The sequence below is a fragment of the Anopheles cruzii genome, chromosome 3 (genome assembly GCF_943734635.1).
Source record: "Anopheles cruzii chromosome 3, idAnoCruzAS_RS32_06, whole genome shotgun sequence".
In the NCBI taxonomy this organism is placed as follows: Eukaryota; Metazoa; Arthropoda; class Insecta; order Diptera; family Culicidae; genus Anopheles; species Anopheles cruzii.
In genome coordinates this window covers 64273541-64404074 of record NC_069145.1, presented here as the reverse complement: position 1 = coordinate 64404074, position 130534 = coordinate 64273541, and the positions used below count along the sequence as shown (strand labels likewise).

At 47.7% G+C, this 130534-nt stretch overlaps 11 protein-coding genes across 13 annotated transcripts; 5 read left to right on the top strand and 6 right to left on the bottom strand.

Annotated features, from left to right (window-relative positions):
- Window positions 1–1519: 1519 nt before the first annotated feature.
- LOC128271455 (NADH dehydrogenase [ubiquinone] 1 beta subcomplex subunit 10) lies at window positions 1520–6596 on the bottom strand. 2 transcript variants are annotated; one of them, XM_053008993.1, is made up of 5 exons: window positions 6569–6596; window positions 6389–6495; window positions 5997–6132; window positions 1855–1994; window positions 1520–1788 (listed from the first exon to the last, which is right to left on the bottom strand). In XM_053008993.1, the coding sequence occupies exons 2-5, from the start codon at window positions 6474–6476 to the stop codon at window positions 1652–1654; spliced, it is 501 nt and encodes a 166-aa protein (XP_052864953.1). In that variant the 5' UTR covers window positions 6477–6495; window positions 6569–6596; the 3' UTR covers window positions 1520–1651. The 2 variants fall into 2 exon arrangements, with proteins under 2 accessions (XP_052864953.1, XP_052864952.1); XM_053008992.1 differs by lacking the exon at window positions 6569–6596 and having other exon boundaries at window positions 6389–6556.
- Window positions 6597–7262: 666 nt separating this feature from the next.
- Window positions 7263–13218, bottom strand: LOC128275479 (eukaryotic translation initiation factor 4E-binding protein). The gene is made up of 2 exons (XM_053013994.1): window positions 12716–13218; window positions 7263–8506 (listed from the first exon to the last, which is right to left on the bottom strand). The coding sequence occupies exons 1-2, from the start codon at window positions 12861–12863 to the stop codon at window positions 8286–8288; spliced, it is 369 nt and encodes a 122-aa protein (XP_052869954.1). The 5' UTR covers window positions 12864–13218; the 3' UTR covers window positions 7263–8285.
- Window positions 13219–26636: 13418 nt separating this feature from the next.
- Window positions 26637–28708, bottom strand: LOC128274187 (uncharacterized). The gene is made up of 3 exons (XM_053012295.1): window positions 28151–28708; window positions 28003–28084; window positions 26637–27928 (listed from the first exon to the last, which is right to left on the bottom strand). The coding sequence occupies exons 1-3, from the start codon at window positions 28706–28708 to the stop codon at window positions 26637–26639; spliced, it is 1932 nt and encodes a 643-aa protein (XP_052868255.1).
- Window positions 28709–67737: 39029 nt separating this feature from the next.
- On the top strand, window positions 67738–69894 carry LOC128270782 (transcription factor glial cells missing-like). Its single transcript, XM_053008200.1, has 4 exons — window positions 67738–67748; window positions 67908–68261; window positions 68343–68565; window positions 68635–69894. The coding sequence occupies exons 1-4, from the start codon at window positions 67738–67740 to the stop codon at window positions 69892–69894; spliced, it is 1848 nt and encodes a 615-aa protein (XP_052864160.1).
- A 14196-nt stretch (window positions 69895–84090) lies between these two features.
- LOC128275741 (trifunctional enzyme subunit alpha, mitochondrial) lies at window positions 84091–87580 on the top strand. Its single transcript, XM_053014350.1, has 6 exons — window positions 84091–84200; window positions 84275–84385; window positions 84872–85722; window positions 85779–85958; window positions 86017–86606; window positions 86676–87580. Exons 2-6 carry the CDS (start codon window positions 84313–84315, stop codon window positions 87295–87297), a joined length of 2316 nt encoding a protein of 771 aa, XP_052870310.1. The 5' UTR covers window positions 84091–84200; window positions 84275–84312; the 3' UTR covers window positions 87298–87580.
- A 63-nt stretch (window positions 87581–87643) lies between these two features.
- Window positions 87644–88717, top strand: LOC128270781 (testicular haploid expressed gene protein-like). Its single transcript, XM_053008199.1, has 2 exons — window positions 87644–87657; window positions 87793–88717. The coding sequence occupies exons 1-2, from the start codon at window positions 87644–87646 to the stop codon at window positions 88715–88717; spliced, it is 939 nt and encodes a 312-aa protein (XP_052864159.1).
- A 32-nt stretch (window positions 88718–88749) lies between these two features.
- LOC128271360 (isocitrate dehydrogenase [NAD] subunit beta, mitochondrial) lies at window positions 88750–91022 on the bottom strand. 2 transcript variants are annotated; one of them, XM_053008846.1, is made up of 5 exons: window positions 90851–91022; window positions 90664–90711; window positions 90010–90594; window positions 89738–89947; window positions 88750–89665 (listed from the first exon to the last, which is right to left on the bottom strand). In XM_053008846.1, the coding sequence occupies exons 1-5, from the start codon at window positions 90890–90892 to the stop codon at window positions 89435–89437; spliced, it is 1116 nt and encodes a 371-aa protein (XP_052864806.1). In that variant the 5' UTR covers window positions 90893–91022; the 3' UTR covers window positions 88750–89434. The 2 variants fall into 2 exon arrangements, with proteins under 2 accessions (XP_052864806.1, XP_052864807.1); XM_053008847.1 differs by having other exon boundaries at window positions 90664–90708.
- Window positions 91023–91768: 746 nt separating this feature from the next.
- On the top strand, window positions 91769–92611 carry LOC128270780 (uncharacterized). The gene is made up of 3 exons (XM_053008198.1): window positions 91769–91848; window positions 91930–92149; window positions 92213–92611. The coding sequence occupies exons 1-3, from the start codon at window positions 91769–91771 to the stop codon at window positions 92609–92611; spliced, it is 699 nt and encodes a 232-aa protein (XP_052864158.1).
- A 979-nt stretch (window positions 92612–93590) lies between these two features.
- LOC128271359 (E3 ubiquitin-protein ligase lubel) lies at window positions 93591–110811 on the bottom strand. Its single transcript, XM_053008844.1, is given in 22 exon segments — window positions 93591–93619; window positions 93622–93791; window positions 93981–94153; window positions 94227–94574; window positions 94642–95214; window positions 95389–100244; window positions 100471–100951; window positions 101017–101139; window positions 101215–101556; window positions 102210–102410; window positions 102486–102701; window positions 102786–102829; window positions 103308–104750; window positions 104831–105041; window positions 105357–105764; window positions 105981–106189; window positions 106251–106434; window positions 107177–107329; window positions 107783–107931; window positions 108011–108143; window positions 108210–108299; window positions 110555–110811. Coding segments are annotated over 22 exon segments (10542 nt in total). The 5' UTR covers window positions 110561–110811.
- Window positions 110812–114299: 3488 nt separating this feature from the next.
- On the top strand, window positions 114300–122972 carry LOC128270779 (uncharacterized protein KIAA0513). Its single transcript, XM_053008197.1, has 9 exons — window positions 114300–114602; window positions 119709–119829; window positions 119961–120071; window positions 120167–120475; window positions 120547–120800; window positions 121044–121233; window positions 121303–121660; window positions 121730–121824; window positions 121889–122972. The coding sequence occupies exons 1-9, from the start codon at window positions 114300–114302 to the stop codon at window positions 121957–121959; spliced, it is 1812 nt and encodes a 603-aa protein (XP_052864157.1). The 3' UTR covers window positions 121960–122972.
- LOC128271362 (sodium/potassium-transporting ATPase subunit beta-1-like) lies at window positions 122892–129792 on the bottom strand. The gene is made up of 5 exons (XM_053008850.1): window positions 129201–129792; window positions 124422–124679; window positions 124179–124357; window positions 123829–124099; window positions 122892–123769 (listed from the first exon to the last, which is right to left on the bottom strand). The coding sequence occupies exons 1-5, from the start codon at window positions 129352–129354 to the stop codon at window positions 123660–123662; spliced, it is 972 nt and encodes a 323-aa protein (XP_052864810.1). The 5' UTR covers window positions 129355–129792; the 3' UTR covers window positions 122892–123659.
- Window positions 129793–130534: the final 742 nt, after the last annotated feature.

Here is a 130534-nt window from a genome sequence, read left to right as displayed (position 1 = left end):
TCATCTGCACTAACACTTCATTCGAAAATTCACAACAAGGACCAACATCATCAGTGTCCGCACTGTCCGTCCAAGTTTGCAGTGTTATGCAACCTAAACAATCACATTCGCACTCATACTGGTGAAAAGCCGTTTGTGTGTAAAATATGTGACAAAGCCTTCAGATCATCCAAACTTCTGCGGAAGCATTCTCTGCGTCACAACAAGAATCATAAGTGCCCGCATTGCCCTTCGAAATTTGCTCGTCCTTCAGAGTTAAAGGATCACATCCACACTCACACTCTTGAAAAGCCTTATGTGTGTAAAATATGTGACAAACCATTCAGGTTTTTAACCAATCTGGGACAACATAAGAAAATCCACGACAAGGACCACCATCATCAGTGTCCGCATTGTCCGTCCAAGTTTGCACAGTTGTCCACATTGAAAAATCACGTTCGCACTCATACCGGTGAAAAGCCGTTTGTTTGTGAAGTATGTGACCAAGCATTTAGGTCTTTAAGCAATCTGGGACAACATAAGAAAATCCACAACAAGGACCAACATCATCAGTGTCCGCACTGTCCGTCCAAGTTTGCAGTGTTATCCAACCTAAACAATCACATTCGCACTCATACTAGTGAAAAGCCGTTTGTGTGTAAAATATGTGAGCAAGCATTCAGGTCTTTAAGCAATCTGGCAGATCACAAGAAAATTCACAACAAGGACGAATACAAACAGTGTCCGCATTGTCCGTCCAAGTTTGCACTGTTATCCAACCTAAACAATCACATTCGCACTCATACCGGTGAAAAGCCTTATGTGTGCAAAATCTGTAAAAAAGCGTTCCATTCATTATCTGCACTATCATATCATTCGAAAACTCATAAAAAGAATCAATAGCATTTGTTAGAATCAGTACAATAAAAGTCATTGCTCACTAAACATTGTCTTTGAGGAACATAGAAAACTGGATATAACGAAGACAACGTTGCGACAAGAGAAAAAGGAATTATAACGGTTATTTTAACTGTTAACTGTGTAGAGCTTGGAATGTCTAAGAAGTGGTGTACCATGCGAAAACCTTTGCGTTAGGTCGAGAAAAAAGCGCGAGAAGCGTTTTCCCAAAAGTATTTCGTGAAGCTTTCAACGGAAATTGATTTTTTTGTGTGCATTGCTACGAGTCTTACCTTAATTTCCTCCCATTTCATTCGGTGGCCAATTTCTTTCCAATTCCCACGGATATAAAGAAAATTCTGAAGACGGCTTTTGCGGTTTTAAGAGAAAATATTTAGAAATAAATACAGGACGAGGGTCTTAAGGAAAAACACTACAATGAACAGCGCAAACTTATTTTGAGTCCGCGGACTCATAAACGATTAGACATTACAGATTAATGTCAAACTGATTTTGTACGGTTCGTGTGCGCCCCAGATCCATGTTCTGATTCTATTGTTGATATAAGCAATAAAAGTAGAAAACAAAGACTTCCCACGAAATCGTTTCAACATAAGAAATTACCCGCACTCACAACAATAAATTGATGTATTTATGTTTGCTCTTTTATTTACACTCCAATTCAACATTGTAAGCGCGACATAAACTCCACGTTTTCACTACGGTTTGCCACTGCCTTGCGTACAGCTGGCTACACTTCCGCTCCAAAGCACCCCTAGTGTTCGGCAGCCTCGTCATCGCCGGTAGTCTTCATGCCGCTGCCGACCGTTCCGTGACGTCTTTCCCAAATCATGCGGTGCTTCTGCTTCATGTACGCGCTCTTGGCATTCGCGTAACCACCAAGATCACCATCTGTTCGTGAAGGAGGAAGTGATAAATTAGGGCATTGGATGTGCTACCCAACCGCTCGAAACGTACACTTTATGAACCAATTTTCGGCGCCCTTTTCGTAGGTACGCAGGATCGATTGGCACTTCCGCTCGTGATCCGGCTGTTCGTACATCACACAATCCTCCAAGCGTTGGCGCAAGATTGCAAGGATTTCATTGTCTACCAATCTAGAATTAAAAAATAGATGACGATTAGAAAAGCAAAATAAAATAGAATATTATAAATAGCTTCTAACATCCCTAGCCTCCGACGGTCACAACTCTAGTGTTTTATTTATTGCTCATGCTAAATGAGTGCAAATTATTAGCGGAATATCGATTCCAGAGCGGCCACGGTCAAGTGGTTGATGAGAGTAAGGTGGCGATTGCTTCTGTGTTTGCAAACGATCGTTGATGATACTCATCATGGTTCCGATTCTGGTTTTCAGATTAAAAAGTGACCACCAACGTGTTTCACCAATCAGCATTATTCAATTATATAACAATTAATTTATTCGACCAAAGGAAATGTTTCCACTCGTGGTAAATAATCCGTTTCGCTTGCTGCTGATGGACGGAAAGATGTTTTTGCGTGGCAGTTGATCCATCAACGATCAGTCAATCGATCGATGGAAACATTCACATCGGTTTAAAAGCCTAACCCCGACCACACACTGTGTTATTCGATACGCAAACAGTTTGGATCGGTTAATGGATGCACTGTGATAAATTCGCCGTGATGATCGCTCAATAAAACAGCAGGAGGAAACAGTCATCCTATAGAAAAAACAACCAAAATAATATTGCAGAAACAATGAGTTGAAACATAATTCTTTTTAGGATAAGTAATTTCGTTGAGCAAATTTCGTTTACTTTTAACAATATATTTGGTGAAAGAGTGTAACACGAACGATCAGACTGATATAAAGCGAATTTATTGTTTTTGATTGGATTTACAAATGATATCAAATTACATGAGCGTGAATAAATTTACTCAATAGGCATGATTCTAGCTTTATATGTAAGCTTTCGCATCTCTCTATGATGTTTCAATTCGCTAAATAAATATATTCGATCAGCATACCGTTTAAAGTAACCAAAATAAGCGAAACCCAACACACCGGCAATCTCTTGCACATAAATAGTTCACATTATCGCGCCACACCAACAAACAGAAACAGGATGTGTTCGTAATGCCAAAGTTTGTGCCGAATCAACAAACCCATGAATGTAGACAACATGATATTGTTTCCATTTCGAATGATCATACGAGCTTATTTTGATTGGGAAAGCCGGTGAAAAATACTTTTATTTACGTTTGTCTAACGCGTCCGCGACCACACAGATAAGCTTCCATTTCCAATGTGATCATTTGGTCAATGTTTCAATTGAATTGTTTATGTTTCTCGACCTTTCCCAGTTTTTTGTGTCCGGGCAAAACAAATGTTAGTTCTACTCCGCGCGCAGAAAGCAAATTCGTTAAGTTTACGCCCCAAGAAAAGAAAAGATAGCAAACCAGCATCTTTAACCGATCATCTTTCGACGGTGCCAACCGAAACGATCTCCATTCTGCCAGAAGACATTTGAGAAACCCCTTACGCAAAAAGACCACAATATCTTTGCAAAGTGTAAAGCTCCACCCGAATGCGTCAGTTTGTACCAGGAAAATGCCAATTAATTAGAATCGCTTCATTAAAACAACGATCGCTTCATTTAAACAACGATCGCCCACCACACACGTCGAAAACCGATCGTGTTGCGATCGTGTCTGAGACCGATACGGATAAGTTACTTCGTTAAATTTGGCAACGTGCGCGACCGATCCAATTGTAAACATACGGACAAGCCAGTCGCATGGTTGGTGAAAGTAGCTCTGGGCCTTCGTCTGCTGCTCGTTTGCAGCACACGGCTCGATCCCAACATAAAACAGATGATCATGGCATTGGTTTGTCGGGCGATATGCTTGCGAAGCACAACTTTGTTTGGTTGTAGTTAACCGGGTTTCGTTAACTGGTTGTATGTTTGATTTTCACTTCAAACTGGCCAAATTCATTTAAAGGCGCAACCGATGTCAAGGTCGATACCAACGGGCGTTGTCGTATTTACACTGAAAAATGTACATCGCGCTTCTTTAATAGCTAATAGCTTTAATGATTCGATGCTGTTTGCGCTTTTAAATTTCATCTAGTGTTGTAAAAATTATGCTTTCCCATTTAACGACCCCCTTTGAATGTTGCCGAAGTATTGAGGACTATAAGCACCCAATAAATACGTCCGGCCAATAATCAAACGCACACCGAAACGCAAAATCGAGAACGAAGAACACGGTAGTTAGTGTGGATATTTACAATTACCGTTGGCAAAATATAGCACTGCTGTTGAATATAATATCCCAAGTAATGGAAGCCGATTATCCATCGTACGCACAGTGGGTGCCTTTAATCGAACAAATGTCAATCGTTGTCTACCTGGTGTTGTCTTCGTCTGAAACGTTTTTTGACCACACCCATGGCATCGCCCACATTCCATGATCTGCTTTATCGATCGTCGAACCACGATCGGCACACCGAATCGAACACGAATCGACGTTCGTGCCTGCAAGTGCAGCCAGTGTCTAAATTCTGTTCCAACGGTTCGCACGCTGGTCGATCTTCCACGCGATCGGCTTTCGTATTGAGCACTCGAAACGGAATAGTAACCTTCCGAGGCATTGCATTTCAACCAAGGGCATCACGAACCAGAGGAAGCAGCCCTTCCTCAGCCAACGGCAGCGATGGGCAACGCTCCAAACCCGAAACAGTACACCAAGTACAGCAAAAACACCGCCGAAGTGCGCGTGAAGAGGTGCATCCCGATTCAAAGGGGCATGTTCCGGCTGGGTAGGGGAAACCTTTTCTACTTGATATTGATCAAAATTTTCACCATTCTCAACAACATCGTCAATAAGTGTCTCTAGTGCCCTTCGCGTTGTATGCTCTGTGAAACCGATGTATCGTATTATTGTATCATACTGTGTGCCGTGCGTGCGTCCATTCCCTTTCGATCCGATAGGCCATCGATTGACTGAATCAGGATAATGCTATTGCGTCTTCCGCGTGCAAGAATAACCGATCGAGTATTAGTTGTTGCGCGCTGTGCTTGTGAATAATTGTATGCGACTGGTATTTGGTCCCTCATCGATAGTGGCCCGACAGTGCTTAATGATTTATTTTTGGTTTCAATTTACAGTCATCAACGATCATACGCGAAATGGAAGGTACATGTTGCCGTGAGACTACCGAGTTCGAACTGCAAGAACGATCGATGGATAATTGATCGCAATGCTCATTGCAGAGGAATCCAGCCAATCAAGCCGACACTCCGAATTACCACGTGGAGCGTCGTTTCATCTCGTCTGCCAGTGCACATCGATGACACGGAAACGATGTGGCTAAATAATTGCTACGTGCGATTGGACTAGAATAAGAGTGCTTTTTCATGCCAGCGCTAGTGATCGATCAACAAAAGATCAAACAACTATTGATGAAGTGACTGCTTTTTAGCTTACGCGCTATGTAAAGGATTTTTTGTATGAAATACATCAAAGATCCCTTATCAAACAGTGTGTTGAGTTTACAGACGTTTGTTTTCCTCACAATACAGATTTTTAGCAATATAGCTTTTTAGTAACAAAGGCATCGTCGACGAGTACTTTTGGAAAATTGAGCTTAAAATATTACAAAGCATTATTAACGGCATTAAATCACAAAGAAGATTAAAGAGGCTTCAATCCTTAAGGACAACAAATGTTGTGTGCTAAATGCTTAGAATGAAATAACTTGATTTAATAACAATATAGACAATTTAATAACAATAAATTCACTTGATTTGCACCACCCGATGCTCGGTGGTTGCAAATTTGAAACTAGCAGCACATGAATTATACAGGATTCGATTCCACTGCATCGACTCTATTTATAAATGACTTTTCTAGCATTATGCATTTTACTGGACTGTAGGACTGCCTTTTGTCTCGCTTTTATCATACCTCTGGCACATTTTTTGACTCATTAAATTCCGCAGGATGAATGAAAATTGCAGTACATCACTTATCATTTTGGTGACTTCACATTAACATAAAAGTTTAATGGGAGACAGTCCTATCTTTGGACATTTTTACATCGCGATCAGCTACAACCCACGTCTACTTACTTATCACGTTTGAACTGTTGGTTCGCTTCAAAAATGCAAACCGCATCGTCGGTATAGCATTGGTCGATCGACGGAACCCGACGGTACTGCTGATGGTACCACGGATAGGTCTCCCGGTTGGGTTCGACAATTTTCTCTGAAAGAACCGGATTTGTTTACATCAATCGTATTGTTTTTATTCGTCCGGCAGCCCATGCCGGAGGTTAGGGTGAATTATGTAATGAAACTTTTGGGTGACAAAATCAAGGCAAATGAATATTGTACACGTTATTCCATAGCAGAGAACACAATATCTATAGAAAGAAGCAAATATGCTTCGATAAATCAACCACGGTGCACAAATTATAAGTAAATTTGAGAAAATGTATCTTCCAAAACATTGCTCTACTCACCCCGGAACCAGACTACGGGAGCTTCGATCGTGGCGTGGACGGCGTTAATGAAGCTATCCAATGGATTGCGTGCTGGAGCCTCCGGCATCTTGGTTAGGTTTTGCCGACTGTTGGAGGAAAGATATTAACCGTTTAGTTGGTTATTTACGTATGTTTTTGCGCAACCAGATTCCTACGAACCTTAAGATCCGAACCGACTAGAGAATTTGACAGCTACCGACTGCGTGCTGTCAGTTGTGCTGTCAGTTTGTCAGCGAGACCTTTCAGAGAGTGCCTAGTGACTGTAGCTGGGCGTACGGATAAACAATCGGAACAAATTGATTCAAACTTTCTCAAATTCCGTTGAGTAATTTTAATAAATCTTTTGAATAAATAGTTCAATCGTCAGGAGTTTGATAATACGGACTATATTTTGTATATGTAACACCTACAAACGTAGTTGAGCTTATTATCTAAACCTTCTAGGAAAAGTTCGTTCAAATTTAAACAATGAAATTATATTTAGGAACAAGTCGTATGACACGAAGGACCGAATAGTAAGTAAATGGTTTAGAACGATCTCACTGTTTACCTCACGAGCCATTGTAAACACCATTTTATCATAAGTAGAGTTTTCGTTTATTTCGACATGATACATAAGTTTACTGTCAGCTTGTTGCAGTGCTATGTGTTACACTTCTCCCTTTTTAGTAGGTTCCCATTCGATCAGTGATCATCTATCTGACTGTGTCGTAGATTCAGTACATTAAAATTCAATTCTACCTCTTTGTGTTGTTCCTTTTTCAGCTGAGTTCTGAATTCATGTTCCGCTATGCAGCAATAACTAGATTATATTAAATCTCAAGAATGATAAAAGGAAACAAACAAACAAAAATGTCCTAACCATCCATCATTTACTTTGTACCCTATTCAGTGATCTCATCAGGTGTATTATTGCTACGGAATTAAACCCTACAATGTCGTGTGTCTCTCGCTTAGGTCACATCCAAATTGTTCGGCATGAATGCACGAATAAAAGAAAAAACATGCAAACAACAGTGAGAAGTAGTCAAAAATACTTGACGACGACAATGCACGCGCTGCAGCACTACTATGCACATTACACTTTACGATTAATTGGTGATCTGCAAGGCTAGGTAAGCGGTTAGCTCACATGCAAATAGCTGACTCCAAATTTTCCGACAAGTTCTCTCCGCTTTCTCTAAAAGGTTCTGAACGTTTGTGGCTCCGACCTTACAAAAACTGACAACAAAAAACAATTTACGTTCCCTCTTCCTTACTCTTGAATACAGCGAAATGATTGACTTACAAAATACAAACATGAAAGATTCCTTCACCCCACCACGATGATATCGATGAAGGCCGATGAAATTCATTCATGGATATCACAAATCACCAGTGGGTTACTGATCAACATTCAAACCTCCCGCCGGTGCTCCCAATTCCAGCACACCCCCCAATGACGAAACGCACTTTTGGTTCTGGCTTGTGGTTCGGGGCATTTGGGGAGTTCCGAATGATCGTCTAACCAGTGGCCGTTCTGGCGATGCGGACCAACATAACGCTAGTGCCTAATGAAAGATGCTAATCTTACTACCGAAGGAACGATAAACTTATAAAGTCTACATCCAACGATTATCGAAACCTAAACTCTCTCTCTGGGTGCTTTGTTAGCAATGCCGCAAATTCTCCATACTAGCTGCTGCTTACAAAATATTTCAGACAGAGATAACGCTAAACTAAGAAACGATCGGTTTGTGTATCGCCGCCGCGCTCTTTAAAAAAGTTAACCGGGCGCATCTTCATTCCTCTCTATCTCTCGAAACCGGGAAGCCGGATGCGCCACCGGTATGTTGTGTCGCTTTCGGAAATCGAACACAACCGGGCATGCACGTGTTTACAGGTCCATGTCGAACTGTTCCTGGTGGTCCTCGTATTTCGGCGGCGAATTGCGTGCCGGTTTCTGCTGAATCGGTTTCAATGACAGTGGTTTGGTCACGCTGCCACCGGTGGGGCTGCCCCGCAGCAGATTCAGTGGCACGTTGTTCGGCGGGGTACGGGCCAGTGGCGAGTTCTTCAAGTTCATCAGGAACGCACGTTCATACACAATACGAGTGCCTGTGGAGAAGGGGACATGAAAAAGAGCAAACATAAGTAAAATCATGAAATCGAAGTGGTTTTCATTCGAACGATAAAGAAAACATTATTCAACCCGTGTTGGGGAACAGAACTGACTAGTGCGCCGTCACATCAACCCCTTTACTGCCTCCGCCAGCCAAACGATACTCTACACCTCCGGCAAATGTATGCAATTTTGCGGAGCGCTATATCACATTTCGCTAGATCAGTTTGACCTTCACCGTTAGAGAGCGCACCACCATGCCTGTGTGTATCTTCTTCATGTCCGAGGCGTCGAGCATACACACCCCAGACACTTCTCCGTTACCTCACACACAGCCTGCAGTGGTAATCCTTCTTCCCGAAACCCACCGATGATGATAATTGACGATCGCGCCGCCATCGTAGTGGTGGTTGAATCGCTAGTGGCGGTGTGCTCCACAGGTCTACAGAGAGCGAGGCCCCAAATCTATTCTCTCGCCTTTGGGAAGACGTATTTTCGATCCGTGTAGAACAGACAGGCCATGCTCGGCACCTTCGAATTTACCGGATTAACTCTGATAACCTAAATCCGATTTTTACAACGCCTTGAATACCTGCATAGAGCATCTCATTTTGTCTGTCAACCGTGTCCGGGCCCATCCGCGGAGGGGTTCGATAAGTTAAGAGGGTAGTTTTGTTTACCCTCAACAAACACAATTCGTCAGCACACACACAGTGTCCTTACACAGTTTGTCTGGCAAAGGCGCAGCAGTTACAGCCAATTGATGGGCCGCGGCCCCACAAACAACGACAGTGTTGTGGAAGCGCGCAAAAAAAGGGACTAAATTTAACTTCGGTTGCCCTCTCTCGCTCTGTCTGCCATAAAAGTGGGCCACAAACTAATGTGTAATGTGGTCCATACTGTTTCGCGTTCGCAACTCGTGGCGAGGTTGGTCAGAGCGTACACATAGGGAGTTAACCAGATGCCGCTCCTCCCTTTATGGTGCGCCACACAGCGCGCTTCGCAAGAATAGTGGCTGGACATCGTATAAATTGGAAAACCGATCCCAGAAACTAGTCGGAGGGTCATCAAAATCAATTGGGACAGGACGACACACAAGTGTCTTCAACGACGCACCGGAGAGAGCCCACTGAAATGGAGGCAAGCATACGGAACGGTCGAGTGGTGCAAGTGGTGCTCTAGAGATACGCGCTGCTAGAATTATGAGGCAAGAATTAAGTATCTGGGTAAAGGTTAGCCCCTTTTTAACCTCAGGCGCCCATGCCGCCGTGCAAAAGCAAGGAACCTGATTTGTGCTACAGCAATCTTCTGGTAAGCCTCTCTTTCGCTGTGGGTAGTTATTTTTAAATTACCAAAGATTTACAACCCCGCACTTTTCTCTGCGGTTGCCAGATGCGTGTTGCGTGCCCCTGGCAGCGTTTTGAGGGTCTCGCCCGAAGCGGGTTCTTCTTTGATCGCATTATATAACCGGGCATGGAGAAGCGCGGTGGCCCTTCTCTGCGCGATACCAGCACTACACCCGTCACTCGGCACTCTCCCTTCCTGCGAGGGTCAAAATTTGCCAAACGGGATGGGGTCTTTACAAAAAAAGTTCCAGAGTTCCGCGGCCGCGGTGACCGACCGCCGATAAGATTGGACATACGCCGGGGAAGCGGTCGAAAAAGCCTTGAGAGCAAGTCAGAATGATTTGCCGATCGTTGGCCGCGCAATGCTAATCTCGCAGTCGAAAGCGATTTTTTCTGGCTTTTTCTGTACATTTATTTCACGTTGGGGCGAAAAGAGGTTTATATAGCTCTGGGTGACGGGAAAGATAACGGCTCAGGAAGGCCACACGGAACACCGTCGTCGTGTGCGAAACTGTCGAAAGTAGAACTAGACGACAATGCCCCAGATAACGCACCGCGGGCACCGAGTGGTTCCAGATACAGGCCAAAAAGCGTAGCAGTCACTTAAGAACCATAAATAAATCGGTCCTGTTATGGGGGGGGGGGGGGTTCCACACACATCACTGGACACTGTTTGGTTGGTTCCACAATACACACAGAAGATCCACAGACCTGAATTCCCTTTTTTGGGCCTACCTACAGAAAACATTGTTTAAAAATAAGTTGTATTTGATTTTTGCGGGCATCGCCTTTCCTTTCGTGACTTTCGAAACCCATTTTGGGATTTCTGTCGAATGGAGCTGCCGACAAGTTGCTGGAGTGGACTTGTGTTGTTATTTTTTCTTAGCCTACACACAATGGTCGATAAATATAGCACCCATATCACGGATTACTGTCCCGTGGACCAGAGAAGCAATCTCGCCGCGTAGCGGTGGCGATTCTCTAGCAGACCCTAGCTCTGACCTTAGCGCTGCTTTGCAGTTTTACTACTTTGCGATATCCGAGATAAGATTGTGAGTTGACGTCGCCAATAATTAGCCAATAGTGTGCATGGGGTCCTAATTTCGAAGGTTGCCGGTACGCTTCACGAAAAGCCTTCTCTTTCTCCTTAGATTGGGGCCTGTTAGGGACATCAGTTCAACATCCTTCCCGTTATCGTTTCACCATTCGTAAACCCTGGTCAAAGATTACGGAACCATCAACCCCGCCAAGCTCCGAGCCCGGGGGGCCTTTGGTAGGGTTAGGCAATTCTTGCCCATTAGGTCCCAAGAGAGATTATTCATTCAAATATCAAACAGCAGCCTCCCCACACAGGTCCACGTTTCCCAATCCGTCCAATAGCGCTCCGGCCACCGCTGGTTCCAGCGGACTTGCCACAAAAATCCGTTGATGGTCCCCGCAAGCGGCGCGCGCACTCGAAAAACGGTAGTCCGGTGGGAGGAACCGGTTTCACGAGATTCGCGATCATCACGCAGTGGGGTCGGGCGGCCGCCCCCCACACGCAATGCCTGCTGCCGGAGTCCGTGCAAAGATTTCATATTAGCATTCGGTGTCACCACCGAAGAAAGAAACGTTCCCCAGAGAACATATGGGGGAACCGACCCAACCGCCCCATGTTAAGTGTCACGGAACGAGATCGTCATCTCGCGCGCATGCTGTGCGTTGGTGTGCGTGAAGCGATCGCCGATAAAATAGATTCGCAGCGTGTGCGCGCGCGCGATCGTCGGTAGTGGTCGGCACGAAAGAGGTGGCCTCGGGAGCGGTCTTTGTCCCCGGCGCACACACAGCGAGAAAGACGGTCTCTCTCTGGTGGTGTGACGACCACGCGCCGTTCCTGCGAGGGGGGGCTGTGACAGGCACCACGACGGACGAGACGACGACGTACGCGGAGCAAAACATTGCGCGTATGCGTCGCGGCGCGGCGTAGTTCGCTCAGCGCGCATCATCATGCGGTGGGATGTTAAAAATAGAACCCCCCGCAACACCGACTACAATTTCGTTGTTCACCACCACCCGAAACCCGAAACGCGGAAGCAATGGTCCCTTCTGCCTTCGTTGTGGCTTTTGCCGGGAAATTGGACAGATTTATAGCTCTTTGTCTGGAACCAACATGTGGCTGGGGGAAATGGTTTCCAGCCCTTCAGTTTGACGTACACACCACACGTTCGAACACCGCTAGGTGTGCCGGTTGAACGCGATACAAAATCCTGCAAGTTCCGATGTGGACGCTCGAAGCTGAGCCAAGATATTCGATGGGCAATCAGAACGCCAGAACGTCTGTGCCGACTCGGGATTATTTGAAAGCTGACGCAACCGTCCCCAAACTCCCCAGATTGTCCGATGTTTTGTGAACCCTTTTGACAGTCGAGAGCTTCCTGCAACAAAGAAGGCCTAGAACAACCGCAACGTGTGGTGGTTCGCGTACTGCGTAGTTCCCTGCTTTACGTAACACCAGCCAGCTAGCCCGACGACGTGTCGGAGAGCACGAAAATTGGGCGCATCCTTGAAGGTCGCCCTTTTCGATGTGTGTGTGTGTGTCGGTTCATTTATCGTGGAAAATCACGGTCAAAACAAAGCCCTACTTGGAGCGTGTGTAGCCCCGGTGTGTAATCAAGGGATACTCGCAAAACACCACACATCCACAGAGCACCACACACACACACAGAAGACCGCGCGCGTAGAGAGTGCGCACTGGTGTGGCCGCCGGGCCCTTTTTCCCGGTGCGTACGTGCGTTCTGGCTCGTCTCCAGACCAGAGGTCCCCCGCCCAACACATCACTTCCGCCCTTAACCACTAACTCCAGACGCCACTTTCGCTTACCTCCGGGAGTGGTCGAGTACAGGGTTCCACCGGGTGTCGACGAATACAGATCGGGCAGTTCCGAGGAGTCATGGATGAGCACCCGCTTCGAGGGGATGACCTGGGTGATGGAGGCGCAAGCCTGGCGAGCGATCGGCGACGCAGACATCGTGAGAGGGGTGTGTGTTTGGCTTCAAAAATACTGTGTTCCAGGCCTGGTCGGACGATTGCTTTGGCGGCGGTGCTGTGGCAGGCAGGACAACGTTCCACGCGTGTGTTTACACTTCTTCTTTTGTACTATCAGGACCTTTGGGGTGTCTCTCTGGGGTAATCGGCTGTGTATAATACGCGCGTTTCAGTCAGGCAGACACGGTCCACATGGACGATGCTCGCTAAGTTCTCTCTTTCGCCTGGCAGTAGTTACGAAGAAGACTGTAGAGAGTTCCGAGCGCGATGGTGTGGCGTCGCAGATCGTAGCTTCCTTCCGTACGGGGGTTGGTTCTGACGAATCCCTGACCGCATCCACTAACTGACTAAAGAACCGTCAACGCGCGCCCCGCAATTTAAAGCCGCACGAAAACAACACCGCGGACCGCGCCGACTCGCGGCCCGCGCGCTGGTGTGTGTGTCCGCGGTACCCCTTCGCTTATCTGTGTTCGGCTTCCGTCAACCGGCGGCGCGTGGTAACGGTGGACGGAAGCTGAGGAAGCAGAACGCGGCGCGCAGGAAGGAGATAACGCACCGCCGTTACACCCCGCGAGGTGTGTGTGTGTGTGTGTGGGGGGCTGCTATGAGGAAGTATTCCTGTAACATAAAAACCAGAAGTGATCGCACACACGCGATCACCCGCGGCCGCTGATAAGACGCCCCAACATGGCGCATCAGGCTTGGGGCATGTGCATGGTGAGTGCAGCTCTTGAAGGAAGTCACCGTTTCGCACCGGCAGACCCGGGTGCACACTCGACTTCCGGCGGAAGGGAATAGAGATCCCGTGTGTGTGGTTGTGTTCTGACCACAAAACACACACACACTCGGGTCCGGTCCGGGAACACAACACCTTTTCGCTACGACGCAGTTTCTCAAAACACTTTCTTCTCGCTCGCTCCACCGCCCCCTTTGGTGACCACCCGCCCGCCCGCTAACGGGGCGCCGGGAACGGGAGCTGTCATGTAAACAGCGCGAACGAGCTCACCATCACACAGGCACAGGAACTATGCTCGTGAGCGAGCCCTCGGAAGCATATGTTGGGCCAGGGGACCAGCCAGGAGGCCAGAAGGTGGCCAGCAGGGGGCCCGGCACCGGCACCGGGAACCGGGCTTACACACACACACACGGGTCTGCTGGAAGATTAGAGGCGAAGGGTTGCGAAGCACACATTTCCTGTGTATGCGTGGCCCCAGCATAAACACACACCCGCCGGTACGGTCGACCGGCTGCCGGTATGTTATTATGCTGTTACTGTTCTTGTGGACCTTTCAATTCGCTAGCGAATCAGGCGTTCACGTTGGATTCAGATTCGTGGATTTGTGGATTCGTGGTTCCAGAAGTTCCACAAATTCCCGATGGATCTCTAGCATGGTTGTTTGTACCCGCGACAGCTGTGTAACACAACGCGGGTCGGAATTTCCCATTCCCGGTGGCCGATTTAGAACAGTACGTCGGATAGCACAGGTGCCAGGGAACAGAAGAGTCCAAAGAACAGAGGTGATGAAACGGATCCCGGTTGTTGCTCATCAGCACGAGTGATTACAATGGTTTAAAATGTTTACAGATACTATATTGGGGATTGGTCCAGAAACAACACTACCTGCATTAGGTAGGCGGCCCTTATAGATCCTCGAATCCTCGAAGTCTTCGATGATTACTACCAGTTGTTCACTTTAGGTCCGAATGTCTCTGTTTTTACACACCATATTGGTACGTCAACATTCGCCGCTCACGGTGGATTAGACGGCCGGTTAGGAAGCGAAATTTGATTCGCACACCATCGCCGACCATGTGCCGCGGCCACTTCGCGACGAAACTCGTGGAAACTTGTCGACGGACGACGACGGTCTCTGTTTATTGTTTTTGTCTTTTCGGAACCGAACACTCGGCTGCGAAATTCCTCGGGCGGGCAGAACTGGTTCGGGGCGAGGCACTTCTATAATGGCCCACCGGTCCAGAACCAAGCCACAGCCGAACCATTTCTTCGGCCGAACTCACGGCTCATCTTTTTCCCACAACTCAAGAATTGGGAAGAATTGAAAGTAAGTCGTCGTAATAACCGGGGCGGCGGGATTGGGGAGCGATCCGGTCCGGTCGCGCATTACTACACACCCCGCGCGCCGTGAGCGTGTTGCGATATGTTTACAAACACCAGCCACGAACCGGTTTTGCGACTCGAATTTCTCGCCACGGCTCGGGGGCCCCGGGAATGTAAATCGCGTGTCGGTGCAAGCTTCCGCCGCGAATCCAGCCGGACACTAACGTAGCGAACGCCGCGAATCTCTGGCTCTCCCTAGACCATTTCCTCGGCAATTCCGACACGAAAATTGGCTAGCTTTCGTTGTGGAGGCTGCTGTGCCGGCTGCCGTGACCCAGTGCCGGGCACCCCTGGGCATAGAACAACGCGCAGCAATAACGCCCGGGCGGTGAATGTTTTGCATATTTTCCAACGCATTAAGCTACCCACGCGCGTCGCGTAGAAGAGTGGCGCGTTGGGATCGCCGAAGTGATCCGGAAGGTGTCGGCCGCAGCTGCTGATTATTGCAAAGCAAAAAAAGGCTAGCTCGCCTCGCTCCGTGGCTCCGGGAAGAAGGCGCCAGCAATTGCGTTGTGCGCAGTGGGGAAGATACCGAGCACCGAGGTCACGGCTTAATCTGCGAACAATTTCGCACCATCAATGCGGTTCAACCAGCATCGCATTCGATTCGCGAGTGACGCACGTCCTGTGGGTCGGGTCGGTACTCTTGGAAGGATTTGTCGGTAAGCAAAGCAGCAAGCGCAAGCGCTGATTATGGACCGTGTCTTCAGTGGACCGAGGATCCCGCCGGTCACCCCGACACGGACAACACTTTCGTGCGCCGCGTATTCGCCACGCTGCGGTCCTCGCCGTGATTGGCCGGTATCGGTCAAACTTTTAATCTACTAGTCGCAAGCGCGTTTCGCAAGCTGAACCGCTTCGCACCGGTACAGGCTTGTCGAATTGGAATTTGAGACCTGAAACGTCCGGGGCGCGTTATCGCGTTGCGATAAGGCAGTGGGGTAGGGGTGTCTTCGGTGGCAAGAAGCGGTTGACCGGTAGGTAGGACCCGGGAGGAAACATGCACAGTGCGCGGTAGTTAAATTGGTGTTTATACGGTCGACAAGACTGCTGCAGAGCGTTCTACCTTGTTTTGGCCAATAGACGGCGCAGCACCTGCTGCAGAGGACTGCAAGGTCATCGTTACTTGAATCACCCTCGATCTGGGTGACTGCCACGACGCTGCACAAGAAGCTTAATCTCAACCGGCGGTGTGCAGCGTTGATAGTGGCGAGAGTCCAAAACGGTAGACGCAATAGTAGATTAGGATTAACAACGGTTACTGCGGGCAAGGTCACCGCATGAGTAAGACTCATCCGGTGCGTTAAGAAATGAGGGTTGTGCATTGAGAGGTGTCGCAGACGTCATTTCTGTGGTCATTAATTATCCAAGTACCACAGAATAACCACACGAATACAGATAGAGGGTACAGATACGCAATTGAGGGGCCAGCGCGCGCGACCACGTGCGTGCGGCTGTGTACATAACCCGGGACCGGCAACGGCGACTCGGTCTCGGAAGCCAAGATATTCGGGGACCAGAATTCGTAAATATTTTCGCCGACGTTTCTGATGTGCTGTGCTGTTTTCCATTCGCCCTCGCCCATGTACGCCATGTAATCGCGTTTATTGCGCGTCGTTGCTGTATGGTGTAACAGGGCATTCCCTTGTGTTTTTGGGGGGGAGTATGTTCTACGATAAACACTACGCCCCAAGGCTGACCGTAGAGCGAATTCGGTTGTTAATGGAAAACTTTTCGAGCACCCTCTATGGTGACGACGCACCACCAAGATCCGGGGCCTCCTCGTGAGGTCTCTTGGGGGAAAACGAAGCGATTGCGTCAAGCTACTTTTGGCACCGACCGCCGAGCGTCGCCTGATCCGACGATGGCGATGGCGTTTTGCTCGCGAAACGCGATCCCCACTGAATCACGGCTTTACATCACATACTCGTAAACAGACGTCCGAGAGAAGCGAACGGAACCGTTCTGATGACACTCTGCAAGGAGGGTCCGCCGGTGGGTTAATTATTGCGCAACGCGCGTTCTCGTCGTCGAGTCCGGGACCTATTCTGCGACTTGGGAGCTGTTACAAACAAAGTGTTTTGAATTAATTTGAATGGGCCGCAAGTCGCAAAACGATTAAACACTTTCCCAGCCCAGCCCAGTCTGTGATCTTTTGGGGGATTTGGAGATCTCTTTAAATGTGGTATTTCATCCAACTCATATCGGGTATTGGACCGGGTCCGGTCTGAACCGCTCGGTTCCAGTCACAGCTGCAGGTGTTAGACGAATTTGGCTATCAATCAGACTGTTAGGCCAAGGCTCGTTCGTTTCGTGATTCATCGATAAGATTTGGGCTGGATAGGCTGATTAAGTTACAAAAGAGACCTACTTTAGCTATGAGTCAGGGGCTCAGGGGTCAGGATATTTGCCAGCGGAAGCAATGCAATGTGCTCAACTGCTGGCTGGATGGCTGGCGGCATTCTTTCGCTCTGCAGGCCGGTTTCAAACCCGAACGGAACCACGGTCCCGTGGAAGCGAAACATTTCGGATCGGAACCGGTTTTGAGGCCAACAATTTAAAAGGGCTTAATATGCAGGTCGTTGCAATTTTCGGGACGCTGCGTCCCATTGCAGAAGTCAAAGGGAAACGAGGAACTGTGTGCGGTGCGTGAGACGAGCCCCCGACCGAGGATCGGTGTCGTCACTAAGTTGGATAGAACCGTGTACCGGGGGGCCGGGCAGAACGGGTCAGAATGAAAGACCATCCGAAGCCTGGCGAATCCTCTAGCGAATTGAAAACAATTTGCATATGATCGCCATCGCGGTCCGACATTGTTGACACGAGTTGGGCCGCGCCATCGTAATCATGTTGTGTGGCGCGTATCGCGTGCAATGACCCCTTCCGAAAATAATATTTGCTTCCGTCGCGAAAAATGTGTTCCTGCTGAACACACATCATGCCGGCAGGAGGCAGTTTCAGCTTGAGGAAAGATGCGCAGCAGAAGCTGTAAGGCAGAAGAAAAAAAACGCGAACACGAACGCCACTGAACTTGAAGTGTTTGCTGCATTTTGTAATGTTATTTTGCTACGTCGTAAAGTTGTGCCATGACTCATGTGTGTGATAACAATTATCGTTCTCCGGGCGGGCACTTTGACAGGCCGCATTCTGACGCCGCAATGTGCATTCCGGTTGCATCAGGGCCAACTGTTGGTTGTTTACGAATTCCAGAAGAGTATCTCTCCCATACCATAACTAAGGCATCAAAATTAAACAACGCTCCTGAGGCCACCTTTGTACACAGAAGCCAGTCTAGCGGACAGATAGAGATAATTTCCTCAATACTCGCCTTTCGATGAATCAGAAAGAGTTTACGACATTGTTAAGCACCGCTGGTTCCAGTAAGCGAGGATAGCTCAGACATTAGTCACCCGGCCCGACACCTGCCGAAGGAATGCTCCGGTTGAGAGGACACAAAGCGACGATACAGAACTTTCCAAATTGCATGATTCACTTCGAGGCACTAACCTCAAGAAGGTGGACGGAAAGATCTGGATCTGGATCACGCCACCCTCGGCAGTTGGCAAGATCTTTGTTTCTCTCAAAACGAATACTCATCTCGATGAATAGGAACAGTAGATTCTCTGTGTCGATGCATACACTTTCATGGACCTCAATTCATTCCTTACATTCAATTTGAAACTAAATCCTGTATCGGGTCCAATTGCGATGGGCCGTAGTCATCCGTTTCGACAGAACACATGTCCGGACTTTCCGGCTTTGCCGCAAACTGTTGATACAAGTGGATTGGCAAAGTGAGTAAACTAGTGTGTAATTAAGGAAACATTGAGCCGATTGATCGGTAGTAGATCCGCAATGCAAAACCCGCCGTACTGGAATTATTTTAGGTCAATCCTGTGCCTCTGTTGAGGGTACATCAGTACAGGCGTGACCTTGACCTGGTTGACGGGCATAAAACAACAGACGCATACAATACGCATGTCCTCGAAGGAAAATTCACTACCTCTTCGTCTTATTAATCGCGCTGATGGTGGCCTTGGAACGAAACACTTCGTGACCGATGTACACATGTACGTGATAAAATCATCGTGCCCCAACATCTTCGACAACTTACAGCCGAGCGGGTCGGTATCGCGAGCTGGACCCATCTCAAGGGGACCACGTGTTTTCGGCACTGACACTGACAACCGCTGCCGCCAAGCAACCCGATGTTTACGCGGCGCGTACGATTCGGCTTTATCAATCAACATCGCCCCGGTGTCTCCGACCTACCGGTGCTCTCGTCGCACCCCGGGGCCAATGTTATCTGCGTGTGTCAGATAGCGCTCGCACGTCCGACAGACCGCGTGGAAAATTTTAACCCAAACCCTTCCGAAAGAGTTTCCCTGCGTAGGACTTTCGCGCCACTTCACGCGCGCTGTACTAACCGAGGTCACTAGCGCTGGGCTGGGCTGGGCTGGGTGTGCCACGTCCACCATCAACATGTCGGAGGATTTGTAAGATAAACTTCGCCCTGGGCCGCCCACCGAACTTCTCTCTTTCTCTTTCTCTCTATCTCGGTGGCCGAAATTAGGTCAACCACGCGCCTGTCGAGATCCTTCCGTTCGCAGTCGCTCCGTTTTGACGCTCGAACGACAGACGTTCGTGAGACCACCACCACGCGTGGATTGGCCACCATCGAAATTAGGCGGCTCGTTGAGTTCTATTTCGGTCCATGTGCTGCCCGCTGTCGGCCAAGTGCCGGAAGGCGGTCGTCGTCTGCGATCCGATTGCACGCGCACGTTTTAGTACTTTTGCGCGTGAACCGACATTATGACTACGGGCTACGGTTCCCGCGGTCGCAGAAGATTCGCCAAATTTTTCTCCTATTCCCAGCTATTGCGTATCTTGATCCAAGATACGCCACACGCGGATGATGCAAGCTTCGCCCGCTCTGGCGTGAGGTATCGGCCTGCGAGTGTGTTATCTGTCAACAGACCGACCGCGGACCCCGCGGTCAGAAAACGATTCAATCCGGTTTATCTGGCTCTGTTTATCCGTCACGGACTGTTTTGTTCACGGAGGGTGGTTTCTTATGCGCATTGGCTCCGTTGTTTATGTTTTATCGAGGGCGACCAACAAATGCTCGACAGTGCGCGTCTGGGGGAGAAAAAAAAAATATCCAACGCCAATCGACGGTCGGTCGATCGGAAGTCTGCGTTAGACGGCCCGGAGAAAGCCAAGGTCAAGCTACTACATCTGAGGTAGAGGCGTTGACATAATCGCGCCAGAGCCAAAGCGGCGCGGAGGCTTGTTTACAACTTATCAGGTGGAACACAAACTTTATTGTGCTGTTTATATTTGTGAGTTGAGTGCATAGCCGAACTCCTATTTGTTGTGGCCCAGACTTTGGAGTCGAGCAAGCTTTTATCGCTCAGCACCAGTTGACTAGCGAACTTACTCACGAACCAGGAACTCGCGCGCTTGTGGGCAAATTAGCCTATCATAAATAAGTGTACTGAAGAAGTACTCCGCATACGCTTTGTTCAACCCCAGGGCCTCACTTTCCAGGGACAGCCAATGAAACATGCCACTGACGTCTCTGATGTTGCCACCTGAAGATTTCTGATTCCGATCACGAGCGCACTTCGTAGAGAGCCGTGGGTGTGCAAGAATTATATTTTCTTGCGCACGCCCTCCCGTGTCCAGGAAGTTGACGGCTGACGATGTGGGAAAAAAGAACTCGACACCAGCCAAAGCGTAACGGATCATTGCTTAGCACGGCGAGTGCAGGCGACAGACCAAGCTAGGTGGGAGGCTTTTTCGTCATCAGAATCAGCAACAATAGGAGTTGTTGATCCCCCCCTACAAGGATGTTTCGCACCGGCCGATATGTTGCGCAAATCATGGTCAGAACAGGTTTGCCCACGACAGGCTGCAATGTAACGGGAGTCAGTGGCTAGCAGCAGGTTTCCAGCGCCCCCAACAGAACGGTGTCCCGTCCCGGCCACGGCAGACTTCTAATGACGACGGTGCTAATCACTTATTCAGTCGACTCCAGTCTCATTTGAAGTTCATAATCGTGGGTCGTAAATATTTATCCGCGACACTCCTCCGGCAGCACGGCTTAGCTTAGAGTACATTCTCCGGGATCGCATCGTAACCCACCGGGTCCCAGACGGTGCGTTGCCTGAGCGGACTGCGCCATTCGGAGGAATGAAAGCCTTGAGTGAAAGCTCAAATATCAATTAGAGTTTGAAGAACGCCGAACGTGGAACGTGTGGTTGAAGGTGGCGCACAAGTCTGTCCCCCGGGCGAAGAGTCAGGGCGCTTGCGTTGGCACTAGAGCCACCTTTCAAGTGGCGAACTGAATCATAGCACAATCGCGTCGATTGACTGTGAGCCTTGTGGGGATTTAATCAGATTGGAAGCATACAAAGTTGGGAACGATCGACGTTGTACCTACGGCTTAACTTGACAATCTTAATTATGCCGAGGTCTAGATCGGTCCGGTCCCAATATGAGCCCAGGCAAAAGAAGAACGTAAACAGAGATTACACTGTGCGCCACTGTCTAGGTTTGGTGTAAGGTCTACCCCACACGGACTTTGAAGCGAAGGTCTCACTGACCCACAACCCACATTTGTTAGGAGGACCAAGATATAGAAAACGCATTACGCTCCGCTGATACTGCACCATCAGCGCGCTGTGCTGTCGTAAACATCTTCTTGGTTGTGGATGAAAAATCACGTGTCACTGGTTCCGACTTCCGACTCGCTGCGGGCGGAATGCTGCTGCACATACAATGTGCGGTGGCGCAACGAGAAGCAACTCCGTCTACGACGCAAATTAGCTGCAGTCAAAATAAAACACAACACAGACACATGTGCGAGATCAGGACCGCATCCTCATGCTCCGTGGTAGTAATCGGCCGTGGGGCGCACCAATAATTATTATCAAATTGTTGCACGTCGCAGTGCACTTCGTGAGTGCATGATGAAATTGGTTTAAACTGTTGCTTCAAGTTGGGCCGCCCTCATGCAGCGTCCGATCGTGTTCGAAGCGTGACATTGAACCGAACCACCACCTTGAAGATGATCGAGCAGAAGTTTTGGACATCTTCCTCATCCGGTTCCATCGCTTCGGGCGGATGGATCAGGCCACTATCACCATCAGGCCTCGCCATTTGGCACCGAAGGTCGTTCGTTTTTTTCGTACCCCACCAATGGACGGAAGGCCGTGAAGAAGAAGGTCGGGGTTCAAGTTGCGCTTAATCAGCAGTGACTTTCGCGAGTAAGCTTTCGAGAGTACGCAAAAAACCTAGTAAGCCGCAACGCCGTTACCATACGTTACCTCTTAACGTATGCGATTTGATACGTTCTATTGGCGTTATTTTTCCATTTCATTTCAATACAATCATCAATAGTAAGATATTCAAAAAAACAGTGGCGCTTTCGAGTGAAGCACCGACTGGATCTGAATTTATGTACCGCACGCAAGCACGCACGCACGCACGCGCACCGGGTGCGGCATCAACAAACAATTAGCATAAGTTGGGCCTGGCACATTGGCAGCGCAAACATTGGACGTCGACTGCTAAATGGATGGATGCTGACAGAAAACGCAAATAGCGATACAAAGTATCGCCGACCAGTGAGCTACACAGCGAGCCGAGTGCGGTTGACGAAGGAGTAAATCTGAGGCCATTCCTTGAGCTTCATGAGATATGAATGTTTTGTTATTTAGTAGTGGGGCTTAGTGCTTGTCCTATCCATAAATCCTACGACACACATTTGAGCGCACTGTTTAATCGAAGATATTGCCGAGTGTGTGCTCCTTATCTAATCTTAGTCACTTCACGCTAGCCACCCGTAATTAGCACTAGATTAGTTTTGCTTTTTGATACCGTGAGCCCCACCATTACGTTATGTAATGCTACACTATTTAGTGGTGTGTGGAGCAATCAAGACCTTTTTATGTCCACCACAAACAAGCCCGGGAAGTGACTCAGGGAGACATCGTAAAGTTCTTGCGGATTCCCCTTGATGCAGAATGTTATGTAACGATGATTTAGTTTAATGGCCAAAGCGGCGGTACATTCTCTTCGTTTCAACCACCTGATGGAATACAGTTGGTCGGCAAGCTGCCGAAAAAATAGGGAACCGCTGACCTTGCCCGGTTCGTACGAATAATTGAACGGTGGATTTGCATGCCGCCCGAAGGTTGAATCAATTTCGGAACGACCTTTCCCTGGCGGCGTGTGAAGTGAGTTGGCTGTTCTGGTACAGAACCCAGAATTCGTTCACATTCCGGGACACCGGAGCATCGGGGTGCACCTTGTTTCCTTGACCCACATAAATTGCGGGGCGACCAAAACATCCGGCGCTATTTTTGGGGAATGCTTTCTGGTTTTGTTTTGAACGTTACCACCAACCCACCGTCGGACTTGATTGATCACGCGGGGCAACTGATTAAACACGGAGAAGGCTGCCAATTCGATGCTCGATGCTGTCCCGAAGTCACGCCACGCAGGGGCGATGACTTTGTGCTGAAACGAAAGCGTCGATGTGTTTGCATAATTCGATTAACATCAATCTATTCAGTAATTGAACCAAACTCCCATTTTGAAAATCTCAACTGAAGTATTGAAAATGAGGAAATTTACGGTGAGAATGTTGTTAGTGAGCACCGGGATCAGGAGTGGTTTGCTGGATTTGCAAACAAATAGGCACAGGTCATCAGTAATAACGGCCGATATGTAATTTGTTGAAATTACTACCGATATTTCTCAATACGACACAGTATCAGCAACTTTAAACAGACAGACCTGACCTAAACAGCTAGAATCGTAAGCACGAATAGAATACACGAGCCGACAAAAAAGAAATAACTGATTAGGTTCGATTCAGCATCCAAACAGCTAACGGTACTGTATATAATTTCAAATCCCAACAGCTTTCTTCGTATGATCCAACACAAGTCCCAATAACTATGTTTGCGAGCAATAAATAAGATATGTAAAGTAGCTGTTACTACAAATCTCAGTGCTGCTTCACCGGGCACGAATTGGACTAATTTAGTTTGCAACGTTTATTTCAAACCCCACTCCGGATCTACGATAAACAACCAATATTTGCGGCCGGGTGATTGGAAATAAACAACATTATTTTGGTTTTTCGGGGGGTTGCACAGAAGAAATCCGCCCTTATAAACAACTTCGGGTTCGCCCACCGATCATACTCGAGTAAATTCATTGACCTTTTGCAGACGTCGTCGTTGGCAGTTTGCTTCGCATCGAGAATGAGCTCAGAATCTATTGCTTCTGTGAAGAGTGTACCTAGCGGACTGAAAGGGATAGACTATGGATGCACCACAGATGCATCGATATGCGTCATCGTCGTGGGGAACGGTTCGTTTTTCGCGGCCCCCGATCGCCGCGGGTTCTAATCGGATGATATAATTATTGTTGTTTGTTTGTTCGGCTGACCAAGTGTTGTGTGTTGTTTGTGTTATGAACCGCGGCAAGCGGTTCACTCTGTTGGTGGTGGTGTAGCGAGACGATGACAATGATGATGGCCAATGACGATGACGAATGCCACTTTTTCTATTTTTTGCTGTTTATCAGTACATCGTACGAGGGCTGGCCGGGGGGCTGGCTGCAGTCCGATGTCTCCATTCTGTTGTTTACGCTGACCGCGCGGCTGGCTGTCAGGCGATACTCTCGCCTGAAGGGGGCACGGCTTATTTACAAGTCGACTTAGATTATTAATTCCTTCATGCGCCTTCCAGAGTGGCTTGGCAAGGAAATTGAAATAAGGCGATCGTGATACGTGACTGGGACGGATCGGCGGAAGGCAGCGCCTCGTTCAGCGTTCGGCGTTATAAAGTGTCGAGTACTTTGCATTAACTAGCAGCGTGGCGCCGTTAGGTACGAGCAAAACAGCGAACGTAGTCAATGTTATGTTGGGAAAGGGTAAATGAAAAAAAAACACACACTTATGAGTCACCCGTAAGTGACGCTTCGGCTCCAGACGGGGCACAGCGGCTGGTCTCGTTGGTTTGTGCAATGAATTGTTTCATTGTTTTGCCGATCTGCGAGGAAGATATTGTTTGTGGTTGCAAAAAAGCCAACCAATTTAATCACTAGAACGCTGGAAGACCGCACGTGACTTTGATCTTCATGACGATCCGCATGAAGATGGTCGCAACACATTTAAATTATGTTCTGATTATGATTATTTGATTATCATTATGATTATTATTTGTGATTATATTTTAAGAAATAAATCAATTAAAACATTTGAAGTAAAATTTATACAGCAATTATAACAAAGAGTAGCAATGAAACATCCCTTAGCATTGCCTCCACGACTATTTATTTTTATTTTATGCACGAAATTCACGGGCCACTGTCAACAATGGTTGCTGTTGGTCACTCGTTCCTCAACAGCACTCCACTTAGTAGTCGAGTGTCGAACCATATACGGGTTTAGTGCCGGCGTTTCGCGTGGCGTCTAGACGCGACCTGTGCTACCAAACCGGTCCCGCGCTCCACTCCTGGCGATCAAGGTCCTTTCCGCCTGCCAATAAAACTCCGCGCACCGCTAACGGTATTTGGCCGGTGTCGGCGATCGTAAGATCGGTCTGGGGGGTGGAAGAAATGAAACGGAATTGATTTCCAATAGAATTGTGATATTTCACAATAGAACAAGATTTCGCATACCACGCCGTGGGTCTTTGCGGGTGTTTAACTTGATTTGTGACACGCTCGCTTTCACGTTTTGCGCTTTTGAATACCAGTTTTATGGTTTTAAAACGAGCTGCGAAACCAGTGGTTTATGATGGATTTTGCTAATCAATGTGTAGTTAATTAATATGTGGTACGTATAATGAAAAATTTTAAATACTCACAGTAATGGCTAATCAGTGTCAAAGTAACGATTTATTCTAATCGTCGCATCGAAATGGCTTGAAATTTCACCATTTCCTGTCACCTAGTATGCCGAATGCCGATTGTGATTGCTTTTCGGAGGTAAAAATGTATCGCATGTGGCTGATCCTTGTCGGTATGACTAGCTCAACGTTGGCAGACTGGATGCCGACACATGGCGCCTTAGTCAATGTTATTTTAGACTCCAATTTGCGGTGCACTCCGATGAAAGAAAATGAGAAAGGCTGAAAGCCTGAAAGTTGAAAACCAACGAGCACGTTGATTACGCTCAGGGCAACAAAGCGAACAAAATAAAAATTATTTGAAAAATTAAACAGTGGCTGACCAGTCTGACTGGTCCAAAAAGTCTTTTGTGGTCTGTGCAAAATCGGATTTCGGACTCTCGGTTTAATTTTATTTATTCTCTTGCCGTATTAATTTGATCAAACGTGGTGAAATATTTCAATTGCTTCTTGGATTTTAAAATGTCCGTTAGAATTAATCATGAAATATTTCGCTTTGATAAGATTTCGCGGACAGATGGCGCACCATACCGCATCAAAAGTGATTTGAATTGTCGATGGTCACAAAAACATATTCAAATTTTCTCAAGCCATTCTTTTGAAGCAAACATCTGAAAGGCTGCCACAAAACATAGTCAAATCGAATATTGTATGAAGAATCGTTTATTTTTTCAACTAGTCGCCGTCTAACGGCCAGCCATCAACCTTAGTAGAATTCATACGCGGCCAAAGGAAGCTCGGGATGCATCTGCTGCACGGACGCTGCCTGAAATGGTCCCGCGCTGTGCACAGCCTGGGAGCCCTTAATGTAATTGCCATTGTACCGATAATTATCGCCTGTACCGTAGACCCCGGTGGAATAGTGTACCTCCGGTTGGGGAGCTCTAGGGGATGCCGTTATCGAGGGCATCGCGGCACCAGTGCCCACATAGCCTCCGCCACCCGCGTAAGGCTGCTCGTAAGTACCGATCACTGGATTCGTGCTGGCGGTGCTCGTCGAGACCGTCGTCGTATCTGATTGATAGCCATAATTGACGCCACTGTTGGACTGCGAATGATCCTGCGGATGGTGCTGAAGATGTTCGTAGGTCGCAGGTTTCGCGGCAACCGAGTCGACCGAGTTCTGGTTGACAATACTGTGGCTGTTGTTATTGTGAGTGAAATACGTTCCGCCCGATGTGGCTCTATAGCTGAAGCCAGCCGTCTTTTTGTAGTGACTCTGATCACAGTCGTAAGGTCGTGGTCGGGAGTGAGCCCCGAAAGAGGACTCGTTGAACGACTGTTTCACGCTGGTGGTGCCCTCTTTCTTTATGCTCCTTAGCAGTTCTTTCGACGCTCCCTCTTCGCTCGGTAGGCCATACGCGTCGTTGGAGAAGTACTTGCCACTGGCGATGGTCGTGCCCAGTTCTAACCCATTCGGTCCAGTACAGTGTCCGTCGCTGGCCATTAGAGGTGCAGGAGCTCCGTAGGAGCAGGACGATTCGTGGTTGTTATAGCCATCGCCGGCCGTACTACCGAAAATGTAGTCGGTGTTGATTTGGTTACACTTCTTGTAGATCGCTCCACTGCCCAGGTCGAGTAGCGTCGTCGGAGTGGCTGGCAGGTGGTTGAGTGGTTGAATGGCTGGACCGCTTCCTTGCTGGCGGAGTGGTTGGTCGAGCTGGAAAATCTCTTCCGGATGGAAGCAGTCGTTTACCAGCCCAGTCCGAGTGTGGCAACCACTGTTACCGATCGTCTGGGCGCACTGGCCCATAGGATTGGTCTCATAGGAGTTGATGCCATTAGAGAAGGACTCGATCGGTGCGTCGTACGACGACCATTGAAGTGCACTGGAATGCTGCAGGTGATTGCTTTGTGGCACTTGATGGCCAGCCACATCGAAGAACGGGACACTCGGATCGTTGACCTTGTCCAGCGAAGCTGTCGGCGGGATGCTGTTGTTTTTCGTTCGGCAAACGCATGGCGTTCGTGTGCAAATTACGCATTTAGAGGTCTCAACTAGAATAAGAAAATATTCTTATGATTGAGAGTTGTCTGGGGTGAAATGTATTGTTCTAAATTGTTGTACTTACCATAACTCGTGTCCGGAATAAGCGGAGGAGGCTGCAGTATCTCTGGCCCTGATGGTGGCTTCGAGGTCTTTAAGGACATTAGCTAGTGAAACAAAAAAAAAAGGGAAACCTTACTTTCGTGACTGTTATCCTTCTCCTCGCTACACACCTTGTTGCCGAGGGCGGCATCCCTTAACAGTAGTACTGAAAGCTTCTTGCTTTTAACCTTTCCACTGCTGCCGATGATTTTCCTCGTTTCACTCGATGTCTTCGACTCCGGCTTCGGGTGGTCGTGGGTGCCCTTCGCCTGGAAGAAGATGGCCCGCTCGGTGTGACGCCAGTAGTGCGTCACCGGATAGCCACAGTGCCCTCGACAGGCCAGCACCTCCAGGCGGCCAGCTTTGCAGTTTCGGTTCGGGCACGCGCGTCCTTGCTGCTTCCGGCGCGCTTTATCACAGATCGCGGGCCGAAGGTGGATCTGGCCACCGTTCGGCAGTTTGCAGCGGGCCGAGCACACCAGCACTCCGAGACAGCTCTTCTTCAGGATGCTCACGTTGTGGTTGTTGGTATTTCGCATCGCCCAGCCAGAGATGTGTTTCCGGGCGTGATCCTCCGTTGGGAGGTAGACGTATCGCACGTGGCCGTCGGACCACTCGTTGAACTTATCGTACGTGATGTCCTGCATGAAGGGAATGTGTGCATCATTGATGTCCCATTCGCAGGCCATTTTACTAAGCGGACGACGAAAAGTACCAATGCGAACCAAACAGAGAATTAGCTTAAAATTTGCTTTCGTGTAAGTTTATTGTATAGTGAAGAAATGTAGCACTGAATAGCATAACCGATCTCAATTTTATATACAAACTAAAATAAATTATCAAATGAACCATTTCCAATTGAGTTTCAATGAGTTTCGCCCTTTTTCGCAGTTGCTTTAGTCATATCAACGCAATACAGGCATTCCAGAAGTTGGAAGAAGCCCCGAACAATTAATGTAGGCACAATTTGTTGCACATTGTCTATCATTTGTATCGAATCGGTAAGAGGCGCATTTCAGACGTGAGTAGATCTTATTTATTGTTAATCGCATTTAAAAAAAAAATCGATGGGACCGATTTGGAACCGATCCATAGACTTTTCGATAATTGCGTTACGTGTTTCCATGATTCAATCAGACACAACATGTTTTACCAATTAATCTGCGACTTTTAAGTTCGGGTTTTTTGTTGGGGCACATGTTCGATATAATTATCCAATTAAATAGCAATTCGAAGCAATCTTCAAATAAAATGGCCGAAAACATCGTGCTCATCAGTTTGTTTGGTCTTAAATTCAGGAAATAATCACGTTGTTATGTTTTTTGAGTTGGGAGAACTACTGTAATTTGTGACTCGTCCACAGATCATCAACTTGAATTTATTTTGGTGTCGATACGTTTCGAGTTGTTTAAACCGTTAAATAATAATGACAATTGTAAAAATAAACTACTGTAGTTTGCAAATTGTTTTAATTGATGAAAATCGATAAAACAAATTCTAATAAAAAAAAATATTAATGTTTTGCAACTATAGTTTTGGAGTTTTATCTATCTTGTATAAATTTGTCTTTACTAAAAACAAAATAGTTGTACTGATGATATAGAGTTATTAAGCAACACTATAAGCCGCGAGCACGAGCCAGAGTCCGAATATTAAAAACTAGAATGAACGTGAAATAATGGATCAACCTTTGGCAGTTAATGTTGCAGCACCAAATCAACTAAAGAAGAATTTTTTTGTTGCCTATGATTAAATGATCTACAAGCATATGGAATGACGTAACGATGGAGTTACACATTGTTTCGGTATCATATTGTCGTGTAGATAATTATGATGATGATAAGTCCCACCTCTTACTCCTGCATAGGTTTGAGAAGAACGGATTTATCTATCTTTATAATTACAACAACAATAACAAACCCCAAACTCCCCAGAACCATGGCATGTAGCTTTTCTCCTTTTTTACAACGGTTGCCATCCCTTAAAGTGTTGGACCATGACAATCCACTTAAGTGTTTGACCGTCGCGCACTTAAAATATTTTTTCTTATGTCCTTGAAAAAAAAACGTTACAAGAGTTTGCAGCACCATTTACAATAATGGTTAATGAGTCCGTAATCATTCTTTTGTACCTATCCATCTCCTTATTGAATAACTGTATTACTCTCTTTACACTTTAAATATTTTCAAGCTACACTGTTTTATTTTATTTTTTATTGTGGCCAATTGGGCCTCTTGGTATTTCGTATGAAAACGAAAACTTACCTGATGTCGACACTTTTGTCTGCTATCCAGAAAGTACAGCTCGTTTAACGTGTTCAGTTTGGCCAGCATCACATTTCTACCGGTTTGCACACATTTTCGTTCACTCTCGTTGATTCACAAATTATTTCCCTTCAATAGGTTCACAATAAACGTGTTGTTTCCATAAAATTCACAAACGTTATTACACAAATGTTTGCACTCGCACGCACCAACCAACAAGACACTTTGAAGGAATTCGATTCGAAACGGCTCGATCCGCTCGCATGCGTATCAATGAGTCAGCCCGTGGCACCGCGAATTTTATTCACGCACCAAAGTAAAGCCGAGTCCAAGTTCACCAAATCATAAAACGGTGTCAGAACGATGCTTTAACTCGACCGCGACCATTTGGCGTCCACCGCGTGATAATAGTGACCGAGCGCCCCACGCCAAACGCCTTCGACGACGATCGACGCGCTATATCGACGAACTGAGCCGACAATTGAACCAAATTTGATGGACTGTTTGTTTCTTGTAACGTGCTAGGTCTCTCACGCGCCTTTAAACCGAAATTAATTTTCTCTTCGAAAAGCTCACCACGGTTCTCTCTGTCTGTGTCTCTGTCGCTCCGCGGCAGCGCACCCCCAACGCGTGTCTGCCTGTTTCGCGTGTCGCGAAGGGGAACCGGAATCGACGCCGAACGCGGCCGCCATTGGTAGACGCGGCCACGATCGGTGGCCGCGTAAATTACACAACCCGACCAAACGCAAACATCGGAAAGTGCTACCACCATCTTTCGGCGCGACACGGACGCAACCACCATCGCCAGACGAAGCTCGCGGCCGGCACGCACGTTTGTCACAACACACTATTGTCAAACTCGCTCATGCGAGCGATCATCCCCAACGTTCTTGGCGGAATTCTCTCTCCCTTTTTGTGGGCTCGGAAAAAATGTACGAAGATAAGGGTGTAAGCTGTGCCGCAGGAGCGAGGGTGCCTTTTTCCATCGTTTTATTGCCATCCTCCCAACGGCACTGGTGCGCACTCTTTCGTCGACGGGCCTCCGTCGGCGAGCTTTTCATCTCGTTTTCCCTTCCAACCGCCGCACTTGGGAGGCTCATTTTTCACGTTCCACGTTTGGAAAATTCCTTCTTTCTCTCTCTCTCTCACTTTTCCCCTGTTTCTCTCGTGCTGCGTCTGTATCGGTTGTTCGGTCGCCCTCGGGTGCACTTGCGCAGAACCGCGAGCTCGCGAGCAACCCTTTTTCTTCGATCTTGTCGTGCAATCGCCATTTATGTTCATCATCCCCCACGGGTTTGGCGAAGCGTCGGAATGCTGGCATCTCATCTTTTCGTAGTCTCTCTCTTCGTCACGTTTTCCCGTTTTTGTATTTGTCTCTTTCCGATGTAATTTCCCTTCGGGACCGTTTTAGAGTTTTTTTGTCCTACAATTCCTCGTTAGACGAGACATTTTGTTGTTCAAGTACCGCCTGTCAGTAAATTGAAGAGAAAGAAAAACGGCAGACACCATGTTGAAGTTATTTAAGGTACAATAAGCCTTCATATAAGTGGTTGTGGCGTTAGACTTGAGCAGCGGCGTTTTATGAAAACGATCACTTCTACTAGCAACAGTCAAGGTAGTGCGAAGTTTTGTTTGCTCTTCTGCCGCTTAAGAATAATGTTTTAAAAGTCAAGGTGGAATTGTTGCATACGTATGTTCAAATTATTTTGTATTAAACTGTGTAGTATGTCTTATTATTTAAGGTGTAAAGAACACCGGTTAAGATCCCATATAGCCGGAAGCTGAAGAAGATATCGATGGAAACTAAAGAAGTAGAAAGCTAATTTACTAGAAAAATGATTGAGCAAGATGCAGAGATTAACATTTGCAGCTGCAAAAGCATTTGTATGTGAACAGTATTTATTCAAGAGTAGGTTTCGCAGAATGAAAGCAATGAGCCTAAAAATAAGCGAACTAAACAATGAACAAAAGAAACGTTCCGCATAAATTCATGCTTCAGAAAATATGAATTAGGAAAGCTTGAAGTTGTGAATAAAATACTGAGATACTTTAAATAAACTAAGAAATTTATGTAATGTAATTATGTAATTAGATTTTAATAATTGCACAACTATAAACCAATTATTGCATACAAACCTGCAAACACTGCTGTTAATATTATTGTATAACTAAAACGAATAAGTAAAACAAGAAGGGAAAAATTGTAAGCTAACGATGATGTATTGAAAAAATGGAATGATTAATAATTCAAAATTCAGATCATAATAGAACTTAGAAAAAAGGAAAAATCCACTTCAAATTTTGCTCTTAGATGATTCTGTATTTGTTTCATGGAATCCTTTGTTGCCCGAGGCTTGCGATCAAATCAAATAATTCCCACAACTTTGGCAGCAGATGGAACACAGTTTCACTTACACTCCATCAACGCCAACACATTGGCAGCTACGAAATTGATTAGCATCTCGTCTAGGATCGTTGGTGACTTTCACACCTTTTCGCTGGATCGCTGCTGCGCGAGGGAGTTTCCCATTTTCCCACCAACCAACGATATCGCAGCATATCACTATCAATCAGTCGCCAGCAAATCCCTCTGGCAGTAATTACGGTGTGATTTACGATGCAACGAACCTGGTGCTATCGTAATGGTCACCGACACATTTCAAGATGACCCTTAGAACTGAGATGCGTTGCTAGTGGTCCGCATTAGGCAAGCATTTGAGTTCAAAGTAAAGGGTAGATTCTGGTAAGTACGTATGTTTGTTGTATTAGTACTGCAGACTAAAAATTGGTTCATAATAAGATCAGGGTCACTTTACGCTGGTTCGTTTTCAATTTGTCTACTGCACGGTAATCGTTAAGGTAATTTGGATTAGATTAGGCAATTTTCATTACGCAAATATAATAAAAAACAACTGTATCACCTTTTAGTTTTCCTTTAGTTTTATTGCAATAGTAATAAAATTGTATTTGGACGTAAAAAACAAACTTCGAGCAATTTAATTGGAAGAACTGATTAATATTCCATTCCTTAAACGAAAACATAAAAATGGTTTTTGTTTTCAACATGCTTGTTCGTTACAAAAATATGTACAATATGTATGACGGATGAATAATAATAAAACATACAACAAATAATAATCTTTAGAATGTTTACCAATTTAAAAATCTAAATCTCAACATCAAACATTGAATTAAGTTTGTTCTCTATTGCCTACATTTCTTCTTTACTTGCGACTCACCTTATTTGGTAGCAGTTATTTTGTCATTTCTCCGCGACTCTTAGTTTGGCAATTTCTGAATATCCTACACGCGTTATGCTACGCTTCGTGAACCCGCATAATCAAGCCGCCCAACGACTCGAACTCGAACTCTGAGCTTATCCCTCTGGCCCGCGGGCTTCGCGGTAGGGATTGGAAAATCTATGCTACGACCTCGCTAACCGACCACTGATTTCATCGGTACCCGTCCCGCACCCGTTTGATGAAAATTGATTATTTTTTATTTTATTGAGACTTAATTGATGAAAATCCAAACACTTTTCCCACCGCCCGGCCACTTTCACTGGCTGCCAGGCGGGGTGTGAAGTTCGGTTTTTCTTGTTTCGTTTCCACTTCTGTGAAAGTGTTTTATAACACTCCCCCAATGCACGAACCCTCGGCGCGGGTTTTGGTATTTTTTGTGATTCGATTGAAGGATTTCAGGACAAAAAGCGGGATTTTATGCACCGAGTGGCAAAACATAAAAAGCAGCTTGCCGTTCATCGTAAAACGGTTGATATCTGGGCCACTGCGGTTGCAAGCATATTATTGTTCTGACATATTTTGCCTGTTGTCCCATTTAACATATTTATATTGTTTTTTTTTCCTGGATGACTTTTCCGAGGAGGAGACTTTCCCTGTGGAAGTTGCTACAAACTTGGGTCTCGAGGGCTGTTGAGCGATCCATCACCGGCGTTCCCATCGCGGACGTTTGCCGCAAGGAAACGGCGGTGACGGCGGCGCCCACATATTTTCGTCCCTGCAAAAGGACCTCTAGCGCTCGGAGGAGCGTTCGCGGTCCACGGTTCCCACGTTCAAGTGCTAATAAAACCATCATCTTCGGCAGTTTGGCACTTTCATACTGGTGGTGGTCTCGGGTTCTGTGGGGTCGAAAGGAAACGACGTGGCGCACCGGGGAAGCGCACGGCCGTATCTGCCCGAACCGATCGTCCTTGCGCATCGGGCGCTCCTTCCAGCGTGGCCCAGGCCTCCTTGCCGGCACTTCCGTAATCGAGCCGATCCGAAGGGGGAGATAATGGGAGTCATTTCGTCATTTCGTCATTGTTTTACGCCTCGGCCACGACCTCGCGGGGATGTCCCAACCAAATGTCCTACTCCTCGTGGAGGATCGTCGGCGCTAATCAAGGGTGACGCACACGTCTATCTGTTTGCGGTCGGTCGATACATTTTACCATTTTTTTTTTCGTCGTCCGCAAGGGATTATCCCGAGCATAAGGGGTGAGAAAAGGCTCATTTGTTGGAGCCAACACGCAGGGTCCCAAAAATCGTGCACCTTTTTCACGGTGTTTGTGGGTTGGTCGTGTTTTTTCTCGTGAGAATTTTTTTCTAGCATTTCCCTCTAATGCGTGTTATCTAGCGTTATCAATCTATACTTTTTCTGTGCTATGTATTGTGTGAAAATGAAGATGTTCGATGCATGAATTCATTGTTGAATGGTTTTTAAGTGATTTTACGTGGTTGGAGTACATTTTATTTAATTTTGGTTTAAAAAATTATGTTAATGATGCTGTAATTTTGCGGAATATGTTATCTCGATTCGATGGGAAATCACATTCAAAATGTATTGAACATCTTGAAATTTGATATTATTCAAACACATTTACACCATTGTAATTACACACATTTGACAATTGTTTAAGATAGGAAGATAGGGGAATATTAGACCATTGAATACACTTCTAGATTGTACGGAAGCAGCTTTAATACGATTTATCTGGATTAGTTGTACGATGAGAAAGATATTTTCTAAAGAAAAGAGGCTGATACATGCAGCAGTGACACCAGCAGCAACACATTACTAATATCGATTTAAATATTAAATTATTTTGCATCTACGAGCAACGTCGAGAGCTTTTTTAAAGAATATCTTTAAAAGAGTTATAGGAGTTAATAGTAATTGAAATACAACGATTCAAGCCCATTCTTTGATTATAAATGCCGTGCTGTTAACATGCTCTCTTTTATTATAATATTATTTACATTAAGGATAGCAGATACCCAAGGACGATTGTGGCTACTTCTCTGTTACGGTCCAACAAAATCGTGCAACATACCACCGACAATATGATACCACATGATGACAATGACGATGATAAAATGGAGTAAAAAAGGGAGATCACTATTAATCGTAAATCAATAGCACTTCATCACTTCACGACACCGAGCTCGTCCCTTAGCCATTGATGCGCAACGCCTGACGATTCGACCACGTGTCATAATTCGCCGGCTGGCGTTTCGTGCGCCCGGAACCGTGATGCACTTCTTGATGAGCCCACCCTCAACGGCCATAAATTCTGAACCATCATCCGTCAGACCACCCTCAGGAGAGACTATCGCCGTGCCTCGGAGCGGGCTGTAGAAGCACCGGTAAAATTAGTCATCGCTATCGTCCTGACAGCTCGCTGATAACACGTTCCGATGGTGTATTCGCTGCAGCACGCGTTGCATTACTTTGCATTACTCTCCCGCGAATGCACCCCAAAAGTCCTTCGGTCGGAAGTTTCTGTGGCGGGCCCAAAACAGATGTTTCACTTTGTTCCGCGATTTCTACCTTGTCGGCCCCGCTAGCATCGGGATCGATTGCCTGCGGCGCGAGATTCGAGAGCGACCTGCACGAAGGACCACTATGTGCGAACCTTTTGCTGCATGTCGTTGGGTGCATAAGCAATGCGTGAATAAATTTAATGCTCCACTGGGCTACTTCTCCCTCCGTCAGGGGTCAAGCGTGGCCTCAGTCCTCTGCCCAAGATCCCTGGAGGTCCGTGTGCCGTCTAAACACAATCGGGCATCGATCACGTGGTGGCGTGGCACAAGTGATGGCGCAATTTAAAAAATTAAAGGGCTACCGCCGGGTGCCGGCGATGATAGGATCTAATGTACATCACCCCCCTGTCAAGCAGTGGCTCGCCTGGTGACTCCCTCGGTCTGGAGATGGCATCCCCCGATGACGGCCCAGACTTTGCGTGTCATCCACGCCGGTAGGTGCTTCCGAGTGCGAGGGTTTGGACCCGGATAGCCATATGGCACCGGGACATTCCACCAGAATCGCCACGCGACCAAGCCAAAGGACTGCAGGCCCGTGTTGTCCGGTAGGTATTAAATCAATTAAAGTCTTCCCCCAAAAGAAAAACATCAAATTCACCACCCTCGAGGGACGTCCGGGATGTCCGTGCAATCCGATGGTTGGAGGGTGTTGGCGTGCCGAGAGTAATGCAGCGATCGTAACACCGATCGCACCGGGTAGTTTAGATCGATATCTCTATCGTCACGGCACGTAAGCCCTCAGATAAGCCGCCGGAGGCCCCAACCGAGCGCTACGGTCAGTTTTAATTGCATGCTAAGCGAGAACAATTTTGACACGTCCGAAAAGTGGTTCCTGTAGGATCCGGAACGCGGAATGGTCAATTAAACCCGCGGCTCGTGCCCGCTTCCAAGCAGGACTCTCTCCGGTGATGCGACTGAGGGGTCCAAATGCAAATACAGTGTGCAGCAATGCGGTGCATCTGGTTGCGACGTAAAATGCAGCTCCGTCATGCCACCATATGGTGCGAGCACGGAACAAGGAAGACGATACAAAGTGTGTGTTGAAGGATTTTTATTGACTCACTAAGTGATTTCTATGGCGGACTTATCTCGACACACAATTAGGGATTACGATAGGTAGCAATGGGGATGCTATCTAGCAATGCCTTAGTCAGTCTGTCATGGGGAAAGAATTTTACGAACAAATTGAAACAATAGATTGTACAGTACGACCCTTCTTTTCACCTTTTCTCAGTTCACCTTTTCTTTGGATACCGCAATTCAAATAAATTAGTTGGATTTATTGTCGTCTATCACTAAGTCAGAATGATATATGATTATGAAAATGTTAAAAATACAATAAGCGATCATATCGACCAAAATGTGCTACTTTTAAGCGGCTATTGCATAGTTTTAGAAAAAGAACTCAAAGGAACTCAAATAAATTTCATAGCTTCATGATATAAAATGTGCGCTTCTTAAAAAAAAGTGGGACTCTGTAACAACTGTAACATCTAATATAGAATACGAAATGCAATAGATGGCTTGTTGTTTTTCAACATTTTAATGGTTCAAAACGGTGGCCAGCTTGATGGCTACTGAAACGAGGTGCAACCGCGGTTCACTCGTCCGAACAGGAGGTCCCCGTGAAAACTTAAACCTTTCCCCATTGTCACCTCACCGTTAAGTGAAATGAAACACCATCGCCATCGGAACAGGGAGGAAAACGATCGGGGCAAGAAGGGACAAAAGGCCACGCCGGGAAAATGGTCATGCGGGTGTTTTAATTGTGCTCAGGTGATATTGGAGTGTGTTTTATATCTGTAGGCCCGATTTTCGCTCGCTCCACCGCAAGGCTCCTGCCAGACTGTCCAAAAGCTGTGCAGCTTTCACAGCACTCGCAGCACTGGGAACCCGAAAGCCTTTTTTACCGATCTGTGGCTTCATCATCGTGGGGCTCATTAAGTACGTTAGTTCGTTGACAATTCAGAAATGCCAACCAATGGTCTTTTTATCGTTTGCTCTCACTTTGAGCGTGACAGAGCACAGAGATAGCTTGTCTTTCTCGGCCAACTGTCTCATTACTCCGCCGGTCAAAACGAACATACAAAACGAAATATTTTCACTCAACTGGAAACAAAGGAAATGCTCGAAATGGCGAAATGGAAATGGCTAAAATGGGAAGGACAAAAAATGTGTGAAATGAAGGAGCATAAAATTAGTGCCATTTTTAGTTTCAGCAAACATCCGAAGCCGATGTTTGCCCTCTTAGAGGAAACGAGTCGTGTGGAGCAAGGTGAATGAACTTTGCCATATATGTTTTCATTATTGGTTATGTGCTATTTTATGTTTTCATATACCTAAATTAAATTCACAAAATGTACGTTCAGTCTTGCATTGGTCAGATTGACGTAAAACCATACAGTGAGCTTTTTATATTGAATATGTAATACAAAAGTAGTGTGTAGAACAGTGCGTTCCTCGTTCCCTAATAGCTAGTTCTTATAAATATTCTTCAGAGCAACCAATGTACGCTAATGAACAATGAAATGCAAATAGAACGGCGTCAATTAACTGTAACGCGCAAACGTGAGTCATCCCGCAGGAAAACGGTCGGCACCAGCAGCGGTTCCATTCTAAAATCCGTCACGAATGTCTTGTTAAACGTTTGCTCAATGATTCCTTTCAACTTCCGGCGTTTTCATCAAAAATCACCATCCGGATGTTGAGCCTACGCAAGTGTTGAGCCGGTCCGAAACAAATTACGAAGACAATGTACCATCGTCCAGCACATAAATTTCAATCATCATCCCAATAGACCACCGCCAAGCGCCAATGGACCACTATTTGTCGGACGATCAAAACAACAACACCACGACGCAGCAATCAATACCAATACCTAATGAACCGAGCTCCCGGAGATTCCGGGCTTCCGGATTACATTCTCCGCCGTGGGCTGCTGGATTGCGCCTGTGAAAGAAATCATCCTGGACCGTGCCCAAAACGATCCCTATTGTTCGCGAATTGCGCAAGAGCCCGTAAAAACCACAAATGTCTGACCATCGGCCACCGTTCCGAGGTGGGCTGAGGAGCAAACAAACAGAGGATGGGCTCATAAATTTACGATGGACAGTGCATTGTCCCCACCCTTGTCGAGGGCTCTTCTGAGCCGCGAGGGTAATTCGATAGAAATTGGCATCGCAAGCGAGCGAGGTTCGGTGAGGACCCTGCTAATTCCTACGGTGTGGATCCTGTTACGCGGATGACTGGTTTGTTCTGGGACAAAATGGACAACAACAGCAGTGGACGGTGCCTTTGGCATGCTTCGCCGGTGATGACCGATCGGGTAGGACGGCCCGAAATAGGGACGAAAAGGGAAACGCTTCGTCACTTGGTGCTAAAGGTTGAATGGAAAAAGAATGACCGGGCGAGGACATTCGAGAGGACAATCGTTCTTGTACCGCGATCCGTTATGGAACCGACATCGTCGAAGGACCCTCTGGATAGATGACTGATTTAAATTTAATTTTTTGTTTACACCGAAAATGATTGATTAGACAAGAGCACAATCAGCGGAGGATTTAAAAGATGATCGTGTCTGGGCATTGCGATGTAATAGCTGATAGCCTTTTACATATAATTTTCTAATTTTATTATGCCGTTAGGTTTTTTAAAATATTCCTGCTAACATCGATTTACAGAACTGGCTTACTGGCCGTCCAAAATAACTCAAAAATCAACACGTCGTTAGCCATCCAAAACCACGATCTTGTGTCTTGAGTCTCCGTCTGAAATGAGACATCTCGTTGCGATCTCCCTGGGGTATTTGCTGCTGGCTTGGAGCTGAAGTGTGCACAACGACGGCCTCCTCAGCCCATTTACACTTCTTTCGATGCGCACGGACCCGGAACGAACCGAATGCTGCCGGTTTGGACCTCCGTCTCTCTATCGGGCACGTGCACGACACACCGTTTTCGATTTATCACAAACAATATGCTGGAGGCACGGAACACGCACTGTGTGACCGATCGCTCGTGCCTTACCCTGGTGGCGGCTCGTTGTTTCTCTATCTATCGGGCATTTTTCCCCCATTTGCAGCACGAGCCCATGGCCGGCTGTTTTATGTTGGTTGCTGAATTTCCCAGCTCTCCGTCCCGAATGCTGTCGCATACCTTTTTTATGCCGCCGTTGCCGTTTATCTCTCTTTCGGTCCACTAATTGAACAATAGGCAAATAGGGACGATAGCGAAAAGGTAAGCACGCGCCTATGGAAGGTGCGATGCATCATCTTTTTTGCGTAAAAAGTTGCACCTTTTTGTAGCACTTTTTTTCCTTTTTCGCACAAAAAAGGCGCAACGATTTCGAGAGGAAAGCGAGCGAAGCATAAAAACGAGAAACTCCGAAGGAAAAATGCTTTGCGGTAGGGCCGAGAAATATGTGACAGTAATTAAAAATGCTTTCATTTATGCTAATGAACGACAACAATTAGGTGTTTGGCGATAGTCCGTCTTGGGCGCGGGCACGGGCCACCAAATGGGCGGACCAGCTGGAGGCCCTTATGCTGTTATGATTGAACGGTGCAGCTGAATTATGATTGATCGGTTGGTGGATTTCTTTTGCGCACCGTTTTTGTTTTCGCCTGTGAAAGCTGAGTCCTTGGTGAGCGAAATGCAAAAAGGCGTGTTTTTGAATGCACTGGATAATTAAAATTATATTCTTCTGGTTCGGGGCATCACATAGCGCTGGTCGTTTTAGATTCGGGTGAGGTTCTTTTCTAACACGAGCATAGAAATTTACCAAGGGCCCTCCTAGGAAGAACCGTTCTTGAGTGGTTCTTGAAGTGAACAATTTTTTGCCCTTATCCAAAGACTTTTCTAGATGTGCATTCATTTTTACCGCTTCTGCACATTGTGTAAATTTTGTTTTGAGTTTAAAGAATATGGAATGTTGTGTAGAAGAATGGAATGGAATAGAGAAGAATATAAAACATGGATTGTTTGGCTTCCTTTAAAGCTGCGCCAAAATAAAGATTTCCTTTGGACCTTTGGACCGTGCCAAAGAAATTAACTTGCGTTCATTTTGCTACAATTCTTTTTTCCAATAAAAGGTACAGAAAGTGCGAATCGGAATATATTTCCAATTGTTTCGTACGTTATTCCGGAATGTATTTAAAATGTTGACATCAATTCTGTGGTATAGACTGTTTCATTATGTCTAAGCACGATTTTGAATGAACGCCAAAAATTCAAATTACAAGCAAACTCCATTTTTCTTTCTGTATTTAACGCTCTGTTATCTTACTTAACAGTACATTTTTACAAAATTACATTCCGGTTAACCGTATGCCAATGATCGAACTTTTAAACGAACACTACACATCAGCTTTTGCACAGACTGATTTGCAATCATTTTGGACACTTTCTTCCAATCTTTGGCGAATATTTCAATGGTGTTGGTTGGCTTTACATGTTTTCTCAAGTATTCCTTGGTAAGTGCCCAAAACGTTTCGATCGTTCTTGCCTGTGGACAATTTAGCGGATTCATCTCCTTCGGAACGAACTGGACTCCGTTGGATTGGAACCAGGTTACCATTTTCTTGGAGTAATGCACGGATACTAAATCCGGCCAAAATAATACCGGACCTTTATGTTTTCGAATCATAGGCAGTAGACGTTGATCCAGACACTCGAGAATGTAAATTTCGGATTTCATCGTCTCTGTTGTCACGAACGGTTCGGAATGCATGCCACACTCGCAATTGGCTTGCCAAACCATTGCCTTTTTTCCAAATTTTTCAGTAAAAATGGATGTATCTGCATCATCAGCATTGTGGCGAACCAGAATAGTGTAATACTGAGGAGCCTGAAGAGTTTTGTAGTCAAATTTGTAATAAGTTTCAACGTCCATGATGACGCAAACTCGTTTGTCATGAAACAATTGATCATACAATTTACGGGCTCTTGGTCTAACGGATGCAGCTTGTTTTACACTCCGTTTCGGTTTTTTCTGCTTCTTTTATGTCTTCAGACCTAATCTTACTTTGGCACGATGGACGGTACTCGCAGTTGATCCCACCTTTTTAGCCATATCTCGGACGGAGGCACTTTTCTTGCTGACTTTTTGATCCAAATTTTTATCCACAGGACCCGCTTTCCACACAAATTTCATTTTATCCTGAAAGCTGCTTTCTTTTTTTATTTCCTTATTGCGTTTCGAACCGCTCCAATGCTTATTTTTCCTGTTTTGCCAACTGACTCAGTGAAATGTTGGGAATAGTGCACCATTTGTGCAGAATCTGTTATCCTTTTTCTGGAGAAATGCTTCGCATTTTCACAAAAGTTCAGCAAACCTGTAAGTATGATACACCGTTTTTTAAGTTAAAGTGTATACTACAAGAATCTGTCGAGTTTGATACTTTAAACGTCATGTGGAGTGAGTAGTGATCTGTCTAAATCGTGCTTAGACATAATGAAACAGTCTATATCAAAGTTTTAGAACTAAAACTTTGTTTGAAAATTTTTGTCTTGCAGTTCTTTGCCTCATATCTATGATGATTATGATACCTAAGAATGTCTTAATCAAGCATCATGCTCAATCTTTGATAATGTTAACGATTAAATAAACACTTAAATTCCCACACGTTTAAAATGTGAAACCAAATCATCTTCGATAAAGTAATGCCTTCCAATAGCAGCACCCCGATCAGCTTAAAGAGACAGTTTTGATGCCACCGCCGAGACCAAAGGCAGACGAACCGGACCGCGTGGCCCATCGCAACGTTACGCAACAAGTCCTTTCTGTTGACCTAGTTTGATATCAAAGAAAGTGCACGACAGAAACGAAGGAAGTCGCCCAAACAGTCACCCCTATTCCCGTGTGTCCAATAAAATCATCGAAATCCGGCATATGTAATGTGTGTGTGTGTGCAGAGTGTGCGCATTGATGCAATCCCGGGTGCGTGCAGCTGCACTGGCTCGCAGGAGCAGGTTTTCTGCTTAATTCAGCCTCCTCAGAGAAGCGGACCACTGAGCAGACGCCTACCGGTCGTGTCAGGACGTCGTTAAGCCTCCCGGTCTCCAAGCGGCGGCACCTAAAGCCATTGTAGCGCCTTCTCCGCGGCGCAGTAATTAAAGCATAAGATGTGGACATTTACAACCCGGCTTTACGGCCGGGCCAAAGAGCAGCAGCTGTTCTCCTATTCGCGGCTTCGGCGAGATTGTGTCATCGGAAGGTGTACGGGCCAGCTCGCCCGATTCCGTCGTCCTTTCTGTCGATCACCGCGAACAGAACCGGACCAGTGACGTCACTCGACGCGACTAGCATCTGGAGCGCGAGCTGAAAAACGGCAGGCCGAATGATCAATCATTGCTGCCCGTGATCGGTGATCATCGCCCCGAAGGAACGCAGTGCGGTCGCGAACCAAAGCTTGTTTCTCAGACATTCTGGAGTTCCCGAAGATCGCGTGTGGCGCGTGGAGTGTTGGCTTTTCTCTCCGCTCTTCTGTACGGTGAAGCTGCAGCATTCAGCGGCCGGGTGATTAATGACTTCGGAGGGCTGCCGAGGTCACCGGTGGTTAGGTTGTTGAAATAGATATTTTCGATTGTTTACCTTTCCTCGCATTTCCTCGCTCGATTGTTGGACATTTCGTATGGCTTTTTGGGCTGGAAGATTGAAGCTGGAGATTGATTAATTCCTGAAAACGCCCGAATAGCCCACGGTGGCGTCCGCAACGGCAGGTTCGGGCACCGAAAGGAGTAAAAGTCCGCGGGCCTAGGGCCCACTTGGAATAGGTCAGTGGGAATTCAGAGAGGGTGTTTGTTGGTGAAATGAAAAATCGTTTATTGAAATGTTAGAACTGCACCCGGAACTCCCCCCGGCGGCGATCCAGACCGTCGGTGTCGTGGGATGCTCGTCCTGGCCGACCGGACGATGAATTCCTTCGAGTCGCCCCAGAGCACAAGTTCATTTTTCGGCCATTCTCAGCATAGATCCCCCGGAGTTTCGGGTGGTTCGCAAGAATGGTGATCGAGGTGATCGAAAGATACACTGGGCCTCCGTCAGGCCCTGTCAATCAGAAAATTAATTTAATATCACGCTCCACGGACAAATAGGTTATTTGGTGGGTGAATCAGCGGCGCCTGTGCCTCGGCCGAGGAGCGGTAGTGATGGGCTGTGACTGCGGCACGCCCCGGACTGGCCTGGAAACGACTTCTTCACCAGCCAGCAAAACCAAAAAACCATAAATCCTCTCTCAACAACATAGGAAAAAAAGAGGCATCGAAATCGAACAGCGAGCGAAATGCAAGTAAAAGTGTAGCCCATTTGAAGGACTCGCCACGCTATGTGTGTGTGTGCGTTTTCGCTTTGGGATCATTTACATAACATTTCAATAAATTACAGCCACGCAACGACAGCATGCGGCGTGCGTCTGTTGCGCGCGGCGAAGGGGTTCGTGGAAGGATTTCGGTCGCTTTCGTCGACGAGTCACCGCCGATCAGCAGCAGAACACATGATGTTCAAGCTCTTGAGCATATTGTTGTGTTTTTATACGCTCTGCTCCCGACGCCCCGGTAGGCTCCATGTTTGTTCATTCATGAGAGTTTTATTGCGGAATTATTCACCCCTCTCGTAAAAAAGTGTCACTGAAAAGGGTAATTTTTTTCGGCCACGCGTTTTTTCTACATTTCCACCTCGACGCTTGGCGTCAAAGATGACATTGGCGTATTGGCATGAAACGCTGCATTTTAATCGAGTTTTTATAGTTGTTGTTTTTTGTTTATATGTTTATCGCGTTCGTAAGAAAATGGAGCGGAGAGCTTTTTGTAGGAACGGTTGTTTTGGTTTGATGTTTCAATTTTGTTGTGCTGGATTTTTTTGCTTTGTCCCAATTGCTAAGCTCTTCTAGAAAGTGCTTATTTTCTATTGAGGGCTTCTGGTGACCACTATCGGTTGCCAGTCCCTAGTCAAGTGTTTTTTATAGTATTTTGTTTTATTATTCATGTCATTTCGTATTTTAATTTTTCATTTTTTTATTGATAACAAACAGTTGTGATTAGTTCAAATAATAAGAAGAAGCTTATAATGTTTATGTTCGAAATACTGTGTTATGTTGAATCTGTATCTCTATACATGCTGAGCGAATCCTCTTGTAAAGTAAATCTTTTGAAAACTCTTGCCTTCAAGGAAGTTTTAATTTTTCCTAAATCTTTTTCGAATTTATATAACTTCCAAGTTATGTAGCATTATGTTTTGATCTTTGAATTTTTTTAAAACTTTCTTTACGATTCGTTTGTATTGTAGCTTAGAAAAAACACCTTAAATCAACACAAACCAAATGTTTGATTATCTGAAAATGTTGCACTATTTTTATAACATAGAAATAATGGAAAAAAAGAAGCGATATTGTACTGAAACATGACTGTTTATGCTGAGCAACCCATCAGATCGGGACACATCAAACGCAGCAACACGAGGCGGCCCGTTCCACATTCCGGCACACGCCAAGCAAACGGCAAACGGTAGAAAACAATCATGCAAATCAGGTTGGTTTTGACACGGCCACATCGCAGGCAAACGCACAGCGTACAGCGGTCAGCGAAAAGCATCCCGAATATTTAGACGATCGACTGGGGCGCATAGTCAGGATAATTGCTCGCGGGTAGCGCTCAGACCGTCGTTAGCGGCAGCAGCAGCAGCAGCAGCCGAGCTGCCGAGTGCAATAAAAGTGCATCTCGATGCAGCGATCAGCTGAAGGTGAAGGCGAAGACGACGACGATGCCGCCGCCGCCGACGGTGCGTCGTAAATTGTGCGCCGATCGGAAATGTGAAATACGACTGTCGAACCGAATTCCAATCGATTTGTCGATAGTATTGTTCCGCGTGGCCGCGGTCGGAGGTTGTGAAGCTGTGCGTCCTAGGACGCGATGCACGGCTTTTGCAGCGGTTGTTGCGAATCCGAGGCCCCCCCGGGTCCGAGACGAACCGTTGAACTTTGAACTGACAACAAGCCTACATTCCTACTCCCTCGCGCGTACCACGTGGACGGTGGACGCCGTTGTCGTAGGTTAAGGTCTGGGCTCGAGCTCGAGGCGCAATAAAATCGTAGGAAGATTAAGGCAAAACAAACACCTCCGATTCGGAGGGGAGACGCGGTATGAGCACTATTCATAATATCAGCGGTGCCTGACGCCTGCCTGATCGAGGATAGGAGCTCAAAGGGGGGCCTTCCTGGTGGATCGGACATTCCCGGAACAGGCGCGAGTCGTTACGCGCCCAGAAAAGGGGGAGGCGAGCATTCCTAGGGCCACCAGTTCTTGGATGTTGACGGTTGAGCGAAGAAAATATTATCACTCCGCCAGCCAGGATGAAGTCGTCATGCAAGAAGTCGACCGCTCACGTTGGACTCATGCTGCTGCCGCCGAACAGGCTGCCAATGCGCATGAAACAGCGACAAAACGAATCGATCGATCGATCTTGGCGAACGGCTTGCACCTGGACGTCGGGTTCGGTCAAATCGCAGCCTGTTCGCATCGAGTCGTTATGTTGCGTTGGGCGCTTGCAATGGAAGGCTCCACGGCGGTCCGCCGGCTGGAGGTAATTTATTCATACGCAGCAGCGAACGGTCCAGTTGCTGGGTTGCCGGTTGTGGTTCGCCACTTGTTGCTATAAGGCTACTTTTCTTCTCGAGTTTTTTTTTCGTTTCTTACGCCACACATTGCATTTTTATCGACTTCAGAACATGACCTGCCGCACAAACAGGAATCACTTTTTCGGGGGACCCAGTTTACAACCAACCAGGCGACGCCTTTGGGTCCCGTCGGCTGTGGTAATCGGCCTCTGTTTTTTACGGGGTGTTTACACACTTTCGATTTCACGTTTTTATTTTCATAAATTTTCCTCATCCAAGCACGGTCTTAAATCAGCTTCTGCAAGGAAGGAGATTATTAATTACGCACGCACACACACACACGCGCGCGCGTTACGGGGCAACGAAATGGGATAATGATCACGTGGCTCCGGTGGGCAGCTCCTTGGCAGAGCGCACCGAAAGTGTCAATGCGTAAATTATTCGATCAACACCCTGTTATGGTGCACCCGGTTTGATGGGGCCCACTATCACCTCCCTGAACGCCCGGAACGGGGCTTTATGATGTAAACCTCCTCCGGACCTGACACCTGATGATGACCGGCGCGTAATGGGACTGGTCCTTTGGCCGGTTGTCCTGCAGGACTGGCAGGACGCGAAAGGACAGTTATGACAGGGCCGCGGGTTCGCCTCACACCTCATCGGTAAGTGGATTTTAATGAGTACCTCGAGCAACCGTCGTCACCGTCATTTCTTAAGGCGTTCCGCGGCCATCGTTGCCGCAGGCGAAAAAGCCGAGGCGGTGGTTTAAAGGTGTCGACACTTTTCACCTCATTTTCGGGGCTTATTTGTTTGTTTTGCATTGTTTTTGGTCAACAGACCGCGCACCCGAAGACGGGTGTGAATTTAATTGGAGTCGACAAGGGGGAATTGGGAGTGCCCCGATGACGCGCGGTGATGTAAGAGGCACACTGGCTAACGAACCTGAGCAGGATTGCGGCACCAGAAAAGTGTTGGGAGAGTGAAAATGAAAAGGCGGATCCGATTGATATGCCGGATCTCGAAAGTGAAACAAAATTTTTAAAATCAAACTAAACAATATACTACAACAAACAATTGAACGGAGCAATTAGCTATACTCGAAGTATCAAGGGAAAACTAGGGAAAGGGAAACAAGGGAAAACAAACTAGTTTAAGTGCCTTATGCTTCTTGAGCGGGGATCAAGCAGACAATAAAAGGAAAAATTAAATAACTAAAAAATATGAAATAACTTTCTCTATTTCAAAGTTACACAAGTATAAAAATGAAAATCGGAAAAAAGTTATATAAACTAAAGAGAGTCTATTAGATCAGTCTGATTTTTTCTGATAGCATAAGAAACAATGTAACAAAAGGTGACATAATTGAAACAATCCAAATGTTTTTTAAATTAGTGAACAGTAACACAGATAATTTTCAAACAATACAACAAATTATACAACAAACAGAATATACAAAACTTATTATTTTAATCAAGACCAAATATTTATAAGATTTTTGCACAACCCTTAATATTACGATAAAAGCCGGAAACGGTAAGCAAACGGTAGGTTTTTCCGTACTTTCATTACAGGAAATTAACGATCACAAACCCATTCACTTCCTGCTGAAAACACTTTCACTAGTTCCTTCGTTTGCAGTGGGCAAAAAACGGACAGATCCGAAAAGCGCACGACAGTCACGCCGATCATGGCGCTAGATTCGTTTCGACACGTACGACACTATCGGGTCGACAGGCATAAACAAACATTCACCGACCCCCGGTTCGGGCCAGGAGGCGAAAAAAACGTGCTAATTAACTTTTGATTATGTAACCGGCCAAAATCGAACTGCCGGCTCCTTCGGTGCCGAGTCCTTGCGATCAGCGGCCAACGTGCCACCGACCAGCCGAACCATCAATCAACATCACCTCCGCCGAAGGGTCGTCGACGTGATCTGACTTCGACCGGGCGGCATGTTCTTTCGTTCGTTCGTTTCGCGAAAATCATTAATCAAAGCAATTAGCAAGGAACCGCCCGGGGGAAACTAGCTCACGCCGCAAAACCGATAGCGTTCCACGGTCCTGGCGGATCGTTAGTTTGGCGGAATTCCAAGCATAGTTTGGGCATGAGGTTCAATCCCGATCGATTTTTTTGTCTAAAATGCTATGCTTTTTGTAGTGAGTAACCCATCGTTTGGCTCCTTCTTCTCCGAGCGCGAAGACGACGACGCGTGTCGTGCGGAAAATTGCACTTTCCGTAAGACATTACCCACGGGGACTTCGGCGCGGTCCACCGTTTTGTTTATCCTAATTTTTTATGTTATTCTCACATTCCCCTCGCCAGGGTTCAGGGTCGCCGGGACCCCTAATTCGTTTTCAATAGCTGTTAAATTGTTAATGGTAAATAAAGCGCATCCCGATCCCCGAGCCGGAAGAGAGCCCAAATGCATCATTACGCACAACAGAAAAAAAAAACATATTCTGCTGTCAAAGCCAAAGAGTCAAACAGGAAGTCTTGGGCGCCTTTTGCGCACCGGTTTTTCACGGTCCGACACGGGGAAAGCTTTCTCCGGAAGAAATTATCTTCGTTGGCCTTTTTCGGGTGGCGGCACGACCACAACGCCTAGGGTCGCCCGAGGGGTGAAATGATTTATGCTCAACGGTAATTATGAACCCAACCCAGCCCGTAATGCGCTCTCGAGGCAGCAGGAAAATCGTGAAGTACCGTAGCGAAGCGGTGGTCGGTGAGAGTGTTTATGTGTTGGCTCTGGCTAGAGTCAACACTCACGGTACTGCTTTGCATTTTTAGGGCGAAAAATGCATCCGCACTCCGCATTACCAACTGGACTGGCTAGGAAAGTTGCCATTTTCTTATCATTGTAGTGGAATTCGTGTATCAAGATTTCGTATTGAACCATTTACTTGAAGAAGTAAATAGTATAAATAAATAACAATCAACAATAAATAAGTCAAATAAAAATATACCAACAGTGTAAACGTGAATATATAAAAATGTTGCAACTAAATGTTATAAAATATGAAAAGGATTGTGATTGAAACGCAAATCGTATCAATAAGCATTCAAAGAATCTTGTGGGAAATAACATTGGAGCTGTTCCATATCGGAAAGCTACCCAAAATTTAGCTGCCACTCGCACCGGAGAACCGACAAGATTAATCCTGCGAGTGTGACCGATTAGCTACGTTAATTTCGAGCAGACGGCCGTCCCCATGAGAGAGTGACGTCGGTCGGTCGGTCGGTCAGTGGGCCGAATGCGTTGCGTGAGTCACCATCATCAGTCGTCCTTTGCGAGAGGCGTGAGAAAAACGTTCTAGCCTAGGGGTTGGCTTTTCAAGGGTTTAAGTCCGGTGGCGGTGGTCATCGTTTAGCTGGCTGGTGGTTAGAAGCCACCTAAAATTCACACATTCTGAACTTCTGAAACCAAGACTCCGTTTTCAGGCTGACTTTAAGCGGCATCCATTTATTTAGGACACTTTCGAAATGATTCTAATCGGCGTAAATTGCAATCTGCCACCACAAGCGATGTCTCACGAAGTTTACGGCAAAAGGATGTGTCAAGGATGAAAGAGATTCGTTCGGCTACCGTAGAATGTGTAAAAAACGGACGCACGGGAATTAAATAAGGGATGCTCTCCCGGGCGCCGCGTTCTGACGAGTGATGTTTGTAATTTGATCAAGTTTATCAACTTTCTCGCTTGACATGCGTTTCGCAACACACACACACGCACGCACGCACGCATGTTGTCAAACAAAACTGACAAAAGCAGATCTATTAGCGGTCATGCGTGCAGAGCGGCGTTCCGGAAGGCAGAGGACACCCATTTTAAACATGCTGGATGAAAGGAAAGGAGGAAAACGCAACGAGAAAGGGTTACGGGACCCCAGGACCGCCGGGACGCAGGCACTTCAGATTCGCATCCGGAAGCATCCGGCTTTAAAGTGTCGAGAGCGAACAGGGCCCGGGGTTTGATTTACGAGCGCACCGGAAGTTTAAAGTTTTCCCTCCGCGAGACGGCCACGACGGCTGGCGTGGTAATGAGTGAAAGGGGTGAACGGAGTGGAGTGACAGTCGATGAACATCGGGCCGGGCGCGCACACCCGGGTAACAATGGCCGGTGTAATCAATTTAAACGGCTCGCAATAGCTTCCGGCCACCGGTTGGCACAACCGGAAGTGTGCGCTTGTTGGTTGCGCATTTATCAGCCGTCGCGGTGTCGTCGGTGCGCGATGACAGCGGACGGTCGGGCACGTGGCCACCACGGACCGAGGTTGCGCCGCCCCAGCTTACGCCGAACGGGCGTTTCCGGGGGTTGCACCAAGGCCCCGATGGCCTTGATTTTGCGTTGGTTTCTTTTTTCACTTTTCGTGTGGCCGTTTTGGTGTTATCTCTTGTTTTCGCGGTATGCGGTGTTCGGGTACATCCCCTGCGCGTCGCGGCATTATGTTACTCGATATGTTGCAACTTATCGCCAACCGGAAGGTGTCGTGTTACGAAAAACAAATACACTTCAACTCTTCTTTTTCTGTATGCTATTTTAGAGGCCGCAATTGAAAGGCGTAAGCAAAACAATCGGGTTTATGCTCTGCACATCACACGCGACCGCACTTTTTAAGGGATGCAAAATGTTTTGAAGAGGATATAAATCAAGAGTTAATGAGGCCAGTCCCACCACTGCCGCCGGGAAGTTACATTACCTTTTGCTGAATTCAAATGTTGGAAAAGCTGAATGAAACATTTAGTTAAATCAACATAGAAGCATTGAAATGTTACTGAGAAAAAATCAGATTATTTGACAGGAAAATATAAATGGAAAACTTAAAAGTGGTTGCAAACTATAAATTTTAATGAAAAATTTTGAAATGAAGGTACTGTTCGGAATGTTGTTAGATTGTCATCTTTATTGATTTGTGCTTTAAAAGAATTTATTAACAACCTTCGAACCTTCGTTATTTTCTGAAGCATCGCGATCAGTTTTTACAGATTTTTAACAAAAGGATTTTCTAGCCACAAAAGCGACGAGAGCGAAGAAGAATCCTACGCCATGATACTTTTCCATAAAAATATGAACATTTTGAAGCTCGCTGTTCGGATATTAAGTTGCACAATAACACCAGGAAGACAGGTTATTGCTTTCAAGGGCGTTTTGGTAGATAAAATCAATCATTGCCTTACCGCACAAAAGTAAGAAATCAATCGGTTTTTCTATTCAATGTTGAGAATCCTTTCCTAAGAGCTGCTGGGTGGGCTGCAGTGTTTTGATCAGCGTGTCGCTGTCTTCGAGTGACCCTTTTCACCTCTTTCATTACCAACGCTGGTCGGCCAACAATGCTCCCGCGGGGGTACGTCCTTCGGCGGGCAGTTACATAAAAATTAAACCTCAACCGATCTCAATCGATCGCTTTGGTAATATTTATCCTCCCACCGCGCAATGGTGCAATGGTGCTAATCACACAATAATCGTCTCGAAAGAGGAGCGACAAAACAAATTAAGAAAACGAAACGCTCAAATGTGTCCGATAATCCCGGCTAAATGGATAAATCATGGGCCCACACAGCGGGCATCCTTTGGATTTATTCTTGTTCTTGCTTTTTTTGTCGAATTGCCCGACCCGGCTCGAGGAAAGGAGCGAAGGAGCATTCCTTCCCTCGGACTGGTGTTTCACTAAATGCTCAAATTAATGCCCTAAACGGCCCCCTTTCGCGCTGTCCTTTTCGTGGCGTAAGGATAACAAAAGGACGATTGGTGGTTCGGAACAATCGGGAACGACTTGTGGTGTGTGTGTGGTATGCCATGTCAGCAGCGTGTCTCGTGTATCGTCTTACGGTGTTCCCTGCGGCTGAAGACGCTGCTCCGTCTGGCGAGTCCTTCGATTGCTTTGGGGCACACTTCTGCTGCTGGAAGGTGCGTCCAGCTGTGCCGCCCGCAACCATGGCCAAGGCTTCACTTCGCTACCAAGACCGAGGTCGGCAGACGGGAAGAACAGGGAAACGTATTCTTCACTCTTCACTCTCTTTCTGCCTTTTCTTCGTTTCACACTTTCTGGAAGTCTTAATGTCTTGAATGGCACGATATTGCTTTGTGAAGGGCTCACCATCGTTCTTGATCAGCATTCTCGTTCAAACAAATCCACCTAGCACCGTAGACCCAATCCTCATTGTTTCATTGATAAGTTGTTGTTTCATCTATGTTTTTAAATTTTTTTTATTTTTTATTGTTCACTAAATGTTGTAGCTTGTTTCTAATACTTTGGTTGGCTTATTTTCGTTATATCTTTTTAATAGTCCTGATATCTTAAATGATTTTTTTTCATTATTTATTGTTCAGTTTTATTTACCTTATTCTAATTTAATGGGTTTTTAGGAGGGATACATGCAATTTACGATTATTCATTTGCCGTAATGATCAATAGTTTGTTACCAGAAATAGAATCGTCATGGCAAAACTTCCTTCGACCCCATCTTTCAGCCACACATCGACGGCCGTTGATGGAATATTGGTCCACGCCGTAGGTTCATCGTGATGGCTCTTCGATGCGTTTTTGATGCTGAAAATGGGATATCTTCTTACACGCGCTGGCACTGCCCTTAGACAATGCAAGCGAACGTTCAACGGCTGCAGCAGCAACTGCGAGTATGCTATCGAATGATACGCCATGCCTGCCCGGTGTGCAGTATGTTTATGCTGCACCGCGGGGAGTCGCTCGCTCGGTGCTCGACTACCGCCACATTGGACACGGCGACGACCACCGGTTGAACTGGGCGATGCTGCTGCTCATCGCGCAAGACGCACGTTGCAGGTGAAGGTGAAGGACACGGTTACGGGGACCGATCCGTCCATGTCCTTCGCTGCGGTTGCAAGCTGCACGGGTCACGAGCGGAACGCACAGGAACCAAAGAGCCTGCAAGCTATCCTTTCGAGAGGCCTCGAGGGAAAAAAATTATAGTAATTCGACAAAATAATCGTCCCTGCGGTGGGCTGTCAATGTCGATGCCAACCGACGACGCTGACGAGTGCCACTCAGCGTGGTTTGTGTGAACCCCGAATTGTTCTAAAGGCCTGGCGATGAAACAAAATACACGAGCCGCGCTCTCGGTGGTCGCCCGGCTTTGAAGCAGGCCTATCCCTCTAATGGCCAGTCCTGCACCGGGCTGGCGCGTGGGGCCCGGAGGGATAGGAGTGAAATCTTCCTTTTAAAATCTACTTGGGCGTATCGAAAGCGAGCAGATCTGGCGCACGCTCCGACCAACGGGTCCCGCTGGGCCGCTGGGCGGAAGTGTTGCCACTTTTGGAGTAGATACTCTAATTCGACACAAAATTGCGCCGATTGAGTGATCTCGGGGTCACGCTTCATTTCGATTATTTTTTTTCAATCCGAAGCAGTAGTGCGAGGAAAATTTGAAACACAAATGGGACTGTTAAATCATAGAAAATGTCGACAGTTAGCATGGTGTCTCGAGGGTATAAATTAGACGATGAAAAGAATAAATTTATACAAACACGTATATGAATCCGACTGGAATTGAATGAAACATGCTTAGGTTATATTCGAAACCTATGTAGTTAGTTTATTATTATTAATTATATTTATTATTAGTTATGGGATAAAAATTAAAATTATTAATGCGTTTGGCGGACCAAATATTGATAGCGATGGTGGCACAACCGTAAACGAGATAAAGGAAGAACAATATGCTCTAGAAGCATGGAGAGTAGCAATAACAGAGTTCAAGTGCCCTAGCCGTGGTCTCGGGACCTCTTGCATCCGCGGGCCTCCGACGATGTCGATGAGCCTCGAGGGCGTTGTTGAATCGGACGACCGCACGCTCAAATCCTAAACGATTGTCCCCTCGAGACGATATTGCATTCGCATTTGTATGGTAATGTCACGGCAGTGGTTGAAGGGATAGAGCACAAAAAAACAAAGACCCACGATAGTTCATCCTTCCTGCTGTCAAAGAAATGGCGCTTAGAGCTGCGCAGCATTCAGGTTCGAATTAAAAATCTCAAGAGTCGAGCCCGAAACAGCGCCCCGGCGCGGGCCCACTGCAAAGGGAGAGTGAGGTAAGAGCCTTCGGCGCACCGGCACAGTAGGCGACGAGCAATATGTTGCACGACGAACAATTGCCCAAGTGCCCACTTGAGAATTGTCCCGCACGCTCCCCGCACGCCACACGCTCGGCGCTGAAGCAACGTCGGTTTTTGCAACAATTTCAAAATGGAAAATTATGATTTCGGGTTAGGCGTCGGGCGCGAGGATTCGGCCCCCGGGGGCCCCGGGGAATGATGTTGTGCTTTCCCACGGTTTTGCTGGTGCTGGTTGATGGGAGGACAGGTTTTGCATAAAATTATGGATGACATTTCCATTGTGCCGATCGCGAGGATGATGCCCGAATGGCTGACCCTTGAAATATAGAGCAGGAGCTGAGTTTGCTTTGTTTACTGACGGCGCGGTTTTATCTCGCTTCTATTTGCAGATTAAAAAGGTTGCTTTTATTGTTTGGTTTTAGGGTATCATTTATAATTTTATTTATTTTCCTACTCTTAAAAATGTTTTGTTTACTTGTTTCAGTTAATAACAAACAAACAGGTAACAACAAACAACAACAACAAACAATTTGTTATGTCGTCAACACTACGCTGAGTTTTGGGTTTGGTTGTGCTGTTTTCAACATTGCTTTCATCACTCTCGTCAATATCTTTTCAGCCTTTTTAATTTGTACATTTTTTTTAATCAATCACCAAGCGTAAGGCATCTAAAAATTGGTGAAGGAAGAGTCAACGCCTTTCGAAAGCCATCGCAGGGTGCAAAGACCTTAAGTTAAATTCGCTTTCAGACCAAGGAACATTATCGCAAACCCAGCGATCTCCACAGCTCCCACGCTCCAGCCGGAGTGACCTTCGGCGGGCGTCAAAACCGTCCGCGAAACGAACCAGAAAATCAGTCAAATCGTCCAAACAACTTCATCAATCTGGCGGCCGGCGGCCCACCATCCTCTGATCGATGGAATTCGAGTGAAACCGACAGCGCGTGAGCCGCGACCGAGCATAACTTATGCTGCAGCCGCGGCAATAGAGATAGGCCGCGGCTAGGCGAGTAAAGTAAACGGAACAACAATCAACCGAGGTGATGTTTCAATTAGTGGTTCGTAGTTGAGCGATCACGAACTCCACGAGCCGAACTCCGCTTCTCGGCGGTTTGGTGATTGGTGTGTATAATTGTTTTTTTTTCTACCTCTACGAAGACTTGATCTTTAGAACTCGCGCAGGTCAGCAGGCCAGAAGGTCAGCGGTGAAAAGAACGGCCATACAGTGCTGTGCGTAAAGTGAGAACTACTTTCCCGGGTGCCATAAGGGACAAATGGATTGAACAGCCTTTCTTCTCCAAACTTTACGCCTCTCTTGGTTGTTGTGCGCTGTGTCACCATTTTGTGATCATTTTTTTCTCTTCATTCAATCAACCACAACCCTTGTTGCATTTGTTCAGGTGATGTGTGTTTCGCTTTTCGCGGAGGCCTTAACGATTTTGTTGCCATAAGGTCGCTTCGTTTGCTGTGTTGCTTGTTTTCGCTCACGTCCGACGACCACAGGCAAGGTGCTAGAAAATGTTCGGTTTGTGGTTCTGGAGGCGAACGCACCCAGGTGAAGGCAGAGCGATAAAAACAAACCGTAAAAGGAACGGCGCAACGGCGAAACCCCTGGCGCAGAAGGGCACAGAGGAGGTCCTGGCACAAGGCGGACGATAGTCTCCCGTGGCGCCCCGATTAGAACGGCAGAACCCGCGGCTCGGAACTGAGGCAAAAGTTAACGATTCTGACGAAACGGTGCGGTTTCCGTCAGTCGTCGGGCGAGATGTCAAATCATCGTCAATCGGCGGCGGCGAGACCGAGAGACAAATTTCCATAAAAGCTGCAAAACTGCAGGGGAGGCTGAGTGACGATGCAGCAGTAATGGGTGCAGTAATTGAAAAACTGTTCGCTTTGCGGTCGGTTCCGTTTGGGGTACGGTGGGACAATTTGCCGATGCATGGTGCTCAGTGCGAATATTTACGACCACGGCTCCGTTCGAGCCCGACATTGTTGTTGCCGCGCGTAAATCCTTTTGGGTGAAGCCCAACGGTTCCCACAATGAACGGAGTTTGGTCATAATCGTAAATTTTCGGCCCCGAGCCCACCGGCAGTTTCCGGGTGTGTGGACGTGGAAAATTTGCGTAAATTAATACCCCGTTTCGATGATCGGACGCGCAGCGCGCACCGCACCATAAATGTCAAGCCGAGGCACTCGGCGGCGGCGACGGCAGCAGAAGCACATTGCGTGTGTTTGTGTGATGATTGACAACGAAACACGAGTCCTGCCAGAGGACGGTCCTGCGTAACGGCCAACGGTGTCCTTTGGCTGGCTGGTGGGCTGGGTCCCGCATAATATTCGTGCCAAACCTGGGGACGGTTTCAATATTGATGCATAATTCCGCAAAAAAAACGTGCAAAGGATGGCGTGTGAAGGGTTGCATTGCATGAGGGACTGCATCTGGACTGCACATGCACATCGGGAGCTGCCGATATTCGCTTTAATTGCACGTAAAAATCAACAGCCACATTCATTAGCTTGTGTTTGGGGATTCGTTCACGGTGATGGAACCGACGAATGGTCGTAAGCTTGATGCCTTCATTCGGCTTTTTATGACAGCTTTCCATGAGTGTTTTCGGGTGTTTGTAATCGAATATCAAAATCTACATCGTCTACAGGATGGTGCCAACAAGAGATTTTATAATGGTTGTAAAAAATGCCACGGCCAACAAATCAGTTAGCAAAATCAGTTCTACTTGATGATACTTGGTGAAATAATTTGACATATTCATAGCGGTTGCATAACGATTGAGTCCTTGAAAAAAGTTGATGCCTCCATGCTTGGAGTTGATGCTTGGTAAAAGTAATAAGCAAAGAAACAAGTAATGAAAAGAGATACCCAGTCAAACAATAGAATCACGCGATTTTTCAAGAACTTTAACACAGCATTTAAAGGTTATTAATGAAAAATATGATGAATAAAATACAATAATCAACAATTAATTGGAAACAATAATTGATTCATAGCCTATACAGATTTAAAGATAGATTTAAAAAAACAACAGGGTATGAATTGTGAAACAGCTAAACAAGACGGTGACTTCTCCTATTTATGCTGAAAAGTAGGAGACAATTTAGTTGAACGTAAATAGATAAATGCTTCAATATATTTCCTTTCAATATCTTCACTATTTGAAATGTTTCTGATTTAATTAACTTGCAATAAAAAATACATTACGTTTCAATGTTTTTGAGCCGCCATCAAAATGTGTCCGTGGCTAGCATTCATGACCGATATGCAAAACGGTTTTACTATAATCACCACACGGCACCGGTACTCGGTGCGGCACGCCGAAAGCGCAAGCTGCGCAAGGTGATAATGTGCCAGCGGCTCGAACCAAGTTCTCCACTTTGGTTGACACCTTCGAAGACCGCCTGCGAAACGGGTTCGCAGCCCAAAACGCAATCTGCTTGCATTCTTCGCGAACCGCACACGCATCAACCACCTCCTCTAGGAGAGTTTGTTGGCCTGGTGCTGGCCACCGCAAGTGGCTCTATTCGCGGCGTGCGTGCAGCGGGCACGTGCTAGAGCGCCCATCTGCGCAAGCCGGCCGCGAAGATTTAACACCGTTGTCTACTTGCTTCTTCTTCGTCTAGAAGCCACACCGGCCGAGCCAGACGTCCCTCCCGTCGCGGCGACCACTTGGTGGCGACGGGTCTTGATTAAACACCGGCGCACACCGCCACAACGGCGTAAATGGCCAGTTGAAGGTTTCGCTTTCTTATGCAAAAGGCATGCTGCGGCTATCGGTTGCGGCAGATGCTCGACCCTTCCATCGATCCCTTCAGCTGGCAGAACACCGGGACGTACCTTGAACGCCTAGAACAAGCCAGCGAGGGTCTCATACGGCACCTCCGCCAACGGATTAATATGCCGTCCGGATGCGCTCGGACCGGGGAGAGACAATAAAATAAGCTCGCCCGACACGAGGAGTGTGTGTGTGCGGTTAAAGACGTATTAATTCACCAGGATTTACATCTGCCTTTTATGTTTCTATTATGTTTGCCCGGGGTCGGCTGTGCCTTATCTGTCCATCGTCCTTTTCGAGCTGGACCCAGAGCGAGTGAAACGCGTAATCCTTTAGCATCCTTTACGGTGGTTCCAAAGCAGTGAACCGACCGAACGACTGTTGACCTTTGTTGGGGTTCCTTTGCTTTTGCATTTCAGGGTGTCCTTTTCGAGTGTTTCGGGTGCTTCGTCATAATCGGTACATAAAAATATGTATGTGCTGTGCCCCGGAAAGTCACCGTTGGCCGCAGGTGAAACTCGGGACCACGGGGCTAAGTTTGTTACGTTGGCCTTTGTTGCTGTTATTGTTGGAAAAAGGGATAAAATGGGCATTGTGGGGAAGGGAGCGAAAAGAAAAGATTTAATTTGTTGAGGATTATTTTCGATGAAGTCACCGTGTTGATGATGGAGTCAATTTGAATGAGAGGGTGTGATTGGAAATGGGTCAGAATCGGAATGGCTAAATACGGCCCCGTTCTGTTCTACGATTTTATTGAGTTGATCATTGCTACACAATCGTGCCTTAATGGATTTACATTGATTGTTTGTCTAACTTATGTCTTGACAGAAGTAATATAAAGATTGCTTTGAACTAAAACTCTCTGGCGTTAGCTATAAAAGTTCTGCATATTTTTACAGCTTTTCTAGAAAAAAAGTAAGTATTATTCAAGCTATCTTAAGTTGAATCTGTTTCGGATATATGAGTGTTTATTTTAAATAAATTCTTTTGTAAATTTTTTGTAAATTAATTTTATAAGAGACATTGTGGGCGATGTCGAAACACAAAGGAAGAAAACTTTCGAAAGAAACTAAATATACCTGTATGGTGTAGCATTATGAAACAATTTGGTAAAGAGTTTATTTCTTTTTATTATAAGTAATTAATATATAAGTAATTTATGATTACGTTGATCGAAATGAAACATTCTGTAGAACGATTCCCAAAGACCGGTTTCATACCTGTAATTATGGAAAATTATTTCCAGGATAGAACACAGCCTTTTCTTCCACGAACCAGCCACCAGCTGAAGCTCCTCGACGCCACCAACCGGGGAGCATCAAACATACGTCCAACTTCTTATCTTCACCTAGTGTTGGTGTCTTCTTTTGTGAACCCTGAACTACTGGCGTTGGACTGACGGCACAATGGATCTTGTAAATCGTTCGGCATCGAGTTCCAACCACCCAAACGACAATGTTCCTACACCATTAGGCAAACAAGGAGCCGTAGCCGTATCGTTCGGTAAATGGAAATACCGGTAATGGACCGACGAAAGTGTCGTACACACTTGAATGTCTGGCTCGAAAGTTCAAACGGTTTTCTAATCACACAGAAATCACACACATACACCCGCCGTCTTTCAGGAGCCCCGGAGAGCGTCCGATACATACGTGCCATACGTGCCAGTCGAACGAGTGTGTGCTACGTTAAATTGTTTTATCTGATAAAATATCTAATTAGAACCCGGCCACAACACATAAAAGAATCTATGCTCGAGTCCGCCGCAACTGCCTCGGTGCTGGGTTAAGTGAGGTTAGGGAGCGCCACACGGAGCACTCCCATTGACAGTCCCGTTTGTCCCGTGATACCAGTTTCCATGGGTGGTTCGGCAGTGATACATTCTTTTTTTTATCAGGACCCTACCATGGCTGAATGGATGATTGCTGCTTTGAACTTCCCAGAGGATCGCCCCAAGTTCACCGACAGAGTTCACCGGCTGCTGCCCTGTTTCCAGCCATCCGGAACCGCGTTATCTAGTGCTCGCTACAAAATGTGCACGGAGCGGATCCCCAGCCGGAGAGTAGGATCCTTGCTCGTCCTCGGCCTCGTGACACAGCCGCCTGGGAAAATCACGGATCGGTGAATGTTTTATTTAATGTTCAGGGAGCCATGGAGCGGCCATGGTCGACCCGGTCGACAGGGCGACGGATAAGAGATTAGGTTTAGATGCGCAAATAAAACCGATGATTACGTTATCGCAAACAATCCGGGGCAGACGAGGTCGGCCACTCAGGCGTGAGGAGTCTGTGCTTTTTTGCTTGCATTTGTTTGATGATTTCGTAATTGGGCCGTTTAGGAGGGCGCCTATGGGCGAGTCCTGGGACAGGAGCGGAGTGCCTCGCCAAACCCTCGCGTTCCGGCAGTGATATAGTAAAACCTGACGCAAATTAATGTTTGCTACCAATTAGTGGTGGATTTGGCGCCGGATGGTTGCCAATCGATTATCTGTTCCCGTTGCGCTAGATGTAGGTTAGCATGTGTATGATTTTTCAGATAAAATAATTTTCTACTTGTCCGCTTTATTACACAAGGATAAAGTTCATCATTTGTATTTATGGATATTTTCAATTCATGCAACTTTCAAAAACCAAACATTATTTGTGGTCGGTATTCTATTGTTACTTTTTACATTATGTTGTTATATTTAAAATGTTTTCCCTTGAAATAATCTCTTCCAAACGATATTAAGAGACGGTGGAAATCCCCTGCAAGTTTTCATTTACAGTCAAAATAATATTAACTTCCAGCTGGGAGAAAGCATTAATGAAGGCAACCTACATGCATTAGGCTTTAATTGAATTACAAAAGAGACTTGCACTTGGACCCAGATTGGAACCTGAATCACAATTCATCCGCACACAGCACTTATCGGCAACAGTGGCGCTGATGATGATGGTAATAAATGGATTTTCCCTCAAAATGGAACCACCGGCCGGTTCGCCTGCGCAACAGGAACTCAACCTCCATTGGGCTCCATTTTGTTTCGTCTCATTTGCCTGCGTTATGTTAAATCGAAAATCCCTCAAACGCTGCGCTCAATTAAGGCAGTCCCACTCTAGAAGTCGGGTCGGGCGGGTGAGATCGGTTGTTTACTGCGAATCACCCGCCGTCCGTACTTGAGCGTAATTCCTCCAGCCAGGAGGCCCGCCCGCCACTGGAACCGAGGAAAATCCTGCCGCACAGCACCGCGCGGTTGGGTTTTTATTGAAATAGGGTCCCTTAATGAAAATTAATTGAAGAAGAATGCCGACTTGCACATAAATACCATGGCGTTCCTGTTTTGGGCCCTTGGGAGGGTGTATCTGCCAGATCGGCCCCGGAGCCCGGTAATCAAATCATTTACTTGGTGCGAGCTGCGAGGATCCTCAGCCTGAGATGGAAACTGTGACGGACTGCCGTGGCCGTGGATGTGTTTTGTGGACGCCGGGCGAAGCTCTTGGGCGGTCGGTCGGTCGATGAAAAACTCGTCCACAAGGCACTGGAGACCACCAGAAATTAACACGCCTCCGTGCACCGCAACGCACTGGGCCGTTAAAGGAGATCGCACGGAGGTGCAACTTGACACGTGCACAAGTATTAATCATAGTTTAGTAGTTTCGCCGCTGAGGGATCCATAAAACCGTTGGCCTTCGTTGCGTCCACACTGTAGGAAGTTCGTTCTGGTCTGGACACCAACTGCCAACTGTATGGCGGGATCGGGAGTGCAGCTATCCGGGTGCACAGCGCTGAAGATGACTTCGTCCACCACGGCTACAGGAAGCCCTTGTGAGACAGTTGTAATCGGCCAACGCAAACCCCTTTATCGCTGCGGACATCGAAAGATGCTGGTTGGCGACAACTGCACTTCTTGTTAAGATATGCTGCCTGTGTGTGTGTGTCCGCGACTCCAGCGAGTCAGTCACTGTAAACAATCAATTTATGGGCCTGTACACCTGGAATTCCGGACATCTGGGGCCGTGAGTGGACCAGCAACGGACCATTTCCGTACATCCGTTAGGAAGGTGTCGCGATGGTGTCGCGAGGATCACGTAGCACTAACGACATCCACACCGACCGCAAGGCGCTGACGACACAAAGAAATGAGTTCTCCCACGGTTCGCTGCCTGAGCAGTTAATGGACTCGGTGTATTTCGTTGATATTTACATAAGTACTTTTTTGCATTGACTACATTTTTCCTTTTAAAGAAAGCTGTTTTTCCAGCAACAAATAAATGGAAAGGAATGCTAAATAATTAGTTTTTCATGTTCCCTTAAATAGGGCTTTCGATGCATTTCTTCCATATTCAAGATGTATTATTTGTTCTACGTGACGTGCAAAATATTGCAGAGATAGCAGAAAGGGTGCCTATCTATTTATAAAATCGATTAAATGTAAGTTTTAATTTATTTTGGAGATTGAAGTTTCATGAACATAACAGTAGCAAAATTCCATTACGAGGAAACTCTTTGTTTCGGTAATTTATCAGTTCCTAAACCGGTTACGCACTTTTAGTTTCGCCTCTTCAAAAAAGGTTTGATCAATTAAAAGCTATCCCTGTAAGTCGGCTACGTCGTCGGCCGTATGTTTACAAAATAAATAAATAAATAAATAAATATGGCATATAGCACAGTGTACTTAAATATTTGAGTTTTTTGCATTGCAAAATGTTGCTCTAAGCCTTGGCGTAATAAAGGAAACCTTTTACGGCACTTCCTTATACAAGCAAACAACATAATATAGGGAACTGCGAAGAAACCTCCTCAAGAACGTCCCCTTCAGAACTCACTAACCGTCTGATCAATTTGGCAGTTTAGCCACCCTTGAAGAAAAAACGATCACCACGGTTTTCCGCCGAAGAACCGAAACGTAACGTTACACCCATTTCAACGTCGTGTTCTTCTTTGCCGGGTCCCAAGCTGCCGCTCTGTAACAGAGGGCGATCTGAGTGGGGAAGATATTCATGGCCGACGCAGAAACAGGAGCGCCGATGGATGCAACTCCTTCAGAGTGCCCGCATCGATGCATTAATTAATAGTTATTAAAATATCCTATCCTGCGCTCGCCCGGCAGTAGGTCGTTTAACGCACAGCCACACGCAGTGTATACACTCAATCATAAACATTATTTTATTGGCATACTCGCAGTGCCCCGGGGTGAAGGGCGAAGGAACGCCACGGCCACGGTTGTACAGGAACGTCTATTGACGGGTCGGAACCCGCGGTAGACCTCTCGCGGATGAAGGATTTAGTTTCTTTTCGGATGCTCGGGACAGCTTCAAGGTACAGACACGCTGCTTTAATCTGCAGGCGATGGATTCTCACGCCCGGAGAACTGGCAACACCTGTGACATCGATAACCGACATCCCTCGCGACAAGTGCCCAAAAAGGGTCTAATCTGCATTCAGGTTTGTCATAAAAAAAACTGGAGAAAACACACAGAACGAATACAGGGCTAACGAAACAAGCTTTTCCGTCGCGGTCCTTTATCCTGCCTACCGATAGGGGCCCGGAGCTTTTGCGGTGCCCCGGAAGTCGAAGTTGAGGTTTTTGTTCCGATGCGCCCTCCGGAAGTGTCTAAACTAGATCCTCTACACGCACAATAGGCAAATGAATCGTGCTGAAGAGCGATCCTAGTGTGGCGGGTTCCCGCGCTTCACACTTAATTGTATTTTATGGAGTAGATTTCCTAATCGGATAAAAATTATCCGTCCATTGACGCGCGAAGGCCCCGAACCGGACCTATTGGCTACATCCGCCCGACGAGGGTTGTACGAGCTTCGTTCCCATCGATTTGCTCTCCGAAACTGCACCACGCAAAATGCATCCTCGACTCACGGGGGAACCGCACGGGGGAATCGGTCGCGGGCACTCGGGAAAATGCAGCACGGCGAACCTCGCCAACAGCGCATCCCCGCCGAGAAAAACCATATTTTTCGTCCCGTAGATCCAGACGAGCTGATAACGGTCGGCTCTTGCTTGCTGCGTCAATCTGGCCACCAACAGGGAGACATCCGTTTCAACACTTTCCAAACTCCGGCGCACTTTGGGGGAAATCCAAAAAAACCGTTGCGTAGATAGACCAAACACACCGAGAGCCTTAAACTCTTGCCGAAGTCTGCGCGCCAAAAGGCCGATCAGCTTCAGAGTACCGCTTCCGCCTTAGGAACACAAAGTGTCGGTCGAGTCGATAACGGATGGTGACGCTCAATTGCTGCTCATTAAATCAGATCCTGGCCCGCCGATAACAGTAACCACCGACTGCCTGCCAGGCACTCGAGCCGGAGTCCTGGAGGGCAGCTCCGGAAAGTCTGGAAGCTAGTCGTCCGTGGAGGGTTGGCTGGGTTTTGTGGTAATGCTTTTGGGCGCTTTCGAACGTTTGGCCGACCAGCGATCGAAGATCGGACGAGGTCGATAACAATTAGCTGGCTATGCCCGAATTGTTTGTGGCCATCTCTATCTAGGAATGAGGTTTGACTTTTAGGGATTTGCGAAGCCGATACCGAAGCGGCGTCTGGTGTTTTTGGTTTTTGGCACACAGTGGAATGGAAGTTTCTACGGCCTTGGTAGTGTGTCGTGAACACAATGGGCAACACAATGCTCGCTGATGAAAGCGATACGTGTGTTGACTGGTGAAAGATTGATCGATCCGCAGGGGCTTCGCCTAATCCGAGTATCTCGTGCGACTGTTTTAAATTGTTTGGAGGTGAAATTTCGAGCGCAGCTTGGTGTGCGAATCGATTGTGTATCCCTATTGTTCCGTTGTCCTACGTTGTTTAAAGAAGCAAAACGTGCCCCTTTGCAGAGAACTTCGTTTTGCCTGATTCAGATCTAATCTAAGCCGTTCGACCCACAACTCATTTTTGAATGGCTTTGCTTTATACATTTTTGTTTATCAAACAACTGCACAAGCCCGATAAACCCTGAATAAGTAAGAATTAGTAAAAATATCAAACTAAAATGATTCTACGGATTTTCCACTTTCTGCTTCATCGGGCGCTTACATTTTGCTCCCTAATTACAACCTAAAGCCTTACATTATTCGTCCTTTAATTTTTGTACTGTTCCGAAAATTTGAAATATTTTAAGAAACAGTATGTCAACTAACAAAATTTTTCAGATTTTATGAAATTTTATTGCACAACCAGTTATTTTCATTGTAGCAAAATAAATCAAATATTTCATGAAATAGTGATTCAAAAACGTTACAAGAAAATAACAAAAAACAGTTCAAAAATATTATACACTTGCATAGAGAATATTCATGGATTTATATCATTATAATCTGTGCAATATTATAAATATTTCAACAAACACTACCATAGGACAAAATAACAGACTTACAGATAACAATTCCATATTTACAGTTTGATGCTGCAGTCGCTGCGGGTCTTGCGGGTAAAATGAACGCCTCGTATTTATTATTCAAAATTAGCATTTTGTAAAGTAATTTTTGTTCAATCAAGAGCTTGAATGCGGCTTCAGTTTCTCGTGTGCTCGTAACTCCTGTTTTTCAGCGGGCTGCTTTTGAATTTCCTACTCAGTATAACCTAAGCTTCTGTTTGTGACTTGAGTTTATTCTAATACGGGGCTGATTACCCCTCACTAATAGCAGGATAGTACTTAAATATAAATTAATTGACACTCTCCTGTCCCGGACAATTGTCGATCGTCGCCACCGTAGTGTAAAATTACGGTGGCTGCGACAAGTATAATAGAGCAATTGATCATTGTCATAGGCTCATCGCCCCGACCTTGTCCCAATCAATGGCCCCGGGGGTCTGGCGTAGTTCTGGAGGCAAGAAAGGCCACGCTAATGGAGCCTATAAGAAATCTGTCTTCTAACCGGCGACAATGGATTGGCTTTAATTTGATTTGCCTACCACCCGGTCCGGTCCCGTCTCCGTCCGATGTCACTTGAGGTCAGCTCCGTCGCGCGTCGGTAGAGGAAATTCTGCTGGTTGACCACATATCGGAACGGAACGGAACGTAGGGATCGTTTGGGATGGTGGTGGTAACTTGTCGCATAAATTGTCACCCTCTCGGGTGGACTTCACGGGCGTCTTGGGAAAGGTCCACCGAAGCCCACACAATCTTGCAGTCTAGCGAAAGGTCAGCGGTCCGAAGATTTGAGGTTATTTTCCTGAGGTTTTCCCACTACACCAAGCCCGTGGGGAACTGTGGCCCAGATCGATAATTAAAACATAACGTAGGGCTTTTCTTCTCACGAGTACGCAAGACGGCGCAACAGAGGCCATGTCGTCTGGGTCCTGCTCGGAGCGCTTTTCCCCGGTACGTCGGTGCCCACCCAATCGGTGACCCGTTGAGACATCGGAAGGGTAAAGTTGGCATGCGAGAGGGGTTGGCAGCGGTATTCGTTGGTATTTTGCCCCTCAGGAGGCGGAGCTACGGAAGAGCATAAAATGTTTCACACGCACGCTGTGAGCGAGAGCGAGACGAATAGTGGCGTTAGCTCGACTTATGTTGCGCTATGCTTGAACGTTTTGTTCGTAGGGAAGGTTTTTCCATCCCCGAAAGAGAATCAAGAGAGCGAGAGTCGATGTTTTTCGCAGAAGAGATGCGTGGAGAGAATCCTGAGCGAGCGAGAGAGGATCAGTCGAGGGTTCGAAAAACATATGCTGTACCAGAGGAACGGGATTTCGTTGGATTCGGGACCGATGACGGATCAGTTTATGTTGCGCACCCAACACGGAAGGACGTCGAGCTCTTGGAATAAAACCAGGACCAGTCATCACTCCCGGTCACCGAATTACGGTGTTGTTTGTTGATTTGTGTGCTCCAGCAAACATTCGTGACCGCTAAGTTGCTGATGGAGGAAAGGTGAAGTGAGCTGTGTTGAACTAAGTCGTGACTTCTGCTTGGGGTTTGCCGGAAAGAATGTCTGTGACTCCTCCGGTTTAATTTCAATACAAGAAACGGCAACAGCTAGTGTCGAGTGACTGAAGAAACAGACTAGTAGTGGAAGTGTCCTCAAAAGTAGCGCCGGCCAAGAAGGCGATTTGGCGAACAAAATCCATTTCGGTGGACCAAAAATTAAATTGAACCCTTTGGTTCACCCTATCTTCGAGTGGCTCCGGTTTGGCTAGCATCTGAGTGGCCAACTGAGACGAAATGGTGATTGTGTAAGTGTTGTGTGTTTGTTGTCCGCGTCCAGCGTGCTGTTTGCGTGCGTCGTGATCGATCAAATTGGATCGACTCGACCCCGGCCACGCGGTCCGGTTCCGGCACGGCAATTTGATTAATGGTGTCGAATGTTTCTGTTTCATCGTTTCCGCTCACAGGCAATCGAACGTGATCAGTTCGAACGGTGGTGGTCAGCTCGCGGTCGACTGGGACATCAACGACCCCAGTGTGCCGATCGTCACCGAGGCGGACTACGACGATTACGGGGAGTGGAGTGACGGCCACTGCCGGTTCATCTACCGGGCGTCGAGTGAGGAAGCGAAGCGCCACGCTTCGGGCTGGGCCATGCGCAACACCAACAACCACAACGTGAATATCCTGAAGAAAAGCTGCCTCGGAGTGTTGGTTTGTACGGCCGGTTGCGTGCTACCGAACGGGGACAAGATCCACCTGCGGCCCGCGATCTGCGACAAGGCGAGGCGTAAGCAGCAGGGCAAAGCGTGTCCCAACAGGTAGGATCCGCCAGGTCACCGCCATCGAACGGAAGTTCCTCTTCGGTGTGGTGCTAATGAAGTCGCATCATCTGCTTACAGACTTTGCATCGGAGGAATTCTGGAGATTCAACCGTGCCGAGGACACTGCGGTTACCCGGTGACCCACTTCTGGCGCCACACGCCCCATGCGGTGTTTTTCCAAGCCAAAGGCGTTCACGACCATCCACGACCGGAGGCGAAATCATCCGGTGAGACGCGACGCGTCTTGGGCCTAGGCCGCCGGGAGCGCGTCCTGAGGACGGTGCAGTCCAAGATGAACAAGGTATGTCACAAGGGGAGCAGTTTTCCTGGGACGCATTGATTCCAGCTTCCACTTCCGCACTCCGCACAGATTAATGGAATCAAACAGTCAAAGAAATCGGCCAAACAGATGTACCCGCTGGCAAAGATGGGCGCGTACATTCCCAGCTCGCCCACGAGGGTCACAAAGTCTGCCGATGCGTCGTTCGAGGAGTCGGGATACCACATGGAATATCTGGCCGGATCGCTGGAACCAACCGCCTGTACCTACAACTCACCGATGCAACCGCCTCAGCCACAAACGGCGCAGCAGCCGTTGATGGGCTCCCAGAACCAGGACTACGGCCAGAACTGTCTGTACGACAACACAAACTTCATCCACCCGGAGGAGATCTTCCAGCTGGACCAACCTCTGCGACCAATGCCGGGGACCTACAAGTACCAACAGAACCAATCGACCGTAGGGCACCATCACCTTGGCAGCCCACCAACGACTACCATGTTTGATCTGGACACTGCCGACGGTGGCAAAAATGGCCAGCAATACTCACCGTACCGCACCGAGTACAGTACCGGCGCCGGCTACGGAGGACGGTACTTTGATTCGGTCAAGTACGAAAGCAGCACCGACACCGATACGGCCAGCCTCACCAGCACCAGCGGATGCTCGAGCATTCTGGATGACATTGCGTACTACGCAAGTCCGCATGTCGATTACCAGAATAACAACAACAACTCGCTGGCCCAACTGGACATGAACAAGATCGGTTTGCGTGCGTGCGACAGCGTTAATTCGTTCTTTATTGGCCAATCAAGTTGCGTGTCACCGACGGCGGCGCACAAGACGCAACATCCCGATCCCAAGTCGGTGACGCCACTTCAGCGGCCCACGTCGACCACGATGACAACGCTCTCCTCACCGCTGTCCGACACGGAGCAGGCCACTCAATTGGACCCGTACACGGTTGGGGCCGTCGGTTACGAAAACTACAGTGCGTCATCCTCACCGAGTGCGTCGCAGCTGTACGGTGCGTACGACCCATCGTTGGCCACCGCATCGAATCCTGCCGAAAGTATGCTGCCCACCCCACAGATGCCGACGTTCCCGACGAGCTCCTGCGATCTGGGTCCGCAGAGTAACGGCGGAAATGGAGCTCCCAGTATGGCTCCGGAGACCACAGACTCTTGCTCGTGGTGGAATAATAGTTTTTTCCACTCGTCCACAATGACGACCACAGCAACGACCGGCGCAGGTTGGAACCCGGGATACGATGAGAGTGCAAACCCCGTCGGTAACCACGGTCAGCCGGGGCAGTACTACGCGCTGGAGCACTGTGAATATCTGAGCTAGAGTACAGTCTGAGCAGTTCAAAGTTAAGGTAGTTCGTTAGTGTCCGATGTGTTGACTCTGTTGATACCTTTTCGTTTTACTACGTACCAGAGATCCCGCGGGGAAAAGTGTTGTATTCATGGGTTTAATTTGGGTATAGCGCCCGCACACGCACGCACTGAATGCACGCAAATCGAAGGACCACGCTCATTGAAGTAGCTAATTTTATCTTCACTACATCGATAGATATGCATATTTTTTATACAAACACTGTTTATTAGATCGGCATCGAACGTGGAACGGGCACGTGTCTCTAGAGAATAGTCACTCGGCTCCGAATGGGGCAGATGGGGAAGTCCTTCGAAGCGTTTCGATTACGGCTGGTTTGTATTGTAAGTTTTGTGGTTTGTTAAAACAGTTCTAGTCACTGGCATGGATTATATTTGTGAAAATAAAAAAAGGAATAAAACAATACGTGAATGTCATTCTATTGTTATTAGTATTTGATAGCGAGTTGACTATATTTGGTGCATTCGCTAAGTTGTTTATAAAGAGTCAAATTTTAAGGAAAAAAATACTCTTCGACGTTGAACTTTTCCGACAGATGAATAACTTTGCGCAATTCTTTTAAACGATTTCCTGGTTTAATCTTTTCTTTGGTTTAAGCCTTCATTAAGGCGTCTAAGTTGAAGACTTTTTCACAAACAAAGCTATTTTGGGAACCACATATTGTGATTTTACTTTGTACTGGTTTTTTAGACCAGTCCATCAATTATCCTGTTATAGCTAATTTAATCCCAAACGCTTTTTGATGATTTCCAATAGGAATTAAATTAATTTGCGAGCTCGTTTCAGGAAAAACTAAGCTGGAGTTGGTAGGAATGATTGAAAAGCTCGCAAGTAGATTGAAAGTAAGAAACTGAAATTGAAAAAAGAGCATAATGTCTGTAAACATGGCCAACGCAGTCTGACCCATTTGTGGGAACCGCGATGCGCTTGCAGCCAAACAGTTTACGCCCTTCAACAAAACCGCGGAACAATATTTTAAACTGAATGACCCATAATGAGCATTTATTGGACCAATTTAAATCGGCAACACCGGCAACGGAAATGAAGCTTTAAAAAAGCAACACTAAGCTCCGTCTCTCTCACCACAAAAAGGATCTCTATAAACGGCGTGTCACAACGACAGTTTTAATGCCACTTTCTACAAACGCGTTGCGGAGGACATAAAAAACACACCCCACAGCGAAATGCGGTCTCTAAAGCGACAGAGAGAGGGAGAGAACTCGCCACCACAGAAAGCTGCACAAAATCGAGGCAAAAAAATGAGGTAAAAGATGAGGAAACCAGAAAAAAATTACGTTCCAACAACCCAACAACTTTCACCCATAATCCCACGGCACCGCGACAAAATGCCACTTCTGGAGGCCATTTCCCAGTTGCCACCGGGAAACACAGCCTGCGAGAGGGTTCGGAAAATTTGATTAATTTGATCCTTACGCCCCTGCAATTAAGTACCCGGGAGTCCGGGGGTTCGGGTGAACAGTTAACATACGTTAAATGAAGTGAAGCCCGCGGAGACTCAACCGCCACCAGCCACGCCACGAATCTCGGGAGCGGGTTCACCGGGCCGGGTGTGGAATCGTGGGATGTTTGTTGAGTCACCGGAGGGTCACCGGTGCTGGTGGGCTGAGGGTGTTGATGAGCTCACGTTACTGTGCGAGCCCTCTCGACGGCGACGGCGGTTTCGCAATCCTCACGCACGCCATTTTGCCGCTTGAACATCGGGCGCGCCGACATCAACGCACGGACTGCTCTCTAGGGACGGGCGCGCAGAGGGACCACCGATAATCACGCGACCGAGGAAGGGTTCCCAAAATATGTCATTTATCAAAACAATATTTATATTTCTATTATGAGCCACTCGATACGCAGCGCCGAGGATCGCTTCCCGAAGCCTTCCCGCGAGCGATTGAAACCCGAGTCTGGCGAGCTGGAGGCGCGTGCTTCGGATCCAATTTTTTGTCGGACGCCGCCCGGTCTAATGGGCGCGAGTGTAGCTCCGACTCCGACTGTGGATGTGCAAAAAACTAATTTGAATACAAATCTGTGTTCCGCCTGTTTCACTACCGATACCGATTGAACCGAAAGGTGGCGCCTCGGCCTGCCTTTTAGTGGCCATTGAAAAGTCGCATTAATCACCGTGATTTGCATACATTATCGGTCGGCGCACGGGCTGGGTTTTCCACGAGCTACACTCCCGGAGAGTAGTGATCCGGGATTCCCGGTTTGTCAGAGTTAGCCATTCCCGCACGCGCCCTTCGCACGGCTGAAGGACTCGAGAGCGGTCCAGAGCGTGCATAATTAACCGAAGGCAAATATATCATCCCCGTGTCAATGCAAGGTTTACATATGTTATGCAAATTAGCCGAACGCTTTTATCGACTTAGGACGACTGTGGACGTTCGGCGGAGGGTTCTGCCGCGAGTGGCGCCCCGAGGGACCCTCGGGGCTCTTGGCAGAAAAAAAACAAACGGCAGCAACAATTCATTTTTCCTGACAGCAATGAGAAATAATTGCTCAATTGCAAAAATGGACGCTAATGAATCGCAAAGAAGCGGCCGCACCGTAAAACGATCCTTTTCGGTCAATTTCGGATATGCGATTTCGGTGCGAGGGATGCTGCCAGGCGTCGCGGAACCGGGGGCCGCTCGATGAGGGCAAACGGCACGTGAAAGGTATGTCTTTCTATTTTATTACACGCCGTGTAGAATAATATGGTGGTTCATTTTTCTAGTGCTAATGAGAACCACTAATGCTTGTAACCGGGCTGAGCTAATGTAACGTAGCTTGGCCATCGACAATGTGAACTTTATTAGATCGCATGATAGTTTCTGTCAGACGTCTTTCAGTTGGTCGAAAAACTTACACAAAATAACAGGAGAGCATAGCCCAGTGTTGTGGCCAGGGAATCCAGGGAATTTTTGACAATTTTACGAAGAGGTCGACTATTTCTCGAGCAAAGTGTTGGCCATCTAAAAATATAAGGTCGTACTGAATGGATTCATTTAGTTTCCAACAGTGAAACTTCTATCAACCTTTATTCTTCAAATAGTAATCCCTGGAAAATAGTAAATTTTAGTTAGACGGCATCTTGGAATTGTAAAAAGATTCCCTGTAGATCTGTAACAATCGTGTTTTCTCACAAAATACGTTTCATTACACAATCGCCACGTAATCGTCTTAGCTTACAACCGTGTCAACTTGAGGCAATTTTGTGAGAACCAGCCGTTCAACAATTAAAGGCATTACGGAACATTACACGGTTGCTCGACAACAGTTACAAACTTCTGCGGCCGCACGGAAAGCGGGCTCGAGCTATCGATTACAGCGTTTCGGGGAAGCGTCTCACAAGGAAAGCGGGGTCCGAATTCGCCACACACACCCCGAGTGCCCCGAATATCACGATACAATCGTCATAAAACTCCAAGAGCCCTCTCCAGACACAATCGCGGTGGTCCTTGCAGCTTCAGGGTGCAGTATGTGCGTCGTCGTCCGTGGGTCGACGCCTGCAACCAAAACGGTTGCACAATGCGACAAACACAAGGACCCTACGGAACGTTTCGAGTGTGCCCGGGACCCTCCAGACTTTGATACATCGCGGATCGCGGTGTCTTCAAGAAACGGACCGCCAAGAAGTACCGCGCCGTTCCCCCGGGGGTTTCGGTGCCTCCATGGAAACGATCAAATTTGCCACTGTATGCGGTTGCATGACCTTTCCGGCCAGGTGCCAGGGGCTGGTGACTCCTCGAGGGAGGACGCTGTGCCCGGAGTCCGGTCGCGTTGGTTACCGAATCCGGAGGACCTGCCTATTTACGCATCGTCGACGGACCAACCGACCGTGCCGCCGACAGTCACCCGGTTCCGGGCCGTCCAGGACGGAGCGAGTCAGGGCGAGATTTTATTGCGGATAATAATTTGTAGCCGCATAATTCCGCCGGCAAGGCGGAAAAGGCGTCCCGGTTAGGAGTGTTTGTGAAACATTGTCCCCTTTTGTTGGCCGTTTCACTTCCGTCTTGTTGGTTCCGGTGAATGGGGCGCACTTTGAGGCCCGTAAAGACCCAACGCCATGGCAACTGGGATCCGTGCGGTGCGCCTAATGTGACGGTTGTCCGCTGTGTGGTGTCTGAGACAGGCGCCCAAAGTTTCTTGTGTTTGTTTTCGGACTCGCCGTGAGCCTCAAAAGGCTGGAATGGAGCGTCGCTTGAAGTTGGGAGAGCCGCATCCTCGGCGCAGATTATGTCTGACTTCTGAAGGCGAAAGTTTCTATTATCTTACACCAACATAAGAGGGTTTGTGCAATAATATTTAAACTGTGGTTTGTTATGTAAATCCCTTGTACCGCAACTCCTAGACACTTGGATTTTGACTTCCAGAAGCGCATACCTGAGGGTAGAAGCGCTACCTGCGATGCTCCTCCTCTCAGGTTTAATTCAGTTCAACAATGTTACTGAACGAAGACACAGCTGCTCTCCGATCGAACCACAATTCCTTTTCCATCCCGCCATTGATCCTCAGTAACGCTACCCCGAAGGCGGTTCCGGTACATCACTTATCAATGAGGCTCGGAAGGGCCCAGCCATCACTCGAAAAGAAAGGCTGACCCGCTTGTCGGACGTGTCCTGGCACACGCCACCAGACAAGTCCGGACAGCCGTTACGAACCCCACTAAACGTCAGGCGATCTGTGCGGTGGTCGTCATTTTTCAAATAACCGTGTCCCTACGGCAAGGCCCACCGTGCGAGAAAGTGCGTGCTCCTGGAGGGCAGAAGTGTCCAATTAGAAATCATTGTACTGTCACCGTCAATTGATGGATGAGTCTCCCTGTTCCTGGGCGCGTGAAGAGGTGTTGCACCGAAGTGGCTTATTAGCTGGCTGTGAGAGTCCTGCATCCGGCCCACATCAGCAGGATCTCTCTCTCGCTCGCGAGTCCATTTTCCCGCGTCAGTGAGAAAAACAAATCGCTGTCAAATGCCAAGTACCAATTGAATGTTTCGAGTGGGCTGTGGGCGCTTGGATTTTGGTTCGATTTTGTGAACAGTTCACCAACCTCGCCGAAACTCAGACCGCTCGACCCAATGACTCCTCGTGCCGGAGGGCTGCAGAGCCACCGGTCGTTGGTACAATGACACAGATTCGAGGTCCTCCGCATTTCTCAATCATCCCGTTCGCCACGGGATGGGGATGGCATCAAAAAGTTAATGAAAACATCGCTTCTCGGAAAGCCATCTCGGTTGCGCGGCCAAAGTGGGACATTAACATAACAGCAGCGCAACAGGAGAACAAACAACAATCGACGAAAATAATAATGTCTCCCGGCACGACAGGGGCGAGCGGATGGAGAAGAACCGAAACATCAAACTTACAACATAATCACTTCATTCTGGGCTCGGCTCGGCGATAATTTGCCCTGATTGGGGCCGACGGCCACGCGGAAAAAGGGAAAGCAAGACCGATGGTGCTCGAGTTTCGCGCCATCGCCATGCTCGTTTGCATAGTCGAAGGATGGCCGAACGGTGCCGAGCGCCGATTGACCGTGGCCGAATAATGTGCGCTAATCAGCTTCAGCTCACGAGTCCTGTTTACGACATTTTTGAGTCACTTTACGCAGACACACCTGTACGCAAAATGAAAGAATAATATTTTTGATAAAATAATCCTTCTTCCTAGAAGTCATTTGAAGTGGTTGGTTGAATTTTCGAAGAATGACCAGATAAACAGTAACATCCATATAAACGTTCATCCAACGCTCAACTATAACACTGAGAAGTAAATTTAAATACTGGAAGGCGGCAAAAGAGTATCCCAAATCTGCCATCCATCGGGCACCGAGTGTATGTTCCATAGCTTGACAAAAATACCAGAACTCGCTTGGTGCGTGCGGCTCCGTAAAAAAAAGATCGTCACAATTACATGGCGACAACGGCTCAAAACGAAACGAAAAACGACGGTAATCGTCCGGCGAAAATTGAGTGTTTGTTTTTGCACCGTTCCCAACGCCGCACCGAGCGAAGTGTATGAATTTTCCTTTATTGGCCCTGCTCGAGCATATATCCTCCAGCGCGGAGCGGAACGGATGACTTACTAATCACTGCTGCCGCCGCCGCCGTCACCGAGGCCACGACCAGACTACTTCGCGAACTGACGAGATCGAGTTTTTCCGGCTCGGATGTGCTGTTTAAGATTGCCGCTAAGAAGCTACGCGAATGGTAGCGCTGAAGGACGATGAATGAACGGCGGCCCCGGTATATCGGTGGCCGATAATTATCAATATCGTTAATGAAAGTGCACCGACGAATGGTGTGCAATTATGGCCAATTTACGTCGGATTTCGCGATCCCATGTGGATTGGCCGGAGAGCAAAGAGAGGAACCGAGGGATGCCGACCGGGGCTTCATGATCGCTCGCACCTACCGTGAACCAACCAGTGAACCGTGACCGGGAGTTGTATAATCTGGACGATTTTTTTCCGTATTTACTTTGGTTAATTTAACGAAATTATGATTGATTGGATTTTTAAGCGGCCAGTGGCTCGTTGTAGCATCGGTTGGGTTGGCTCGAAAGCATGACTACTTTGCTATACTCTAAAGAGAAAATAAATGTTTTTTGTACGTTTATTTTGGATATTATTAATAAAGACATTACGATGAGGTTGATGTGTAAAGTGGCACATGCATTTTATATTTGTATTACACTCTCCATTTCTATGCTTTTGTTGTTTTATGTTTCTGTATTTTTTATGTTATGAGAAATAGTACTAAATGAATGTAGGTCCTTTTCGAATTTTATTCTTTGGTTTGTAATACAGAATATGGAAACGGAAAAACTCTAAGTCCACCCTGATGCAAGTGCCATCCGCCCATTTCGTAACTTTCATCATTCGGCCCATTGAAGACGATCCTTCTTTGGCGCTGAATGATGATAAGCCCAAAACGAGCTTCTGTCACTAGGAACCCACGGACTACCTTTCTGGTAATTATTCGCGGTCGCCTTGGTAACCCACTTTGTTCCTGGATAATATTTCAGTTATATCCTGCGAACATTTTCTTCGTGTAATTTTCTTGCTTTACTTCTTTTATATTAGGTCTAGGTGTTAATTCGTGCGGTTTTACAATACATGGCACTGCTCACTAAGTATAACCAATATTTTTGAAATGAAATATGTGTTTGACAGCTACTGTCATTACGCATCTAACGCAGTATATGTTTTTTTGCTAAAGTGCAAACAACACCTGTTTTAAGCATTTGAACATGTCAAGTTTTGTTCCTTGTAGAGTAGTTTTGCGGGGAGTACTTTTTCATTACTGCTTGCACGGCAGCAAAAGGGGTTCTTATACCGAATTGTCACTGGTTATGAAAAGGGGAGTTATTACAAGAATCCTAAACGCAAAAAAAAACCCTGCATACAGCTTGGTGAACCAGGGCCACCGCAACTAAAGCAAAATATTCCTTGCGCAAAGGTTATGCTGTGCATATGGTGGGATATGAAAGGTGTGGTATACTTTGAGCTTTTAAAACCTTATTAAATTGTGGAAGGACAATCCCATAAACCACAATTAATCCATTTGAAGTAAAGCTTTGGCCATGAAACGACGGAAATGGGATAAAAGACATGATAAGCTGATTTTTCAAAAGGCAAAACTCGATCCCACATCGCAAAACCGGTCAAAACCTATCTCGAAAATGTCGGATGGGAACTATTACCCCCCCCGCACTATTCACCAGATGTTGCTCTTTCTGACTAGTATTTGTTCCGTTACATGAGTAACGATTTGGCAGCACAGCGGTTCTTCTCTTATGAAAGTATAGAAAAATGGGTCTTTGAGTGGATTGCTGATAAAGGTAAGAATTTCTATCGACACGGAATCGAGGAATTACCCGAAAGATGGGAGAAAGTCGTCGCTAACGACGGGCAATACTTTCAATAAGTTAGTTATACGTTATGTTGTTGTAATTAGGTTATAAATATTGAATAAAAACCGCACGAATTAACACCTAGACCTAATAAGATTTTATAAAAATTGCAAAACAAAACCTGGAGGGGGCTCTGGACGTTTTCAAAACAACCCTTTCACACGGCGATACGGTCGAGGAGGAAGCAAAAACGTATCGTCTACGAACTACGCTCTATATTGGAAAGAATCCTTCAAGATGCCCAGCTGGGTCGGCATCTTATCTATCGTAAATCTGTCACAGCATGGTTGAAAATTATCGTAAACGGTCGTGCAGGGAGACCAGCGAGCGACGCTCGTTTCCCCGGCCTGGCGGAGCTTCGCAAGCAAGCGGCTGAGAAAAATGGGCACGGAATGGAACCTCCTTGAAATAGCACCAAGCAGTGCTCACGAAATAAATGCGCACAGGAGGAAAAAAAACAAGAGTCAACATAAAAAACACACAGAATTCCGATCCCGGTGTCGATGTGAAAACTGTCAAAAGTGCCTCACGTCCCTCGGTCGGGCCTCTGCAATTATGTTGGATTCTTTCTTCGACCTGGCGCCCGATCACATGCGCTGATTGCGGATTGAAATCAATCAAGATAAGACACTATAAAAGTCGCTACCGTGTAATTTCCGTGCGTCTACGCAGCATTTTATGCTTCACGGTGTTTAAGCGCTCCGTTTGCCCTTAGGAGCTACAGTGAAGGATGCATGTGGTGCCATGGTCTTAATATTAAACGAATTAAAAATTTTCATATATTTACTCTGCCTCTTTTCAACCGCCAATATCTTCTTTTATTATAAAGGAAGAAAATCTAAGCGAGGCGTTTAAAAACCAAGCCTCAAACAAGTGGCTTAAAAATTGCGCAAATCTTGAAACGAACTGTAAACACCTTTTGCGGGCATCTCTTTTTCCCTTCCGGTACAATGAAGAACTCTCTTGCTAAAAAATGGGCAAAATTTAATTTAAAATGTAAATTTTGTATTATGATTTAACATGTTTAGGTGCTTAGGTAGGATTATGCTAAAAATTGAGAGATTCGTTCTATTGTTTGCTCGAGAACCGCTTTGCCCTGACGGAAATCAGTTGAAATACTTTTAAAACAAGTTCAATGAGTTGATTAAAATACTTCTCTCCGTTTTTCAAATGAAAATTCTGCGCTTCAATTTACTTTCCACTTCTTAAAGTATTTCCAAAACACTTGAAAAGTTTCGAAGTAAAGCCATTTCCAAATTCCCATTGTGCTGCGCGGGGTGCTGAGCGTCCCCGTGTGTTTTCCGGGGCATCACGACCGACAAACGGACCAACCATAAATGCAGTAAATGAACCCGTCATTATCCTTTTCTTCGCATCCTTTATCCTGCCCTCCATTCTGGCTGCGTGCGAATTTGGTGCTCCCGACACGGCGAGGAGCCTCCGGAAGGAGCGAGCCACATCGCCCTTCTTCCTTTTCGTCCTTAGAAGCAGCTCTCGGGTGCCGGGAAGGGATTTTCCTTTTCGCACTTCATTCGCAATGACGCAGTGTGAAGAAAAAAGTGGACAGCGCGACAATACGGTGAGCAACAATATTATTATGCTCGGCTCGTTGTAGCACCTTTCGGGCGCACGGACGTTTCGACATTTGCGGCCGCATCGGTGCCAGATCCGGGGTGTCGATCATTTCGACACACCCGTTGGCCGTTGGAAAATGCGGCGCCCTCTTGGGGTGCGTGCCTCCGGTGGACGGATTGACGAGGTGTTAATTCAATCATCCCCGGCCCCGGGCCGGGTGACAAAGGGTTAAGCGAAACACGGGAAGCACTTCGCGAGCAACCGAGTGACACGCCATGGGCGTCCTTTCGGTTGCAGCTTCCACTCGCTCGACACTCGCATTCACACGGCCACAAAACAGGACACTTTTGCAACCCAAACTGGAACTTTGTGAAAATTGTCCGATAATCCCGTTACAAGGCGATTTTCCAACCCACCCCAAAACGGCACAACGCCAACCCCTCCTTGCCAAGTGGCCCTGGTGTCACGGTCAATGCAATAAAATTAATCCACTCCACGCCAAACCCACCGCGTTTCGCGGAGAAAGTGTGTCGGATGTTGCGCCCGGTCGGTCGAATGTGTGAATGCGGATTGTAAAATTTGCCACAAACACGGCCCTTAACGAAATTGTTTGGGAGGATTGAGCGAGTTTCAGCAGGCACGTGGACGCGTGAAATGGATTTAAGGGATTGGGTGGAAATTAAAAATAACAAATTTTCACTCCTCGTAAGCCGCCGATCGGCTCAGAAGAGAGAGAAACAAATGAAAGTATAGATACACCGTTGCGACCCTTTTGTGAGTTAAGGTCAGGAACCGTAAGTGGCAAAAGTGTTGAAAGATCCTGAAATAGTAAGCAGAGAAGATTAAAATTGAAAAGTAAACAAAACATGAACAGTCAGCAATGTATAAGGTTGGGGAAAAAGTAATCCATTATTTTTGGGTGAAATTCAAAACATCATTTAAGATACTTCCGATGGTCCGATTTACGTCAAATATGTATCGTTTTGTTGGAAAATTTGTTGTCTTTTCAAAGGTGGGCTGGTAATGCCTCTTTTGTAAAAGGATTAGTCGTTATTGACGAAAAACTGGAGTAATCCATTTTCACAACCCTTTTTTGATCTCAGTTTTTCATCACTCAGGAAATTTTGTAATGCGCGAAAAATGTGTCATTCGCTTAGTGCAAGGTCCGGACTATACGGTGGATGCATTAAAACATCCCAAACAAAATCTCGGACTTTCTGGTGAGTCACTAAAGACGTGCGTGACATTTCGTTTTCCAGATGGAACACAACGTCTCTTCTGTTGGCCGATTCTGGTCGTTTCTGGTCAATTGTTAGCTTCAAACCGTGCAGTTGTTGGTAGTAGAGGTCTGAAATTTAGTGTTTGGCTCCACGGGAGCAACTCATAATAAACGATTCCTTTCGAGTCCCACCATATACCCAGTAGAACCTCCCTGGCCGTGAGTCCTGGTTTTACCACCGGTTAAGATGCTTCACCACGCTTAGACCATGATTATTTTCACACAGTATTGTCGTATGTATCCCATTTCTCATCCCCAGTACCTATCCGTGTAACAAATGGTTCGTTTTCATTCCGTTTAGCCAAAACTTCGCCGATGGAAATTCGAGCCATCATGTTTTTTGGTGTAAATAGGGTGGCACCCAAACATCGAGCTTCTTTCTAAATCCAGCTTTGCGCAAATGGCTTAAAACTGTATTATGGTTAATCTTTAGCTCCAGGTCGATGCTCTGATTACTAACAAGCCGATCAACTTTGATTATTTCTGTGATTTTTTGGACATTTTCGATGACGTGTCTGCCTAGGCTTTAACATAAAAAATAACTGAAACGGGTCAACGGAGCCAAAATTTCATGTAGCTAGCGGTTAGAGCATCGGCACCATGAACACCATGCAAAATTTCAGCGGCCTAGCTTAAAATTTCGCCTTTATCGGACAAAAATTGTAAAATATACCCAATTTTTTCTTTGGTGACTTCCATTGTTTACACCCTATAACTCACAAACGAATGGAACAAACAATAAACAGTGAAAGCATCTTTTTAAGTGTGAAGTATCAGCTTTAAAACAAGCCTAAATTTAAAACTGTACGATCGATACTTCACGAGATATCGATCACTAAAGTCATCTACCGAGAAAATAATGGATTACTTTTTCCCCAGCCTGATATAACGTTATTAAGATTAATGTAGACACGGAAATTGCTCGAAAAAAGCAATAATGGAAACGATAAAAGATGTAAAATAGAGGCAAAGGAAAAAACCGAACAAAAAAACACGGAAAAGCAACAAGGAACAAAATATTGTTACATGAAGAAGAAAAGGGCAATTTAAGAAAAGTGTTTGAATTCAATGCAACATCCGTAACTTCGAATAAACGGAAGCTATCAAAACAAACACAGAATGGATAATTTCTGTAAAATGTTAAAACACAAGCCAACATTCGAAAACCAAAGCTATAACCTTTATACCTCTGGAATCATCAATGTGAACGGCAGATACAATATGCTACTATTTGATGAAATGATCAAGAATGTTGCAAACACGTTTTGTGTACCGTCTGTCACGCACAACAACCGTCAGCGGCCAGAAATCAATCCCTAGCATCTAACAGCAACGGTTCCACCACAAGCTAATGTAATTATCCTTCCATTAACCGGTGCTCAAACACTCCGGACTTCCGATGCTCCTCTCTCGCGTCCCTGTATCTAATCGCTTCCCATTCAAACCCTCCGCGACCGGGCCCCAGACTTGTAGTACTCGTGTGTGTGTCTGTGTGCGTATGTGTGCGCACAACACAAAAAAGGACAAATGATAGCAAACAACGGCATCGACGGCGGTGGCCGAGAGGTCGTGGCTCGAGGCTCACACCCTATGCTACGACACAAAGGGAACATCAAACGCCAAAATGGATGAGAAAACAACAACAACATCAGCAAGAGCTACCCACGGATCATCCTGCCGAGCAGAGCGGATCTGGGTGCGATGTGCAATAAAAAGAAAAAGGAATTTCCACGGCAGATAGTGACGGCAGGAGCAGCATCCCCGTACGTCTCACAGTGATGGTCGTATGGTAGGCAGCGCGTGGATGTTTGGTTTTGTTTACCTACAGTCGGTTACACAAGTATCGGATGCCACCGGTCGGGCCGAGGGCCACCTCGGTTGGGTTGTTGTTCCGCCCGCCGCACACACGCGCGCCCGACTCCGTCGCCCGACCATTGTGGGCATTTAACGTGCGACCGATAATCTATTAGATCAATATTAATTCAGATATAATGAAATCGGATGCTCCGCGAGTGCCGAACTGGAAACAAATGGCTGTAGGTACCATTTGAGGGTGGGTTACGCTTGTGGGAAGCACCAATCATAGGCACCCCCCTTCCTCGAGGGGCGCCTTGAACCGTAATACTCAACAGTCAAAAATGTACCTCAGCCGGCGACCCCTGCAACACTTGATTAGGTGTCGTGTTTCGGTGATTTTCCTATCGGACCACCCTTGCCGGAAGTCCCACAGCGCCACGGACTCGCGCCCCCGCCTAAGTGGATGTTCGCCTGGCGCCGGGATGTCTTAGGTCGAACGGGAATCTGCTACTATTTGCTCAGCTTGTGTTAAGCATCGATTTGAATTTGTTGCGCAAATATTGGTATTTACTTTGCCACGCCGTTACCGTACGGACTTGTAATCCGCTTTAGCTAGGGCTCTGGTCGTGAGCTGAGAAAAACGGGACAGATTCCAGCAAACCGTCGCCCTTGCAGGGAGGAAGCGTGGCCGTGGGCTGAGAACAAATTGTATCCGTTTGATCTAATTACGAACTAGCTTTGTTCTAAGAATGCGATGAAGGCAGCATCCGGAGCTTTTCTTTGGACCTACACCTGGAGAAACGAATTGGTATTGTATATATTCAAACTTCCGTCGATTTCTAATGAAAAGTTATGATACTTGGGCATGTTTATTTTAACCATTGCGCGCAATCTAATCAGGTTCAATTTTATCATTTGCTGAAGTCACAGCCCCAAAACTACTGTAGGAACATTGTTCAGGGTCATTAGCAGTAGCAGTAGGATCCAATCAGAATTCGGACGAATATCATGATTGATCCTTAATCCGTCACATTTTGTCAAATTTACGGTTATAAGACAATACCGGATACGGAAGGTTATGACAAGATGTTTTCGATTATGTTTGTGGCTTAGCTTAAGGAAAAGCTCGAGAATGATTTGTGTCATAGTTTGTGTCACAAATCTACAAAATTCCAAAGGATTTTTATCGTTTCATATTCGCTGTAACCAAACAAGTTCCGTAAGTTTTAACGTATCTTTTAAATGTTTAAAATAATAAATTTACCTACTCTAATTTAAAATATTAAATTTAAATTAATTTTAACCTACTTTGAACAATATTTTGACGTACAAAAAGCGATTGATGAATGTTCAAGCACGTTTAAAACACGGTAATCGAAATTTTCTCTGTTTAACCTAAAGAAAATAAATTTGAGTTTTCCGTGTTGGTTGTGCAAACCGGTTTGGGAACCACTGGCGCACGCTCTTTACGGTTCTTTCAATCGTGGCGATGTTTTTTTTTGCGGCGATGTTTTGCGATGTTATGCCGGTACGTCATCTGACGTATCGGCACTACCACGCACACTAATGCATCCGAAACTTGCCGTAGCCGCGATTTGGTCAGTACAGTTACAATTTCAATTTACAAGTTAACTTTCGGTCTGTCGGAACTCAGGGCAGGAGCGTAGTGATACTTTTATTTATGTTCTTTTGAGTTTTTGTAAGTGGCCAACAGGCAAAGCACTTAATAAGCAATGGTGCGAATCCCTGACTCGAACTCCCTTTCGTCTTCAGGTGAAACGACAATCAGAAGAGAAGGCAGCAATTGAAAGATGGCCAGCGTAAGACTGATCGGTGCAGCACTGCAACGAAACGTGACCTTTGGACGGGCGCTTCAACTGAAGGGTAAGAGCACGGGGGAGCAGGGATTCGCGTCCGTAAACTTTGTCTTAGCATTTTATCCGCCACCGACCCTAACTACACACGAGGATCTTCCGCTAATCTCCTCGGATCGCCGCGGTGGACTTTGGCCCGTCGGTGACGGCGCCGATATCGCAATGTGTGGTCGAGTTGCATGGATGGCACGTAAACATGACTCGCTTGTTACTCAATACACACACGCCCCGGACAGATGAGCACGAGCCCCACGGCCGCTCGTATGCGTAACCATCGGGAGCCGCTTTGCAGCTGATAACCAAACAGGGAAGGAAGATGTTTCGTTATGAAATCAGACAACGTTATTTTTTCACAACAATCCTCCCGTTTCCTAGCCCCGACCCGTAACAGATAACAGATTGTGGTCCCGATTTTGCCCGGACACGGGTTGCCGAATCGCTATCAATTTTCGAACCATAAATCTAAGCGGAGCGCACTTTTCGATTCTCTTTGCAGCGCATCAATCGCAAATGGCGGTGCGGATGATGGCCACGGCACCGGTCACCAGCAAGCACATCAAAACCCGGGTCGTAGACAACGTGCTGGTCATCACGCTGGACTCGCCGGGTGTAAAAGTGAACTCGCTGAACGAGGAGGTGCAGACCGAGTTCGATGCAGTCCTCCGCGAGGTCGAAACCAACCCGGCCGTCAGCTCGGCCGTACTGATCTCGGGCAAACCGGGCTGCTTTGTGGCCGGGGCCGACATCACGATGCTGGAGAAGTGCAAATCGGTCGAGGCCGCCACACGCGTCTCGCACGAGGGCCAAATTCAATTCGCCAAGTTAGAAAAATCCCGCAAACCGGTCGTGGCTGCGATCAATGGGGTGTGCCTGGGTGGTGGGCTCGAACTAGCGCTCGCTTGTCAGTATCGTGTGGCACTGAAGGACAAAAAAACGGTGCTGGGCCTACCGGAGGTGATGCTGGGACTGCTTCCCGGAGCCGGCGGTACCCAACGGTTGCCGAAACTGACATCAATTCCGACCGCCCTTGACCTCGCCCTCACCGGCAAGTCGGTGAAAGCAGACAAAGCGAAGAAGCTGGGCATCGTGGATCTGCTGGTGAATCCCCTCGGTCCGGGTTTGAAACCGGCGGAACAGAACACGCTCGAGTACCTGGAACAAGTTGCCATTCAAGTGGCCAAAGACCTGGCGTCGGAGAAGCTGAAAGTGAGCCGACAGAAAACGGGACTCGTCAATAAGTTGACCGAGTTCGCGTTCGGCATCGAGTGGGTGAAGGATAAGGTGTTTGCGAAGGCACGAGAACAGGTGATGAAGCTATCCGGCGGACTGTACCCGGCACCGCTCAAGGTAGGATGGTGAAAAGCAAACGACAAAAGCAGGAAAGCTCACTGATTTGTTTTCAGATCTTGGACGTGATCCGTGTTGGTGTGGATAAGGGACAGGAGGCTGGCTACGAGGCCGAGCGAAAAGGCTTCGGAGAGCTTTCACAGACACCACAATCCAAGGGCCTGATCGGACTGTTCCGTGGACAAACGGAATGCAAGAAGAATCGATTCGGTAAACCGGCAAACCCTCCGAAAACGGTAAGGTGCTTTCGGTGCTCCTAGCTATTTGATTCTCACGTTTGCACTTTCTTTACAGGTTGGAGTTCTAGGAGCCGGACTGATGGGTGCCGGTATTGTGCAGGTCACCATCGACAAGGGCTACCATGTGGTCATGAAAGATACGACCGAGGCTGGTCTCGGACGTGGCGTTGGACAGATCCAAACTGGTCTGCAGAATGCAATCAAGCGTAAGCGCATCAGTGGTCTCGAACGTGATCAAATTCTTTCGAACCTGAGTCCAACGTTAAGCTACGAACAGTTTAAGAACACGGACATCGTGATCGAGGCCGTGTTTGAGAACATTGACATTAAGCATCGCGTCATCAAGGAGTTGGAACAAGTCGTCCCGAAGCACTGTATTATCGCCACGAACACGTCGGCCATCCCAATCACGAAGATTGCGGCCGGTAGCTCGCGGCCAGAAAATGTGGTAGGCATGCACTACTTCTCGCCGGTTGACAAGATGCAACTGCTCGAGATCATCACGCATCCGGGCACTTCGAAGGAGACGGCCGCGGCAGCCGTCGAAGTTGGTCTGCGACAGGGTAAGGTAGTCATTACCGTTGGCGATGGTCCCGGTTTCTACACTACACGCATCCTTTCGACGATGCTCTCGGAAGCCATCAGGTAACGGAGCGACGCTTCGAGCGAACTACGTTTACTTCTCTAACGCATTCATTTAATTACCCTTTTTAGACTCCTACAAGAAGGCGTCGATCCGAAGGACCTGGACAAGATGACTAAGTCGTTCGGTTTCCCCGTCGGTGCGGCTACATTGGCCGATGAGGTCGGTATTGATGTCGGAGCGCACATTGCCGTCGACTTGGCAAAGGCTTTCGGTGATCGCTTCAGCGGTGGCAATCTGGGCGTCATGGACGACCTTGTGAAGGCCGGCTACATGGGGCGCAAATCGGGCAAAGGTGTGTACGTGTACTCGAGCAGCAACAGCAAGAACCGTGAGGTGAACCAGGGAGCGATGTCTATCCTGAAGCAAAAGTATGCCCTGCAGTCCCGTGGCGCAAACTCGGTCGAGGACATGCAGCTTCGAATGGTTTCACGCTTCGTCAACGAAGCCGTCCTCTGCCTTGAGGAGAAAATTCTCGACAGTCCGCTGGAGGGTGATGTCGGTGCTGTGTTCGGCCTCGGTTTCCCACCATTCACCGGTGGGCCATTCCGCTGGGTCGACCAGTACGGTGCCGGTCGCTTGGTGGACAAGATGCGCTCGTTTGCTGATCTTTATGGTGCACCCTTCGTGCCCGCCCAAACGCTGCTCAATATGGCCAACGATTCATCGAAGAAGTTTTACCCAAGCAAGTGAAAATGCTCACTAAATCGTTCCCCCTAAAAAACGGCGGCATTCATCCCCATTATTATTAAAAAAACGGACCTTAGATTAAGTTTCAGCTCTGGTGCTCCAATTTTCTGGAACATGAATTGCGTTTAAACTCCGTCACTCCTGTGCTCCGGCTCTGATGTCTTCTTTTTTGTGCTCACTCCTGTTTAGTGCGCAATGTGTTACACTGTAGTCAAATTTGGTGTTTTCTTTTTTGTTATTGTATCGCAGTTTTGTAATAAAAGATGTACTCTTACTATTTACCACACTAGCAACGCACTGCGTCTTCTATAAACCTTATTAAGTTCACTAGATGTTTGCTCTAACAACGATGCACATATCTTAGTACACATTGCATTTCATTAGTTCGCTGCTGCGGTTTGATTTTGCTGTAGTCCCAAAGACGGTCTTAAGAAGATAAGGTCGAGCTTCTAAAGAAATGGCTCTCAGTTGTTTTTCGGATTGTATTTCTTGTCCTAGTTCGTATTCGAAACCGTTGCCAAATTTTCTCTACACACCCTGTTACTGCCCGGTGGGACATCACCTTCGTCAGCGACCCGATGTGTTGTTCAGCAAACCGAAGCGCTACAAAACCACTCGAAGGATCCGCTACTTGGCTAGTCCACGGTGGGTTCGCGCTAAGTTTTCCCGCCACGCGGTGGTTTCTCGCAGACAAGAGACCGAAATTGTGCGCTCGTATAAAGAACCGTATGCATCGCGACGCATCCAGCAGTTAGCCTTACCACGAGTCCGGAATCTGATCGCCTTAGACCAGGAATACCAACAACTGTTAGCGCCAAAGCGCCAGGAACAGTTGAAGAAAAAGATAAAGCAAAGTGCCATCACCATTTACTCACAGCTGGCGGGCGTGGAGCTTCCGAAAAGTCATGGTCCGAAAGGCATGTCGCCGGATGAATGGCAAAGACATAAGGATTGGTTGGAATTGAATGCGCTCCCGAAAAAACTCCCCGCTCCTCCTGGGGCCGTGCGAAGACAGAAACCACTGACCGTGCTTCTAGCACGGCTCGAAAGCTTGGCTGCACCCAGATATACGCGAAGAAAGATAACCAAGAAAGAACTTGGTAATATGAAAAAGATTCCATCCGTTAAACCAGCCGCCCTAAAGGCAACCGCATCGGAACATGTGCTGAAGCTTGCCGAACCCATCGAACGACGTCGGCGAGCGAAAGGAAAACAAGTGGAAGACACACGCATTCCGGAGAGTGTCTTGAAAATGCAAGCCTCGGATCGACTAATAGAGTTGGCCACGCCGAAACGCTACACAAAGGTGAACAACGAATACCGCGACAATCCGTTCACCGTGGAACCAAATGCCCTCAAAGCGAAGGCTAGCGATCGTGTACAGGAGCTCGCAAAACCAAAGGCGAAAAAACTAACTCGTTGATGATAAACATTGAACCATCAGAATCGTGTATGGCCGAGGGCAAACTAAATTGTTTATTGTCGTCCAGCAAGGATACAGGAGTTACTAAATATGTTACAAAATTAGCATCGTCCAAAGAGGGATTTGTTTCTCGTTGATTTAAATTATTTCACAATTGTTCGGTAACACGGACACAGGAAACTTTCGTTTTTGTTGATTTCCAGTTCATTAGCGGTATCATTTGTTTCGTGTGAGGTCATATGCTTTTGATACTCAACTCTTTTTGCTGTTTTATTTCGATGGCATAATACAATCGATCGACGACGTATCCTTCACTCCCTTTGGTAGATTTAAATAAATAGGATTCGGGGTTTCGTTTTAAAAACATCTCGACTAATTAAACACTATCAACAACACTATGCATTCATTTTTTTGTGGGATCGGTCAGGGGGGCTCCATGAAGCTAGAGACGAAATAGAATAAATTATCGAAGCTAAGAAAAAGAAATTTTATGGAACTGATAAAAAATAGAAAAGTACTATGACTCCGCAGGATTCACGAGAAACTCAGGCTCGGTGAGAAAAAGAGAAAAAGCATAAATTGGTTCCTAAAACTGAATGTTGTGGTGTTGGTTCGTCCTCAGGAAACCACTACCTCACATCCTTATTCCGGCCGTTTTTTATAGGCAGCTTAATCCGGACTAGGGCCTGGAAACGTCTTGCTAATAGCGGGCATTGTTTATCGGAGATTGTGGATGACGGCTTGAGTAAACTCGTTCGTAGTGTTTTGGCCACCGAGATCCTTGGTCCGAATCTTGCCGGCGCGCAGCACATTCTGCACCGCCTGGAAAATCATCTGGCTGTACGGTAGCAAGTTGACGTGGCGCAACATCTTCGACGAGCACAGCAGCATGGCCGTCGGATTGGCAATGTTTTTGCCCACACCTTCCGCGAACGTGTGACGTGCTCCCTGTCGGAGTTAAAATGCGTTTGTTATCGTTTGCCAAGGATGCCCGTCAGACAACTGTATGGTATTACTCACCGGCTCAAAGACGGCATGTTCGGCAGAGTAAGAAGCACCGGCAACTACACCGGCACCACCGACCAATCCAGAACACAGGTTATCGATGATATTACCGTACAGGTTCGGTGCGACCATGACATCGAACTGGTTCGGATTGCTGACCAATTGCATGGTCGTATTGTCTACGATCATCTTCTCGAACTGGATCCTTGGATACAGCTTTGCAATCTTAACCCCGAATAAAATGTGACTTAGAGGACAGTCCAGTTAATCTTTCAATCGAGGCTTACCTGTTCACATTTCCTGAGGAACAAACCGTCACCGAGCTTCATGATATTGGCCTTGTGCACGCATGTCACCTTCTTGCGGTTGTGCTTCGTCGCGTAGTCGAACGCGAATTTAGCGATGCGCGCCGACTTCTGGCCCGTAATGACCTTCAGACATTCGATCACGCCCGGTATGGTTTCGTGCTCCAGCGCCGAGTACTCGCCTTCCGTTTGCTCACGGATGACGACCGTATCAATTCCCTTATGCCGCGTGTTCACTCCCTCCAGGCTCACCACATGTACGACGTTCGCATACAGATCAAGCTCGTTGCGTAGCTTCATGTTGAGCGTTTCAAGCTCACCCGTGCGACTGAAGTCGGGCGTCGCCAGGATACCCTTCAGGCACACCTTATTCTTGTTGATCGACCGAACGACATCCTCGAGCGGGGCGCTCAGCGTTGGGTTTACCTCCGAAAGGAAGAACGCCTCGAAATCGACCGGCACATCCGCCGCCTTGAACACCTCCTGCACCGAGTAGACCAGTTCCGGGCCAACACCATCGCCGGGAATCAGTGTGCAAGAGATACGACCTTCCTTCGAGCTCGATCGCTAGAGGACACCAATACCGATACCACTCATAAACAAACTCGGACCAGCTGTCCTTCACATCAAACTTACCGGATTTTGGGCCACGGTAGAAGAGTGGATCCCACGGCAGGAAGCCTGCTAAGGAAAGGTTTCGTTGCATTAGGAGAATCTCAAAGCGCACATTCGTCCCTCACGGTTTTACCCCGGTGGCGAATCGGTACCAAAACCACCGTGCACCTATTACATAAACATCGCCAAACAACATCCCTTCGCTCACCTGAACCAACGTTCTGGCCACATTGCGGGCAATGAACGACATCCCGGGGAAGAATATAACACGTGCGCGGTGATATTCCAGAGGATGCTAGACGGTGTGTGGCCTAGCTCGCGGAGGAAATTTTCGGTAGAGGAGTCCGTGAAAATCCACACAGGACGAAAAAAAACGACCTGCTGATATTCGGCTGACGGCTGGTAGAGGAAAACTCGGAATGACAACTGAACCAATACTGGGAGGCCACACGATGCATAACTTATAACATAACTGGGGGGCCACACGATGCATAACATATAACATAACATAACCAAATTTGACACTTAATCGGTAAGCATGTGTCAATATAATAAACATTTATAGTTAAAATTAAAAAAAACCTCACAAATAAGAACTTACATTATCCTTACTGCGCTGCCACACGGTGAATAACAGCAGATATAACAGCCTCATAACAATTTTGACAGTACAGCGACAAGGTGTCAAAAGCGTTGTGGCTCAGCAGACCCTATAACACGACGTTATACAGGGCGCATAACAGATTTGACACCAAGTTACATGTTGCGCGTAACTGTTTCGTGCCGTGTGGCACGGCAGTAAAATGTAAGGAAACTGTCAAAATAGAACACAGTAGGGTGCAGAAAACAGCAACACTAGATTATATGGAGAAATTAAATGTTTAATTATCACACTACATTTGCTGTCGAAATGGTTTTGTGTTTGAAATTGTCGAAATTCTAGCTGAAAATTCAAACAACTATTTAAAAGAAGTTATTGAATTTGCTTAACAACATTTTATTAGGCCTGAAAAAATCCAAAACTCACCACTTCTATATTCACCACTAATAGATTTGACGTGAGATTTGTTGTTGTTTTGAAACGAATGGTTCACGTGTGATTGTGATTGTGTTCTGAATGTACAAAATGGGTCATTTTCTGTTGCAGTTTGCTCAGAAATTTAAATGTGAGAATAAATTTCAAGCCGTTCTTAAGTCCGCACTGCTGTAAGTACACGGATGCCGTTCATGGAGTCGACGAAGCAGCCGTTTTCAATAGTCCATCTTGGCCCCTATTTTGAATTGCAGGAAACATTCGCTAAAAGACGATGACTTGGTTCCCCAACAGTACCGAGAGATGTGTCGAAAGTGTGGTGTTCCGTGGCAAGAGGGCCTTTTCTCTGTCGTCCTTTTACCTGCCAGCACTCAGAGCTTGAAGCAAGTTGAGAGATACGAAGCGATGAGTGATCTGACTAAGCAACAAAAATCACTTCTGAAGTACCTCAAGAGCCGGACAAGGCGCATTGCGGTGAGTGATCGGCTTCTTCGTCGTTGACCATTCGCTTAACTTCCTCAATTCGTATCCCGATAGAAATTCACATGCAGCATATGCTCGTACAAAACGCGCGTACGATTGGATCAGAAAAGGGTGATACAAAAACCCGCAGTAGCTCCCGTGCCGCACAGCACTTCCTGTGACACAACGCCCAATGAAGAAGGCATGAAGGAAGATACGAGGAAGAAACGAAAACGTCGTGCTAAAAGCCACGCCGAATCAGGAATGCCTCAGAACAACGGCGCCAAAAGTCAACAGCCTGCGACCGCGGCATCTAAATCTCCCCAACTCACCTTGCACCGCAAAGCGGCCGTAAAGCAGTTCACACCGAAAGATTTCCGAGAAATACAAAAAATGCTAGCGGCCAAGATCGAAGGTACGGATGCTAAGGCGAAACCCAATAAAAACACAAACGGTCGGCCCGGAAGAAAATGAATCCGTGGCGGGAAAGAAGCCACCCTGTTCTCAAATACTTTTATTAGATTTTTTCGTTTTTTCAAGCGATAAAGTAAAAAAGAGACCTATTTTATCACCCATGATATACCTTGGGAGTAGCGTCTTCACAGTGGGAAAACCTGGCCATGGAAGAATAGTAATTGTTATCTGGGAACACACGGCGATAGGATTAAGTGATAATAGCAGGTCGGTACGGAGCACGGTTTCGGTGACGAAAACCACCTCAATTGAGCGGAATCTGATCCTTGACAATCTGTTGGAGAGAGGATATCAAGAAAATTAGTTTCTGTCCAGTTGAAATCGAAATTTCTTATTAAACTAATTTTAAAACGTAGCTTCAAACCATTGCGAAAGACGAATGATATGTACAGGACTTACTTGCCTTGCCTTGCCTTACTTGGGTCGGACAATCGGGCCGTCGTGTGGAAGGGTATTTTTGGGCGTTTAAATTAATGTCGGTTAGTGGTCACACAGTTGTCAAACATTAAGTTTCGACAGAATGTTAAAATGCGTAACAAGAAAACTCCGAACGAGTTCAGTAGAAAAGTAGAGGAACAAATTGAAAGTGGTGGAAACAGTATCGTCCATTCGAGTGGCAGTCAGTGCAGTCAGAATCCGCTACCGTATGTGTCCCGGTTTTGCGATAATCAGCATGATTTCTTGCTTTTCTTTTGCAACATTTCCGGTCGGCTCGGGAGCAAATGCGCAAGTTCGATGAAGCGTTAGCGAAGCGAAGCGTCACCTCACCTTCAGGCACATTTCCCGGTAAATTTCATCGGTGTCCCAGGGACCCCGTTCCGGGAGTGGTATGCCGCGTCGGCGCAACTCTTGGACACAATCGGTAAGATCCAGTATCGGTAGCGGATCGATCTGCGCTTTCGATACAGTGCCGACCAAATATTCAACGTAATGGGTTCTGGAAGAAGCAGATAGAAAGGAAGAAAAAAAAACGCAACGCTTAGTGAACGCCATGCTCGGGACACCCCTCACCTGGAGCAAGTATTCGCGATAGATGCCATCCACGATGCCGAAAGGGCGCGGAGGCATGCGCTTATTGGCGCGCCGTATGAGCGACTCAAGATCGTCCGGACTGAGGAGGTCCATCGGGTCAATGTCATTTGTGTTCACCAGAAAACTAAGGTACTCTATGTAGTGAGCCCTAGAAAAAGGGAATCGTCGGTGGATGGATGGGAACGGTTAATGGAGGTCTCGTCTATTGTCCACTTGTCGAGCTCCAGGTCGAAGCCATTTTTGGTTCGTTCTTATAATTGATTTGTTTGTGACAGGATAGCGTAACGTATTTGGAAAACATAACCCACATTCTCGCACCGTCGAGATTCCCTATTACCTGCATAGTCCTGCGTGGTTTTCTGGCACCTCCGCACTACAGATCATGTCCATTAGGCCAGCTGGTGTTTCTTTTTGCAGTGGAATGGGACATTTCAGAGCGGAGCTCTGTCCATTGATAAGCTCTTGCTTCATCAGCTCCGAGGGTTCAGTATCGAACGAAACATTGTTCATCTGGGAATCAGGAAACGTCGATAAGATATTTGATATTGGCCTCGTATTGGTCACTGAAATGGTTCAGACATACCAGCAGTAAGTTTTGTAGATCGCGTGGCTCCTTGTCCCGAAGGTAGAAGAGACAGTTCCGTGGGTGATGCGCATGCAGCCCCAGTTTGGCGCAATACGCCGACACGCTACACTTGGCTCCCATCATGAACGGTTTGTTACAACCGTAGCAGAACTCAAACTTGCACTGGGTACAAGTGAAGTGCATGCAACCACCACGGGCTAACGAATAGCGGAATTTGCAGTTCGGACAGCTGATTCCGTGCGTTTGCAGATGCCGCTGGACACCTTCAGCCTGCAGCTCTGGATCGTTGGCTTCCTTCCATTCGGCAAATTTGTCACAGCTAAGACCCTCGTGCTGTGTTTCCCACTGAAAAATGGACAGAAACCCGGTCATACCTTAAAGCACGGCCAACAATGTGTCCCCTGTGGCTTACCGGTTTCCGACAAGAGGCGCAGGTGATCGACCCACAGTCCGGGCAAATCAATCGTCGCTGCTTGGGTCGCGCGAAAAACCCGCTAGAGCAGTGGACGCACCACTTAAAGTGCGGATCCTGCGTCAGCGTACGGTCGCGGATCTTGCGCTGAAACAGATCGTGAACCTCTTCGTCGACTATGTTCTTCAATAGAATGTCCAGATTCGAAAAGTACTCCAGTACATCGTCCTCCGTTACGTTCGGGCCGTTCAGGTCGGGCTCCTTGCAGTACGGGCAGTTACAGTTTGTGATGGAGCGACTGGTGATCTCCTGCGTAAAGTACTCCTTGGCACACTCGAAGCAACAGGTGTGGGTGCACTTGAGCATGGACACTATTTCGTTCATCGGGAACTGTCCCAAACACAGTTCGCATTCCTTCTGCAGCAGATCCTTCGCTTCGTCGACCGTGTGACACTGCGTGGCCGCCCAGATGGCGTTATCCTTGGCGTAGCGCAGCTCGATCAGTTGAACCGCCAGTTCGGCCTGCTCAATGGTTTGTACCAGACCGTCATCGAATAACTGTTTGGCTTGCACCTGAAACGAAGGAAAGTGGACATTACTTCTTCGGACCCGTGGGGACATTAGACAAAGATGTATAAAATGCTTGGTATAACATGATCACACATGGTACGGTGTTTGTCTGATTCAGCTACCCGTTTTGGTGATTGAGGGGTGCATGTAAGGCCCCATTGGGCGCACGCAACTTACTTCGGGCGGCTCACTGTTCGGTTCGAACGGTTTCACCAGACTTTTGATAATGGTGCGCTCACTCTCGGTGATCGTCATCCGGCTCTCATCCTCATCATCCGTGGTCTGGTAGTCGTCGCTGAAGCACGTCTCGCGGTACTTCTTTTTCAGCATCTTCTCGCAGGTGTACGTGGTGTCACGCGACGGCCCCGGAACGGGTTCGGCGGTGTCCGCGCCCAGCCCGGGGGTCGATCGTGCTGAGCTGGTGTCCGTGCCCGGCGTAGATGCTTTGCTGCTGCCGGGTGGCAGGTTGGCCGCCGGTCGGTTGGTAAACACCTTGGGTTGCACCAACTTGGCCGGCTTGGGTGACACCTTGGACGTGCTCGGTTTCGGTGATTCTCTCGCCTTGCTCAGGAACTCCTTTTGCATGTTCTTGACCGTGTTCGTTTGCACCGGCCCGAAGGGGCCACCGACGGACTTCTTGCGCACAATCGTTGGCTTGCGGCCAGTGGACTCGGTCGAGGCGGAGGCAGTGGTGGACTTCTTTTTGGTGTCGGTTTTAGTTTTGGAAGCGGAGCCTTTGCTGCCTACCTTCAGGCCAGTGGGAGTCGGTGGCGTTGACGGTGAACCACCTTCCTCCGACTGTGAAGGGGTAGCGGTGGGAAGCTTTACGGTTAGTTTCGAGCTGGTCTTGGACCGGGCGCTAGGTGCAGGGTTACTAGTGGCGTTGGTAATGTTGGTGGAGGGTTGAAGTTCTACGTTTTGGTAAATGTTTATCGTACGCGGTGGAGCTGAAGGGTGAGTATTATCCGCTTGAGGACCGTGGACAACGACCTCTGACGGGTTAACTTCTATGAAACTGGATGACGGTTCCTCGGACGAGGCGCGTGATTTAGGAGAACCGTGAACACTGTCCGGAACATGGCCGTTAACAAAATGAGTTGTGATGGGTTTTGTTGGTGCGGACTCCACTGCAGCGATACTGTCATTGGAAGCAATGGGTTCTTTGATGGATGTTTTGATGCTATGACCGTTTGAATTTTGACCAAGTGGCTCCGTCTTCGGTTCCTGTGCGCCGGGAGGAATATCCTGAATAGAAATTGTAGTTTGTATGCCATCCTCTGTAGAAGTCTTTACCGCGTCGGACGTTTCTATTGTACGTTTTTCGTCAATGATTTCATTAACAACATGGTCAGGCAACGTTAACGCATGATTATCATGGTTTCTGATTTCTTCCGTCGCAGGGGTGTCCGTATTACTTGGCTGGGCAACTTGTTGTTCGTTGACGGTTTCCACTGTATTTGTGGCGCTGATCGCATTGATAAGAGTATCAACACTTGAAGATCCAATCCCTATCGCATCCTGTTTCGGAAACTTATCTTGATCATGGTTTATTGTCTCTGATTCCTTTGCTGAACCATTTTCGGCAACTTCCCCTTTTTTAACGACATTAAAATCTACGGGCACTCCTTCAGCTTCCGATGCAATAGTTTCTACTTGACCTAGAGTATGTGTATCGATCAACTCTAGGTTAGTGGATTTTTTGTTGACCGAAGCGTATAGCGGGATGTCAACACTATTATCAAGAGAAACATTCTCCAAAACGATAACATTTTCATACTCCGGAATATTAGATGAAGTAAGCTTTTCTGCGTTATTCATCGGAGCTTTGGCGCCCATTGCCAATGTTTCAACTGCACCGTTTGTGAGTAACACTATGTTATTGGAAACTTTGGGTTCGATAGTGCTTTCCAGAAAAGGTGTTGTGTCGTGAGAAAGGCCATTTTTATGTGGCAGTGTTACCAAATTGCTTGTAGTTGCTTCCGAATTCATCGAAGGTTGTTCGTTGGCTTCTATCTTCGAAAGAACACTATCATGAAACGTACCGATGGCTTGAGGTATTACCTCCGTTTGGGCCGTGTTTTCACCGTTGACTCCAACTTGCGCTATTTGATCGTTAGTGAATGTGGCTGGAGTTGTGAAAGGACCAATTTGAGTATTCGTCTGAATAGCGCTCGTGGCTTCTTGTTCAGGAATAGGAATCACCAATGGTTCGCTATCTATAGAACTTGGAGCAATTCCGTTATGTTCAACCTTGGGCTTCTCATCCGTTGCGTTGTCCCTATTCAATATCGAGTTCTCTTGTGGCGAGGTTGGAGGATGCCTGTCCACCTCCGAGGTGTCCTTTGGGTCACTTTGGTGTTCTACCACTGTCCTCTCGATCACCGACGATTGCTTGTTTTCCGTCGTTTCGGTGGACGTGGTTCTGACCGAGTCGTAGATCACGGCAGCAGCACCTTCTTGTTCCACGATGTCCACCGTGCTGTTGTCTAGCTCACTCGCGGCTTGTTCAATTTTTTGCACATTCTTCAAAAATCCACCTATCACAGCTTTGGCATTGATCAGTGTCTGTACGTCTTTCATGGTCATTTGCAGATTGTCTTCTGCCACCAGTGTCTGCTCGCTCGATTCGTCTGCAGTCGTTTTGAGAAGCTCCGGAACGAGCGTCGCTTCGCTGATCTCGCTCTGTTCCGGACTATTCCTAAGCGTCTCTACGCTCGACGCGTGTTGCAATGGTGCAACGAAGTCGAGAGGCCCCAGAGCTTCTTCCGTCAGCCGAAGCATACTTCGCATTTCTCCCACCGACTGTTCGATGACGCTGAGGGCATCGTTGAAGTCACTGTCCAGCGGCAAATCGCTCACCTCCGATGCGCTGTTTCGTTCGTTCTCCCGCACAGCGTCCACGTTTATCTTCGGCAGTTCTAGCTTTGGCTCCGGTACTAGCATTTCTTCTTCTTGCGGTGGTTCCTCGTTGCTGGGTTTACCGTTAGCCGAATCGATGATGGTCATTTCTGAGAACATCACCGAGCCATCGTCGTCGTCGTCTTCATACTCGTAGAAGTCCCCGTTCTCATCGACATCGTATTCTTCGTTCGAATCCCATTCCTCTTCTTCTTCTTCCTCTTCGCCTTCCCACTCGTCCTCGAATTCGTCCTCGTAGTACTCCCCATCATAGGCGGCATCTTCCTCGTCGAAGGTGGCAATGTCCGAGTTGATCTCGTCCTTCATCTGTTGGATAAGTCGCTTCGTGTCCAGCACCAGCTCCGAGAGATTGTTCGCCAGCTTGGAATTATGCACCAGGTCCTCGTCAACTTCATCGCTTGCCGCCACTGCAGAGGTAGCATTTTGTGGTTCATCCGTTGCCTCTACCTTTGGTTTGCTTGTCGTTGCTTCAAGTGGCATGTCTATGGTGTTCGCTGGAGGAAGGGATGTGTTTTGCGCTGCTTCTAATACTTCGGCAACATTACTCTCGGGTGCAACAGGTTCCTCCGATACCGCCAGTTGCTCCGACGCCAACTCAGGAGAAGGCACAGAAGATTCCGATGGTTGTAGTATCGTTTGTTTTGGATCCTCTTCCACAGCTGGGATCGGAGCTGGGGCCACATTGCTGTAAATCGGTTCTTCAGTTTGATCAACGTCGATCGGAACCATCGCTGAATCTACGGCAGCTTCCATCGACTGTTCAATGCGCTCTATATTTTCCACAACATGACGCAACTCTTCCACATGATCTATTGCGATCGCTGGCAGTGGTAGTGGTTTGTTGTTCTGTCCCAGTGCTTCAAAATCACTCTCCGACGAGCTCTTCACCGGACGCCGACAGAGGTAGTTGTTTTTGTTGACAGGGATACGTGATCCCCGCCGTTTCTTCATACCCTTCCTCTCGACCGTGACCTCCACTGGAGCAAGGTGCTCTGGAGTCGTTGGTGGCGGCTTATCAAACTTGGGTGATTCTTTTTCCTGAGGCGCTTCTTTCTCTCCACTAGTTTGCTCGGCCAGCTGCACGGCGGCGAATGGGACCTTCTCCCGTACCGCCGGCGATGGTTTGTTGAACAGATGCATCAGTTTCTGGTTGATAGAAACGAGATCGTAATAGTCGGTTGATTCGGCCGTCTGCCGTGCCTCGTCAGAGCTGCTATCGATCTGATAATGGCTGCGCTTGCACTGATCAAACACCGTCGTTGCCTTTTCATTGCGGATCGCTCGGTGCAGAAACTGTTGAATGTTAGCATACTCGCCATCACCCTCGTCGGACTGCGTGTGATTCTGCCGAATGGTGGCCAACGCTACATGACGCTCCGGAAAGGTTGCCAATGATTCGTGAAATTTTAGGTCGAGTGGAAACTCATGAACGTGACCATAGTCGTCGTCCGTGTAGTCTGCCTTCAGTAGCGTCTCCCGTATGTCGTCTTCTAGTGAGCGAGCCGTCACCGGTCTTAGTTCCTGTCGCACCGATTGCAGCTCCTGCCGCACCTGATGCACCAGGTTCGGCAGGATGTCCTGAATGTTTTCCTCCACAAAGTCCCGTACGTCGTCCTCGATGGAGCGGGTCGGATCGTCGTCGTGCGAGTGTTGGGAGGATGTTCTCGCATTGCGCACCGTGGGAATGGGGCTTTTGCTGATGATACGATCACTTGCCTGCGAACGGACTGACGCCACGGAGTTGGAGCGCGATCGAGGCTCGGCGAGCTGCGTCAGTAGCTGCTGTATGTTGCGCAGCACCGGTACATTGGGAGTCTCCTGGTTGCGCTCCATTTGCAGAATGAGTGCCTCGATATCCTTCAGTATCTCGGTGTTGGACGTTGTCACTGTCTGCTCTTCACATACCTCTTCCGGTTGCGCGGGCAGCTGTTCCTGCGGCGGTGGTTCAACAATCTCGGCCGGTTCCTCCGATTCCGGCTCAACAATACTCTCGGGTGCCTCGGGTGCCATTTCGACATGCTCTGGCTGTGGGTCCGAAGGCTTCGGTTCCGTTGATCCATCGCCGAGAAGCTCCCGTTCGACATGTGCACTTATGAACTGTTCAATATCGTTGCCTACGAGGGCCAGCGGTCAGTGCCCGATCATCACATGAGGGGTCACAACATACACAAAAACACACACACACATAGCAACGATTATTGGTGGGTTCGGGGAATCGGCCATCAAATCGTGGAAAGGATTCGGACGCAAACCGAAGGGAAACGGGAGGGAAAGAAAAGACAACCATTAGTACCACTTGGATCGAGTAACCCCGGGGCTAGTGCTGCGGTCGCTTCTTACTGATTCCACTACGATCCTCCTGGAGCGCTTGCTGCAGCAGCAGGTTGCTGCTGTCATTGTCGGCCCCATTCGGGGGGCCCCAGATGCGCATCAGAAACGGCTTGAGCTGCGTTTTGCTCAGCTCCAACAGGGCCAGCTCGAGGTTGCCGTGATGTGCCGTCAGGCTCGTCACGATGTCCTCGCGCGTAAAGTTTCCCTTCGCGGCGATGTCGCGGTACTTCCGTTGCCGCTGCTCGATACACTCGGTAATGGCGCGCCAGATGTTGCCCTTGTGCAGCCGCAGTGCCTCGCGCGCCTCCGTGATCGAAATGGTGCCAATGGTGTTCTCCCGCTTCTCGTGCCCGTACTTGGTGGCCAGCGTCTGCACGGTTTCGATCAGCTTGCTCCAGTTGTCTCGCAGCCACTGGACGGGATGCTTTTCACCGCAATGATTCATCGCCGCTTGCAGCTCCTCGGCGGTAAACTGGTACAGCTTTGCTTCCTGGACGTCAAGTGATGTACAATTATAGGAATAAATACACGGCCACATTGTGACTGAAAATTTACCCGCAATAGAAGTGCCATTTCGGAGAGCTCTTCTTTGGCTGGACTGTGTTCCGCCGCGATCGGTAATTCCCGCTGTTCACTCTCATCCAGCACGTCTAGTTGATCATCCATCGCTTTAGAGTGCTACAATCGAAAAGAACGAAGAACGAAGACAAGAAGTTAGCCTACAAACTCGTAATCGGCGCAGACGCAGACAACTGTCGTCACCATTGGTTTCTTTGCTGGCGCAGTAACCTGGCCACCGGCCGCATCGATGCGACGTAGGTCCGTAAACGTCCGATACTTGTTCTCGACAGGGGCCGATCGTCCCGCCGGTGTGCCACCTGTTTGGCTGGCAGCCGTTTGTATGATCTGATTAATGGCATGGTCCAGGTACGACATTGTGTCGTCCGTCTGGCGCACACCATGATGATACGATGATGATGATTGGTCGAGATGAGACGTCTGATTGAGTGCTTGACTTGGTTGGTACTGATGATGGAGAGCGGAGCTCTGCAGACCAGGCTGTGGGCTCAGCTCGTGCGGTGAAGGTGGAAGACTCTAGAAAATGTTTCAAGTCTCTAGTTTAGTGTGATTCTGGTAGCGTTGTGTGTGAGGTTTAGGCAGGACTGTTTTGTTGTAACTTCGCTGAATGAATGAGTGACTCCTGCTAGCAACACACATGCGTGGCAAATCCGACTCCAAATCTTACATGATAAAGAACTACTAGGTGGTTCTATGGCACCAAGTACCAGGTGATTGCTCCACACTCCACAGTATCTAAAGTCAGACTCGTTGCCACTGAACGTGTGAGTTGGGCTTTTGAAACATTATCGCACACGATCATCAAAACACGGTCACTGATCGTACCCGAGATTGGTTCGTGTTTTTGATGACGTCAGTGTGCAGCGTGCCGCACCAACCTAGACGCGTCGGAGTGAAATTGTGCCAACCCTTGTTGACATTGACGACGATGGCTTCCTACCACGAAGACCACTCTTCGCGGTGTTATTTTAGGGTTCGTGGTACGAAGTGAGTTGTACTGAAGCAACTCAGGAAAAGATTGGCCAATGGGAAAAGCTTGATACACTCGGTAGATGGCAGTCAGACAACGGGTGGGCCTAATTTTAACTCTCACATCAACAAAGCGTCCGTAAGCAATGACTGACTCGCCAGGATGGGAAGAGAAATCGGGGAGCGGGGCCAGCAGTTACCTGAGTGTCGCTTGAGATGCTGTGCCGACTAGCGGGGCGGGCTTCGACTTGCAGCATTTGTGGCGTGGCAAGCGAATGCGAACGCTTGTACAACGCGGACGCCAACGCTTCTTCCTGATGGGTATTTGGCGCCTGAGGCTCCGATTCGGGTGGCGTTTTTTCTGCCTTCTCGTCCCGAACCTGCTCAAACGTTGCGTAGGTCTAGTCAAACGAGGAAGCTTATCATTACCGAAGCGCGGCCTGAAGCGCCTGGTCGAAAGTTCGGCCGATGCATACCTGCGTAGACATGTCCTGCGGTGGCGGCGAAGTCCCGATGGATGTTTGTGACTTGCCACGACGATCCTCAGCCACTGCCGACGGATCATCCCGACGGACGACCTCCCTGGGTGGCGATGGACCGCACCCGGTTGAAACCTTCTGCTTGATCACCCTCTTCTCAACCTGAACGACTTCGCTGGCAAGATGGTGCCCAATTTCGACACCTTCTGCCGCCTTGCCACCGTCATCACCCGGAACCCCCGCCTCACCGGTGCCACATTCCTGCACCATCTTCACCTCAGTGTTCGATTTGGCTACGCCCTGCCAGGTCGTTTCGGTGGCCTCGTCATCCACGTTGCCGTCTAGAACGAGAGCACACAGACACGAGAAAAGACGTCACCGATTAAAACGCGACACGCTTCAGTTTAGTGATTGTGAGCGCGTTTCTCCGGCCAGGAGAAACCACCTCAATGACATTTATTGGCCTATTTCATTTGTAAATGCACACCACAGTTACAATACGGTTCCATTGTTATTCACGAGTACACTTCAATCAACAAAACGGAAACGAAAGGGCGGTCACAAAAATCAAACGCTAAACTACTACAGCTATCGTACAGGACCGGAAGGGGGCTTTACAACCTACTCGAGAGGTCGCGACTTGGTTACTTGGTTACTTGTGGGGGTGCCTGGTAAGGTAATCTTGGGGACGATTTGAACTATTCGCGGGGCTGGGTACGTTCCGTGCGTGCGTGCGAGTGCGTGCATGGGGTTGTGAACGGCGAACGGCGGATTATTTCGCTTTAGTGCCGGGCCAAAAGGATATTTTACGGATCCTACCTTTCTTCTTCACATCGCCGGTGAGCTGCTTACCGGGGGACTTCTGAGGCGGCATAATCTGTAGCTTGCCCTCCGTGATCTGGGGCGTCTCCTGCACGACGTCCGGCGGTGGCGAACGGGGCTGGTCACCATCGGTAGGCTCCAACCGGGCCGCAACCAGCGAGATGGAGGCGGTCTTACAGCAGATGGCGCAGATTTTTACGCCGGCCTCGTTGACGTACGTGCAGAACTCACATTCCCACTCACAATCGGGCGCAACGGGCGCGGCTGGCGGCGGCGAGTCCTCCAGCACCGAGCGGCTCAGCTCATGCAGATCCGCCTTGCTGCTCTCATTGATGATGTTCTTGATCTCGACCGTCTTCAGGTGTCGCTGCTCGTCCGAGTCGCCCGCCGACTTCGATGGCGAAATGTTCCGGAACTCGAGCGTCCCGTTAACGACCTGCGGGTGCCGGGCGGATTCTTTGCGTTCCGGCTTCGGCCCCTCGTCCGACTCGTTGGCGATGAACTCGGTGCTGGAGTGCTTCCGCTGACGCTGCTCCTTCGTAGCGAACCGCCGTTTCTGCTCGGCGTCCGTGTCGGGAGTGTGCGAATCGGAGGGGACCTTCTTCGGCACGGGACTTCCCATCTTGCTGACCATCTTCGTTTCACTCTTTCGGCGTTGCTTCTCGTGCCCTTCAGACTCCGAGCTTGGAGGCTTCGCCTTGCTTGGGGCCACCACGGAGGCCACCTGGCCTTTAGGCTTCTGACCTCGGCGCTGCACCTGATCCGGTTCGGAATCATTCGTCAGCGAGTCGGATGTCACGCGCCGAGCTGCGGATAAGTTGTTCTGTGCTGCCCGCAGCTTAGCCTGGCGTGTTCTCTCAAAGTCCACGTCGGAGTCGTTTGTCAGGGAATCGGAGGTGAGCTTCCGCGGAGAGCTTACGCTTTCGTTGCCCGACCGTGAACGATTCGATGGCGCCCGCCTGGGGTCCACCGGTTCGAGGTCGGACTCGTTGGTGAACGAATCGGACGGTGGTTTCGGGCGCGGAGACGACACGGACAGCTTGTCGAGCCGTTCGCGCATTCCCTCGTCCCGTTCGTACCGTAGGCCCGGCTTCCGGGACACCGGGTAATCGATCAGTGACCGTGCCGATGAACCACCGACCCGGCGGGAGAAACGGGAGTGCTTCACGCTCGAAGCCCGCACAAACTCGGGCCTCTGCTCGGGCTCCTCGAACTCGATGCTGCTGGTCGAGTTGAGCCGTTCCCGGCGGCGCCGATCGCGACCTCGTGTCCGGTGGAACTCGTCGTCCGAATCCTCGTCGTCCGTCAGATCGCCCACGAAGCTGTTACGGTTTACGTTGCGCATCGACATCGTGGACTTGCGCGACTTGCTGCTCAGCGCTGGAGATCCGGCCCGGGAGCGTGAGTTTGCCCGAGACCTCGGTGGAGGCATCACGACACCTGTGGGACGGCAAGACAATCCAAACGAAACGTTAGGAGCACGTGAAACCTAGATTACCCTAGACAAGGGTCCATCCTACCTGGCATCATGGGCATCATTCCCATCGGATAGGGATACATTCCGCCCCAGTTGTTGACGTAGCCCGGGGGGTAGCCCAACGGATCCGGTGGATAGCCTCCATGCTGGGGCGGCAGATTCAGGCTCATGTTCGAGCCGTTCTGTGACCCACGGGCCATCCAAGCGTTCATTTGGTTCCACTGCATGGGATTGAAATGTGCCATTGACTGTGCCTGGAAACGGATACAGTTTGTCAATTGAATCCATTCTTATTTTTATCCGTACTTCAGTTCTGATCGTGTATCGTCCCGTTTAGACAATTTGTATTGAATTCTATAGATTCTTCCGACCTCCAACTTGCTTAGAATAATGACCTATGATTGACCGCGCTACTATAGGTTTTAATTAGACGTAAGCCAAATCATCATAATGGGGTCTACTTCGTATTCTTCTGTCCGAACTACTGCTACCCGCCCTAATGCTCATGTCTGCGTTTGGTGTTTCATAACCGACCAGTATGCGCTATTTTTAGGACCAAGGGGGCTCACCTGGTGCAGCGGACTGAAACCCCACATGTTCGGTTGCGGCTGCTGTTGCTGTTGATGCAGATTGAACACCGAGGTGCTGCGGGGCCCCGGCATTAGGGGCGCGTCGCCAAACTCCGAGTGCTGCGTAGGAGAGACAGACGGGGTATTATTACCCGAATCGCCGAAAGCCGGCACGGTAAGCAGATTGATGCCGGAGGCGACACTGCCAGATCGCATTCTGGGTGCCGGCGGTGGAACGTTCAACCAAGACGGCAACTGTTGCTGCTGATGCTGTGTCTGTGGTAACGCTTGCTGCGATCCGTGTAGGTACGGTTGCCTCAGGTGGTGCTGCTGTTGGTACGGCTGATGCTGAAAAGTGGCGGATGATGGCTTGCTGCGGAAGCTGTTTGACGATTCGGTAGCGGATGACTGTGGGATGGAAACGATGACGATAAAAGCGCACATGAGTTAGGGCATTAACCACCACACAGGAAACGGCGTGTAGGTGGTGGTGTCGATTGACGCAAGTGTTTCTAAACACTTGTCCGAAGCGTGACTCCAATTGATTTGGGACAATTCACAAATGTGACACAAAAAGCAAACAGCGGAATTAAAAAAATAGATGGTAATCCTGCACCAAGCTACCTGTAGATCGGTGTTGGACGTTAGGCTTGCGCGACGACTACGGTCGCCGTCCGATTTCATCGTTTCCTGGTGCTGACGGTAGCGCTGCTGCAGCAACGTCATCCGGTCCAGCGTGGCGGCCGTGTTGTTTTGAATCTTTTCCATTGTGGTCGACATCGATCGCGTCGACGGCGATCGCTTCGATGAACTGTCGATCGATGAGTTGGAAGCTGCAAAGTAGGTACCTACAGAAGAGGTTCTGTTCATAGGCTGTGCGAACTAGGGACTTACAATGAATTTTGTTCTCCGGCGGATCGGGCAACGGCCGGTTGGATGGATGGATGAAACGTTTCAGGGAGTTCATCTTCTCGCGCAAGGACAGAGCTGGGCTGGGCGGTGGCGGAGGAGGCTTCTGCTGCTGTGACGGTTGCTCCATCGATCCTCCCGATCCTTGAGGGACGGTTGTGGGGATTGTCTGAGGGTGAGGGCACGTCCAAAGCAATGTTTTATTTATTGTAACGTAAGTATTTTTTTCAGAACGACGATGACAATGGAATATAGTATTCAACTACTTGAACAGTCATTCCCAGATTTTATTGTACCCAAAATTTAGACAACTTTTTTGGCGTTTTTATTGTCAACAGAATGGCAGAGAATGTCAAGAACTGGCTCTTGCATTTTTGGGTGGCAAATTACTTGGAAAAATTTCCATTTTTAGCTGGGCGGTTGTTAATGATGAAGCAGCCGAACGCACAGAGGGCACAAGCAACTTAACTAAAATAAAAAAGAACACACATGCACGGTACGTAAAGCAAATGGAGTCACTGTATTTCGTTCAATTCTGTATCGTAAACATTTGACATTTAGTTGTAATCACGCACGCATGGAAGCTGTCAGCTATCGAACAAGGTTATGGACAAAATGTAACGCTCGGCGATCGCTATTCGCTCATTTCATGGATAGGTTAGGGCAAAGCTCTGGAAAGGCATTCGCAAGGACACTCCGATGGAGGGTGGGTTATTGAAGGAACGCAGCGCTGTCCCTTCTATAGCTTTGGTTTAATTGTTCGATCCGATCGGTACTAGACTTTTGGTCTCAAAGCCGCTGCGGTTTGTGCTATGTTTCGTACGTTTCCCTGTGATCCAGTGGTAAGACTTTGTGGTTCATGGTTTCAGCGCCTCAAGTGAGCGCCCTCAAGAAAGAGTGCAGCAGCGTACCTGATCCTGCTTGCGGCCCACCAGGGGACTGGGAAAATGGAAGCTTCCGGGCCGCGTCTTCCTCCTCGGCGGCGGCAGCGGACCACTCGATCCGGCCTCACCTTTTGGGGGCAGCGGAGGTTTAACCATGCTGGGCGCCGGCGGCTCAACGGGCTGCGGATAAACGGAAGAGCAAGAACAACATTGACCGGAAGTTGCACTTGGGACAAGGATCGAGCGATCGAGTGGCACGAATGAATTTTGCGATGAACTTCTGAACATCAGGAGACTTATGAATTCTACATAGGGAACGGAAATTCTAATGGACTTTTAATCTTCTAGTGGACAAGTAACGCTGATCGGACTACTACCTAGCCGAAAAGATGGAAACCACTGGAGTCAAGAGATGATTAAGGGACGGTGTTTATGCGATAACTCCAACTACAAATGGCTTAACCGAAGTACCACAACCGGTGTGCGCCGGAGAGATAGGAGAAGCGAGGATCGCCGCTAGTTGTGTGGAGTGGTTCACATAGAGCTACGGAAGATCATGCGCCTAATAGGAAGATCATGGGGAAACGAACTACATCTGTCCAATGACGCACTCTCCCAGTCCCACTCGCTTACCTTTCTGACGTGAGTTTGACGTTTCGGATGACGGTGGTAGCGATCGTCGCAGGAAGCGCAGAATAGGTTCTGATCGCACTGCTCACAGCGCACGACGGGCGTGACCGATCCGCACAGATCACACTTCATCACGGTGAGCCGTTTAATGTCTGCCGTGGTCCATGATAAAAATATGTCAAGTGAGAAAACTCTTGGCCTTCAAATCCGTAGTGGCAGTGGGTGCGGTACCTTGTGACTTCAGTGGAACTGGAGGGGGCGCATTGGAATACTGCTGATTCACGACGTCGATGACTTCATACTCTGGATCGGTATTTATTGGTGGCGGTGGAGGCGGAGGTCCCACCCGGTCACTGCTTCCGGTCTGTGGGGATGTATTGGTAAATTTATAGTTTTTTGTGCTGGAACGTTTCCTGTTTCTGGTGCTTACCACCCACGAAGGCATATTGCGACCACCGCGAAATCTGTTCGTCTGACTGGTCGCCATACCGGCTTGGTTTATAGTAGTTGGGCGTGAGTTCTGTTTTGAAGAAAGCCATTAAGGTACGATGTGTGTTAAATGTTGTACTAAAATAAGGCACACTTGTGTAATGCAGTGTCTTCCACATCTTCAAAGTATAAATATAGTCTTAGAAGTTACTTTTACAAGACATGACCAAAAAGTATGTCGAATGATGCAATTTGCTTTACACAAACTAATCCTATAAATGAGGCCCAAAAAAGCTCTAATTTCTAATTTCAAGAGACACTTAAAACCATATGCTTATCAGACCTCGATTACGATAGATGCGAGAAACATTAAACAAATGCCGGTGCTTGCGGCGTCTAGCAGTGTGTAAGATTTATTTTTAAACTCTATTTACACTGATGATGCTGATCGGAACCGTACACTACGCACGATGTTGCGGTGGTAAGGACTGTAACGAGCGTATCAAGAAAGTGGCTCTCGCTACTGCTCATTTTGCTTGAGCCGTTGAAATTCGAGTAAAAAGATTGTGTTTATTTTAGTTCACTGCTTTCAATGTCGGTCGCTACAAATAGTCGAGCCCATCGAACGCCGATACACATTGAATGGAGGCGCATGGTGCCTGTTTGCTGTTGATCTTTTTTAAGGATTTCGAGCCTAACTTCTACGTTCATTACGTTGGTATACGTACACTGTTCAAAAGATTTTAAAGAACTATTTTCGTATAAAAATGTTTCGCTTGACATTTACATGGAAAACGATTAAAATGCACTGCATGTTGATTTACACATACCGTGATCTTAGTCCACTTCTTTAATTCAAAATACTTGTCTAAACATCAATGTAATAAAAACTTGTCTAGACTATTCGACTTGTATAGATAATGTTTCGAATGTCTTGTCTAAACACTTGTTTCAGCTGTTACCATAGATTCCCGACACGCTCTCTGGAGTTTCTCAAACCAACAAGTTGCCGGTAGGCTGCAACCATGTGGCAGCACTCTTCAAGTCGGTGTTATTCTAAACGGCAACCCAAAATATACAGTTGATTTGTAACTTCGGTTGAAGGGACACACATGTGTTTGACAGGCCCGAGCTCTCATGCGCGGTGCCTGTTTGCTCCATTTCTTCTCCTGTTCAAGCGTAACAGCACAAACAACCTGAGCCCGGATGGAATCGAATTCAAAGATTCCAAAAATAACGTTCCATTTGTCCCACTGCTGGAACCGCGAATGCCTTCCTCGTGACGATCTAAGGCATTATCTAAGCCAATCGACACTGCGAGTCAACGCCGTGGACGTCAGCGTGAGTCTCGTGCTGGCAGCAAAGGAAACACGCATGCCAAGAACTAGAAAGTGAATTTATTTAAAGCACACTGTGCTGGTCGTCACTCACTGGCAGGCAACGATCGGAAAACCTTGCACTCTACACAAGTTCACAAAGCCGCGCCGACCCAATTGACACCGGAAACCCTGGGTTTTTAGGGATAATGAAATCAATTAGATTCATTTTTTTAAATTTGTGATTTGATGTCTATTTTACTTGGTTTGGTGACGAACGCATTTGTGGAATGTTTGGCTATTTAAAACATTAAAATATATTCCATGTTTTAGCAAGTTTGTAGTCTTTACAATTTCTTTCTACATATTTCTTAACACTTCACAGAAATAGCATATTCTTTTAAAATCGTCTTACTGTACTCCAATTCAAATCCGCTTTGGAGAATTTGTTAAGGAACAAAGTTGCAGTTCGATCATGATGAAAACACTAATCAATTTAGTAATAACTCCGAAGTTACTTAAAGATCGAGAAAGACATTCATTAGGACAATCGTTTTCCGCATTCCAATTGTACATGAAAATGGCCGCTAATGTGTCTGCAACGATGGCGTCGACCGTGGCGTATCTGTCAACGGTCACCGCTAAGCTCTCCAGTCACCATCGTCTGCGCAGTGTTAAGTAATCCGCCTTAGGAATGTCACAGTTTGTCTATCATGTTTCTTCTCCTGTCGCACCCTGAAGTTCCCGGTCGCGCGGTCTCGTTTCTTCGATCAGTTTGGTCATAATGAACTCGTTAAGATGGATTTAATTGCCATAAGGCGACGAACAGTCGCCTCAGGATGATTTGCGTTTCCTGTCTTTTCGCCACACACAACCACACGGAGTGTGACACGGGACCCACTAAAACCGGTACCGGTATTCTATTTTTAATATAATCTTGGTGCATACGCACACGACACAGCCGCGCACAGACACAGAAAACCGCGGAGAGTGGACAGTGGAGACACCGCACAACTCCGGCGACACTTACACTCATTTCAATTGCATAGCCGTGCCCCGCACGAACGTTGCCCGGGGAGCACTATATTAATAAAATGACTAATTTTCGGGCCACTTTTCAATTGTGCAGATCGTCACGATCGACAATGGATTTGTGTACTGCCAATCGATCGAGGATTCACGATTCCTTTTCGTCCTTTTTCGCTTCACTCGCGTTGATGCAACTCGTTTTAAGCACTACTACGAGGCTCTTCCGAAGGATCTAGATTTCTTTGCCGAACACGAAAAGGATCCGTGATGATCTCGGACACCTCCTTGACTCGGTCACCGCCGGTGGTGGTCGTTTCGCTCACAATCACTGCACTGGAAGTGGGATTCCTCACGTTCCGGTTCCTGTAACCTTAAACCTTGGGGGCCCCCAATCCACAGCCACTTGCAGGATGGCAGGGAAAACCTTTTTATATAACTCCACCGCCGGACCAAACCCTGCTAGGGTCGCTACCGAGACGTATGATCGCACCGACGTCCAACACTTAACTGAGCGAGTGGACGGGCTGAGCTAAGCCGAGGCTGAGTCAAGCCGTTGAAGATCTGAGTGAAAGTACGATGGTTTCTCGGTTTCTCTTTCGATTGTGTACATTCGGCAAGACCGGCCAAGAGACTGTCCACGATGGTCGTGAAAATGAAACTCGATATTTGAACGCTGTTTTATTAATATTCAACTTATTATAATTATTATTAAGGATGTATCGAGGCCCGCTAAATCCATTAATACATCCATTATTCCAAATTTAAATCCATTAATTGATAACCCACAGTTTGAATAGCGGCTAAAATCGACCGCTTTCTGGTCATTTCGACAACCATCGACCAATGTTCTAATCCCAAGCCAGGAGCGATTGTGCGCAGAACGGTACCGCTTGGGCCATAGGCGGTGCTATTTGAAACTAAATTTAGCCGAACTTTAGCCGCTAACGGTCTACGGGTTTCGGTCGTGGTCGTCTCATGTTTTGCTCACCCGACCGAGTTGCTGTTGCACATTTCGACACCGGCGGACGGTTTGGAATCGAAACAGTGGTAGGGCGAGGGCAGATGGCTGGTAAGTGACAGACGATTAATGTTGTCCCGCTGCAGCGCCCGATGGAGACGCCTGGTGGCGTGTCGTCGCACGGCGTTCCACGATTGGGTGCAAATTGCGTCGTGACATTAAAGCGCCAGCCATTTCCATGCTTAATTCCTGGTCCGGTAGTAAAGGGTGTCAGAATATATTAATATAAGATTCTAAATACCATTGAAAACATGTAAAAATGTTTATAGCATTGGGTTTGGCTAGTCGTTCAACATTTACAGTAAAAAAAATTCCATTTTCTGATTATGCAATAGTATACGTAAATATCTTCTAAATATATGCTAATTTTACCTCAAAAGTAATTAATGCTTCAGAGGTCTGTTTGTTGGCGTCTGTCATCGACTCTAGGACCGAGCCAACGAACGCTTCCGTCACACTTTGCCCTAGGACCATTGACAGACAAACCTTGTGCTTTATATCTTTCTCTAACCTTTACCCCTTTTCCGAACCGTCCCATTCGGCGTTTATGTCTGTGTGTTGGCGCGCCAAATAACATTTGTTTCCGTACGAACGTAACACGCGGTCCTCTCTCGCGGCCTGAAGCATCAATGCGGCGTTTGTTTTTATGGCCTCGTTCGGTGTCCCCAGGACCAATACAGTCGTCCCGAATGAAACGCCCACGCACACACTATCACACGTTCGCCAGCACCACCACATTCGTATCGTTTGAAAGAACGTCGAACCCTCGCAACACCCTTCGCCGGATACCTTTTTGATTGACGGATGAAAACAAACGCGCGAAGACCATCAACCAGACCGAGTGGGCGTCGTGTTTCCGTCGTGGCGTCGTCGGAAGAAGCTTCCGACACGAGCGCGAAAACCGGCAACATTCGCCACCGTTTGACACTTGGCCTGATTTTTCCGAACCACGGTGGGACGAGTTGTTGTCTGTCGTTTATTGTTCATGTCATTAATTAGAAAATAGAATGGCGAACGAGTGTGAAAGTGTCACCGAAAGTACAAGAGTGGTAAAAAAACGTAAAAAAGGAAATTCAACCGCACTTTCAAGTCGGTTTGAAACACCCTGTGACTTTCGTAGCTAAACCAACACATTCACCGGTGGGTGTGTGTATGTAGCACGAAGTTTGACGTTTCATAGAACTCATGCCGTGATGGAAACAACCGTATTTTACAACCCTAGTAGTTAGTAGTAGCAGCAAGATGCCCTTAGTGCTGTTAGGATCGGCCATAGAATATTAAAGTCAGTTCCGTTTTATTTAATTTTAATTTTAGATTAGTAGTAACCGGTATTTGCCGTCAGGCTCGCCACGGAATCTTAACATTAAAATATTTACAATAAGGAAGCTTACGTGTAACAAAGGCGAGCTTACGAGTAACAGAGTGAAGGTATAGAAGGATGAAAGATGCAAAAAAACTACCACAGAAAGTGGGGAAATCCCGCGACTCAGTTCAAACGGACGGAGAGGAGTTTTATGATATTAATTTGGCAGATTACCAATATTTACCAAAAATATTTCTGCACTTCTATTCTTTAAGTTGTTAAAGGATATCCTCTTTTTCATACTTCATTAGTGGGTAGGTTTTTTACTTTAAAGAACGGAACTCTTCCCGCCACCCGAATACGGTACCATTACTACGTGGTTGTGTGTGCGTGTGTATAAGTGTCTGTTGGTATGTGGCCCTCACTCTACGTTTTCTCTGCAAATTTCGACGAACTTCGTTCCGGCTCGTGGTTGGGTCCGCCGCAGTGGATCAGTTGTTTCGTAGCTTTTCCGTAGGGTAGATGTCTGGTGGCCGAACTGCGGGAGTTTGTGCTAATTTTCTCACCGACCTTCGTTTGCGCGTTCCCTCGCTATCTCTCTCTTTCTCTGTCTCCCACGATCGCAATTTTTTTTTCGGTTTCAATGTAAAAAATATCGGTCAACATCGCACGCACGCACGCCGTGCCGTGGCGTTGCGTCGTGACGCGTGTTTTGGTGTTAAGTAATTACGCGTAACTATCGCTCGATGTGCAGCTTCGTCCGTAGGCCCCCGCCAATGGACGGTCGCTCGGTGTGGGTCGGAGCTGTTGCTTTGGTTCCAAAGTCGATGTGAAAACATTACACTGTGCCTAGTACGCCTTTCAACTGGTGATACCCTGCCCGAGGCCTCGCCCTCGAATGTGCCAGCGAGCGATGTGTGACATAATGCGGTTCCGATCGGTTTCCTCGGGTTTCTGGCGTGCGGGCCATTTTCCCCTGTGCCGCAGCGGCCCTCGTGGCCTTTAACCACATACACGCACACACACACACACCGTGTGGCCTGCTGCTGTAAGCAATAACGACGTGTTGCGGAAGCCATCGTTTGACAATAAAAAATCAAGCAAAATTAATCTGGCCCCCAATGGGAGCAACGAGACCACGAGGTGCCAAGGTGCGACCGACTGCAAACGTGACAGCGCAAGTCCCCTCCACCCAAGAGGGTGGGTGTTCGATAGTTCCCTGCAATCGTCAGCTATCGCGACTGTTGAAGTTGTCTAATTCCCGTGCCTAAACTAGCGTGAGATTGAGGTTAGGTTACCGATGGCCTGTGTTACTTGTGTTCGGTGATAAGAATCCGTCAAAGTTTCAGTGTGTTTGTTTGAGTGTGTGTCAGTTTTCATTAACTGGAGTAAACTAGTGGCCGCTGTAAGTTATAAACTTCAACGATGGATGAGAGCACCGGGTTTTCAACGTTCCCGAAATCCGCTGGCCGACTGGTGTCACAACGCAACGGCAGCACGATGATGGCGACTGTTCCGGGCAACGGCACAACTGGTAGCGAGGGCACCAACCCGGTGGCGAACGGTGCAGGCCGTGACCGGCACACGGATAGCATCACCGATAGTCCCCGGGATGCGGCCACTGCTCGGCTGCGAACGTTTATGGGCCGAACACCGAGTGCCATCAAGTCAAAGTTTCTGTCCGTGCTCGGGAACAGCACGGAGATCATCAACGGTATTTCGAACAAGGTGAGTCAAAGATTCCAATAGTCTAGCGGTTCATTCACTAAATTTAAACAGAAAATGTAAAGTGACAAACACAAAATACAGTGAGTGTTTGTGGTCCTTGAAGATTAAGATGCAGCGTGGCGTTGATTGATTACGGCGAAGGTCGCGAGGTGACCCAAAGGGCAAGATTTCTTTGCCGACGGTACCCACGACGCGACGGTGACATTTGCGAAACATTGGAGATGGTGTTACTAATTAGCGTAAGTGGACATTGTACCGAGAGAGTGCACTTGCCCATCCAACACGTGTCTGCCCGGTTTATGAGCAATGGAAGCGCGAAAAAAGGAGCGGACCTTCGCGAACCAGGACGAGTGAGCGTGCTAATTGAATCAGCTGTTCGACGCCGTGAACAGCGATTGGCCTCATTGATTTTTCTCTTAATTGTAAAACTATTTTTCTTTCATGTTCATGGCTACATTTAAATCATTAAACGTAACTAGTCTATTATTTTTTAAACAATGTTTGATGTCGAAAACATCGTTTAGTTGTTTTTGGTGTCTGACATTCTGTTATAGTTTTATGCGCCATCATCGACAATCTCTGATGTTTTTCAATACCCGATACCCGTGTTCTTGAATCTGGTTTCGGTTTAGAATATTTTAAAACTAAAATAACAAACGTTTATAAATCTGTTGCATAACATCGTTTTTAATTATTTATTTTTACGCTGGGTCCTGAATTATTAAGATAGCGAAATTTTAATATAATCTAACTAAAGCTCTTTGAATTAATATTCTTTTATTGGTTTTGGTCTCTTCATTTTGTTCTATCTAAACCTCACTGCGACCTTCAAACCTTTATTAGCGTTACACCGCAAAAACCTTCACGAGTCTTCGCCTTTTTTCTACGACATTCCTAAACCGTGCTGATAGTTGAGGGTACCAGCGGCACTTTCAGTTCAGGGTTATGTCGTAAGGTGAAAAATCAACCTCCGCCGGGAGAAGGTCACTGGGGAGCGTTTCGTATTCAAGTTTCGCTCGCTATCGTCGTTGAGCAAACTTTGCGAAACACTTATCAGCACTTTATCGCTATCACACAGAAACGCTCCTGAGGTAACACTTGGCTTTAATTACTTCTCCAGAGAAATTGATTCACCCGAATGCATTTTAATTTAATTTTAGTGCTGTCGTTAGTGTTAGTTTCACTCTAATCAAACTACAATATTCTTACTCCAAAATGTGATTGTTTGCCATTGCTATTTGCTAGAATTTAATGGAAAATTGTTTATTTTAAAATCAGCTACAAGCAATAATTGAAGGGAAAATAAACTTTGTTACCAAAAGCATTCGTACCCATAAGTTCTGTGCGTTTGAATGCAGAAAACCGAGCCAAACGACTAAACGACAACCGTAACAGGTTTTCTGCATCGCTCAGCCATGAATTATTTATCATTAAGTCAAACACAAGTTGCCCGTTACATAAGCGTATGAATAGTAATATTTTCTGGTTCGTGAGGTTGGTTCTCTAGCATCCATTTTCCACCTTAAATCAATTATGGTGGCAAATCAATTTGTAATCAAATCTAATCGGACCACGAAATGTGAAAAATCAACCTCAATGCGGAATGGTGAACCTTCCGCAAGTCGTAGTCGCAAGCAAATGAGCCCACCACACTGCTGGCGCTACGAAACGCGGCTTTTCACGGATGGATTTGCCTGCCCGAGAAACCTGATGATTTGACTCACTCACCGGCGGGCCTAGGATCGATCTTGCAGTGTTGGTCCGTCCTTCGTGGTTAAGACTAACCACAACGCCAGAAACCAAGGGAAGCAGATGTTGAAACATAAGTCGCCGGTGAATGGAGCAAACTCGTTATTGATTGGCAGCCAGACTACGGAGAAAGAAATGTCGAGCGGCTTTGGTACCTCTACGAACTGGTTCCGTATCTTTAGGTCACGCAAGCGGCCTCCTTCGAGACGGAAAGCGTAGGCTCGGTTGGAGGCTTTTAATTTGTATGTTTAATCTTTTATTTTCTTGCAATCTAACTTTATATTGGTAATGATTACATATGCTAAGAATTATCACATATTCTTTCTCGTTTATGTTTTAAAATAGTGTATTACTTATTTATCCGGCTTACAACTTATAATCAAAAATAGTTAAATAATAGCATCATTTTGAAAGATCTATCGCAGCTGCGTCAAATGCAGTATGGGTATTCATTTTATTAGATTTACTGCCGCCACTTTTCGTAACGTTTAATTTTGTATCCTTTCACTGTTACAGTGAAAGCGATCAATTCGGGGTAAATCAACTTATTTCAGGGATGGCATAAATTTAATGCCACTCAGAGGAGGCTCCGTTACAGTACCGCTACTTGGCTGACAGAAGGCTATCGATCGTCGCCTAAATGAATATAGATGAGGGTTCGAGGTAATACATTAAACTGCTATCAGCTGATTTTGATTCATTCTTTGGACCCGCGGTAGATGAGTTGACATTCACGATGCACGCTACGATGGCAATAAATATTTTCCTTACTAATTCTGTCAAGGAAAAAGATAAATTCTGGCATGATTTAACTATGATTGACGGAAACGCAAAGCCATTTTCACATTTATTCAATTGTTTTTGAAGCAAGTTTTCTGGATAGAAGCATGCAGGCTGTAGATCGGTGTGGACCGCGATCTTCCACTTCAGTGTTATCACGTGCGGGATCCGCTTTCGTTTAACCTCAATTCGCAGCTAATTGTGGAAACAAATTGTCACCGCGCCGTTTACAGCTTAGCGCACCGGTAACGAAAATGGTTCGCTTCCCCAATCCACAGAGTGCAATGGCCGGCGGCCCGAGAGCCCGGCTGTGGAGGTATCATCGCCTCGAACGTGCCTGCGGACAGTGCTCCGACGTCCAATCGTCCTATCGCTTACACTGCACGAATCCGGAGATATTGTTGGTCGGCGTGGCGCGAACGTTGCATAAATTATGCGACGCTTAAACAAAACACCAATCATTCTGGGGCCACCACACCGTGGTTGCGGTGCCGTGGAGCGATTCCCCGGTGTGCAGTTGTATGCCGAAAAAGATCGATTCGACGAAGTGAGCAACCGGCTCGCACGCGCTCTGTCAGCATGCTGTGAGTTTAATGGAGGCGCATGGTCGATTGTACGCAGCCACGGCGAACACCGCCGAAAACACCGGTGATGAAGGCAGGACGGAGGCTCTACCGGGTTCGGCTCTTGGTTTTTTTTTGGCTTTTGTTATCGTGCTCCACCGTTCCGACCGGCTATCGGCTTTTTGTGCTCGGATAAAGCACGGAATTTATGGTGCGGAAAAGCCGGCGAAGAAAACCAGAGTAGCGTGGCCGTGCCGTGGCTTAGCCTGGCTTTCCTCGGAGATATTGATCGGTGTTTATGGAAGTTTGTCTTGGGCTCTCGGGGCGTGATAGTGGCACGAGCGAACGAAGCCACCGCCGTGGGGCGATAGTGAAGGCGAGCTTCTCAATTGGCTGTTTAAGTTGGAGATAAGTGGTTTTTCGGCCTCAAGGTGAGAAGATTTTCGCTCGGTCGGATGTGACCTTAAAACTTTCCGACCATCCCGACCAATGCGGAAAAAACCGGTGACCTGCCGGTTGCAGGTGCCCATAAAATAACCGAATCACTATCGTGATGAAATTAAGTAAAATGGATACTTATTCTTGCTTCTCACCTCCTATGCCCTGATAGTGATGGCGATGATGTGATGGTGATGATGACTTTATGTACCATTTTCGTCCATTCGTAAGCTCTTGCCAAGTGTCGATAAGCCAGGTTAACCACTTCGTAGGCTTCGCAAATGAAAAATGTATGCTACATACGTAAAAAATGTTTCCCCCGTAAAATATTACTAGTAAGCATTTGCCTCAACTTGTAACTTCAATTAGTGAGGTGAATAATTTATCACCCACACTCGGGTCGGTACAGAAGCCAGGAAAAGCCACCTGTCCGCTTGATGGTTTGAGTGGACACACCGATTTTTTCATGACTGACTGACATTTTCGGACAAACCCATGGTGGTGAGCATGGTAAGCAATGGAATCGAATGCCCTATTGTGAAAGAGTTTTCCAAGAACCACTTTCAACCTTCGGAATGAAATCCACGACCTATGTTATTGTAATACCGTGCGAACGAATACTTCAAAGCATAGCGGCTGCTTAAGCGGAGCATTTTGAATTGGTTTTATTTTTAAAGTTACTTCCCCTAAAACTAGGTCAACGACGTGAGGTTTTAAGTGACCCTTATGACCGATACGGTAGAAGGACACGAATCCGGCGCTCATTCGTTCGCCTTAGCCAACATAAAAGGGACTACAGCGGCAAACTATAGGCGCTGGGAAGGTCTTCAGGACATCAGGAGAAACGATACCATTCAGGACACGTTGCACGGGCCGGTAAATGGTCTTCTCCATTCTGTGATTGATTTTCAATTGAAAGCATTCAAGGGCTCCCGGTGCCGTCCTTGAGTGAAATTGATTCTCTTCGGTGGGTAGCATGGGAATGAAGGATCGGCGATGATGATTGTCGACAACAGAGGACCTCCAGTAGATGATGTAAACAAAATCAGCACCCACTTCGGGGCCGTTTCTCGACCAGGTTCTAGAGGAAGTCTTTTGCTCTCTAATTGAGTTGTTCGTTTTCAAACCAGTCATTTTCAAGTCAAATTAATCGAACTTTTCAGTGGAATCTTCAAATTGATGTAGTATCTCAAACGTTCGACGTTACATTAGCATTAACAGTTACGCAAATAACAATAGTTCTTAGCTTAGAGTTTATATTACGGTCCATGTTTTATAGTTGGGGTGTATGCCGATTTAAGGAACATAATTTGTTTTAATTTGTTAACTGCTAAATCGTTAACTGCTAAATCTAATGCTTGGTGTTATTGAAGAAAGCTTTACTTTGATTCCAAGTGCTTCAATAAATTCCATTACGCCTGTTTAAGATTTTGCATAGTTACGGAAGCCAACCATCATATATCACGAGGGCGTTGCGCCCTGAATCATTTATGCATAATGCACCTCATAAATGCACTTGAGCTCGGAGTTCGCATTCCCGAGGGTAAATTCTTTCATCTTTTTCCATCTCCCCCAGATCGATGCTGCGCTCAGCCTGTCGTCGTCCTCCGACACCGAAACGACGGCCAACCGCAACCAGATAAAGGTGGACGATATGCTGCGCCGGAAGTACGAGTCGTCCAACACGAAGCATCCCGGTCGGTATGCCGTCCCCGATGGCAGTAGTTCCGTAGTGTCGTGTGGTATCTGTTCGTCGTTTTTCCGTTTTCTTTACTCGCTTCATTAATTTACATAACTAACCGAATGCCAACCTTGCTCCTCGTTGCAGACGATGGCCGCGGTGAACAGCAGATCGATTACGAGCTGCGTCGGGCGAAGGAACGGCGGGCCCACGAGGAGGTGCTATCTGGCCGCTACCGGAATCCTGCCTTTTCGCACCGTACGTATCGGGATCGGGAGTAGAATCCTGCAGTCCGCCGTCGGCATGGTAGCTGATTGAATTTAATGCGAGAAAAATATGCTTCCCGACCGTAGTGGTGCCACCGCAGAGTACTCCTCCACAGCCGGTGCCAAAGCAAACGGCGGCGGCAACCACCAACAACGCCGACCGGGCAGAGCGAGCCCCTTCGCACAGCATCAGTGCCGACTTCAGCCACAGCAACTACAGCAACAACTCGTACTCGCTCGAGTCCCGTTCGCCTCAACCGTCCGCTGGCGGCGGTGGACCTCGGCTAGCGGAAGAGCAAGCGGGCGAAGCCAGACCGGCGGCTAGCCTCCACACACCGGAAGCTCACCCGGCACGAGACTTCGCCTGTCTCGGTGGCCGAGTGGATCCACCGCTAGGTGCGTAACATCACACGCTTTCCGGTGTGCCTTTCGCTCTCGCTCTAGCTCTTGCCCTTTCGCTCTCGCAGGCATTCCGAGCAGCGCTTCAACAAGTGACAATGAGTCGTGCGTCTTCAGCGGCACCCTGGAGTCGTCCGAGCTGAAGATGTGGATCCGGTCCGAGTCGGAGAACTCGGTGCCATCGTGGGCATCGTCCATCAGCCTCGACAGCCAGTCGGAAGAGGCCGTGCTGGACTTTATGAAACGCTTCGTGCGAATTCTCTTCCACGACAGCGGCAGCGTAACGCTGCAGCTGAAGTCGGACTTTGGACAGTACGCACGGGTAAGTGGACGGCATTCCACGCGGCATTCCTGTGCGTCGAAGGGCGCATAAATTTTTTTGCACACGACTTAATGACCTGAGGAGGATCTGGTGGCTGGGTGTTGCGTGAAAAATCGATTTATTCTCGAGAGTTTGCGTGCTGAAGAACAAATGATAGAACAACACAATCGATAGTCACGGAATTTTGGTAGCTCCAGTTCGAGTGGATTTTCCGCACAATAATGTGTTCCACTTCCTTCGCAGACGGAAACCGGTCGGCTGTGGTTTTCCCGTCTGGTGAACGCGCAACGAGCCAAGACGAAGCGCGTCGACGAGTCGACGTTCTACTCGCTGATCCAATACTTTGCGATCGTCCTATTCGAGTGTGCGGAAAGCGAGGACTACTCTCCGGCCAAAACTCTTATGAACATGTGCTTTACCTTCTACCATGACAGTGAGTTCCATGCGCAATCTACTGCACAGGTGTGCGTTAATGGGTGCCCCTCTCTTTCCCTAACCGCAGTCGATGTCCCGGGCTGTGACCCGTATCGGGAGTATCTGTACACCTATCTGCGCGATCAGCCGATCTGGCAGACGCTACGGTTCTGGAATGCGGCCTTCTTCGATGCACTCCAAACGGAGCGCAAGCACCGACCGGTGCCACCGACGAAGCATCTCCCGGCGAAACCCTCACCGAAGGCTTCCGTCGTGATCGATCCGTCCACCGGTGCTGCTGCTGAGGAGGGGCCACTCGGAACCCTGACTCTAGCCGTGCCGGAAATGGAACGTTCCTCATCGACCAGTGCCTGCGATCGGACTGATCCGGCCGAGCTGCAAGAGGACAAACACTACCACCAGAACCTGAGCTTTGGCCAGCTGGGGTACGGAACCGGTGGAATCCCATTGTACCAACCCTTGGAGTTCATCGGGCGTTTTTTTTTCTTTCACAGAAGTTTCACCTGCAACATGCACGCGTTCGGTTTGTCACGGGACCTGTGCAACGAATTTCTCGTCAAGCAGGCGGTTATCGCCAATCTATCGGCAGGTAACGTAACTGAATTTTTCCCACGAATCGGGGGCCAAAGGACTGTACTTGCCGTTTTCCACAGAGCAACAGAAACTTCTCCAGGAGAACGTCGACCGTATGTACCGTGAGACGGATCCGTGGCGGGAGAACTAGGGTCCAGTCCGTCGGGCAGCTAGTAAGCACACGCAGTGATAATGGTAGCCACAACGCACCGTAGCGCGACGCAACGAAACCAGATAGTATTTTGTGATAACGATTTTGTGATGTCCACTAGATCTGAAGCGATAGAGAACTAAGAAATTGTTGGGGCAAAGTTAGAGCTCTGTGGCACGGAAAAAATGGAACGGGGAAGAAGCACTCATTGCCGACGAGCATCACTTTACATGATACGATCATTCCTCGCAGTTGCACTTTTCTTTCTAAATTTAATTCGCACAGCGAAGACCGACGGTCCACGAGATATAGGACAGCTACGAAAGCAATAGAGGACAAATATTCTACTCCAAACGATAGGATCTTGAAACCTAAAAGCAGTGGTCAAATCCATCCTACAAGCAATCGTGTTATACTAGGAGCCGTAAAAGTAATAAAGAGTGTGATTAATTCGATGCGACAATAAACCGAAGGGCAGTGAGAGTGAAGCCGAACGACCATCGAACGGGGGACGGTCATGCTGCAATCAATGTTGTTCATGCCGGCGCTGCCCAGGGAGATCATGAGATCGTTAAACTAATCGATATGAGCAATGCTTTAAATAGTCTTAACCAAGTGTGAGGAAGTGTACTTTCGCTGCGAAGCGACCGACTAGTTATGACCACAAGCTTGTGACTCGGAAGTGGACGTTGCATTACAGTGCAGGAGGATCAACACTAAGACCGATTGATTGAAATGCTCGGATCAGCGGTGGCAAACGGTCCGTAGGTAAAACGTAGGTTCAACGCATCGTGATACAAAGGAAAAAAATAACAAAAACCGTTATCTAGTTCATAAAAAATGTTGAAAGTGAAGCAGATCCGGGACCCGGACGAGTTACAAAAAGTAGAAAGAACGACGCTTCGACGTTCGCAAGATACCACACATTTTCTATCTTCGTACGTTAGATTTCGCCTGTCAGAATCTCAAAGAAAAGTAACAAACAAAAAAATCTAATAAAACTCAACCACACATTACACAGCGAGAGCGGTCTTCATACGTTATTTTTTGTGCTACTCAATCGAATGTTGAAACCGAAACCCCAAAAGGGCACCGAACTTCGAGCAATCAATGAATTTTATTGTACCTTCAAGCTTACCTAAGTCCTCCTAATCTACACACTACTAACAGCTGTAACGATTTCAAATTATCCTAACCTCTCCATCGATTCTTTCAATAACGTTATCACTCCAAAGAACTCCAATCATTGATCTCTTGGAATGCGCTTGCTATGTTAAAATTGTAAAATAACTGCTCCTAACGCTGGAAGCACGTGGACGTAAAACGGTTATTTTTCAAAACGTCCCTTCGGTTGAAATATTTCACGCAGGTGAATCATTTCACCGTCCACTGTTTCGATGCAATATTTCAATATTTCTACGCTCAACGGTCTCGGACTTTGTAAAAACGTATCGCAAACGCGGCGGCAAAAACGGACGAACATCAGGAAAACTCAACGTAAATACTTTATTTTACATTATTTTCCTAAGCACCTCTTCGTAACACTCCTTCGCGTTTTAAGTAACATCGTCGTGGCAGGTCATGGAACTATCGGCTCGGCTGTCCTCTCGAAGCGATGGTTCCCGATGTGCGTTGCTGCACCGGCGGAGCCCGATCACGTTTGCTCGCCACTCCGCCACACAAAACAGCTTGGACCGCATCTAATCGATGCGCATGGTCACTACCACTGATCCTAGGCGGTTGCGGGTTCCACCGTTGTAGATAATGTTCTTTGCCCAGGCGCGACACTCGATGTTGATTGTCGATTTGGCTGCAAACGAAACGTTCGATGAAGAGGTGTCCGAATCGTTTTACACGGTGGTCACTTACGTTGCGGTCTGGCAAGTTGAACTGCCACGAGCGGACTGAGGTATCCTTCGAGGTTCAGGTACGGGTAGTAGTAGCCAGGTAGTCCTCGGCTCGGGAAGTACTCGATCGGACCGAGCAATTTTTCTTCGCTCTTGGTGTCCTCCAAACACGATATCCAGATTTGCTTGCGTTCGACCTCCTTCAGCGATTTTATGTACCCCACGAGATCGTCGGGCATATCAGCCGGGAGATCCTCGACGTTATCGTAGTACTCTGGCTCCCAGTTGTAAATCTGTGCCGTGGATTGGAACGGTTATCGGAGGGGCCGAAAGACGGAATACTTTTGAATATGTTTCAAAACCGCCACCTACCTTGTTTAGCTTGATGAAGAAGCACGGAGCGGAACGATTGTATCCAAAACCGGCGTCCGCCGTGCAAGGTCCTAGCTTGCTCACATCAAACGCGCACACTCCTTTCCGGGGCGGGTTGGTCACAAAGTCACAGATGACCTGGTTGGTGCCGGGTGGCAGCTTCGTCCGGTCCGTGTACGCTACAAGAGGTGCGCGATGGTAAACACTCCAGACAAATCGGCGATATCGGCCGTGCGTGCTTACGTTCTAGGAATTCGTTGATCAGATCGACCCAGCCGGAAACATCGGTTTTGTTTGCCGCCACGTACTGAATCTCTAGCGCACCCTCCATGCCACCCGCACGAGGCCGGAAGGTAACACCGGGATTGGTGCCGATGCGAGACTCGTCCAGTTGCCACCGCGGATACTGGTGATTCAGTGTGACGAGCAGTCCTTGCATGCAGATGGCATACAGCGCCGCGAGTACGATGTAGAAAATGGTATAAAACAGCATAAGTTGACCTGGCAACAGTAAAAAAAGGGAAGAATATTAGCTATCGCACAGCAAGCATTCAGCGCCTCCCGAGTTATCTATTTTCATAGCCCTGATTGCGGTGCCCTCTACCTTGCGGGTGGTTCCGATAAGTGCTAGGTGAGCGGCCGGTATTTGCAACGAAAATTACATAGCGATGGCAACTGTTAGCGGTGACAGTAAGTGTATTAAAATGGCCCAGAATTATTCGCACATTCACGGTGTGTGCAGTTGCATTAACAATTAGCCTCGTTATCTGATGGACTATAATTTGAGCACTTCGCCGTGCGCCATCGCGGGCCTTCATTTTGTGTAAGCATCCATCTACCCGCTGGGTGTTTACGATGCAATCACGACGACGGTGCTCCCATCTTATCAGCCCCGACCAAGGTGTGCCCCGATTACCGTTGGAGTGTATCCTGGGCGAGTGATAAAACTAAATCTCTACGCACCCAGTTGCATCGCGTTTAAAGTTATATCAACCACTGTGATAAATATCGGCCAACGAGCGATGCGTCAGCGGGCCGGAGAAAGCCACGTGGCCCCGAATAAGTCATGATAGAGAGATAATCCCACGGATCGGTTCCCATCGACCTGTCACAAGCTTTGGCAGCTCGGGCCGAGCGACGATGGCCAAACACTTGGCCGATTAACGTTACACTGGGTTGGGCCACCGACCGGACCGGTCGGTTGTATATTTAGAAACCGAAAACCTGTGCCATCCGGTTCGGTGCAGTCCCGACAACCTAGTGGGTACAGTATCAACCCCTCCGAACAAGGCCAGGCGAGTCGGCGGCGTGCAAATCCGGATGATTAAATTTAGTTCCGTTGCCGCTGTGCGAAGGGGAAAAGCTGCTTTCCCTGCTTGAGCGGTCACTTGCGCTCGGGACTATTTACATTACTCGGCTTGAATCGGAGCAGAAACGGTATTAAAATTAATTGTAAAAAGCCGTCGGTTTCGACACGCTCTGTTGTTTGTGGTTTGGTCACTGCGAGATGTTATTACTCGGTTCGCTTGGTTTCCCGCGGCCCACTGTTGCAACGACATTCCTCGATGCGGGCGCTTCGATGAGGACAGAGGTCAGTGCTGCAATTAAGGGCAGGCAGCTTAACACCTACGCCACCGATCGAGGTGTCGCCGTCGTTGTGCATTTCAGTTTATATGCAGATGAAGTCGAGAGTGTGCGCCCGCAACGTGTCCGATATTGTCCGATCGATCAAGGGGCGTACTGCGCACATATATTGAGCGTAATTATAGCACCTCCGGAAATCGTACATAACTCTTGTGGGCGGTTGTGTACGCTCAAATTGCTTCCCTAATGACCGTGCTGGCTTCCCCCTCAGAATCTGGTGCTCACAACCCAGAGACCGAACTATCAACCTCCGACATCATCGATGTTTGAATCGGACCAAACGAGAGGGAGACAGCGAAGTTGGATTGTGTGAATTGGGTTAGCAAACCAAACAAAGTTGACAAACCATTTGACGGGTCGATGGACGTTCAAATTGTTCATAAAAATATTTGACGCTCGGATGGAGCATTTTTATGGACTCGCTTTATGGAGGTTGCTAACTGGGTGTTGCTGCAGTTCGCGTATCCTCCTTCTTCTGCTAATCTCTACGGGGAAGCGTGGCCGGGCTCGATAAACAGCGCTCCAGCCAGGAAAGCAAATAGAGCTCTGAATACCCCGGCCACACCATCGTCCGGCCGGTCAGCTTCTTCGTCCGAATAGCTGCTGCTCCAGGACGGCAACAGCTCGTGCCTGCAGCATCTCGCCTCGGCAAATTTCGGCACACACGCATCTAGAACATGACATTAACCGAGCTAACTTGCTCAGAAAATGCCTTAATTTAAATCTCTTCTACATTTTCATATGGCGTCACCTAAAGACGCATCCGGTTTGCAATCGGCCAAGGATCTATGTCCTGCGAAATTAATTCAGAGAAGGAAGATCTTCGCTTCTCTTCTGCTGGATCCATTATCAGCGCTCCTCTGGCAGTTGCAAACGGTAGACATATTTTTTATCATTTTACAAACAGTCAGACTGTTGGCCGCCGACAACCCCGCTGTGTCCGCTAATTAGGCAACAGTAGCAACAGTCCCGGGCATAAAGTGTCCGAGTGGCCTAGCGCGGTCCGAAATTAAGTGGCATCAAGATAGGTATCAGCATGCAACGGTTGTGCCAGAGAGCGGAAAACTGCCACCATCTTCCTGTTGGAACTGCGCTCATCCCATCCATCGGGTGATTCATCGAGAGACGGCACAGGCGTCGAAGCGATAAGCGGCATCGTTTCGCGAGTGGTAAGGAAGTAAAAATTAAGACGCAACCAGACCGAACGGACCGAGACGAAGAGAGTCGACAAATCGCCAGGTCAAGGTTTCATGATCGCCACACGAGGCACTGACCTTCGAGCGGTCTACAGTCAGAAGTGGTTTCGTTAGTCAAAAACATCAAAGCGGCATGTAGTAAGGCGTCAATTCGAACCCTGACAAGTGCATCAATTTCAAGTTGGTGGCAAATAATAATGACATTAGCGGGGAGACTTTAGTTCTCAGCTATAGAAATGATTAAACTAAATTCGCACCAATCAAGTGATTGGAATTAGTCGATTTTCTAATAACAAATCCAGCTGACATATACCAATTCCCGTCACTGTAGGAAACCGGTTGCGTCTTGCTTCACGGAATCGTGCATTGACCCATTTTAGTTGCTTAGTGACCTTCGCTTTGGGTGTTCCCTCGCCGGCCACCGGTATCAACAGATGGCGGCCACGAAGTTCTTGGCGGCCGAGGAGTGAACCACCCACCAACGCACCCTGCTCGGCTGCAACATATTGTACAGCTGAACCATCGCCCGGCCCGGCTAATGGCAGCCGGCGTTTGAATCAAGACACCTGTTGGACGTCGTAAATTATGGTGTCCCGGTCGGCCGACGGCCCGTTGGAGAATTTTTTATTTTTAAAACTTCAGTCCGTGATTCGGCTGCAGTTCGGCCAGTTTTGGAAATCGGCTGGGGGGGTCGTCGGCGTAAACGCAACTTGGTCGGAGGCTCGAGAGTTCCTTTCCCATTACCGCAGCATCTCCTGGCAATTATGGCACGCGTGCCAAGTGCTTGGGCGCACACGAATAGCGGGAGCAATATCCGAGGCAGCACGGCCGAAGACTGGAAAACCGAGCATATAAGAAATATAATCGAGTGTCCAATGTGTCCTCTGCTTTACAAGCGGCTTTGGCAAAGCAAACAGCATGCAAATTCGAGAGCGGTCGGCTACCCGTGACAAGCGCTAAATACTGAGCAAAAAATTCTGAAAACTCACATATGGATACACAAAAAAGGAGACCGCGCGATAACGGAGCGTGTGGCGAATGGACAACACTCCTATCGTCCCGGCCGGATTTATCCGGTTCGAGCTTCTCCGAAGCGGTGCTCCGAATTAGAGCCATTCATTACGGCCGGTGCGTCTGTCTTTGGATAACATTTTGTGCTCCTTCCCACTACCTGCGCATAGTTGATTTTAGAAAAAGAATAATTTGGAAAGATCGACAAAAAACCAGTCCCACCCAGCGAGAAGGCCACTTCAAGGGCCTGTTTTGACCACCGGTCGGTCCAGTTGAAATTACTGGAAGATCGATAATCAACCTGTTGTGATGGTGGTGTTCAATTAACGGTCCGCCACTAATTTTGACAATGATTTATTGCGAAACGATGACCACATTCGGGACCCCGATATGTCGGTGAGTGATCGATGAAAAAGTTAGGATTTTTTATGTGTCGTATTAACAGCACTACGATTTTATAAACATAGTACTTCCCAGGGAAGGCACATTTAGCAACAAATAACCAGCTCGCGGTTATGTTTCCTCGGTTCCCGCCGCTCGCAGTGATAGAACCCGACAGCGCAAAGTTTCCGGTTTTCTGTCGTGCAATTAGCCACACGCTATGCACGGCATCTGATCGGCGATGATAGTGATCGCGAGGAATTTTTCATTCTTTCTGCTACTTAGTGATTAGCTACACGCAAATGAACATCCGGGCGCTTTCTGATTGCAGTCTGCGTGAAGCCTGCCAGAGACACTTTCTCTGTGACGCGGACACATTTTATCATCTCCGAAGGCTGCCCCCACGGATGACTCTCAAAAGGACGGCCGACCCCAGATGCCATTTCTTAGAACGTCTTCGAAAGTGCGCTTCCTACACAACAGCTGTGGGCCTCAGAATCCGAAAAATTCGTACGCGTGTGTGTGAGACGTCAGACCTTGGAACATTTCTTTCCCTCCTTATCGGAACCGGGCAGATGATGATGACGGTGGCCCAGGCACTCTATGCTCCTAAAATCCTGCCCCAGGCACTGATAACGCGTTATCGGCGAGATGATGGCGACTAGACTATGGGCACCACACTCGCCACTAGCTTGAGGCTTGAGGTAACTGGAGCTCTCGAGTTTATAGCGGCAAAGCGATTCTCCGAACCAAAGGAATTCGAACGCGACCGCCGAAAGGACACACTTACCCCAACTTTTGGCCGTCCGGCCCATCACACGGCCACTGCTGCTGTCGTAGAGAAACTGGCCGAGGCTTTGCTTTTCCGGCATCGTCGGAAACTCGTACGTCTTGATGATCCGCGGTTGACTGGATCGCTTCCGTTCCGCCATGTTGGAGGACATGATGCGCCTTTTTCACGGACTTTGCTACACGGCCACTCGGTTCCAGCTGATCTGCGACAACAAACGTAGGCGTCCGCTTCCACTTCTGCCTGGCGCCGTTTCACTCGCGCGGGTTAAAGTTGAATTTTAAATTAAATAAATACTTCTGTGTTCGCGCGATTCATCAACAATCACACACACAGCCAGCCACTGCACTTCGTAGGGATCCGTTATTTCGCTCGGCGATCGGTTTCGATCAAAGTCGAGCGCACGCGTTGGTCTACTAGCCAATTGGGAAACTTATTTCTTGGGGAACGAAAAATCACTCGCCGCACTAAAGCACGCACTCTCCACTAACACAGCACGACCGGGTAGAGGGCACGGAGATCTTCCAGCCGCTGGTCGGAAAGCCGCCTCACAGCAAGCGTACGCACACGTGGGCAAGCGAGAAGCAACTGACATCGGGCGAAGCTTGCCGCTCCGTTGATGGCTCGCGGTGGCCGTGTGATCGGCGTGCGCGAGCGAAACGGCGGAATGATAGTAGCCGCACGAGGCCGCGGCCGCGGCGCCGAGTGTCGCGACGGGTTGCTTCGACCGAATGGCTGCTGCTTGTGACGCAGACGCTCCTCTGGGCCGCCCCTCTCTTCGCGAACACCCGCGAGCTTCACAGCTGTGTGGTGTGTCTTTGGCGCCCGCACCGCGAGCCACGCACAATAGGAGGCCCCACGGTGGGGCCTGTTCGGGGTGTCAATATTTGTGGCCGTTTAACCGTGTGCTAAAGATGCATACAGTCAGCACCGAAAAAAGTGCCTTTTGCCTGTGGCCGATATTTGTCTGCGGGTTTGGATTTGTTACATTTTATTGTGCCAGCTACCCGTGAGGAATTTTGTACGGAACGCTCAGATATCGAAAATGGTGACGCCATGGACTCTACCCGTCTAAAAGGGGTAAACTGATAGTGCAGCCACGGGGAAGATAACGACGGTGGAGGATTCTCACCGGAATGAGACCGGTCCGTGATTTTGATTACGATTTTTCAGGTTGTGTAAACTTCTCCTACAACCTACACTGTGGTCCGAACTTCTTGCTAGAATTGTTTTTGGCAAACACATATCTCTCGAATTATGTGTCTGAGGGCAGTGTCAGCCAGTCCGGTTTGTAGCGTTTCGGTTTGGTTGTCCGGTGACCATAAATGGGCGCC

Excerpts from the sequence above, each read along its gene's own strand:
- LOC128271455 (XM_053008993.1), bottom strand. The coding sequence starts at position 6,476 with ATGCCGGAGGCTCCAGCACGCAATCCATTGGATAGCTTCATTAACGCC. Across the intron at positions 6,133-6,388 it reads TCCCGTAGTCTGGTTCCGGG|AGAAAATTGTCGAACCCAAC; the intron begins GTGAGTAGAGCA and ends CGGTTCTTTCAG. Across the intron at positions 1,995-5,996 it reads CAACAGTTCAAACGTGATAA|ATTGGTAGACAATGAAATCC; the intron begins GTAAGTAGACGT and ends TTTTAATTCTAG.
- LOC128275479 (XM_053013994.1), bottom strand. The coding sequence starts at position 12,863 with ATGTCTGCGTCGCCGATCGCTCGCCAGGCTTGCGCCTCCATCACCCAG. Across the intron at positions 8,507-12,715 it reads GTACTCGACCACTCCCGGAG|GCACTCGTATTGTGTATGAA; the intron begins GTAAGCGAAAGT and ends CCTTCTCCACAG.
- LOC128274187 (XM_053012295.1), bottom strand. The coding sequence starts at position 28,708 with ATGGCCTGCGAATGGGACATCAATGATGCACACATTCCCTTCATGCAG. Across the intron at positions 28,085-28,150 it reads ATGCCGCCCTCGGCAACAAG|CTAATGTCCTTAAAGACCTC; the intron begins GTGTGTAGCGAG and ends TTGTTTCACTAG. Across the intron at positions 27,929-28,002 it reads TATTCCGGACACGAGTTATG|TTGAGACCTCTAAATGCGTA; the intron begins GTAAGTACAACA and ends TTCTTATTCTAG.
- LOC128270782 (XM_053008200.1), top strand. Across the intron at positions 68,262-68,342 it reads GGCAAAGCGTGTCCCAACAG|ACTTTGCATCGGAGGAATTC; the intron begins GTAGGATCCGCC and ends ATCTGCTTACAG. Across the intron at positions 68,566-68,634 it reads TGCAGTCCAAGATGAACAAG|ATTAATGGAATCAAACAGTC; the intron begins GTATGTCACAAG and ends CACTCCGCACAG.
- LOC128275741 (XM_053014350.1), top strand. The coding sequence starts at position 84,313 with ATGGCCAGCGTAAGACTGATCGGTGCAGCACTGCAACGAAACGTGACC. Across the intron at positions 85,723-85,778 it reads TGTACCCGGCACCGCTCAAG|ATCTTGGACGTGATCCGTGT; the intron begins GTAGGATGGTGA and ends ATTTGTTTTCAG. Across the intron at positions 85,959-86,016 it reads CGGCAAACCCTCCGAAAACG|GTTGGAGTTCTAGGAGCCGG; the intron begins GTAAGGTGCTTT and ends CTTTCTTTACAG.
- LOC128271360 (XM_053008846.1), bottom strand. The coding sequence starts at position 90,892 with ATGTCGTTCATTGCCCGCAATGTGGCCAGAACGTTGGTTCAG. Across the intron at positions 90,712-90,850 it reads TGGCCAGAACGTTGGTTCAG|CAGGCTTCCTGCCGTGGGAT; the intron begins GTGAGCGAAGGG and ends ACCTTTCCTTAG. Across the intron at positions 90,595-90,663 it reads CTACCGTGGCCCAAAATCCG|CGATCGAGCTCGAAGGAAGG; the intron begins GTAAGTTTGATG and ends GGTGTCCTCTAG.
- LOC128270780 (XM_053008198.1), top strand. The coding sequence starts at position 91,769 with ATGGGTCATTTTCTGTTGCAGTTTGCTCAGAAATTTAAATGTGAGAAT. Across the intron at positions 91,849-91,929 it reads GTTCTTAAGTCCGCACTGCT|GAAACATTCGCTAAAAGACG; the intron begins GTAAGTACACGG and ends TTTGAATTGCAG. Across the intron at positions 92,150-92,212 it reads GCCGGACAAGGCGCATTGCG|AAATTCACATGCAGCATATG; the intron begins GTGAGTGATCGG and ends GTATCCCGATAG.
- LOC128270779 (XM_053008197.1), top strand. The coding sequence starts at position 114,300 with ATGGATGAGAGCACCGGGTTTTCAACGTTCCCGAAATCCGCTGGCCGA. Across the intron at positions 114,603-119,708 it reads TCAACGGTATTTCGAACAAG|ATCGATGCTGCGCTCAGCCT; the intron begins GTGAGTCAAAGA and ends CATCTCCCCCAG. Across the intron at positions 120,476-120,546 it reads CCGAGTGGATCCACCGCTAG|GCATTCCGAGCAGCGCTTCA; the intron begins GTGCGTAACATC and ends TCGCTCTCGCAG.
- LOC128271362 (XM_053008850.1), bottom strand. The coding sequence starts at position 129,354 with ATGTCCTCCAACATGGCGGAACGGAAGCGATCCAGTCAACCGCGGATC. Across the intron at positions 124,100-124,178 it reads TCTTCATCAAGCTAAACAAG|ATTTACAACTGGGAGCCAGA; the intron begins GTAGGTGGCGGT and ends TCCACGGCACAG. Across the intron at positions 123,770-123,828 it reads TCAACTTGCCAGACCGCAAC|CCAAATCGACAATCAACATC; the intron begins GTAAGTGACCAC and ends TTTCGTTTGCAG.